General features: G+C 38.7%; 3 protein-coding genes across 5 annotated transcripts; 2 read left to right on the forward strand and 1 right to left on the reverse strand.

Moving 5' to 3' along the window:
- Positions 1-28,225: 28,225 nt before the first annotated feature.
- LOC114896304 (translation initiation factor IF-2-like) lies at positions 28,226-31,849 on the forward strand. Its single transcript, XM_029224280.1, has 2 exons — positions 28,226-31,629; positions 31,829-31,849. The coding sequence occupies exon 1, from the start codon at positions 28,226-28,228 to the stop codon at positions 28,733-28,735; it is 510 nt and encodes a 169-aa protein (XP_029080113.1). The 3' UTR covers positions 28,736-31,629; positions 31,829-31,849.
- ZNF292 (zinc finger protein 292) lies at positions 31,837-119,638 on the forward strand. 3 transcript variants are annotated; one of them, XM_029223464.1, is made up of 8 exons: positions 31,837-32,025; positions 76,241-76,395; positions 76,590-76,668; positions 78,955-79,090; positions 94,184-94,386; positions 100,589-100,725; positions 102,986-103,127; positions 110,072-119,638. In XM_029223464.1, the coding sequence occupies exons 1-8, from the start codon at positions 31,858-31,860 to the stop codon at positions 117,215-117,217; spliced, it is 8,166 nt and encodes a 2,721-aa protein (XP_029079297.1). In that variant the 5' UTR covers positions 31,837-31,857; the 3' UTR covers positions 117,218-119,638. The 3 variants fall into 3 exon arrangements, with proteins under 3 accessions (XP_029079297.1, XP_029079298.1, XP_029079299.1); XM_029223465.1 differs by lacking the exons at positions 31,837-32,025; positions 76,241-76,395; positions 76,590-76,668; positions 78,955-79,090; positions 94,184-94,386 and adding an exon at positions 99,317-100,106; XM_029223466.1 differs by lacking the exons at positions 31,837-32,025; positions 76,241-76,395; positions 76,590-76,668; ... (2 more) ...; positions 100,589-100,725; positions 102,986-103,127 and adding an exon at positions 106,571-106,932.
- Positions 119,639-138,066: 18,428 nt separating this feature from the next.
- GJB7 (gap junction protein beta 7) lies at positions 138,067-138,873 on the reverse strand. The gene has a single exon (XM_029224308.1). The coding sequence runs from the start codon at positions 138,871-138,873 to the stop codon at positions 138,067-138,069; it is 807 nt and encodes a 268-aa protein (XP_029080141.1).
- Positions 138,874-144,179: the final 5,306 nt, after the last annotated feature.

Genomic DNA, 144,179 nt, shown 5'->3' on the forward strand with positions numbered 1-144,179 from the left:
CAGTGGTTAAGAATACGCCTGCCAATGCAGAGGACACGGGGTCGAGCCCTGGTCTGGGAAGATCCCACATGCCGCGGAGCAACTAAGCCCGTGTGCCACAACTACTGAGCCTGCTCTTTAGAGCCCATGAGCCACAATTACTGAGCCCACGTGCCACAACTACTGAAGCCCGTCATGCCTAGAGCCTGTGCTCTGCAACAAGAGAAGCCACCGCAATGAGAAGCCCGCACACCGCAACGAAGAGTAGCCCACGCTTGCTGCAACTAGAGAAAGCCCGACAGCAACAAAGACCCAACGCAGCCAAAAATAAATAAATTAATTTATTTAAAAAAAATAAAACTTTGCCTAAAACTTCAAGATGTTTTCAGAATAGTCCCAAGTTCATAAACAGACCCTAGGCAAAGATCCCTGCTATTAGCAATTAGTGTATTAGGAATGTAGAGGAGCCTTCAGTAAGTATTAATTATTTTCAATCTTTCCAGTTTTACTTCTCACCCCCTTCATATACAGCTGCACAGTCATATTCATGTCTTTGATCTTTGGATTTTAAAAATGTAAAAAATCTAACTCTCCAACACTGATTTTTCTCTCCCAGAACAAAGATGTCAGTGTAACAGTCTCAGTGCCAGACATCAATTCTGTGACCAGGCCTTTTGATTTCTGTATTAACCGTGCGCAGTCTCTGCGTCCGAACCATCAGCGATGTGACGGTTAATATTCTATGCCAGGCACTGTGCAATTGCTTTTGGAAACAGAACCTTAACTCCCTGGCATGAGCCTTGAGAGCTTTTCAATTTTGCCCTGTCAAGCTCTCTAACCTCATTTCTCATCAGTACCCCACATAAGCTCTTTGTTCTTTTTTTTTTTTTTGGCTGCGTTGGGTCTTCATTGCTGCTCGTGGGCTTTCTCTACTTGCGGCTAGCAGGGGCTACTCTTCGTTGCGGTGCGCAGGCTTCTCACTGCGGTGGCTTCTCTTGTTGCAGAGCCCAGGCTCTAGGCATGGGGGCTTCAGTAGTTGTGGCACACGGGCTTAGTAGTTGTGTCTCGCGGGCTCTAGAGCACAGGCTCCGTAATTGTGGCGCACGGACTTAGTTGCTCTGCGGCATGTGGGATCTTCCCTGACCAGGGCTCAAACCTGTGTCCGCTGCATTGGCAGGCAGATTTTTAACCACTGTGCCACCCGGGAAGTCCAAACTCCTTGTTCTTATAATATCACACTGCTCATGATACACGGAATCTACCACACTCTTTCGTGCCTCTGTGACTTTGCCTGGAATGTCCTCTCCCTTGACTGTCCAAAATCTCCTATTATCTTCTAGGGTTCAGCCCAAACATCAACTTTCTGGTAACCATCCCTGGCCTGCACACTCCTGAGTGAAGTGTCCCCAGGAGTGCTCCCATGGTACTCATCACACGCAGTGAAGATTTGCTGCTCTGCCTCCCATGGGACTCCTTGAGAGTAAAGACTGTCTTTTACTGCATGCCCTTTTTTTATGATTTATTTTTTATTGAAGCATAGTTAATTTAAAATGTTGTGTTAGTTTCAAGTGTGCAGCAATGTGATTCAGTTATATACACCTGGCAAAAGCACACCTGGGCCTCAGCCCTCTGTTTCCACGTTAGTCTCTCTTCCAGGGGACTCCATTCTTTTTCCTTTATTCTCCATTCTTTTTCCAGCCTATTTTGTACCTCAAGGAATATGACTGCTGTTGGGTCCTAAACCTCGTATGTCAGAGCTTCCATTACCATGGGTGATTTTTCTCAAGTTCCGGGGCAAAAAACAATCCAGAAGGATGCTGGCCTGGCTTAGGTCAGATTCTTACTCCTGTATCAATTGTGGTGGGCTATGTAATGGATTTCTCAAAGATGCCCACATCCTGATTCCCAGAATCTGCTTTACATGGCAAAGGGAATCTTACAGATGGGACTAAGTTAAGGATCTTGAAAGAAAGAGATTATCTTGGATTATGTGCTTGAAGGCAATATAATCACAAGGGTCCTTATAACAGGGAAGCAAGGGGATCAGAGAGACACAAAGAAAGAGAGAGAGAGAGACAAAAGCAGAAGCAGAGGTCGTAGAGGAGAGAAGATGCTATACTGCGGCTTTGAAGATGAAGGAAGGGGCCTCAAGTCAAGAAACGTAGGCAGCCTCTGGAAGCCAGAAAAGGCAAGGAATTGCATTTTCCCCTTGAGCCTCAAGAAGGAATGCAGGCTTGCTGGCACCAGTGTTATCCCAGTGGAACGATTTTGGACTTCTGACGTCCAGAACTGTACGATAATACATCTGGTTGGTTTTAAGCCAATGAGTTTGTGGTACAACCTTACAGCAGCAACAGGAAACTAATATGCCAATCAAATATGGCCAGGGAACTGGCTGAGATTTGTCCAGCTTGAGTCACAGCCTGCCTCACATTGATTTCCTATGACCAATACCAGCCATTAATAGTATCTATGTTCTAGGTTACATTAGAGAGCCAACAGATGTGGAATTGTTATTTTTATTTGTTTAAGCTATGCAACTCCCTTGAGTATCCTCAACACCTAAGATTTCTTTAGTGTAATATGACCAGTTGGTAAATTAAAGGTAAGGATTCTAATATGTTGACTTGCTGAATAATTTTAATATATACATTCTAAAAAGAACTAAATTTTATAACATAGATTATATAATGATATAACATTATAAGATTTAATTCTCTATTCAATCACTACCATTGAATGTCTCCCATGTGCCAGACACTGTCCACCCAAGTGTTGGTGATCATAAACAAAAATTTATATGTGAACAAAATACAAATGATCTCTGCTTTCACAGTGTGTATTTTTGCATAGGGGAGATAAATACTAAATAAACACAAATAAATATGTAACTACAAATCATAATGATGTTCTGGAGGCAAAGAGGAGACAAAATATGAAATAAAATTTAGCTGGGAAACAAGTCGGAGAACTTTTAGAGTTTTTTCTCTTCAGATTTCAAGGTAAAATAATCCATCAGAAATAAAAATAAATTAGCTGCGCTGACCTCTTTCAACCTTAGGTAAATGTAACATATTTCCTGAACAAAGGCCCACTCTGAATTTTGGACATATAGCTTCTCCTTTATGTTCTTCTATCTTTTATTTATTCTAATTAGCCCATTAAGGATTGGTGGTGACTTCTTGTGGAGGCTTTCCTTGAGCTTTCGGGTGAGCCAGTCCTTAAAATAGAAATATATGTACCTAAAAGGAAACATTCTCTTTAAATGTATTTAAGCACATGTGTGTGCTGAAAGGTAGCAAGTAAGATAAATCTAGAAAAAGTTTTGGCTGTATTTCTACCGTGGATATAGTTACAGAAGATATCCTGTTTATTTCTTCCCCTTTCTCTCAAATTGAATATCTGGGCTAAAGTTTGTTTTTTTTTGTTTTTTTGTTTTTTTGCGGTACGCGGGCCTCTCACTGTTGTGGCCTCTCCTGTTGCGGAGCACAGGCTCTGGACGCGCAGGCTCAGCGGCCATGGCTCACGGGCCCAGCCACTCCGCGGCATGTGGGATCTTCCTGGACCGCGGCATGAACCCGTGTCCCCTGCATCGGCAGGCGGACTCTCAACCACTGCGCCACCAGGGAAGCCCTAAAGTTATTATTTTTATCTTTTTAAAATTCCTTTCCATAGTTTACCAAGAAGCTGTTTACACTTGGGATTGGATGGTAAAAATTAAGGCTGTGGAGAGGGTAAAGGGATCAGGAATCTTCCTGATTTCATGGGTGGATTCTTGCTATACAATGACTTCTAAAATTCAGCACTGCTGCTTCAAAGGTAAGCTTGTCCCCCTCACCTGCTAGCAGTGGATTGCTGACCACAGACACACTGCTGCCTCTCAGCAAACGGGCTCTCTCCCAGCAAGGAGTTTGATAAAGATTGCAGAAGTCAAAAAAGCCACAATTAATAAGACATCTGAAAGAAGTTGGAAGACGCTATTGGTTCCTTATTCCCTACAAATGGTTTAATCTCCTTAGTCTTTCTTAAAAGAGGGGAAAGAAGTCACACACACATACATACTCACATATGCACAGACACACATATACAATCTGGGATTACAATGGGATCTGAGTTTAAGCATCAAATCAGATCTTATCATGAGGGCAATTTCTGGGGCCAAGTGACTCAAGGTATGAATTTGTGAATTAAGTTGTAGAATCTCAGATTTTGGTTGATGAAACCATCATCCTTATTATCACAGTTATGAGTGATTTCTGAGGGCCAGAATCCAGACTATGTAGTTAATATACATCATATTACCATAATTATTTCTCACAATGACTCTGAAAGATAGAAACCTTTATTCCCATTTTACAAATGAGTGAAAAGAAACTTAGAAAACTAGGAAGAGTAGAGCCAACATTTAAACCCAAACTAAACTTTCCACATCCCAGGATGCTCTCTAACTGCATATCAGTATTGTTTTCATTGTTCGTTGACTTTTAAATCTCAACCTAAATAAATAATAGTACACAATTTTCTGACTTTGGAATTGTTAAGCCTTAAGCATTGTTTTGAATGCATCCAAATTGTTTGCCTTCATTAACTCTACACATATAAATCTGTCAGTTTAGATCCCAACGATAGTTTAATCTCATTTTCCAAAGAGCAATTCTTTAACCTACTAATTTACTACATCTTTCATCCAGTGTTTATGCCAGTTCTGTGTTTTTTAAACTAACGCTGGCTTTCTCAAACCAATGTTCACTGTGAAGAGAAGGCATTCTTTAGAGAAAGCCACTTCCCCATTAACATTATTAAACTCTTTTATCTTGTGGAGAAATCTATCACAAAAATGCAATAGTTGAGATATACTGGTTTTATTGTTGTAACAAATTAATCCTGAATTCTCGGTGGCTTAACATAATGAAGACTTATTTCTTGCTCATCCTACATGTCTATCACAGGTCAGCAAGAGTCTCTGTTCCATTCAAGGACCCAGGCTGACCAAGACCCCACCAACTTGTAGGTGCTCCATATGGAGCACATAACTTCCTCAATTAGGAAAGAAGAAAGGCTGGAAAATTATACATAGGCTGTTTATTGCTTCAGTCTGAAGATCACTTTTGTTCCCATTTCATTGGCCAAAACTAGTCACATGGGCTCACATACTATAAAGAGGCTGAGAAATGGAGGAAAGCAGATGGAACATTTGGTGAGCATTACTGTTTCTCCCACGAATAATATAATAATTTTCTTGTCTTTTATTCATCTTTCTTGTCCTTTGAGAACAGCATAAATTTTTGGTCAAGCTGCATGAACTCAAATAGAAATCCTTTTTAAATTGTACTGTTTTGTCTTTTATGCTCATTTATAATCTGTATCTATTTGAACTAGTTTAAGAATTACAGTAAGAAAAAAAAGAGTGGTTTCTTGGTGTGCCAGCTAACAATTTCCATTGAGGCAAAATAGGCCTCTGCAATGCCCCTCCCCCTTTTCTATTTTTACCCTTGTTAATTTGACAGCACTTTTCCATGATCTGGATGCATAACCCCACTACAAAGAAAGATAAACATTCCCTTATGTATAGATGACATGTCTATTCAAACACTCCAAGACTGGCTTTAAGATAGAATCAACCTTCGTATCACATGACTTCCCCCCAAAAAGCCTAGAGACCAAGTATTCTAGAATTAAAGTCATTATTTTTGCTCAGTAGCACCCAACATTAAATGAGTTCATAATTTAAAACTCCATAAGTCCATTTATCAATATTTTACAACCAGTTTAACTTAATATGTCCACCAGGAAATTATATTCCTTAAAGGTATACATTTTCTGGGTCCTTTACTGAAATAGCTTTATGGCCAGTGTCAGTGTTTACTTATAGCTGCTCTAAAGTTTTTCCAGAATGAAATGATTTTGTACGTGATCAGGGTAACGAACTTTGACCTCTGAGAGCTCATTTGTCTGTGTTTTTGAGCTCACCAAATATTACTTTTTGAAAAGAATATTGCCCTGCCTAAAGATGCCACCATAGCCATCTCTGTGCAGAGGTGAGGTGACTACTTTATGAGATCCCTAAATTGTGATCCCAGCCAGTTTGGTGTTAAAAGCCAAGGCCTGTGGCTCTACACACTGAATAAGTGCTGCTTTCCAGACACATGTCAGGGACGATTGCCCCAAACCTACTACCGGTCCATCCCTATCAAAACTCCCAGAGAGAAAAGCAATATTTGTTAACAATTGCGCAAAGAGTGTGCAGGCTACCCCTCCTTTTCTCTTACTACTCAAAGTGTGATCCAAAGACCAGAAGCATCTGCAGCTTGTTAGATTTGCAAAGACTGAGGCCCTAACTCAGGCCTAGTAAATCAGAATCTGCGTTTTAACAAGATTCATATGCACGGTAAAGTTTGAGAAACACCACTGTAAGCCACATTTCTAATCTGGGGCACATGGATCGCTGGATAGGCCTCAGGAAGACTGTGATTTCCTTGACGCATTTCAGTGTTGTGCATGTGCAGTTTGTGCGTTTTCTGGGGAGAGGTTGCATGACTGTCATCAGATTTTCCAAAAGGTTTGCTTCAAACATATTCACATAAAACCCCTCGCTGTGGAGTTTCTAAAGAATTTCTTTGATCTCGACTAGAGCACCAGAGAGGTTTGTACCTTCATCACCTCTATTAGTTATCTGTTGTTGCATAACAAGTTACTCCCAAATTTAGTGGTTTAAAATACAAGTATTTATTAAATCACAGTTTCTGTGGGTTCAGAATCTGGGAGTGGCTTGCCTGGGTGCTTTGACTCAGTATCAATCAGAGGATGCAGTTATCTGAAGGTTCAGCTGGGTCTGGAGAATCCACTTCCCAGCTCCCTCACATAGCTATTGTCTGAGGCCTCAGTTCTTTACTGGCTGTAGGTTGGAGACCTCAGTCCCTCACTTAAGTGGGTCTCTCCATAATCTGCCTGAGTGTCCTCTTGACATGGCAGCTGGCTTCCCCTAGAGTGAGTGAACCGAGAGAGAGACAGAGTGAGACAGAAAATCACAGTGCCTTTTATGACCTATTTCCAAGTCACACACCATCACTTTAGTCCTAGTTATTCTATCTCACAATGTTTTGGTGAGGATTGGATGTTGTAATGCATGTAAGTAAATACTTTGATCGAGTATTTCTCACATGGTAATGACTCAGTAAGTATAACTATTGCATTGAAGGCTACCTTAAGGAGAAATTCTATGAAGATAACTTATACAAACTGTAAGGGTATTATTGAGGATATTGTCCACAGCAGTCTCTCCACAAAAAAAAAAAAAAAAAAAAAAAAATGCCATGGGAGGATTTCTCCTTGGCCTCAGTGAAAGGAATAGATAGTCATCTCATGGATAATGTGAGTTAGGTGATTATGTACTTCCTGTGTTGGCTGCTAGAAAGCACATGACCACATTCATGGTCTGACCTTAATAAGGGAATGGAGACCCTTTCAAGAAGCATTTTGTGCTCTAATCTTGCTCTTAGCTTTATGTTACTTTCCTACCCTATATTCCACCTATTTTGGTTCTCTTACATGTCTAAAATAAAGTTTGATTTTGTTTCATTATATGTAGTTTTATAAACTATTAAAACTTCCTTGGAACCACACAAAATATAAAACAATCTTTCCAATTTCACTCATAAGAAAGTAGACATTAGTTATAGGAAATTTGACCTGGCATATTCTCTCCATAAATGGAGGGATATGGAATCTAAACATTTTTTAGTAAGAGTCACTTATAATGAAAATTAAGAAAATCCCTCCCATGCAAAAACACAAAAAATTTTAGCACAATTTTAGGGTGGCTTTTGTAGCACACTGGAGCCCTTCCCCAAGCCCAGGTTGAGAACCAGTCTCTGTGGGATTTCTCTGATATTTAATTCAGAGGATTCATCTGTCCTCTTTTAAAGCACAGTCTTCAAACGGAGCCTGCATGCCCCTGGGGGTACTCTAAGAGTTTTCGGGAGATGGAATGGCATGAATGTGCTACGGAGTCCAAGCTCGCTCTGCTCACTGCACTACAGGCCAGTAAATCAGGAGACGAAGTGTTGAGGCAAAAGGAATAATGACTTTGTTTGGAAAGCTGGCAGACTAAGAAGATGGCAGACTAGTGTCCCCAAAAACCGTCTTAGTGGAGGGTCTGGATGCGAACAGAGAGGGGGAGGAGGTGAGGAAATAAAGTAAAAAAGCCATTAGTTTTGCAAAATATCTCCTGGCTTGGGCAGCATGGGGAAGGGATGTGTTAATTTCTTCTTTTCTACAGCCATTCGCAGGTGGGCAGGGTCAGATTATCTCCCTGTGAGCTGAACAAAGGCACTTTAGTTTAAGGTTCAGGCAGAGGGGCAGGGTTCCCTGAAGCAGCCCATTATGTATGATTATAATAACAAAAGCAATGAAAAGCAAAGTTTAAAATAAAAGAAACAGCTCCAACATGGAGTCAGATTTTGCTCTTCCCTGTTACAAATAGTTTTTGGATCATCAGTTTCCAAATCCTCAGATTCCATAGGCATTATTTTCTAGACTTGATCTGCCTGAGAATGTGCCACAGTCAAGACATCATCCTGTTCTCCTTGCCCACCTTCCCTCACCTTTCATAATTGCATTTCCCCACATTACAAAATAAAGACATGTCTCTCATGCATCCCCAAACTTACTGTATTGTACTGCTCTGAGAGTAAAAACCACAGAGTGAAAACATAGGGAGAATTCTAAATATCTGTGTTGATAAAGCCATCTTTAATCAAGATACTGTTACTGAATTGGTTGACTTAGACCCTCACTGGGCTGATACCCCTTGTCTTTGCCAGGTAGGTTCTTTTCCCTCTCAGATTCACACAACCAATAACAAAACCGATGCTGAGACTGGAACAGTACAAGTTTTAGTCAATGCCAAAGAATGAAAAAGTGGGAACTTAGTTTGCAAATCAACTTCTCAACCCAGTTGCAGCAGAGACACCAAATATATAGGAGGGTCAGAGGAAAAGAGAGAGAATTGGAAAGAATGGGAGGAATATTCACGACTTATCTGAGAACAGGAGTGTGGCTTAGACCCACAGAGGCAACACTCCTTTTCAGTGCTTGTATGGGCTTTTCCAGTTGTTGTCATGGCAATTGTCAACTGTCGTGGTGCTGGTGGGTGTGTCACTGAAGCATGCAAATGTATTATAATGAGCGTATAATGAGGGTCAAAGGCAACTGGAGGTCAGATCTTCTACCATCTTGGGCCTAGTGAGTTCTAATCAGGTCTTGTTTTTTTCTCTTTGCAGTTTCCCCCTGAAACTAAGGCAAAAGTAATTGGTTCCCATTCGAGAGAGGGGCAGGGGAATGATTCTGGGGCAACAGCCTTGGTAACGATACCATAAACCCAAATAGACCTTGGCACCATTCTCTGTCTTAAATATATATCTGTTAAGATTGAAGCAAGGCGTTAGATATCTCTGTTGGGGTGTTTCAGTCTTAGAGGTATGGCGTAGTGGGGCAGCAGAAGTCATGGCAATTTTTTGCTCAACAACCTCATCCCTTCCAATTTTTACCTATTATCACAAAATGATAGATTCTGAAGATAGATTCTTCTGAGAGCAAAAAAAAGAGCCTCAGTAAGACAAAGTAGCCATCTTTTATTTCATTCAGTAACAAACTCCTGGCAAAGCTCCATGACTTATGTAAATACCTTGGCATTAGAATTAGGAAGGAAGAAGATAATTGGTGGGAGGCACACTAACTCTTATGTTTGATTTGAAAATGAAACCATATTTCTTCTGATGGAAAGTAAGTGCGATTGGGCTCATTGGTTTGACAAAAGGGCTGGTTTGATCGACTTTTTTTTTTTTTTTTTTTTTTCCGGTACGCGGGCCTCTCACTGTTGTGGCCTCTCCCGTTGCGGAGCACAGGCTCCGGACACGCAGGCTCAGCGGCCATGGCTCACGGGCCCAGCCACTCCGCGGCATGTGGGATCTTCCCGGACCGGGGCACGAACCTGCGTCCCCTGCATCGGCAGGCGGACTCTCAACCACTGCGCCACCAGGGAAGCCCTGATCGACTATTTTACATGTCAGATATTTTCCAGAGATTGAATGAACTAAATGTAAATATCCAAGGATTTAAGAAAAAAATAAGTAAATCACATATAATAAGATAAAATATGTTTGCAAAACGGAATTGACATTAACAATTTTTCAACTTTCCCAACCCTTTCTGGGTAAACTGATATGCTTCTAAGTAAACCGGTAAGAGTAACTAATTCTCATTTGATAACTCTGAGTGAAGCCCTATTGGGAGATTCGCAGATATGAGAGAATTCTAATGACTAAGTAACAAATACTTTGCAAGTTAGGAGGTTTCTAATTCTGTGCTTTCAACAAAATTGAAGGAGCACCTAATCAAGCTGTCAGGTGCTGTATTTTTAGCACATAACTTGAAAGAAGGTTTTAAAAATTGAGTAATATTACCACAATAAAACTTCTTCCATTCCCATTACTTACAGGAATAAAGATTTCTCAGAGCTTACATCATTAAATTTTTTTTTGAAAATTGAATAGGACTGATGTTGAAAATTCCATCTTCTTCTAATGATAAGTAATAGTTATCCATAGATGCACGTAAAATGTGATCAGTAAGAGTCGCCACATCATGGGACCGCCGTGAACAGTAAATAAACTAACACAAAAAGGACATAGACCATGTGTGGCAAAAAATCAACAGCAATACACATTAACTATTATTATTATCATTATCATTATTACCCCTGTACTTGGCATAGAAGTGACAATCATATGAATCACAGCTGTATCCACATGCACTTCCAAAATGTTTTATGTTAATAATTATTTATCAAATCATAATATATGTATGTTGTTTTGGTAAATTGGCCCTGAAAATATTTTTTGTGGCAGAGAAGTATATTAGAATTATCTACTAGAGATTTTCAAACATTAGATATATTACATTAGGATAAAAAGTATGTGGGGAAGTGCAAGAGAAATAAGTCTGAAAGAAAAGGTGGCAATGTAAAACTCCTAAGTTAAAGAAGAATTTGTTTATGTATTTTTTAAATGGCTTATGATACATATGAAGGTGGTATAGTATTTGGATTCTATATGATACATTTTAAACAGTGATGTAACCATTTTAATGTAAAATATCAAAGTTACCTGTGATCATTTTGTAACATATAGAAATATCAAAGCACTATGTCAGGTGCCTGGAACTAACATAGCATTGTAGGTCAATTACACTTCAATTTTTTAACTAATAATAAATAAATGTATCAAACTTAGAATATGGAGGAATTTATACACTTTGCAACTACTTAAAATTACCACGAATTTTTTTTATAACCTAAAAAAGAGACTGGGCACATCTATTATGAAAATATCGTGAAGACCACTGCCCTGGAGCTCTGTCTTTTGTTTCCACTCACTCTGTACCACCTGCTCACTCACTCTCATTGCTCAGTTAGCCTCTTTATCATCAACCTTATGTATCTGGAGAGAGAGAGAGGGAGAGAGAGAGACAGAATATGTATGTAAATAATTATTATATACAAAATATAATATGGGGCTTCCCTGGTGGTGCAGTGGTTAAGAATCCACCTGCCGGTGCAGAGGTCACGGGTTCAAGCCCTGGTCAGGGATGATCCCACATGCCGCGGGGCAGCTAAGCCTGTGCGCCACAACTACTGAGCCTGCGTGCCACAACTACTGAAGCCCGTGCGCCTAGAGCCCGTGCTCCACAACAAGAGAAGTCACTGCAATGAGAAGCCTGTGCACCGCAATGAAGAGTAGCCCCCGCTCGCGGAAACTAGAGAAAGCCCACGTGCAGCAACGAAGACCCAGCACAGCCCAAAATAAATAAATAAATAAATTTATTTTAAAATATGTATATATATAATATGTATAGAGAGAATATATAATATGTATAATTATTATATTCTCTCTATATCTATCTGGCCCCTGGTGGCGTTTGGGAAAGTAACTCATAATCAAGTAATCAAGCACTTCAGTATTTCTCAGCAAAACATATATGTGTGTGTATACATAGATAGACACAATTTTTCTAAAATTAAGACTTTAAAAAAATCTTTGAATTCTGAAACACATCAGTCCCCAAGGGATTGTGAACCTGAAGAGATATAAAAAATCTATCATACACAGTCTTCCTTTCACCATGCATTTGACCTATTAGGTAGCGACTGGGGTTGAAGCTGGGTCTTAGAAACATTTTAAATGAGTAATAATGGGCACCATACAACTAATTTCCATTTACCATTTCCTGTTTACTAGAAACTTCTTAAAATCTCCTTCACGGGCTTCCCTGGTGGCGCAGTGGTTGAGAGTCCACTTGCCGATTCAGGGGACACGGGTTCGTGCCCCGGTCCAGGAAGATCCCACATGCTGCGGAGCAGCTGGGCCCATGAGCCATGGCCACTGGGTCTGCGCGTCCGGAGCCTGTGCTCCGCAACGGGAGAGGCCACAGCAGTGAGAGGCCCACGTACTGAAAAACACACACACACACACACAAATCTCCTTCACTTACAGTCTCAAGGAAATGCTGGTAAACTTGCTTGACTTTTCTGGAGATAATAATATAGATCCTAAAAGTTAGCCTTTTCATGTTTCTGCTTCTTTACCCAAATGTTAAAGCCTTTCTCCTTTTATTACCCAGGAGGACTTTTACTTGTGCCCCCAGAATCCCACTAAAGGGAGTTTCTGATTCATTCGCCCCTTAGGGGCATCTCAGCGTCCTCTTTTCTAACAGATGTAACAGGTTGGTTCTAACATTTGCATTTTTTTCACCTTTGTTTCTCTAGCTCAAAATTTCTAGAATTCTGTTTCTGTAATTTGCCATCAATACTTTTGTCATTTTCCTCTTTTCTATTTCCAATTCTCTCCTTTCCTTAATTGTCCCCAAAATAATCATTCACCTATTTTGGAAATAAATTTTTCATGATTACCAAAATGCATGCAAAAATAAAATTAAGTATATTAGAATTTCATATAAAGGGAACTTGCACTTAGGGAAGGATTGCTGGCTTTACAAGTCTTTGAATATAATTTCTAGCCATTACTTTCATGCAGACAGCCCTGATTCTCTATATATGCACCACAGCCACAATAATTTATGGGATAATGTGACTTTTCCCGAAAGATGAGACTGATAATTCGTGTTCTCAGTCTGATCATCCTAAAGTTTCTCTATACCACACTTTTCAAGACTGTGGCTTTTGCTGTGGTAGATGGTTCAAATCATAAGACTCTCTACTTATTAAACTAGGCACACATCAAGTAAAAAATCTTAAGCTCTGTGTATGTGACAATAATTAGGGGTACATGATGATTTTTCCACAAGACTCGCAGAGAAATTTTGTGATCTGTACGAATTGTAAAAGCATGGACCTAACAGAGGAAGATGTGAGACCCCTAATCCCTGAGGTAACATTAAGGGCTTCTCTGTCATTTGTGAATAGTTCTGTTCTCTCAGCAATGCTCTCTCAAGTAAGTAACAGTTGGTGTCTCTTTGTCACCGGCATTTTATGACTAGACCCAGCTCCAGCCCTGACATCATGACACATAAGAAGAAAGAAGCTATAGTTTATGTTCATCATAATGCATTCCTGCAGACTAAAAGTCAATAACCACTTGACATTCAGAAAACGTCCTCATGCTGGCAAGTCCAATGCTTCAGTCTGCTGGGGCTGCCATAACTAAATACCATAGACTGTGGGGCTTAAACAGAAGACATTTATTTTCTCAGCTCTGGAGGCCAGAAATCCAAGATCAGGGTGCCATCATGGTTGGGTTCTGGTGAGGATTCTCTTCCTGGATTGCGCATTGCCACCTTCTTGCTATGTCTCCACATGGAGAGAAAGAGGGCAAGTTCTCGCATCTCTTCCTAAAAGTCACTAACCCCATCATGAGGGTCCCACCCTGATGACCTCATCTAAATCTAATTACCTCCCAAGGATCCTATCTCCAAATACCATGACAATGGAAGTTAGAGCTTAAACATATTAATTTCGGTGTTGGGGGGGGACATAATTCAGTCCGTAACAGCTTCATAATACCTTTTCCAAGCAAGCAATGAAATAGTTATGCAGAGGCTAGGTTCCATGGGAAAAGCCCCCGAAAGGAGTGATGTAGCAATAGAGGTACAGGTGCAAGGGCTTTATCGTAAACTTTACGCGTACCTGCACACACCAACACCACACCCACACACAATTTCACAACATGACATCTGAAAAATTTCCCCAAACTGCAGTGCTTGGTTCTGAACATCAGCAGCAATGCACTCTCCTGTTTGTTTCTATTAGGGAAATTTACATTTCAGAATAATTTGGGGTGTTTTTTGACGATTGCACCTGAAGACTAGCCAGAGAAACAAAAGTAAGGAGCAGTCACTCTCCCCTGGCCCTTTTGCCTGCTGAAGGGAAGTCTCCTTGTATATCTATATCCACAACTGAACCTTCAGAAAGAGCACTTCTTTGCCCGTTATGGGATTGAATCAGTTAAGGAAAAAAGGAGTTGTTGTCATTTATCATTAATTCTTTTCAGTTTCTGCATGCATCCATGCTGCAGTGATTGGATTTAGCCTAGAGGAGATTCCAGAAATAAAAGATTATCCTTTCGAATACCTGTTCCTTCCTTGCTTGGTTTTTGTGTTTGTTTTATTTTTACTAATAACCAATATGTCTCTGCCTTCCACCCAAGACCTACCTCTCCTCCATGAATCTTATTTCATTCCACTCTGAATTTTTCCTTTTTCTGGCTTTTAAAACATGTATTGTGGACTTCTCTGGTGGCGTAGTGGTTGAGAGTCCTGCCTGCCAGTGCAGGGGACACAGGTTCGAGCCCTGGTCCAGGAAGATCTCACATGCCGCAGAGCAACTAAGCCCGTGTGACACAACTACTGAGCCTGCATGCCACAACTACTGAAGCCTGGGTGCCTAGAGCCCGTGCTCTGCAACAAGAGAAGCCACCGCAGTGAGAAGCCCATGCACCACAAGGAAGAGTAGCTCCCACTCACCACAACTAGAGAAAGCCTGCGTGCAGCAACAAAGACCCAACGTGGCCAAAAATAAATAAGTAAAATATTAAAAACAAACAAACAACAAAACATGTATGGCTGCACAATCACTTCCTCAATAGTTTTCTAAGGTGGTCACACATTAATATTCAATAAACATTTGTTTGATTCATTGATATTCTTTATAAATATTTCTAGTCTATTAATTAGATATCCATTACACAGTTCTTAAAAAGAGAGAGTGAGAACAGGAGAGAGAGCAAGTTGTGTGCCACTGAGTTTCTTCCTGGAAGCCTCTTCATGGTTTATGCCACCCAAAGCATCTCATCTGATCCACAGGGCCACCGGGCAGAAAGCAGGGCACCAGACATACCCACTCTTGGATGCCTCCATGGATCTGGATAGTCTATCAACATCATCCCTCTCCCACCCCAGACTTCTGTTTGGAGAGGTGAGGCAACCTTTCAAGGGACAACTCACCAACATTTAACTCTTGTTTTCTTTCCAATGTACTCTTCCTCTCCCAGTGCAGGATGAAAAACAAATTTTTAAAAAACTTTTTGCTCTGTTGACGGAAAAAAATGCACAACCTAAAAGGTGAGAGTTATGTTTTATTTGGTGGACAAAACTGAGGACTTAAGCCTGGGACACAGCATCTCAGATAACTCTGAGAGACTGCTCCAACGAGGCAAGAGAGGGGGAGCCAGGATGTATAGGAGTTTTTGCAACGAAGACCAGGTAGTCAGAACATCAAACGATTACTGGGAATTAAGGAAAACCAGATGATCTCAAGTTAAGGAATTTAGTGCTTTTCTATTTACTAGAAGATGCAAGAGTCTGGGCTCACTGAAATCATTCCTTTGATATGCGAGCTATCTGGGGCCAGTATCCTGTGCTCTCTCATCCTGAGTGTCCTCAGGGTGTACCTTTGGGAGTGGCTGCATTGGCTGACTGCTAGTTGGGGGATTGGGGGGCACCCTGCCTCTATCCTGAGTTGCCTCAGGACTCACCATCCTGGTGGCTGTAATGTGATGGCTTGATGGCTGTGACATCCTTTGTTTACTGATATGGCACCAATGTTTTTCATTCACAGCTCTCAGGTAGGAATGAAAGGAGGTCAGGGCAAAGTGGAACTCACTTATCAAGTATTTTTTCCAGCCTTTCTGCCTTATACTTGGTCCTGGAGATTCAAACTTTAAAAGCAAGGAAACAAATGAACAAAAACAAGAAGTTGCTGCTTTGGGAGTTTCCTGGTGGTCCAGTGGTTAGGACTCTGTGTTTTCACTGCCAAGGGCCCGGGGTTCAATCCCTGGTCTGGCAACTAAGATCCTGCAAGCCGTACGGCGTGGCCAAAAAGAAAAGGAAGTGGCTGCCTTGGTTCGCTAGTTCCATTATCTTTGGGATGTCAGTGGCCTAACTTCCATCCCACTGCACTATTGGGGATGGGCTAGGGAAACAAAAGAAAACAGAGGGGACCACATCCATTACTACTTTGGAACATCTTTGGGGTTCAGATTATGGTAATTTTGTTCAATATCCAAGGTAGTCTAATAATAATTGAAGGACTTATTAAAATAATACATTTGAGAAACAGGATTTAGTAATAAATTTAAATAATTATTTTAAAATGGATCATAAATTTATGTTTGTCCTAGATTCCTGCAGTTTTCTCCATTTCTTAGCTCAAGCCACAACTTACCCTATCAACAACTTTTTTTTTCTACAGAAATCCATTAACAATTTATATCTGTAAAGAGCAATTTTGATCATTTGACTGCTGTGAAAAGCAGTGGTTTGCTTTCAGCAAAGGTGACATTTTGCCCCTAATCAAGTAAGAGAATAGCTGTGTGAGGAGCTGTTATCTTGGTGCTAAAAAAATGGAGACTGTGCATCCCTAACAAAGAATGCGTTTGCAAGCTGTTGATCCCAGGGGAGATTTAGAGGAGGAAGTTAATATTTTCTTGCTAAATTCTATATCACCATAATACTTTGAATTGATTGTAAATAATGCAAAGGTTTGTATGAGTGAAAATTATCTATATACAAAGAGCTGCAGGAAAGTAAATTTAGCTGCTGAAGATATATATGTTATAAAGCTTTTTATTAAGTGGTTAATATTACATTCTTCTCCCAATATTTTCCACATTCTTCGTACTACTACTCAACTATGTTACAAGAGGAATTTATTACATTCATTGTATTCCCATAAATCTTTAAAAAAATATTATATTGCTTTTCATTTTATTTCACTACTATTGTTTTTCCACTAAGCAATGATTTTTACCATGAGGCTGAAATCAATAGACATTTAACAAGTACTATACACAGGTTTATCATCAATCAAAAACCCCAAGGACCTAACACAGCACTTACTAAAATTGACTTTGAATTCATCCTTGCTATTGTATTTTGTGAAACTTCTTTTAGAGGATCTGGTTCATTTTACTGAGAAAATGATGCACTCCTCAATAATAATTGACAAAAGATTTAAGGAAATGTAATTCAGAAAAAAAAATCATTTACTGCACATAGCTGAAACATGAAAATTTGGAACCCTTTTCTTCCACACTCCTTCTGCCTTGGTAATACCGTAGAGAAGGATATTTTGTGACTAATTTGGTTTTATGTAATTTTTACACAGCAAACCTTCACTCAAAAGGAGATTGAAGATAGAGTGTTTGCTTTCCAGGAAGGGAAAACCAAACTAATATATTTGAGGAAAAGCTGCAAAAAAACCCATGAAGTTGCCTTTGGTTATCTGATTATACCTACCTACCCCCAAGTCATGAAATTAAAACAAGTCAAAAACATAAGGATCAAGTTATTAAAATGATTGTAGCACTTTAGAATTAGAATATAGCACTAAATACTACTAGAAGGGAAAATATATAGTTAACATTAAGGAAAGTTGAAAATATGTGTACGGTTGGACCTACAGATCAAAAGAATCTAGGTACTGCTAGATTCTTTTGATCTGTAGGTTGATTCAAACTCAATTTTAGTAAGTGCTGTGTTAGGTCCTTGGGGTTTTTGATTGATGATAAACCTGTGTATAGTACTTGTTAAATGTCTACTGATTTCAGCCTCATGGTAAAAATCATTCCTTAGGTATAAAGATCCAGAGATGATAGAAATGAGCTGTCATGCCAGGACCTCAAACTTTTTGTACATCAGTTTCCTTGTATAATCCTCCGTCATCTGGTTACCTCTTCCTTCATTGTAGCCTATCACAGTCCAACCTGCAGTACTTCTTTGGGTTCTGGAACCCGCCTGCGGGTTTCTGCCACCTGTCAGGAGGAATTTGATGGCTGAGTGTTTACCAAAGAATAATTCTCACTTATATTAACATGGCACAGCATCAACAGGGCTATAGGAGCACTCTCCCTCCACCTAGAGAAACTTGTAGCCATTATTTTTACACGTTATCCTCACTAAATTGAACTCAGTATTGTTTGAAATGGCAATGCTGTATGTATATGCATGTATACGGTTGTAAAGGAAACTTCTTAGGGAATGTTTTCTTTCTTCTCTTTTTTTTATTAATTTTTATTGGAGTATAGTTGCTTTACAACGTTGTGTTAATTTCTGCTGTATGGCAAAGTGAATCAGTTATATGTATACATATATCCCCTCTTTCTTAGATTTCCTTCCCATTTAGGTCACCACAGAACATCAAGTAGAGTTCCCTGTGCTCTACAGTAGGTTTTCATTAGTTATTTTATTCATAGTAGTGTATATATGTCAATCCCAGTCTCCCAATTCATCCCACCCCCAACAGGGGAATGTTTTGATAGTTGAGAAAAGGAAAAGAAAGGAAAGGAGTAAAGGAGTAAACATTTTGTAGAGAATAAAATTTAGCAATTAGAAATAAATCTCTGCAAGAAACTGGGGATATTGTAAGACTAACCATAAAATCTCTGGGCCCTTCTGTAGTCAATCTGTCCTCTGCATAAAAGCTCTCAGAGGGCTACCTCTCCCCTTTCTCCCGCCTTTTGGTTTATAAATTGGAGTCAGGGGTATTTTGTTGAAAAGGACCAGCAAACCAAGAGGGTAGGGCTTCCCCGGTGGTGCAGTGGTTAAGAATCTATCTGCCAATGCAGGGGACACGGGTTCGAGCCCTGGTCCGGGAAGAGCCCACATGCAGCGGAGCAACTAAGCCCATGCGCCACAACTACTGAGCCTGCACTCCAGAGCCCGTGAGCCACAACTACTGAAGCCCGCGTACCTAGAGCCCGTGCTCACAAGAGAAGCCACCGCAGTGAGAAGCCCGCACACCGCAATGAAGAGTAACCCCTGCTCGCTGCAACTAGAGAAAAGCCCGCGCGCAGCAACGAAGTCCCAACACAGCCAAAAATAAAAAATAAATAAAATAAATTTAAAAAAACAAAAAGGGGATAAGGCCCATTTAAAATTTGCAGTTTATGAAAAGGCAGGGCCTCTGGTCAGGTCCAAGTCTTCTCAAGTTCTCTAAGGCTAATATTATTTTTGCAGAATATGATACTTGAGTATGTGGTAATCTATAAAATATGAGAAGAAAAATGAGGGCAATAACCATCACTCCAAGCTTTAGTTAATATTCCTTTAGAACAGGGTGATTTTTCAGAGCCTTAAATGCTTATAACTGAAAATAGCTTTTATGAATAAGAACAAGGTAGATTCTGGCCAGATCAATACCTTGTTTTCAAGGGGCCAGGTTCTCATTCTATGTAACTATGGAAATCAGACTACACAGGAAGGCAATCTTCCCCAGAGAGAGATGGGTACAAGTGAACCTTCTGATACTGCTAGTGAAATTAAAGTTCCAAATCCAGCTATGTTGATTGAATTCAACACACTCTAATGGGCATATGCCCCCTCTTAGTATGCTTTATTTTAGTAAAGGGGAACAAAGCACAAATAACATGATTGAAAGGCTTACTCGGCTTCTGAGTATCATGCCACTGAACAAGCGCGGAAACGCCCTCTGCATCAAGAATCTGGAGTCTATTTAATATAACGTCCTTTACATTAAATAATAATAACACATTAGCAGTTGGCTTTAATACATTGTATCTAAGTCAAATTACTGTTATTTTTTCTAACATCTATCTTAAATATGTCTATTTTAAAATTTCAAGTTGTTGGTCCTAATTATACTAAAATTGATCAGTTTAAAAACTATTTTCCTTCCATGACATTAGCACTTGTGTTAGTTTCCTATGACTACTGTAATATATTATCAAAACTTAGTAGCTTAGAATAATACAAATTTGTTACCTTACAGTTCGGGAGGTTAGAAGTCCTAAAGGTTTTTACTGTGCTAAAATCAAGGTTTTGGCAGGGCTGCATTCCTTCTGGAGGCTCTAGGAGAGAATCCATCTTCTTGCCTTTTCCAGTTTCTAGAGGGCCCTGATTTCCTTGGCTGGTAGCTCCCTAACATCTGCAAAGCCAGCAATGGCGAATCAAGTCTTTCTCACATCGAATCAATCTTCATATTCATGTGTATCATTATTTTAGGTTCCACATTCATGTGATATCATATGATATTTGTCTTTGTCTGACTTATGTCACTTAGTATGATAATCTCTAGGTCCATGTTGCTGTAATTTCTTTTTTATGGCTGAGTAATATTCAAATATATATATATATATATATCACATCTTCTTTATCGATTCATCTGTCAATGGACATTTAGGTTGCTTTTATGTCTTGGCTATTATACATAGTGCTGCTATGAACATTGGGGTGCGTGCATCTTTTCGAATTAGAGTTTTCATTGTTTCTGGATTTATGCCCAGGAGTGGGATTGTAGGATCATACGATAAGTCTATTTTTAGTTTTTTAAGGAACCTCCATACTGTTCTCAGTAGTGGCTGTACCAATTTACATTCCCACCAACAGTGTAGGAGGGGTCCCTTTTATCCACACCCTCTCCAGCATTTATTATTTATTATTATCTTCAATATTTTGGAATAGTTTGAGAAGGATAGGTATAAGTTCTTTATATATTTGGTAGAATTCCTCAATGAAGCCATCTACTCCTGGACTTTTGTTTGCAAGGACTTTTTAAAATCACAGATCCTATTTCATTTCTAGCAACTGGTCTGTTTCTTCTTTTTTTTTAATTGGAGTAGAGTTGATTGACAATGTTGTGTTAGTTTCAGATGTACAGCAAAGTGATTTGGTTATACATATAAATGTATTCATTCTTTTTCAAATTCTGTTACCAATATAGATTATCACAGAATATTGAGTAGAGTTCCCTGTGCTATATAGTAGGTCCTTGTTGGTTATCTATTTCATATATAGTAGTGTGTGTATGTTAATCCCAAGCTCCTAATTTATCCCTCCTCCCCATGCTACCCCTTTGGTAACCATAAGTTTGTTTTCTAAGTCTGTGAGTCTGTTTCTGTTTTGTAAATAAGTTCATTTGTATCATTTTTTAAAATTAGATTCCACATATGAGTGATATCATTGTCTGTTTAGTCTTGACTCAATCTTGGCAGGCTGTATGTTTGTAGAAATTTGTCCATTTCTTCTAGGTTGTCCAATTTATTGGCATGTAACTGTTCCTCTTATGATTTTTTGTATCTCTGCGGTATTGGTTTTTTTTTTTTTTTTTTGCGTACATGGGCCTCTCACTGTTGTGGCCTCTCCCGTTGCGGAGCACAGGCTCCGGACGCACAGGCTCAGCGGCCATGGCTCACGGGCCCAGCTGCTCCGCGGCATGTGGGATCTTCCCGGACCAAGGCCCGAACCCGTGTCCCCTGCATCGACAGGCGGACTCTCAACCACTGCGCCACCAGGGAAGCCCTGCGGTATTGGTTTTTATTTCTCCTCTTTCATTCTTATTTTGTTTATTCAATTAAATCAGACACAGTTTTAAACAATTGTTAACTCTGTATAATATTAATATGAAATTCCATGAATATACTATGTTTGAAATTGTTTATTAATTTAGATGTTAAAAGATACCCTTAAGGGGAAAACTTATTCTCTTACATCAATAAAGGAATATTAAGGACTTCCCTGGTGGCGCAGTGGTTGAGAGTCCACCTGCCAATGCAGGGGACACGGGTTTGTGCCCCGGTCCGGGAAGATCCCACATTCTGCGGAGCGGCTGGGCCTGTGAGCCATGGCCGCTGAGCCTGCGTGTCCGGAGCCTGTGCTCCGCAACGGGAGAGGCCACAACAGTGAGAGGCCCGCGTACCGCAAAAAAACAAAAAAGGAATATTAAGACTGAGCTAATGTTTCCTTCTTATTTAATATTTCTGCTGATAGAATGGCTTTCTGGTATATTATTCCCCTTTTATATTACTGACAAATGATAAGTGGCTTGATTTCTAGTAATAGTTACATGTTATATATGAAATATTCAGTGAACCAAGGAGGCAACTTCTTTTACCTTTCCCTCAAGATGCCAGGGTCTTGCTGTCATTTCCATTCCTCTAGGATTTCCTTCTTTGGTGCTCTGCCCTATGTCAAGTGTAGAAAGTAACTGAACACTTACAAGTACTCAACTGTCTGCAGCTTTGGTGCATCATTTAGAAAGTAAGAATCATTTCTTAGTGAGTGCTGACTGGCACAACACAGCAGGGGAGTAAAGCTGAAAAGAGAAACCATGAGAAATTTACGTTTCTTTTTGCTTGCGTTTCCTGTCAAACGAGTAAAAGCAGGACTTAAAAATGAATCAAATGTGCTTTAAATAAACTTTCAAGGTTGCATGAGTAGTGTCTTATCATCTTTATTTTTCTCATCATTCTTGCAAATTGTGACTTGTATAGACCCCCTTCAGTAAATATTTATAGAAAGATCTGAAATTTTCTATTGTGAGTTTGCTAAAAAGCAATACGGATATTGGGTGAAGTTAAATTTGTAATTTATTTAGTCTGCAGAGAATGATATAGACTTGATTGGAAGCTCCAAGTCCTCACAACGCAATGGAAAATTTTGCCAAAAAGTGAAGGACACAGGAAAAGAGGCTCAACATCACCAATTATTAGAGAAATGCAAATCAAAACCATAATGAGGTATCATCTCACACTTGTCAGAATGGCCATCATCAAAAAATCTACAAACAATAAGTGCTGGAGAGGGTGTGGAGAAAAGGGAACCCTCCTACACTGCTGGTGGGAATGTAAATTGGTGCAGCCACTATGGAAAACAATATGGAGGTTCCTCAGAAAACTAAAAGTCACACTACCATATGATCCGACAATTCCACTCCTGCATATACATCTGAAAAAAAACTGAAAACACTAATTTGAAAAGATACATGCACCTCTATGTTTATAGCAGCACTATTTACAATAGCCAAGACATGGAAGCAACCCAAATGCCCATCAAGAGATGATTGGCTTAAGATGTGGTATACACACACACACACACACACACACACACACACAATGGAATGTTACTCAGCCATAAAAAAAGAATGAAATATTTCCAGTAGCAGCAACATGGGTGGACCTAGAGAATATTATGTTTAGTGAAGTAAGTCAGACAGAGAAAGACAAATACTATACGATATCCCTTATATGTGGAATCTAAAAAATAATACAAATGAATGTATATACAAAACAGAAATAGATTCACAGACTTACAGTTACCAAAGTGTATGTGGGGGGAAATTTAGGGGTACGGGATTAACAGATACAAACTACCATACATAAAACAGAGAAGCAACAAGGATTTATTGTATCACACAGGGAGGTATATCCAATATCTTGTAGTAACCTATAATGGAATATAATCTGCAAAAATACTGAATCACTATGCTGTATAACTGAAACTAACATAATATTGTCAATCAACTATACTTCAATTTAAAAGAGATCCTCAGTTTGTCCCAAAGTTTAAGAAATGCTCATCAAGGGCTTCCCTGGTGGCACAGTGGTTGAGAGTCCGCCTGCCGATGCAGGGGACATGGGTTCGTGCCCCGGTCCGGGAAGATCCCACGTGCCACGGAGCGGCTGGGCCCGTGAGCCATGGCAGCTGAGCCTGTGCGTCCGGAGCCTGTGCTCCACAACGGGAGAGGCCACAACAGTGAGAGGCCCGCGTACAGCAAAAAATAAAAACAAAAAGAAATGCTCATCAAAATGAGCTATTAATTTTAAATTATGAAATTGTTTTAAAAGCTTGACAAAACATAGTTCTACTAAGAATTCCTGGGAAACCGGTCCTTTTCTACACTGTTGATGGGACTATAAGCTGGTCCAACATTTTGGAAGGGCAATTTAGCAACATCTGACTAAATTAAAATCACAAATTGCTTTGATTCAACAAATCTTCATTGGAGAATTTATCGCATACATACTTACTTGCTCAGATAATCAAATATATGCACAAGGAAGGCCACTGCAGCATTTTTATAGTTAAAAAAAAAAAGAAAAGAGAAAAGAACCAACTTGTTCCTCCATGAAATAATTAATTAAATTACCTTCATTTATACCATGGAATATCATAGGGTCATTACAAAGAATGATGATATAGAAAATTTGTAAATTAATTTTTAAGAGAAAAAAGTAAAGTGGGAGACTGTCCAGCTGAGTGGTATGAGTAGATTTGTTAAGAAAGCAGTGGTGATAAACACATATTGCTTATATATGCAGAAGAAATTTTTTTTTTTTTTTTTTTTGCTACCGTGGGGCTCATGGGATCTTAGTTCCCCCACCAGGGATTGAACCTGGGACCTTGGCAGTGAGATTACAGAGTCCTAACCACTGGACCACCAGGGAAAAGAAGAAAATTCTTAAGAATAAATAAACCATTGTTGAGTCAAGTAACAGGGTGGGACTTGATCCTGGAGGTTAGGAATGGAGGAAGGTGTTTATTTTCTATTTTATGTCTTTCTTTGCTGTTTGAAAATTTTATGTAATTTTAAAATTAATGGCACCTAATTAGCAATTTTAGGAAGTCTCAGAACCATGGATATTTGGAATTTACAAATCAAATTTTACATTGTCTTTCTTCCCTGTCCACTTACCCTTATATGTATAAAAAATACATGTCATTAAGACTTATAAATACAGGGAGAATTTTTTTTTTTTTTGGTTGCTCGGCATGTTCCCTTACCAGGCATGGGGAATCTTAATCCCCTGACCAGGGATTGAACCCGTGCCCCTTGCACTGGGAGTGCAGAGTCTTAACCACTGGACCACCAGGGAAGTCCAATACAGACAAAACTTTGAGCTCTCTTCCCCTACCCCTTCACACCACTTCTGATAGAGCTGTTAAGAAGTAATATTCTCCTCAACAAGTAGCCTTGCTAGGGAATGCATGAGGAACAGGTTGAAAAATGCACGTTTATTGAGAACACACCTCCCATGTGCTGCACATTGAACTAGGGGCTTAGGAGTCAAATGATTCACAAAACAAAGGCTTTGGATAACAGGATGATTAGAACAAATTATGAAGAGTTAGCTATAACTTTTTTTTTTTTTTAAGTGCTTTGTGCCCGTTGGTGGTGGGTGGAGCAAGAAGGAAAGTGTTTAGGCTTTTTTTTTCTTTCTTTTTTTTTTTTTTGCGGTACGCGGGCCTCTCACTGTTGTGGCCCCTCCCGTTGCGGAGCACAGGCTCCGGACACGCAGGCTCAGCGGCCATGGCTCACAGGCCCAGCCGCTCCGCAGAATGTGGGATCTTCCCGGACCGGGGCACGAACCCGTGTCCCCTGCATCGGCAGGCGGACTCTCAACCACTGCGCCACCAGGGAAACCCTCTTTCTTTTTTTACAAAATTGGTACAAGGGCCATGAGTCAGAGGGAAGGAAGGGAAGGCAGAAATTAGACAACTACAGGCCTAGAACAGTATGATCTGAAGGATCCTGAAGTGATGGTTAGAAAGCAGGTTTCTAGGGCCCAACTCCAGTCTACTTAGTCAGACTTTCTAGAGGTGTGGCCTGAGAATCTGCCTTTAAGTCAAATTATTCAAGTGATCTTTATGCACACTAAAGTTTTAGAGGTTCTGCTGTAAGATAATTCAGATCCTGAAGGATAAGCCCTACCTGGACTGAGAGGTAATCTTCTTACATTTATTTTCTCCTTAGATTTCTAGGATGGTAGTAAGGTCCCACATTAAGCATGCGCTAGATGTTAGTGCGTAAACTCGTGGTAAAGAAATTGAGAAAAGATTGTTATGTTAAGAAAACAATTGGACTGGAAATTTAGACTCTCTCGAGAACACAATACAAAAATCAATATTGTGACAAAATGTAAGAGAAAAGACAAAATTAAATTAGATCTAAAGCACAGATTAAGTTTGTGAAAGGGAAAGCTAGAGCCTGTGTTTTTGCAGTTCATCTGATAGAGTGTAACAACTGAGCATCTATCTTGCCTTCTTTTGAGTCTACTTGCTATAACTTTTGATTATAGATAATTTTGTTGATAAAAAGTAGAGTCCCCAAAATATTTGAAAGGCAGTTGTAAAGAAGTTCCTAAAGTTTAGAGAGCATCATTGCTCATCCTGTATAGTCTAGGATATTTTAGATAATATGAGGATAAGTGTAAATCTATATCTATGACAGTCAAAAATAAACAGAATTGAATTTAGTTCAATGGGCATTTATTGACTACTTAATTTTACCTTGAAATGTGCCAAGGAATATTAGAGAAGGGAGCCTGGATATAAGACACAGTGTCTACCCTCAAAGGGCTTACAGGCTCATGAGCAAGGCTCATCTATAGACTAACTATAATAAAAGGCAAGATGAGGGATTTCGAATTAAAATGCAGTAGGGGGCATGGGATGAATTGGGAGACTGGGATTGACATATATACACTACTATGTATAAAATAGATAACTAATGAGAACCTACTGTATAGCACAGGGAACTCTACTCAGTGACCTAAATGGGAAGGAAATCCAGAAAAGAGGGGATATATGTATATGTTTGGCTGATTCACTTTGCTGTACAGCAGAAACTGCCACAGCAGTGTAAAGCAACTATACTCCAATAAAAAAAAATGGTATGACATTAAAAAAAATAAAATGCAGTAAGTAGTAGATCAAAGCTACAGGAGTTTTAATGGGTGGTTATTTCTGCATGGGAAGGGGGGTGGTGGGCTAAGGGAAAGCAGAACAAATCAGTCAACTCTACTCTGGTGACAGATGTATCCAGACTTCACTCCACCAGGAAGACAAAGGAAGACTTCACAGAGGAGCCCTGATTAGAGAGGAAGTCGAGGGTGAGGATGTAGAGAGAGGAATAGTGAGCAAGTGAACATTTTTGTAAAGGTACGATAGAGGGTAAGCACTCGGTGGGACTGATCCTGGTCCAGTATATGAACAGAACACTAAACACTCAAATTGATGTTAATTGAATTATTATTACTGCCACTGTTGTTATATTGAAGAATACGTCTGTAAGAATCACAGAAATCAGCAAAACTCCTAAGAAGTTGATGTCCTAAAATGGGAAGAGAGACCTGTGCATTTCCAAGTTCATCACACTTTGACAGCCCTATTTTTTAAAATCCAGAGACCACAAAAGTGATACTCTCTGGTGGGTTTCCAATGAGGTAAATGAGATACAATGATGAAAACTTAAAAATATAAGAAAAAGGCACTTTTATATTGCCTTTCTAAAGGCAATTTCTATATTTCTTCTTGGGAGAGATGCTGTGAATCAACTCAGGGGTTCTCTACAGAGATAGCGTATGCCACATTTATGCTTCCAAGATTTATTTTGCTTTATTTCGCGGTTAATTTACGTTTGAATAATTGAGGCTCTCTTAAAAGCATTTTCCTTAGAATAGTATTAATCTTTCTCATTTGCACCTGGCTTTTCCTCATGGAAAGAAAAATAAAAATCCGAATAGGCAATACAAATATCTCTCCTCATTTAACTACCTGTTTATTTAAATATACATGCTATCTTCTTTCTGGGAAGAACGCAAGGACTAGAATGAATCGTTTTAAATGCGGGCCCAGCGTTTCCGGTGCCTTTGGAATCATTTCAATATGTGGCACAGCACCTGCCTCGTGTTTTCAGCTTTGATTGGACTCCATTCGCTGCTCCTCTCATGAAAAATGTTTTCCTCGGGAAAGTGTGGTGTGTTTTTAACCGATTCCAACAGACCTTCAACCCGTGCTCTCTCTTTGTGTCTGCGGACACAGAAGTGGTTCCCAGACTCCGGGGGGACTTTCTGCTGGACCGATCCCCAGACAGACTCCGGCCCTCACCTCTGAGACCCAGCAGGCGGCCTGTCTGGGGCCTCGCGGCCCAGCCCCTCGGATGAGAGCAGGTAGAACCCGCCCGAGACCCAGCAGCCGTGCCCGCGTCGCGGCCTCCGCAGCACAGACTCTAGCATCCCCGCCCTGTCGGTTTCCGGAGCCCCGGAGCCCCGCCGCGCCCTGGAGAGGCTCCAGCATCCCTCGGCCTGGAGGCCCCGGGCGCCCGCGGCTACCGAACCACGAGCCACAGCCGCCCTGCGGTCTCGATCCACAGCGCCGGGTGGAAGAGCCGCGCCGGCAGATGCCGGGGCTGGGGCTGCTGAGCGCCGGCCCCTGGACGAAGAGCGCGAGCAACCGCGCAGCTGCCAGGCGATCGAGCGCCGTGCCGCGCCAGGGGAGTCCCGTCCCGCCTCGGCCGAGTGGGGACCCGAGGACACGGTTAGCCGAGCAGATCGGAGGCGGCCTCAGCCCGGCTCCAGCCCTGCGCACCTTCCCGGTGGCCGGGGCCCCAGGAGACAGCCGGGAAAGGGAGAAACGGCGGCGGGAGGGCGGGGCGCTCTCCACCCCCTGAGGCCAGCGCTCTCTCCCAGCGTGCTGGGGTTGCTCGGCGCCCCGGTCGGAAGGACGTGCCCAGCCTTAGCCCCGAGCCGTCCGCCGCGCCCGCCGCATCCCTGGCGCGGCCCTCTGGCTCTGTTAGCAGGCACAACCCAGCGCCCTTCCTGCCACCAGGCCCTGCTATTTCAAGAATTTTAGGGGGAAAAAAAAAAGTGCACTAGCGAGTTGGGGGCCGGGGCAGCCCGGGAAACTCGTGAAGCAGGCAGGCAGGCGCGGCCTGGATGCAGCGACCTCTGTCTCCTAAGGGTCTCCCCGGCTTTATTGATCGCAGGGGTGGGGTGGGGGGCTTTTTCTGTCTCCCAGATTTACTCTGAAATCGAGTCTCTTGGGACTGAAGGTCCATATGATTGTATCACGTCCATAGCAGTCGCGCTGTGTCCAAAATGGGCAAGGGCACTCGCGGCGCAGACACTGAGGTCCCCAGAGACGCCAAGTCTCTTGGCCCCGGGGCTTATGCTTGTTTTCTCCATGGAACGGGCCTCCGAATTCCCCCAGGAACGTCTCAGTAAGTAGGGGTGTGTGTGCGCGTGTGTGCAATGATTCCCGTGAACTGACAGTGTTATTACAAGAACAAATGGACGTAAGTACGTCATGTGTACTTGTTGATACACTTTTTTAATGGATAAGAATGAAATTTCTGAGGTCTCGAATACAAGGTCGACTTGTCAAGGGAAAGTATTTCCAGCCCTCATTTAATTAAAAAAACCTGCACTTCTGTAGAGATTCGATGGACATTCCAGCTAGCACCTTAGACGATTTTGGTGATCAGAATTGAATCTGCATGCATTCTCATAATAGAACACTTGTCGTACGAACTGCCATTGCAGGTCACTCTTCCTCAAAACTGTAAGCTTCCTCAAGGCAGGGATAGTTTTCATTCACCTTTGATTTTCCCCATATCAAGTAGTGCCTGCGCATAAGTACTCAATAAATGGTCATTAATTACGCCACTCACCCCTAGTCCTTACACTTTCTGTAGATTCTAATACGGAGGAATGCAGGAAGGGGAAGGTGGGGGGAAAGATACCAAATAAAAGTGAAGGACTTAATCTTCCAAGCTGAGGGACATTTGCAAGTCAGTGATAATGCTCAGAATCAATTTGCTAATCAAATCTTTTTGGTTTTAGGGCTGTCATGGGCAGGAAGTGGAAATGACCTACATTCTTGGGCTTTTTGTTTTTAATCAATAAGTGGATACATTTCTCTTTGGATATATTTTCCTTTCTTCTTTTTTTTTTCTTTCTTTCTATAGAGTAGGTGTGGTGTAAATCATAATGCGTGAAGTGAAAATGTGTCTTGCTAGCCTTTGATGCCTTAGATGTCCTTGAATTTACTGGTATATGTGGCTAATCTCATATTTCTCATTTTTTATATTTTAACGGTTATCCTAAGAACATACATTGGAGAAATCTTGTTTGGACATCTAAAATACTTCACTTGGGAGAGTGAGCTGCAAATATTAAAATCCATTAGCTGCCCTAATTGTTGCTTTTTAAGCTCTCAGTGATACTTTTACATCTTTGTTCCTTAGCCCTTGAGTGTACTCCCCAGCCTCTTCCATTTGTAACTATTTGAAGAACCTATATTGTTAATATGTAATATGCTGTACTATTATTTTAGCTGATAATGGCCTTTATAAGGGGTTCATTTGTGCCCACTCATCTTATATAATGGCACTTAAACATCACCATCACTGATGCATTACAAACATTCATTCTGGACAACATACTGTCTAGAACATTTTCTATTAATACTAGAAATCTCCAGATGCCTCATCACTATCATTGTTTCTGAATTTCTGTAGACAAGTTGTAAGAAAGATTAGCCTTTTGTCTAATTTTCGACTACTAACAAAATATTTGTTTTATTCTGAACTTTAGGCTTAAGCACTTGAATTTTTGTACTACTTCTACTGTTCTGTTCAAGTGCCAAGTGTCCATTCTTTCCAGGTTGTAAATAAAATATGGTTCAGAATGCCATCTCTATTTGCAGCACCAGGAAAAAATGCTGTTGAATCTGTAATAACTCTCGATAACCTTGTTCTTTTATTTTAGCAACTTCCCCTCCGTTGTGATTTTTAATGGAGTCCTTATTGCTGTCTTTTTTTTTTTCTTGACCTACTTTCTTTTCAAGAGCTTTCATATAGAGCGTGTTTTATGTGGCGGTGATTTCTGTAGTGTGCAGGAGAGTCTTAAATCGCGCGGAACAGATTAGTTGGCTATCAGTTATTCAAGAAATGTTTTCGTGGTTTAAAAATCACCTGGTTCCAACGTCCACAATTTCACAGTCTGAAATCTTTTAAGCTATGCTTTTCATGAGTTTGCTCCGTTCTCCAGACTGAGGATTGGACCTCATTCTGCTCTGACCCAATTGGTATTTTTCTTTGTTGCCTCAACCCCCTAGAGATTGTGTTTCCAAGGGAGAGGCGTTCTTGGGACTGACAAGGAGGGGAGTGAAACGAGATCTGGTACCTCAGGCACTAGATCCCTCCTCCCTCTCCTGGTGAGAAGTCGGAGACAATTTTGACAGTTCATAGTCCCGCTTTGGCTCTCACGCTCTTGGTCCATGGGTGGGTTTTACCTGCTCCCACTTCCCCTGCCTCTGGCCTGCCTTCGGGCCAATCGCAAATGCCCCAGCCCACCCAGAGCTCTCCCTCACCCGTCCTCTTGGGGAACTGGGGCATATGTCCGTAGAAGGCTTCGGAGACTGGGGAAAGCCACGCCGGGATCCGGACGGTCGAGAAGAGAGCCCCTCCCCAGGCTTTTCCCCGCGTCGCGGCCCTCACGTGACCGAGAACAGGCCTCCACCGGCCCGCCCATTTCGTCCGCTGCTGCCCACTTCCCGCTGGGGGTAAGTAAACCGCGGTTTTCCGTACCGCCCAAACCCGCCCTCCTCCTTTCCCCTTCCCTTCACCTCCCTCGGGTTCCCTCGCGCCACTCTCCCCGCCCCCCATCCTCCCCACCGGGCCCTTTGTACGTGCTCGGCGGCGTGCGAGCGCGCCCGGCACGTGACCCCGCCGAACGTGGCATTGTGTTATCACGTGACCCAGGTGCGTACGCGACGGAGCGGGGTGTGAAGATGGCGGACGAAGAGGCCGAGCAGGAGAGGTTGAGTCGCGGCGGAGGCGGCTGTGCCGCGGAGCTGCAGCGCCTGGGTGAGCGGCTCCAGGAGCTGGAGCGACAGCTGCGGGAGAGCCGGGTGCCGGCCGTGGAGGCGGCCACGGAGTACTGTCAGCAGCTGTGCCAGGTGAGGGCGCCTGGGGTCCCCTCCCCCTTTCCCCCTGCTAGAGGGGGAAGAGGGCGAGCGAGCGCTTGGCGGCCGTGCGGTGGTCCTCGCTGCCTTGGCACCGTCTGCGCCGCCGCCCGGGCGGGAGCGGGGGAGTACGAGGAAGGCGCCTTTGTGTGGCTGCCGTTGTGGCGGTTGTTGTCGGCGGCTCCCGGCTGGGGGAAGGGAGTTGTGGTCAGGGCGGAAAATCCCCCCTCCCCTTCCCTTCCCCGAACTCGGGACTGCGCGGTCCCCGCGGCCGAGAGATGCAGACTGCGAGGACTGGAGCCCTCTCCGCCGTAGGAGAGGGTAAGGGGGGAATGGAGGCCAGGTCCCCTTTCTCCTTCTCTTATTGTGCACTGGGGATTACCGCGCCCCCCCGCCTCTGCGCCCCCGCGTCCCACTCCAACGGGCCTCCGCCCCCACTGGTTTGATTCCTTTGCCTCCTTTTGCTTTCATCCGTCCCGCCCCCGGCCCCGTTCTCGCTGTCTCCGGGCCTTTGTTGTTCGAGTTTCGCCTTAGGACTGAAGGGGCCTTTGTTGATGTTCCGAGGAGCAGTCCCAGCCGACCCCTTCTAGCTGGGCGAGACGTTCGGGGGTAGGCGGCGCGGAGGTTGTCCCTTCCTGCCTTTACTTGTTAGGAGCACCGCTTCCATGGTAAAGGTTGCTCTCCTCGGTGGAGAGAAGCTGTCCCTGTATGTGTATCCTAGGGTCGGATGTCGCTGTGCAGCGGCTTTTCCAGAGTCCGCTTCTCTTTTGCCTTCACCCTTGGAGGAGTGTGGTTTCCTCTCTGCCCTTCCTCTGCCGTCTTCCCACCCCCCTATTACTTGGAGCCTTCCCTGTTTGGCCTCCCGGTGGAACGGAGAAGACTGAGGTTCATGTGGACCCGTGCTCAGGTCAGTTTGAGGCCTTTCCTTTCTTTTCTTGCACAAGGACACTGCTTTCCAGTAACTGCGTTCTAACCAGGATTTGGAATGTTAATAGCACTGTTTGCTTGATAGAAATCGGGGAGTTTGTGTCTACATTTGGACTTGATTACCTACCCTCCAGTTACGTTTGAAATTTCAAGGTGCTACTGCTGGCTGTGGTCAAGATTTTGGTTAGATTATCTTCTTGAGGAAGAAAAAGAATTTATACGGGTCACATTTAGAGTTAGCTTGTGAACATGTCATTATACAGAAGTTGTTTCGTTAAGATACTGAACTTAAGGTCGAACAATGGTGGACCGTTTTAGCATGTCACAGTAGATCACATTTTCACTTAACGTTTGGCCTCCAAGTTCTGAAATCTTTCTTTATAAGATCAGGGGTACTTGATCCCATACCCAGAAATTCTCCATCGTTCTGTGCACCTTATTGTCGCAAATTATTTGATGGCGGTTATCTTAAAAAGCAAAACAACAAAAAAACTTTGTGAGATTGCATGGTGACTTGTCTGGGAATAAATGCAATGTGAAAGCCACCCACTTAAGGTAATATAGGTCTGGTGAATACCTATGGCATAATTAGAGATTCTGTCATTCCTTTGAATCCTAGTTTTAAAGAATTGTTGAAATTTACTAATTTCACTATCCTGACCGTAAACACTCATTCTTAATTGGTCTTTCAGATTTAAAAATTTATCTTAGATTAAAAAAAAAACTTTAATAAGATGCCCATGAAAGGAACTCTTTCATTTGTAAGTAAAGTTAGCTTTTCAGTCAGTGAAAAGTATTAAAGTCTAGCTTTGCTGAAAGACATTTTTCAGGTAACAGTTTCCATTGATGGATTTAAGGCTTATTGCTGTAAATAGTCTTGACCAGCAATATGTATAATCAGGATTAATAATTCTGGGAAAGTGGAATCTCATACAAGTTGGACTTAATTTGGAGCATATGCAACATCAGATATTTGTCACTTTAAAATTATTTTTAATGTATGAAACAGTATTCCTTTTTGTCAGCATGAAGGTAATTTCCTGTATTAGTTTTAAGTGATTAGTCTTACAACATGTAAATTGCTTTTATTGACCAGTGCTACATGAAATAGTAATAAAACAAATGCTGGGTTTGTGGATTTCAAAAATGACATATTGCATGCACTAAAATCCCACAATAATGTAAATGCATTTAAAAGTGATCTCCATTATTCGAATAGTAGAGTGTATCTGATGTTTAAAATCCCCTGTAGAACATTTTGTATATATATAATTTATATATATGCGATAAGTTTCCAATTTGGTCTTGCCAGATGGGAGGTAACTTGAAACAGTTGTTTCTTTAAAATTGTATCACAGCCATTATTATTAACATTTTGCTACGAGTTGAACAGAGCAGAGCAGTGGTTAACAATTACAGAATTTATTGGAGCAGTTTAAGAACAGTGCTAGAAATACTAGGAGCTAGAAATTATATCTACGTTTCTAACCTGGAGATTATCATTTAACTTTTTCTATCTAAGGTTTTCCTGTAAAACTGGGATATTCACATGCTTCAAGAAGGCAAAGATGAATAATATTTGTCAGAGTTAGTGAGCTTCAGAGTTAATATTCTGCAAGTGTTGATGCTTAGTGCTTTTAAATGTGAATTAGTTTATATTCTGAATTTTTACCTCAACAAAAGGTGAGTTTCTGGAGAATGTAGTGAAACCTACAGAAATAAAGTTGCTTACTCTTTCTAGTTTATAGATTTTTCTTTCTTTTTGAATGAAGTGTAGGATAGTAACAGATTTCTTGAGTTCTGAGAAGTAAAATAGAAATGAAAAACATTTAAGTTTTTCTTATTGTTAACTATTGTTTTGCTGTTTATATTAGGTTGCTTCCTGGAAGCATGTCCCACTTTTATATGAACGTTTGCTTAAAGCTTAAGAGTAGGAGAAAGGGAAGGTGGTAGAGGATGGGCATATGGGAGTATTTGTCAGAAAATCTTAGATTTCCTTATATCTTTACAAGCTAGCTGTAATCTGGATAATGTTTAATTTTCCTAAAAGCAAATTAGAATAAGAATATAGGATAACCAGAAATAATTTATTGCATTTATTTGTTTCAGTATCATTATATAAAAACAGATTGTAGTTGGAACTTATGGGACTGTTCCATTGTATTAGACTAGGCCAGGATTCACTCACTCATTCAGCATTGTTATTGAATACCTACACCGAGGGCCAGGCAACCATGAGCATGGTCCCTGGCTTCAAGGATCTTACAGTGTCTGGAGGAAGGTAGACAAGTAATTGTAGTAAACTGTGATTTATATCTTTTATATGGAAGGTTATTTATTTGGGAGTTTGAACAGAAGCATTCCAATAGGAGAATTGTTCTAAAAGGATTTTAAAATGATTCATTTAAAAAGTTAAGCCATCGTTAATAGTTGAAGAATGATTTGTTGGAGCATGGTGTTTGTTGACAGCATTACATACTGGACTGGATGACTCGATTAATACATGAGTTGTGACTGTTTATGGTTGTTTACCTTCTGGTGACAATTATTTTAAAAGGTAGAATTGCAGTTGTGGAAATATGGTTTTGTATCATACACACACGCACGCTTCTTACCTTTGTTCATACCTTAATTCATATAAGCAGCTTCTCAACTGGGCATGGTACTGTTTCCCACTACATTTCTCTCTTAAGGACATTTAGACACACGTGGGGTCAGTTGTTCGGTTACTGCAGTGACTGGGGATGTGATAACTGGCATTTAGTGCCCATGGGCCATGGATATTACATTTTCTGAAGTGACCAGGACAGTCCCACTCCATTAAAATTTATCCCTCTGCCTAAATACCCACAAGTGCCCTTTTGAGAAACAGTGACCAGGAAGAAGAATATATTAAGATTTTTTTTGTCCTTATGCTTTTTCATGTTAATATAGTTATATTAAGAAATGCAGTTAATCTGGAGCAGATCCAGGTCAGTGCTTTTCAACCATATATAAATGCACACACTGAGCTTCAGTGCACATTGAACTTGAAAATTTCTACTTTCTTAGCAGAAATTATGAGCAATTACTTAAACAATTACTAAAACAATTCACTTTTACTAGGTTAAGGAGGGTAGCAAAGTCAGCATACTTAGTTATCCTGATTAAAGCAGAGATTTGACCTTTTGATAAAATTGAAATTATGTGCTTTTAAGAAAGCATTTAATGCAAGGACTAGGTTTAAATGTTAGGGAATATAAGATACAGGAGACTCTAGTAGGATATAAACTAATAAGATTTAAATATCACTTCAAGATGACAACTGAAGACATGTCAAAAGGCTGTGTATCATTAACATATTTGCTTTATTTTTTATTCCCCTTTTTTAAATTGAAAATGTGGTACATTAAAATGGTTTTTAAAAATTCAAAGACCAAGAAAGGGCATACACTGAAAACTTGCTCTCCTTCCCGCCCTAGGCCTCCAGTCACCTTCCACAAAGACAGTCCCCTAATAGTATTTTATGTGTCTTCCCAGAAATGCTGTTTACTCTTCTTTTTTTTCCGGCACGCGGGCCCCTCACTGTTGTGGCCTCTCCCGTTGCGGAGCACAGGCTGCGGACGCGCGGGCTCAGTGGCCATGGCTCACGGGCCCAGCCGCTCCGCGGCATGTGGGATCTTCCTGGCCCCGGGCACGAACCTGCGTCCCCTACATCGGCAGGCGGACTCTCAACCACTGCGCCACCAGGGAAGCCCTACTCTCTTTTTTTTTTTAATTAAAAAATCAGGACATACTGTATACTGCATTTTTTTTTTTTTTTTTTTGCGGTACGCGGGCCTCTCACTGTTGTGGCCTCTCCCGTTGCGGAGCACAGGCTTCGGATGCGCAGGCTCAGCAGCCATGGTTCACGGGCCCAGCGGCACGTGGGATCTTCCCGGACCGGGGTACGAACCCGTATCCCCTGCATTGGCAGGCAGACTCTCAACCACTGCGCCACCAGGGAAGCCCTATACTGCATCTTTTTCTTCACCAAAAAAAGGTATCTTTGAGATCATTCTGTAGCTGCCCACGTAAATCTATGGCTTTCTGTTTTAAACTGTGTAATAATTCTAGTCTGCAGCTGTGTCTAATTAATCAGTTAATTGTTGGTGGTTATTTAGAAGAGTAAGTTAATTTTGTGTGTAGTAATTTCAGTAGAGTTCAGAATAGGTAGTAAGCACATCAGGCTGGGTTATCAGACAGAAGGCTTTTACTAAAAAGGTAGGATTTGACATAGACCTTAATGCCTTTATTAACTGTGTTTAGTGCCTTGTTGGTATAAGAAACAAATGAAATTAAAACTGTTGAGAACTACTGTTTAAATTGTGCAGTTACAGCATATCTTTGTATATATTTCTTTCATCTATTTGATACAAGTTGATTCTTTTGTTTGTCTGCATGTTTTGCTTAGCTTTAATGGTAGAGGCAAAAATTTTGAAAATACTTAAATATTTTCCTTGAGAAGCTCAACTTTCTTTTGATTATTAGAGACCATCTTAAGTTAATTTGTAGGTCACTTCAAATCAGAAGATAAGATAGCTTGCTTGTTAATTAGTGATAATTACTTTAGGTATTGAGGGAGTAATAAGTCATTTAAACTTTAAAAGTTTAGGTAATGCTCAGGGGAAATAATGTTAAGTGTTCATAATTAGTATGATTGCATGCTGGAGATATTAAATTCTGCTTTCCAGAATATACTTATACCAGTTTTAGCAAAGGAAAACTTTACCAGTTTTTCTTGCCTCCATCTTAACACTTCTTGATCCTAAATTAAAATGGGGGAAGGGAAAAGGTATTTTGCAATTGCCATTCATGATATTTTATATGACTAATCTGCAAAACCAAGGATTTTTGAAAATGTATGGTCTTAACTGTATGAAACTGCTGCTGTACTTATTTTCCTGGAGATTCTGTCAGAGTTGAGAAATTACCTTATTTTTCCCAACTCCCACACGTAAATTCAGTTCATAAAATAAACCAATCAATGTGTGAGTAGCCTTGCTTATAAAATGGAAAGTTTACTTTTTATTAATGTGTTTGTCAGATACGCTGTGTAACTTTTAGCTATTTATTGTTTTCCAGGAGAGCCTCTTGATTCATTGTTTCTCTTATCATTTAGAGTTGCACAGTGCACCTCATAGGAAAAAATGTTACCTTTTCCCACCTTACATATACTTAGCCAAGAAGATTTGTTAAAGTTCAATTAGTTACATCTTAATTTATTTTAAACATATTGAAATTCCTCTTATATGGGAGCACTAAGGGAGCTATGGAGAATTATGGCGTGGATAGAGCTTACAAAATCTGGTACATATATTAATAGTTAAGCAAGTAATACTATTAGATAGTAAAGTATCTAGTGATTAATACAATAAGTAGAGTGTGAATTAAAACTAGAGCATTTTAAAATTACTTACACTAGCTAAAAATTGAAAGGAAAGGAAAGGAAAACACTACTTACATTGGGTCTTGAATGTGGATAACTAAAGTGGGAAGGATGGGAATAAACCTCAGAGATCTGGAACAACTTTTCAAACTGGCATCTTGGAGAAAAATGTCATGGGTTGGGATGAAAAATAGGATAGAAAAGGTAGATTAGAACCAGACTTAGAGTTTAAGATCCAAACCAAGGAATTTTAACTGATCCTGTAAGCGTAGATAATATATGGTTACATTTCTTAAAGACTTACCCTTCCAAGGTTGAGGCATTGAAATTTTAAAAAGTTCAGAATGTTAGAGCCTTTGGTTTTTCTTGAAGTATCCTGTGTCAGTTACTGCCATGTAACAAACTACTCAAAAACACAGTGGCTTTAAAAGAACAGCCGTTTTTATTACTGTTCTCAAGTCTATGGGTCTTTTGGGTCGTTCTGCAGTCAGCTGGTAGGTTGTCTGGGGCTGAATGATCCCAGATGGTCTCACTCATATGTCTTGTGGTTGGTGGGTTGATTGAGGGGCCCCAGTTAAGTTGGCTCATCTCTGCTCCACTCTTACCCTCTAGTAACGTAGCCTGAATTTCTTTACTTTGCAGCAGGAAAGCCAGTTCTGTAGCACAACTGCTTTTCAAGCCTCTGCTTGTGTCATGTTCGCCATTGTCCCATTGCGTCAACTAGTAGTCATACCCAGCCTCTTCGTGGGTACAGGGAGATGTGATGCTTCAGGGAGCAATTTTATAACAGTCTATGACATATCTCACTTCTGTTTATTCTCCACTGCAATTCCGGGCACTTTTTTGGGTGAGATTTTAATTTTTTGTTTCTATAGCCCCACCTCTGCTTTCTTTCTTGTCATACATATTCTGTCATCAAAGCACATCCAATTACTCCTTTTCTCCTTGATTGGCAAAAGGCATTTCTATTCCTGCTTTCTAATTTAAATTTCCAAATAGAAGAAGGGCATCCCACTCCATCACTGTAACTTTGGAAAGTTTGTGGAACAACTTCTTATTTGCCGTGGTTCTTTACCTTAATATTAAACCTGGTCTGTATGTGGTGTTTTGTGTTGTCTCTACCTTGTACAGTTTAGTAATAACATCCTAGTTCTTGTCCTAATATTTGAACTTCTTTTTCCTTTTAACTGATGAACTTGCTTTTAACCTTCCATTCAGTTTGTGAAATTCCCCCAACATCCTGCTTTTATCCTTCTACCTCAGTGGCAGTCCAGTACTCGTGACAGTGTTTCTCAAATTTGTGTTTGCAGAAACCCAAGAGAGTCTGTAGATTTTAGAGTTACTCAGCTCAGAGTAAGATGTAACTTTTTTTTTACGTTGCCACTTAGTTGTCCACTGAAACAAAATTATCACAAAAAAATACTTATCTTTACTGTGTGTGATGCATTCTATTTTCATTTACTATTATTGTTTTTAAAAGCTGCTCTTGATTTTATGATCCATTCATACGTCATAACCAAGAAATTGGAAAACACTGCTTATAGGAAGTCAATGGGCTCAATTCAGTAATAAGCACATAGGTACTCCTAAGTTGTAAGGTGGCCTTCTAGTCTAGTTGATTCAGAAAATTCATAGTTTTATTTATGAGGAGCATCAAAATTAAAATACAATTTTAAATTTAAATGACTGCTAAAAACCCAGCATATGTCCATGGAATCAATTTGAGAAATACTGGTACATAGGATCAAATCCAAATTTAAGCTTGAGCCCAGTGGTCTCCGTGCTCTATTGTTTACTTTTTTTTAATATTTTCACTGTTCAGCAGGAACTTTCTGCTCCATCTAAATTGTTCATTCCTCATTTTACTGCCTTTGTGACTTTGTTCAGAGGAGCAATGTTATGCAGTGAAAAGTCAAATGGCTTTGGGTTCAAATAGGAGGTCCCCAACTATCAAGACAAGATTTTTGCTCATGCTTTGTTTGGGGTGAGGGTGAACCTTGAAGTTAGAGTCTAGACCAAACAGATTGAAGAGGAAGAGAATTAATGTTTAAAACAGGCACTGTTACGCTTTACTAACAATGAATTGTTTAATCTGAAGACTTGTGAGATCATAGGATTAAAAAGCGTTTAGTCTGTTTAAATGTCTGTTTACCCAAATTGCCTCTTAGGGCCTCATCATTGCTATATAATACTTGTTCAGTATGACATTGATTTATCAGAAAATGTTCAGTTTTATTAGGCATTTGTTTAGGAAGACTGAGATATATGGTTTAATGGCTAAAATGAAGCAGTTCTTTAAAAAATGAATTTCAAATATATGGATAATATATTCGTGTGGAACATTTGGCATCCTTATTGATGCCTGACGTATAGGCAATGTTATGTTTTAAGTTTATCACTCCTAGATACAGATTTTACATTTAGAAAGAGGTAATCTAAATTCAGAAGTAGTAAGTAATTGACTTGATCCCCATCCCCGTCATTTTTTTTGTTTGTTTTTTTGGATTGAACCTCCACCGCCCCACTCCCCTGCAGTGAAAGCACCAGGGAATTCCCTGCATGAAGGTATTTTCTAGGAAGGGTTTCTGAGTGCTTGTCATAACTATTGCTCCTTAGTAATTCAGAATGAACTCTAGTATGTAAAACTGAATATGTTGGCAAGAACGAGTCAGACCTAGTATATTTAATATCGTGACCTATTTAGTGTTTCTGAAAAGGCAATCTGATGTTGTAAATGCTGCCTAAAGAGAAATTATTTTTAACACCAGAAGACCTTTGAGGATTTACGTATCTTGAATGAAAACATTTGTGGTGTTTGGTGCCCCTCCTCACCGAATTATCTTTTATAAATCTTGTTTTACTTGATGAAGAAAACCTACCCTCCAGATTCTTTCATATATACTTTGCTTGACAGCTCATTAGATACTGTAGATTAAAAGTGTTGGAATTCTAAGGACACCAATTTTAATTTTCATGAAATGGTTTATTGTGACCTTTGGCATGCTACTTAAGACTTTTCTGGGGTTTTTTTGTTTGTTTGTTTTTGTTTTTTATCCTTGACATGGAGATGCTACAGACTTTTGCTGGTTGTTGGTATAAGAATGGATCAAAGGCATGATTATTTAAAATGATTGTTGTCGTATAAAGTAACATTTTCATTTACATTTAGAGACTACTTTGGAAACACCTTTGATGTTTTATACATGATGGTGACCTAGAATAATGTTATTACATTAATAATTCTATCATTTTGAAGTCATCTATTATTGTCATTTTGAAAATAGCATTAGATTACTGATTAACCAGCTTGTTTAAAGCCTACATTTTAGAGAAGGCAGGATTAGATTTTATAATAATTTATGAAAGGTCTTTTTGTCATGGGGGGCATGCAGATTACTCAATGTGTGTGAATGTGCCAGGAGAAGATTATTGGCTTTGCAATTAAAATCTTTGTCCAAAATTTTAAACCTGGGATTTGAGAGGCTGGGATGAGAAAAGCTAGTATTTACCTAGTAACTAAAAGTATAGATTTTGAACTATGATTAGAATTCTAGCTCCCTTACTTCTGTGGGATTTCGGGCTTGGTTTTGTGCTCATCTCTATCTAGACTGGAGGTAAGAAAAATATCTGCCTTAAAGCTGGTGTGATTAAGATATAATGTTTGTTGAGCACTTTGCATATTATGTTGCTGGAAGCACACAGCAAATGTTAGCTATTAATACATTTACAAGGACTAGGTATGAAACTTTCTCTCATAAACGAATATTAATCTTAGTAAAATACTCTTTAGTTTATCAAACTTAAAAAAAAAATGAGGGGAACTCCCTTTTCCTTCCCCCCAAAGTCTTACCTGAAATCTTATGTATAAAACAGAAAAGTTACTGCTGCAGAACAGTTTGACAAGTACAGTACTAATCCAGAAAATAACAATGCTATTGCCAGGAGTTGTAAAGGGAGTTCAAGCAGAGTTCTCTTCTGCTGTTATTTTCTTCTCAAATGGTTCTTTTTTCTTATTTTCCCTCATTCTACTGCTTTTCTACACTCTCCCAAAAGATAATGAATGTTCTTGTCTTAGAGGCATAATAAAGCCATCACTGAAGACTTAATATATTTTATCTTTAAAGACTTTTAATTGTGCTGCTTATTTTTGTTTTACATACCAAGGCACACTAAATAAAGTCATTTTTTGGTACCTAAGATTTAAAATAAATTTGCTTCTCTGGAAGCGTGACACTGATGTGAATGTCTAAATAGAGAAACTGTACCTTATCAGAGAAACAATAAATATTAAATAATAGTGAAACTTATGCATGAAACAGTCCCACAGATATACTTAGTGCTTACGTTTAATTCGGCCATCTTATATATTCCCTCAAATCTTCATCTAATGTTTTCTCTAGATCTTTTATTTTCTTCCTTGGGTTTCCAAATAAGTGGCTGTTCCCTGGCAAGTGGATCTTTTCGTCTGTGCACCTTCTCAAAGAACCTTTCCACTTTCCTGTTTCTTCACATTTTTCTTTCCATCGCTTCTGTCCTTTAGCCTACAGAGATGGGTGTGTGTGTCTTTCTCATCTTATTGCTATGTTGATCATGTCTTCAGATTTCTCCCTTTTCTCTGACCCCTTCTCTCCACATATGAGATGTCTCCTATCCTAAAAATGTCTTTCTCTAACTCTTGTTTTCTAGTCTTTCTTGCCAGACGTCTTTGGAAAAGTACCCTGTACATTGCCTTCATTTCTTACCTTCTGTTGCAGTTTGGATTCTACCCCTCACCACACTGGAGAAGACACTCTTTTGAAGGTCACTGCTTGGCATATTTGTAATACTTTATTAAATTTAGACCCAAGTAGCAATCAGACTATTTCATATACCTGCCTATTGTGTTTAATAAAGTTTAATTGTTAGCATTTTAAAAAATCATAAGCTTTCATGTTGAAATGAGAGTGTTTGGCTTTTCCTGGAAAATCAGAAGATCGGGCAATATTGGACTCATGCATGGCTACAGGCTGAAGTGGCTGCCTGCTCAGCCTCTGTTGGCATTTAAAAGTGTTTGTGACCCCATCTTAAGTTCATCTCCCCTCAGTTTATTTACACTGCTCTCCTGATTCTCCTACCTTTGTGACTGCTCCTTAGTCATCTTCACCGACTCTTCCTTTCACCGCTGGAAATGCATGGTAATTATTAGCTAGTATTAATATATTTAAACGGAGTAGATCCAACATTTCTGAATTTTTTTGTGGCATTTCCTCAGTGTTCTTTTCTTCCTTTCACTCTTCATTAATGACCCTCAACCATTTTCCCCATCTCATCAACATATCTGAGACAGGACTCTAATCAGAAAGTGGCTCCTGAGCCCTGGTTGACAGTCGTGCTTCACATACTAGTCTTCAGCAGGCATCCACTCTGACAGCATCTCCTGTCACTCACTCTGGATAGGATTTCCAGGGGTCCATTCTCTTGGACCTTGCCACTCTTCTTAGCTCTTGACTCCTGCTTCCAGCCACCTGTGGAACTCTTCCTCGTGAGGTTCAGTAGGTACTTCTAATTAAACAAGACTGAAATTGAACTCATCTACTCTGCTCTCCACTCCCCACTCCCCACCAAAAAGAAAGCCTGTTGGTATTGGTGACATTCCTCCCTTCCCCCTCAAACTTAGGTTTTGAAATCTTGAGTCATTTTTAGCGCCGCCTTTCACCTCCACAGCCCAGTCACTGAGTTCTGTCAATTTTACTCATGCACTGTTTCCTGTATCCTTCTCTGGTTAGATCTGATAAGCTATTAGTGGCCACTTAGTTTCTTGCAACAAAAAATTCAACAAACATTTTTTTCATGAAGGTACTTTTCATGAAGGTACATGAAGGTACATGTTATCTTTTTAAAGCATGGATATCATATTTTTAAAGACTTTTAGAAGGTAGCACAATGTGGAAGAGCTCAGACACCATGAGTTGAAATCCCAGCTCTACCATTTACTGACTATGGGCTCAGTTTCTTAACCTATTAGATGAGGATCGTAGTATTGTGAGGTAAATGAGGCATCAGCACAGCACCCCCCACATTAGTAAGCACTACATAAAATGCTGTTCCATGAAAAATAAAATTCAAGCTCACTAGCCTTACATTCAGGGACTTTCATGACATGACACCTAGCATGCCAGCCTGGCTGATTGGCAGCCATATCTCTTCATTTCTTTTTTATATAGAGCCTTAGGGGTTTGTAGTCTGTTCTTATACTACAGTTTACATAACTTCCCTCACCTCTGTGCTTTGGCTCCAGCTTTCCCCTTTAGGATTTCCTTCTTTTATCAACCCCATTTCTCCATATTTATTTCCTTCAATCTGTGATGAGATTATGAGGTATTATTATCTTTTTCATGAGGCTTTCCTATACTCCTAAATGGATTTAATGGCATATTCCCCATCCTTCTTATTGAACTGTATTTTTTCTGGCTTTTATCATAGTTTTTCTATATTAAGATTGTCTCCTCGCCCTCTCCCCAAACTGGAGCTTCTTAAAAGCAGGGGCCATGGCTTAATAAGTGATTAAATCTGTTAAATGGTTGTCTCCTCTTTTTTTGCTTGAATAGGCTGGTTTTAAATGTGGGGTGAGCTTTTGTGCTCATAAGAGGCCATTACTTCCTGAAATTAGGTTTCTTCTGACCACAGTTGTTTCATCTCAATTCTGACATTGGGTTTCTGTGTTCAAGGCAAGGATTCAGTTGGACCAAATATGTATAGTTTTTATAAAGCAAACATGAATGAATGATAAGTAGCAGCTCTCTTAATAGCTTGCGTTCATTAAATGCTGATTGTGTGCCAGGAACTGTTAAGTGTAAGTGTGTGTGTTTGAGAGGGAGAGAGAGATTGAGAGAGATGAACTCATTGTAATCCTCAACAACCCTCTGAAGTAGGTGGTTACTCTCCCTATATATGAGAGACTGCTGAGGCATGGAGAAGTAAAGTAGCCCAAGTCAATTAACTCAGACTTAATTTTTAAAAAACAAACAAAAGCAAAACCCAAACTAAGTAAAACTTTTTTTTTCTTTTTGGGAGGAATATATAAGTGTTAATTGTTGAAATTTGTTTTAGGGCACAAAGATAATTTACAATAGTAAAATTTAATCATTTGAAACTAAACCTCAGGAAAGCAGAGCAATGAATATAAGCAGTTATTGTAGTGGAGTTTGAGTAATAGTTTTATTTAATAATGTGTTAAGTAAAGTTATTTGTTTAGTAGTAGTGGGAATCTTATTAGTTTTGAATTTCTTTGAGTAATGTATAGGTCTTTTAAGGGTAATCAGTACATATTTATAAATTACAATGAGGGCAACTTGTTGAAGAAATCTGTTACTAATCTCCAAATATAACTAAGATCAATTCTTTATTTCATTGGATTAAGGAAAAAACTGCATTTGTGTTGTGTTTGGCCTTTTTTTTTTTTGCGGTACGTGGCCTCTCAGTGTTGTGGCCTCTCCCATTGCGGAGCACAGGCTCTGGACGCGCAGGCTCAACGGCCATGGCTCACAGGCCCAGCTGCTCCGCGGCATGTAGGATCTTGCCGGACCGGGGCACGAACCCGTGTCCCCTGCATCGGCAGGCAGACTCTCAACCACTGCGCCACCAGGGAAGCCCATGTTTGGTCTTTTTATATGGTGCAAAGAGGTGCCTAAAATCCATGGGGAAAAGTAGGTCATCAGCGGTCTTTAAGCTGCTTTGAATTGGGTATCCTACCAGTAAACATTTGAATAGGAACCCTTAGTATGGGAATGTCTCATAAATTTCACACCCGTGTGCACGCGCATATTATTTCAGCTTATATAGTTATTTGAGTCTGTTTGTTAAATTATAAAGTTTGTTTTAGATAGATTTCATAGGAACAGCTTTTTCCCCCCTCTGTACCACATTTTATACTCTGTTTGGAAACCTCTGGTTTGTAGTGCTGTGAGTAGCTGAAGTTTCTGAGATATGTTATTAAATGAGTGCTGATTTATTTTCCCCATTTTCATAGTGTACTGGAGAAATGACAGCAGTGACCCAATCAAAATTTTTTTCATATTGTCTTTTAGGCAAATTTAATGTAATGTGTATTTCCAGTTTATTGTTTCTGTCATGCTTTACCCTTTATGAACATCCCTGAGTATTGAGTGTGCCTGTTACCAGATTCTCTCTTAGCTCTGAATCAACTCTGTTACTTGCTCTGTGGTATTGGAGCTTGGCCCTTTTAGCATTTCTCTGTTGATCGATGTTAAGCTGTGTCAGTAGAGGATGCTGAAGGGCCATTACACAAAGAAGGGGCTTCTGTTTGTGTTTCTTGCTGCTGCTGCATGACTGCTAGTGGCACAGATAGGAGGACATTCAGTGGTCCTCTGCCCCAGATGAGTGCCCCGAGTGGACAGGTTCTTCGTGAGCTCACAGCCCCAGCCCCGACTTTGTGACTTGCCTCACCACAGTTCTCCTGCCACGGACATTGCACACCCCGGCCATCAGCACCCCACTTTCCCTGCGCGGCTGCTTGAGCTGTACAAGGTTGTTTCCGTGGCCCTCCCCACGCAAGTACTGCTTGCAAGCAGGTCCTCAGCTCTCTTTGCAGACTCACCTACCGGCCACTTAGGCCCAGGCAACCTAACCTGGCAAACTTCTTTGCGATTCCAGTAGGCTGTAACCATATCTTCTCCAACAAGGTCCAAACCCTAGCTTTGGGGAAGAGCCCTCCTTCAGGTTTGTTTTTTTCCTTCTGGTACTCTCTCAGCTCTTGGGGATTCTTTAGAGCAGCGGTCCCCAACCTTTTTGGCAGCAGGGACCGGTTTCGTGGAGAGAGTTTTTCCACGGATGGGGGTGGGGAGGGGTGATTCAAGCACATTACATTTATTGTGCACTTTATTTCTGTTATTATTACATTGTAGTATATAATGAAATAGTTATACAACTCACCATAATGCAGAATCAGTGGGAGCCCTGAGCTTGTTTTCACTTGCCACTCACTGGTAGGGTTTTGACATGAGTCTGCAAGCAGTTGATTTATTATGGTCTCTGTGCAGTCAAACCTCTCTGCTAATGATGATCTATATTTGCAGCCGCTCCCCAGTGCTAGCATCACCGCCTCAGCTTCACCTCAGATCATCAGGCACTAGATTCTCATAAGGAGCACGCAACCTAGATCCCTCACACGTGCAGTTCACAGTAGGGTCCGAGCTCCCATGAGAATCTAATGCCACCGCTGACCTGACAGGAGGTGGAGCTCAGGCGGTTATGCGAGCGATGGGGAGCAGCTGTGAATACAGATGGAGCTTCATTCGCCCGCCTGCTGCTCCCCTCCTGCTGTGCGCGGGTACTGGTCTGTGGCCTGGAGGTTGGTGATCCCTGCTTTAGAGTGCTGTTTACTTGTTTATATGTGTTACTCCTCTGTTAAAATTAATAATCCTTTATGTGAAACTTTCCCTGTTCAAATTACTGTGTGGTTCCCAGGTTTTTGGTTTGACCCTATCTGATGCAGTGGGCTAAAATGAGATAAAGTGCATACTGAGCGTAAAAACTGTATGTAGATTAATACCAGTACTTTCTGCCTTATACACATTGCCTATTTGGTTCACCTGCTTGCTAGTCCATGGAAACTAGCTTTGGTATTTAAAAAAATACCATGGTTGTAGATTCAGGTTTTCATTCTAGTGGGATTATAATTATGTTGTAGTGGTCCTTAAAAGTCACTGGTCCCAAAAATTGTTGAGGTAAGGGAATGGAGTCATTGTGTTTCATAGTTAAATATCTCTCATACTTTAAACAGTCAGGAAACATCAAGTGATAACTTTTCAATCCTATTAAGTTATTGGCATATTTATTGCTCAAAAAATTTCCACCTGGTCTTTTTTTTTTTGTAAATTAGCAAATGGCAGGCATGAGTTATCTTTTAAAAAAAATTCCCCAAGTAGGAGGTTGGGTTAAAAGAAAAACACACCCACACTCCCAGAGGACTGGAGCTGTTGAGACAAGGAGACAAAGAAGTGCTGTTTTGACTAATTTCTTCGCTGTGCTCACTTGTTAAATGGTTTATTTGTAGACATCTGAATTTGATTCTGTTTAATATTTTCACATTTGAATTTTCTTGTGGATATTTAAAATCAGTAGCTTTGCTGATTTTAAGATTCCTCTCATGTCTTTAATAACATTTACCACATGTCTGCAGCTATTGCTGTACAGTCGACTAAAGTGTTCTATTCATACTGCATTCATTCCCAGGAAGTTTTCTCAATTTTCCAGTTACTGGATTTCTGACTTCCACTTTGGTTTTTGTGAACCCTAGTTCTAGCTTTTTCTTTGAAGTAGTGATATATACTTAAAATGGATGATGATAATGTTTCCAGAAGTTGAAGGAGAAAAGAATAGAAGTAAATTAATGATCAGATTATTGATTCTATAGGAAATAATTTTGCTATATCCAGTAACCTTTACACTGGTATGGAAGTAATGAATCTGCATAGTGTATTAAATAAATTACATTATTTTTTAAAAGTTAATAAAACAGTAGAACACCAGAATCCTATTTGAGGGGTTTCTTACCTCCTGGTCCTACTGCTTTAACTTCACTATTTGTGACAGCTTTGGGTAGAGATATTATTGAAGATAAAACTGATGGCCCTGACTCTGTAGATGATGATTTTCCCAGTGGAGCATTTATCCAGTTAGTATTTTAAATAAAATTTTAAAAGCAAATTATATTTCCTGTAGAGGAGCCGATTTTTAAAAAAAAAAACCCTAGCTTATAATTACTATGTATACAGTGAGTGCTTTTGAAAAGAAAAAAATGTGCTTTTTAATAAAGTTACAAATAGGAGTTTTTTCCCCCTGCAGTGGAAAGAATGGTACATTATTTAAGTCTTTGACGTGACATTCAGTAAAGGTGTGATGTACTAGAGAAAGATTATAATTACAAAGAGGTGAGTCTCCTCATCTTAAAGGAAAATAGAATTCTTTGCAACAGTAAAAATAATAGGAAAATAATTTATAATATGTATTACTATCAAGTACATTTTTGTTTCTTGCTGGTTGGCTCCTGCAAGAAAATATAACATGAAATTGAAATACGTAGTATATGTTGTATCTTACTAAATGAAATTCAAGTATATTGTATATATTGTAACTTACTAACAAGTTACTTTTTTTAAAAGCTCCCTTCAGGTGACACAGTATGGCAATTTAATTAACACAGTAATCGTTTTAATTTTGTTGGTGTACCCTTGGTATTCTTTTAGAACTTTAAGCATACTTTTCTGTGTTGTTAGTGGACGTAAATTCCCAGCTAATCACAACAGTCTTTTTATTAGCAGAGTATGCTTTAGTGTTATTTTGTATTCTAGGAACAGGATGCCATGGACGAAAGAAGGGTTTCCTACTATTTTTCTGAGTAGTAGGCAAGCTTGCTGTCCGATTTAGAAATAATAGTTGTGAGCAGTTTGGGTTTTTTTTGGCGGGGGAGGAGGGCTCCTTAACACTTCATTTTCATTCCTTCTCCCTTCCCTGCCCTCTTTCCCAAGTAACCACTGTTCTCATATTTCTGTGAGCCCCACTTTGCATCCTCACTCAAACCCCCTATTTCATCAGTGTGGGAAAATGCAACTACCTGTTAAGGAACATCTAGACTAATATGTGGGTGTATCTTAAGTAGATAAGGTTTTGAGCAGATAAATAAAAATGGGGAAATACGGGTAATTTGGGGAAGGATAATTTGGAAAAGAAGGGTCTTCAAAGAGACAGACCACACTGTTGCTGTTATCTGAGTTCAGTGTTTGTTTGTTTGTTTTAAGAGTTGTTTCTGTACTCCTGAACTCATAGTTTCTCTGAAAATTTGAACTCAAAAAATTTTTTCCTAACTACTTTTACAGTACAGCAAGGGTTCATGGGGTAGATGAATAGGGTAAGATGGGAGCCTTTGGTATGTATGGTTTTATAAATTCAGGATTCCAGTTGTGTCATCATCACTCTGACCTTTTCCAGTTATTATGTGAGCAAATAACTTTTTTTTTCTAATCCTAATACAAATAATAGTCCAAATTTTAAGGGAAAAATTAATTAACTACAAAAGTGTAGTAAGTTGTCAGTCCTCTGACTTACATACATAAAATATACAGATAATTATGGGTCCAGATAAATCATGATAAATACCAGTGAAATTTAAAGAAAAAATCATTTTGTCCAATAACTCTCTTGACTACATCTCTGGATTCCGAGGCGTGGACACTTAGTACTGGAAAATATACACGTCCATAGCCAGATCTTCAGCTGAAGGGCTGTTGGATGAACCTATTTTGTGGACAAATGTTTGATATTTACTGATGACCTAATGTAGTTTAGTGCTCCTGCATTAAAAACTGCTTTCACTACTTAACTGTTTGTCTGTGCTAGCAGTGACAACACTAGATGCCTATAAACCCCAGGAATGTCAAATAAATGGAGCACTTGGGTAGGGAAGGAGCAGTGAAGAACCAGAGAGCTCCTCCCTGATTTCCCAGTTGCTACCTTCCTGCTTTTCACTGCTACGTGGGATTCTTGACCCAGTATTACTAGATCTTCTGAGTCTTCCAAGAAGAACTAGAAATCCAGATTTTTTAATGTGCATTGTCCCAATTTTGAAATATTGGCATCTAATTCAAAATGTCTGGGGGGGGGGGAGGTGGGGAAACCCGAAAAACACTGTGTGAGCCAAGCAAAACATGTCCAGGGAATTTAAATTTATTCCTGGATATTTTGAGCGGTCTATAGTTTGCCAGAAACAGTACATGGAAAAACTCCTCCCCCAGAGTGAGATTTGGTTATGATTCCATCACTGTCCATGTGTTCTCCTTCTTCATTTGCATCTCTGGAAATTGTAGTCTCCTGAATGCATCTGGAAAGAGGTATGTACAGATGGCTAATATGGTAAGAGGGGGGAAACAGGTTACTTTCGCACTTTCTTTAGAATAGAGAGCTCTCCGAGGTGAAGATTCCTATTGGCAGATACCTAAGAAATCTCTTACCATCCTCCTGGTCTTGTATTTCTGCTATAGGGCTCTATGCATTGTTTAATTTATCCTGAGGCCGGACAGATTTTTAACCAGTATTCTAAGTTTCCAGAACCGTTTAAACATTGTATATATCCAAGGGTGGTTATATATCAATGTATCAGTGGAAAGACAGAGGAGAACAAATCAGATAATATTAGCTTGCAACCATGTTTATTTGAAACTTGGGTGATTAAAGAGTTAAAAATATAATTATGTTAAACTAGGTTTTAGAATGTCAGTATTCTTGCTTAATTTTTTGCATTATCTAAGAAAAATTCTAAAGTTTAGATTAATACATGGCCAACTGTATTATCTTTTGTTTATTTTAGAAAGTTTACTTCACTTGTTAAAAATAGCCAAATATCAAGCTTGAAAATGAACATATTAATGAAAAATTCTAACAAATAAAAATGTTTTTTAGAACAAATTTCTTATTAGAATAGTTTTAGATTTACAGAAACATTGTGAAGACAGTACAGTGAATTCCCATATACCCCAGGGCCAGTTTCCCACATTAGTCACATCTTACATTCGTGTGGTACATTTGTCACAGTTAATGAACCTTTATTGATATAGTATCATTAAAGTCCGTACTGTATTCATATTTTCTCAGTTTTTTTTTTTTTTGCGGTACGCGGGCCTCTCACTGTTGTGGCCTCTCCCGTTGCGGAGCACAGGCTCCGGACGCGCAGGCTCAGCGGCCATGGCTCACGGGCCCAGCCGCTCCGCGGCATGTGGGATCTTCCCGGACCGGGGCACGAACCCGTGTCCCATGCATCGGCAGGCAGACTCTCAACCACTGCGCCACCAAGGGAACCCTCTCAGTTTTTTTATCGTAGCGTTTTTCCTGTTCCAGAATCCTATTCAGAATACACATTACACTTAGTTGTCATATCTGCTTAGTCTCCTTTGTGCTGTAATGATTTCTCAAACTTTTCTTGTTTTTGGTGACCTTAAGTTTTGAGTACTGGTCAGGTATTGTGAAAATGCCTCAATTGGAATTTGTCTAATGATTTTTTCTTGATTAGACTGGGGTTAAGGTTTTTTGGCAGGAAGACCTCACAGGTAAAGTGCCCTTGTCATCACAGTCATATTAAGGGTACCTGTTAACAATATGACCTAACACTTGATGTTGACCTTGATCACCTGGCTCAGTAGTGTTTGTAGGTTTCTCCACTGTAAAGGTACTCTTTGTTCACCCTTTCCATTATGTACTCTTTGGAAGGAAGTCACTACACTTAAGAGGTGGGAAGTTATGCTCTATCTCCTTGAGTGTGGTGTCTAGATAAATTATTCATGATTCTTTTACATGGGAAGTTTGTCTCTTTTTCCACATTTATTTATTTATTCATTTATTTACATCAGTATGGACTCATGGATATTTGTTTTATACTTTGTGTTATAATTTAACACTACTGTATTTTGTTGCTCAAATTGTTCCTGTTTTGGCTGTTGGGAGCTCTTTCAGTTGATGGGTTCCTTTGGATTACTACCCCCCCCATTTCTCTGTGTGTGTGTGTGTGTGTGTGTGTGTATGTGTGAGCACAGTAAGTCTATCTAGAAGAAAAATTTTTAAATAGAGGTTAAGTTTCTTTTTAAATTTATTTGTTTTTGGCTGTGTTGGGTCTTCGTTGCTGCATGCAGGCCCTCTCTAGTTGCGGCGAGCGGGGGCCACTCCCCGCTGTGGTGCGCGGGCTTCTCACCGCGGTGGCCTCTCCTGTTGCCGGGCACGCAGGCCCAGCAGCTGTGGCTCGCGGGCTCCAGAGCGCAGGCTCAGCAGCTGTGGCACACGGGCTTTGTTGCTCCACAGCATGTGGGACCCTCCTGGACCAGGGCTCAAACCCGTGTCCCCTGCATTGGCAGGCGGACCCTGAACCACTGCGCCACCAGGGAAGCCCGAGGTTAAGTTTTATATACAGATAATCTTTCCATTTTTACTCTCTTGCTAACCCTAAAACTCCATAACTAACAAAATTCCGCTATTATGGTTATGCCCTACTCTCAGCATTCTTTTTTCAGGTACTTTCAGAGGCATTGGTGAACATTATCTTGGAAGTAAAATAAACATTGTCAAGATAAAAGATCCTAGAAGATTTTAAAGTTCTTGAAGCAGTGAAAAATGCCTGTGCTTGCTATAGGAAAATTTACCAGAAAATGGAGGTCTCTTAGGCCAGTGGATATATATTTTTAAGAAGACTGCAGAAAAATTCCTTCAAAGGAATATTTAAATAGCCAGTAAACATCTTTGAAACATGTTTATTTTATTTTTGATCAACTTTAATATTTTTTGATGATATAAAACTCATTTCTAGAAATTGGACTCTAATATATAATCTCTCTGTAGGGTTTGATTTACTAGGAGCCAGTGAAGTCATTGTTTGGGGTGGGGTCACTGGTGTTAATTATCCATAGAAATGTAATCGTCCTTGGCATACCCTGAAAGTCAGTTCTAACACAGTTTTCTATGTAGTAGAAACATTCTTTAAGTCAGATGAAAACACTTCTATGTGATTAGTTTTTTTAACTCTCCAGTACATAGTATTAATAGTCTCTTTCCATTTTTTAACTACTTTCTTTTTTAAGTTATAAAAATGGCATTCTTTTTATTTAAAAATACAAGCAATACAAAGGTGTCATCCTCCCTATCCTGTTCTACTCTTCACTCCAGAGGTGTAACTAGTTACAAAAATTGAGTATCTTTCTAGACATTTTCCTGTGCATTCAAATAAATGTAATTCATTTATATGTTCAAGTTTAAATAGCAGAATCATGTAATACGTATTGTTCTGTGCTGTACATTTTTTTCACCTGATAATATATCCTGATCATCATTCAATGTCAGTAAATTCAAAACTACTTCATTCTTTTTATTTTTTTATTAAAAAAAATTTTTTTTTCATTTTATTTATTTGTTTTTTGCCTGTGTTGGGTCTTCATTGCTGCGAGCAGGCTTTAGTTGCGGCGAGCGGGGGCTACTCTTTGTTGTGGTGCGCGGGCTTCTCATTGCAGTAGCTTCTCTTGTTGCGGAGCACAGGTTCTAGGCGTGCAGGCTTCAGTAGGTGTGGCACTTGGGCTCGGTATTTGTGGCTTGCCGGCTCTAGAGCGCAGGCTCAGTAGTTGTGGCACATGGGCTTTTTTGCTCCACGGCATGTGGGATCTTCCTGGACCAGGGCTCGAACCCATGTCCCCTGCATTGGCAGGCAGATTCTTAACCACTGTGCCACCAGGGAAACCCGACTTAATTCTTTTTAAATAAAACATTTTATAGTGTGCACATACCGCAATTTATTAAACAATCTTCTACTAGTGACATTTGGGTTGTTTCCAATATTTTGGATTACAGAAAGTGTCAGAAAACCTTTGTATCAATGCCTTTGTATGTGTGCGGCAGCATTTGGTTAGGATTGTTTTGTGGAACCAGAATCTTTAGTTTAGTGGTATACCCATGTAAAATGTTTGTATTGCCAAATTGACCTCCAAAAGACCGTACTAAACATTCTACAACACTGGTTGTTTTTAAGGTTTTGGAATTTCTGCCATCTTGCAGAGTGAATTAGCGGCTCCTTGCTGCTTTTAATCTTATATTCCTGACAGCTGGGGAGGTTTGAAAGTTTCTTTTTCATAGACTATGCTTTGCCATGGAAAAGGCTTTCAGAAGATTTTGTTTTCTGTCTCTGATTCTGGGTTAGTTTGTATTTTAGAAGTATTTTTTAAACCTTTATATCAGGTACCTCTGAATTGTAGCTAATATTTTCTGGGAAAAGTAATACGATTTTGAGCCATTAATGTTTTAAGCAGTGTTTAATATATATTCATCAGTATTTTCTTTTTCATTAGTTTCAAATTGATTCTGTGAATTTGATGGGTTAAATCAGGAAATTCGGATAGCTAGAGATCTGTGTCTTAAATGACACTAATTTGCTTAAAATTTAAATTCTAAAATAAGTCACGATTACATAGTACACATTAACTGTGTGCTTCATGTTCAGTCATTTAAAAAACATTAAAACAAGAACTAATTTGTAGTTGGGAAATGGATGTTGCTTAATATAGGTTATTATAAGGTATAAAACACTTGAATATATTAGGAGGGCTTGGGAAAGTTATTAATCCTCTGTGAATTCCACAGTCCTTATGTGAAACCATTGAAGCCAGATGTGATTCAGAATTCAGAATTTTATGGCTTTCTGAAAAGCTGTATGGTGCATGTACTGTATTTTACACAATACCTTCAGAGGGGCTTTGGGTCGCATCCCATAAACACATAGCAAGATATATGAGTATTCTCTCTAAGTGGAGTAAAAGCTATAAAGTATTTCATTCCTTTTTATTATTTTTATTGGATTATATTCAATCATATGGATATAATACATTTTATTTATCCATCCACTCCATTTAATGGACATTCGGCTTGTTGCCAGTTAGTGTTGCTATGAACATTCATATACATTTCTTTTTGTCAACATGTTTATATTTGTTGGGGTGCTTTGCTAATAGAATTGGATAGTGAATTTATGAAACTGTCAGATTATTTTTCCAAAGTGACTGTATGTACCATTTTACATTCTGTATGTACTATTTTGCATTCTTCCCAGCAATGCATGAGGGTTCTAGTTTCTCTATATTCTCACCAAACTTGGTATTGTCTGTCTTTTTAATTACAGCCATTCTAGTGGATGTATAGTGGTATCTTGTGGTTTAATTTGCATTTCCCTAATGACTAATGATATTGAGCATCTTTTCATGTGCTTTTTAAGCCATTTGTTATCTTCGGTGAACTGTCCATATAAAACTTTAGTCCATTTTTGGGAGAAGGTCGTTACTTGTGTTTTTATTATAGAGTTGTAATAGTTTTTTATGTATTCCAGATACAAGTCCTGTATCAGATATATTATTTCCAAACATTTTCTCCTAGCCTAAGCCTTGTCTTTTCATTTTCTTTTTTCTTTCTTTGTTCTTTTTTTTTAAATGAATGCTTAGTTTTTTCCACATCTGTTGAGGAGAATTGATAAATAAAATTATATATATTTCAGGTGTGCCAGATGAAGATTTTATATACATATACATTATGAAATGACTACAGTCAAGTTAATTTAACATATCCATCACTTCACATATTTACCGTGTGTGTGTATGTGTGTGTGTGAGAGAGTACGTGTATTGAGAACACTTAGGATTTACTTCCTTAGCAAATTAGAAATATACAATACAGTATTAATTGTAGTCACCATACTGTACATTAGATCCCTAGAACCTATTTATCTTATAACTGAATGTTTGTACACTTTGGCCAACAGTTCTCTTTCCCCCACCCCACAGTCCCTGGCAACCACCATTCTACTCTCTGCTTCTATGATTTTGACTTTTTGTACATACGAGTGAGATCATACAGTGTCTTTCTCTGTCTGGCTTATTTCACTTAGCATAATGTCCTCCAGGTTCATCCAAGTTGCAGCAAATAACAGGATTTTTTTCTTTGTTATGGCTGAATAATATTCTGTTGTGTATATACACAACATTTTCATTATCCATTCGTTTGTTAATAGTCAATTAGGCTGTTTCGATATTTTGGCTATTGTGAAAAATGCTGCATGAACATGGGAGTCCAGATATCTTTTCAAGATACTGATTTCATTTCCTTTTGATATATGTCCAAGAAGTAGAGTTGCTGAATCATACATTCCATTTTTAATTTTTTGAGGATCCTCCATATTGTTTTCTGTAATGGCTGTACACTTTACACTCCTACTAACAGTGCACAAAGGTTCCCTTTTCTCCCCACCCTCACCAACACTTATTTGGTCTCTTTGATAATAGCTATCCTAAGAGGTCTGAGGTGATACATTGTTATGGTTTTGATTTGTATTTCCCTGATGATTAGTGATGGTGAGCACCTTTTCATGTACCTGTTGGCCATTTGTATGTTGTCTTTGGAAATATATCTATCCAGGTTCTTCGCCCATTAAAAAATTTTTTTTTCCCATAGACTTGTTTTATGTTCCTTTTATATTTCAGATATTAACCCCTTATTAGATAGATGGTTTGCAAGTGTGTTCTCCCATTTTATAGGCTGCCTTTTAATTTTGTTAATTATTTCCTTTGCTGTATAGAAGCTTTTCGGGTTGATGTAGTCCTCCTTGTCTCTTTTTACTTTTCTTGTCTGTGCTTTTGGTATTATAGCCAAAAAATCATTGCCAAGACCAGTGTCAAGGAGGTTTTTTCCTCTTTTTCCTGTTTTCGTCTAGGAGATTTACAGTTTCAAGTCTTCTTACATTTAAGTCTTCAATCTGTTTTGAGTTAATGTTTATGTGTGGTTTAAGATAGGAGTTTAGTTTCATTCTTTTGTGTGTGGATATTCAGTTTTCCCAACACCATTTACTGAAGAGACCATCTTTCCCCATTGTGTGTTCTTGGCACCCTTGTTAGAGATTAGTTGACTAAGTATGCATGGATTCATTTCTGGGTTCTCTGTTCTGTTCTGTTAGTCTATATTGTCGGTTTTTATGCTAGTACTATACTGTTTTGATTACTGTAGCTTTGTAATATAGTTTGAAATCAGGAATCCAGCTTTGTTTTTTCTCAAGATTACTTTGGCTACTGGGGTCTTTTGTGGTTTTGTACAAATTTTTGTTTTAATTTCTGTGAAAAATGTCATTGGAATTTTGATAGGTATTGCATTGAATCTGTAGATCGCTTTGGGTAGTTACGGACGTTTTAACAATAATAATTTTTCTGATCCATGAACATGAAACATCTTTCCATTTGTTTGTGATTTCTGCAGTTTCTTTCAATATTATAGTTTTCAGTGTACAGTTCTCCACATCCTTGGTTAAATTTACTCCAGTGTTTTTTGTTTGTTTTTATGGGTTTTGAAGCTTTTCTTAAAAGCTGGAACGTTTCCTTAATTCCTGTTACAGCTTGTTCTCTTATAGACACATAGTTTGTTCTCTCATAGTTTCTAAATTTCTCTTACAGTTCTCTTATAGTTTGTTGTTATTGTATAAAAATGCAACTGATTTTCCTATGTTGATTTTGTATCTTGCAACTTTACTGGATTTGTATTTTTTCATTTTCTAAGTGAAGTGTTATGAAGTGCAAAAGTTTTAAATTTTGACGAAGTCCAATTTCTTTTTATAGATCATACTTGTAGTGTTGTATCTAAGAACTCTTTCCCTAACCCAGGGTCACTAAGATTTCTTCCTATGTTTTTTTTCTAGAAGTTTTATAGGTTTAGCACTTTATTTAAATATGGTCCATTTTGAGTTAATTTTTGCATGTGATGTAAGGTAAATGTCTTATTTCATTTTTATGCATGTGGCTATCCAGTTGCCCCAATACCATTTGTTATGTTGAGAATGGATCACATCCCCTTATAGTTCAGCATGTATTAACATTTTTCTTAGGAAAAGAAGTAATTTTTTTTCATTTGCTTTTAATCAAAGTTTTTGTGGATCAGTGGATATAATATAAGTGACCAAGGAAAAACTAGTTTCTGTTGAATTTTATTAGTATCCAAGATAGTTGTAAATTATAGAACCAAAGGGAATTGATCACCTTCTAAGCTGGGCTTCCTGCTGTTATATTTCACATTCTAAAGTAGGTGTATTTGTTCGTTTGAGCTGCTGTAACGTAAATAACATAAACTGGATGGTTTATAAACAATAGAAATTCATTTCTCACAGTTCTGGAGGTTGGCAAGTCCAAGATCAAGGCACTAGCAGAATCTGGTCTGTTGAGAGCCCACTTTCTGGTTCATAGACAGCACCTTTTCACCATGTCTCACATGATAGAAGAGGCAAGGGAGCTTTCTTGGACCTCTTCTGTAAGGGCACTAATTCCATTTATGAGGATTCTGCCCTCACGACCTAATCACTTATCAAAGGCTCCACCTTCTAATACCATCACCTCGGGGTTATTATTTCAACATATGAATTTTGAGGGGCACACACATATTTAGTCCATATCAGTAGGAATGTCATATATGTGGCAGTTGGCCCATGATAGAGAGACCAAGTAGACTATGGTACCCTTTTCTGCTGAACCCTAGCAGGTTGAGATTGAGACTCATGCTGTTATTATTTCTGGGATTTTGACTGTGCTTCTTTGAGTATGATTATGTATATATACTGTGCTTGTGGGTCCCTGGAGATATTACAGTTACAGTCTTTGTGGAGGTTTTCCTCTCTAGGATTTTGGACCTCCCATGTGATATTCAGCTGTATGTTGGAATAAAATTATCACTCTAGACTTGAACCATGTGTTTACCTTCACTATGACTGCTTCACTCTTGGAGTCACAATATAAAGGTACAGGTCAACCAGACACAAGCTGTCATGGTTCTTGGAGTATACGTACAAAGTTAGAAATATTGTGGAGACTAAACTGAAGTCAAAATTGTCATTTTTAGGGTGTCCTGTATGCAGAAACAGTTATATAGTGTTATGAGAATTAGTTCAATGGATAGGATCTAAAAACACTTCCTCTCTAGGTTACAGTGTACTAGACATTGTTACTTTTTATCTCTATTACATCAGGTTTCTTAGGAATACCTGTGGGCATTGTGAACAGGTTAGTGTCAAACATGTTCATATTAGTCCAAGATTGAGACCCTCTACACAAGCAGTCCCCAACCTTTTTGGCATCAGGGACTGGTTTCATGGAAGACAGTTTTTCCATGGATGGGGGGGAGGGGGGGAGGTGGGGGGACGGTGGTTGGGTGGTGGTTCAGGCGGTAATGCGAGCGATGGGGAGCGGCAGATGAACCTTTGCTTGCTCGCCTGCCGCTCACCTCCTGCTGTGTGGTCCAGTTCCTAACAGACCACGGACTGGTACCAGGGGTACCTGGGGGTTGGGGACCCCTGCTCTACACTAAGGAACTCATTTGGTTGCTTTTGTAAAACTTGTTTATAGCAAAGGATATATTATAAGAACTAGAGGAATTAATGGGCCACACCACGTCAAGGTAGGGAATAGGAAATGTTGGGGTCATGATGTTCATGCCACCAAAATGCTGCAAAGAAAGTAGGCCTTGGATTCTGAGAAATTCTGGAGAATTACAGCATCCATATTGGAGATTATTTAGGATTTTAAGCTGTCAGAAGCTCAGTTTCTGAATGATTACTTCACATCCTAGAATGAATGTATGGGAGTGTGAATTATGTCAAATTCATAATTGATTTTCTTTGAAAATGTTAAAGTGCCACTGAAATAACTACAACAATGGCCCATTTGCCAAGGACAATAGACTAAGGTATGGGGAAACAAAGTATCTGGAATAATGTGGAAGTAAGATTATGAAATAATATTGGATTTCATCACAAGTGAGAGAGACTCATTGAATTCTTACTGTTCAGGAGAAAGATGATACAAAAGCAGCAGCCCCAGAAGAAAGTACAGTAAGGGACAAGCTCAAACCTGAGATGCTGAGTCAGGCTTCTGACTAGCTTGGTAGTTGGGAATAACCTCCTTCACCAATTCTAGTCAGAGGAAACTTTTATTATGGACATGTTAATATGTATTCCTGGGAATATGGGTTGCAAATACTTCTTCCCAGTTTGTAGCTTTTCGTTTGGTTTTAATGTGGGGTTTTGGTGAACCAAATATTAAGTTCTAAGGTAGCTTTGGTTGTCAGTGTCTTCCTTTATGGTTGTGTGTTTTGTCTTGTTTAAGAAATCCTTCATTGTCCCTTGAAATATTCTCAAGATCTTGAGATCTTCTCCTCTTGTGTTCTTAAAGTTTTCAAGTATTGCTTTTCACATTTAGATATTTAGATATTTAATCCATATGGAATATAATTTTGTTGTATGCTGGGAATAGTTGTAGTTTTTTTCTCCTGAAGAACTGGTTGTTTAAGCATTATTTATGAAATGGTCTGTACTTTTCTCACTAATTACTAACGGCACATCTGTTATATACCCAAGTTCCCATATATACTTAGCTTTGTTTTAAAGCTCTCTCTAATTCTTTTCTGTCATCTATGCCTGTACCAATATCATGCTCTTTTAATTTCCATCTCTTTAAGTCTTGCTATCTGATTAGGGCAGATACTCCCACCTGGCTCTTTCAAAATTGGTTTGGCTTTTTGTGTGAATTTTAGAGTCAACTTGTCAGGTTATATGAAAAATCCTTATGGGGAATTTCTTTGGCATTGCTTTGACTTTATATATCAAATTTGGGTCATATTGCCATTTAAAAAATTTGTCTTCTAACATCCATGAATGCAGTATCTCCATTTATACAGGCCTTCTTTTATGTCTTTAAAAAAAATCTTCTTTTCTGAAGATTTTATATATATTTCGTTAGATTTATTCTTAGGTACCTCATGGGTTTAGTTATTGTGAGTGGTATCTTTTTAACAGTTATATTTTCTACTTGCTTGTGAATAGAATTGATTTATATCCTGATTATATCCTGCAACTAATTTGAATTCTCTTGGACTTACGTATGCACTTTCTGCAGTAATGACGTTTTTATTTTTCCTTTGCAGCCTTTATTGTGTTCATTTCTTTTTCTCATTGTGCTGATTAGGCCTACAGTGTTGAGTAGAAGCAGTGATAGAAGACATTTTTGTTTTGTTTCTGACTTTAAAGGGAAATGCTTTTAACTTTTCACCATTAAGTATGAGGTTTGCCGTGGGTTTTACTGAATACATTTCGTCAAGTTAAGGAGCTTTCCTTCTATTCATTGTTGCAAAAAGGTTTTTTTTTTCTTCTCTTTACGTTGAATGGGTTTGTATTTTGATCGTGTCCTTTTTTTGGTAATTATTGAGGTAATCATATAGCTTCCCCTTTAAATCTATTACTATGATAAATTAGTTTAAAATTAGAGACATCTGTTTACTATCTTCATATTGCCAAGATAAATCCTTCTGGGTCCGAAATACATTTAAAAAAAATACATTGCAGCCCTTCCTCTTCCCTTCCTGAATAATTCAGTCCTTGATTCCTTATGTAGAGGGGACAAAGTAGGTGTCTGTGGTGGGAGCAGGGGTGTTGCATAGGCCCAGAGTGAGTGTCAAAGCCCAGGATGGATGAGTAGCAGCTCTGTGGTGCAGGAGTCAGAGCCCAGTTAGGGTGAGGAGGGCTCTGTAGGGAGTTGGCAGGGGTGGCTGCATGTGGGGATTTAGAGCCCAAGTGAGATGAGTAGGTTGCCCATGGGGTGGGGGAGGGGAGAGCAGCCTGGTGTGGGGCTTCAGAAGGGGGGCATTTCCACAGAGGGGCAGCCTGGCAGAGGATGTCAGCGCCGAAGCAGAGGGAGAAAGGGGAACTACCTGGAGAGACAGCCGGTTCCAGCATGCTGAGCCCAAGCGGAGTGAGGAGGGCAGGCCCTAACTTAATCAAGTGATCAAAATGAACATCATCCATAATGGTACAAATTGAAATCATGTACTGCTTGATAGCATACAGTGAGCAGAGATCATCATTGCTTCTGTGGTATTCCTGCCAAAATGCATACCATGGATATAATTATGAGAAAACACCAAACCCAAATTGAGGGTTATTCTACAAAATAACTGGCCTGTAATCTTTGATAGTGTAAGGGTCCTAAATGAGTCTTTAAAATTTCGCTTAGGACTTAGAGACTGAAGGGACATCACAACTAAATGCAAGGCATGGTTCTGAACTGTATCCTTTTCTGTGAAACACATCATTGGGATAATTGGCACACTTGAGTGGTGTCTGAGGATTAAATGGTAGTAGTGTATGTACCAGTAGCTTTTTCTTCTTTTTTTTTTTTTTTTTTTTTTTTTTTCCGGTACGTGGGCCTCTCACTGTTGTGGCCTCTCCCGTTGCAGAGCACAGGCTCCGGACGCGCAGGCTCAGTGGCCATGGCTCACAGGCCCAGCTGCTCCGCGGCATGTGGGATCTTCCTGGACTGGGGCAAGAACCCGTGTCCCCTGCATCGGCAGGCGGACTCTCAACCACTGCGCCACCAGGGAAACCCAGTAGTTTTTTCTTGATTCTTGTGGTCATACTCTCTGATCACGCAGGAGGTCCTTGTTTGTAGGAAATACATATTAAAATATTCGAAGGCAGTAGAGCACCAGGTTGGCAACTAACTCCCAAATGGTTCAGGAAAAAAATTTCTCTATACTGTATTTCCAACTTTCTGTAACTTTGTGATTGTTTCAAAATATTTTTTTTAATTTTTTAAAGTTTATTGCAGGATTTGGTTTGGTAATACTGGGGATTTTAAAATCTGTTTATTAAGTGAGATTGGCCTGTGATTTTTCCTGTCTCATATCACATTTACCCAGTTTTTAAGTTTATAATAGCCTCAAACAATGAATTGGGGGAACTTTCCCTCCCTCCCTTTTTCTCTTCCTTTCTTCCAAAAGTTTCTATAATAGTCTGTTTCCTAAAAGATCGTTTGCTGGATTTTCCTGTAGAAAACCAACTAGATTCTTTTTTTTTTTTAATTGGATTCAGTTTCTTTAGTGGGTAAAGGACTTTTTCTGTTCTTGAGATAGTTTTAATAACTTCTACCCATTTCATTCAGATTTTTAAGCTGTTTCATTAAAAACCAAGTAAATAGTTAAAAAAAGATTTTAAAGCTATTTCAAATAAGGAATAAGGTTATTCAGTGTATTATCTTAAGATTTTTTAAAAATATGTATTGCTTCTGTAGTTTTGGTCCCTTTCTCATTCCTAATTCTATTTATTTGTGCCTTCTCTCTTTTTTTTTTGATTATTTTTGCCAAAGGTTGTTTTTTTTTTTAAGTCTTTCAAATGACCAGTGTTTGGTTTTGTTGATCCTCTCTATTGTATCTTCATTTTCTATTTCATATATAAATATATCTGCTCTTGTTTTTACTATAAAATTTTTAAACTTTCTTTGAATTTATTCTCTTTGTCTAACTTAAGTTAGCTACTTAACTCAGCTGTTTTCACAAAATTGTGTGTAACAACCACAAAACCCTAGTGACATCTAATAGTAAGTATGTATTGCTCATTCATCTGAAGTCAGGGCATGGTTGGCTAGGCAATCTGCTGGTCTTGGCTGCAGTCATACAGGTTTAAGGTTGGCTGGATGTTGCCTGGTGTAGGGTGGCCTCAACTAGAGCAACAGGGGTGGCATCTTCTCATCTTCCTGGGAACAGCAGGCTAATCTGGACATATCTTCTCCTTTTGATGGTAGAAGCATACGAAGGAGCAAGATTCTTAAACTTATAGATGACCTACCATCACTTCTGACACATTCTTTTGGTCAAAACAAGTCACATGGGGTAGGAAAATATTCTCTACCACTATGAGAAGTATTCCAAAGTCATGTGAAAAACGGCGTGGATACAAGGAGGAGTGAGGAATTCAGTCTCCCACACTTGCCATCCCCAATATTTTGCTCTTCCAAACTTTTTATTATCGAAAAAGTACAAGAATAGTACACTGAATACTCATATACCTTTTACAAGATTCACCGGTGTTAACATTTTGCTATATTTGCTTTGTCTCATGCTTTCTCTTTTTCTCCCTGAATCCTTTAGAGCTAGGCATCATGACATTGCGTAAGTCCAAAAATTGGACTTGTATTTATCTCTTAAGTCCAAAAATACAGTCATCACACAGGAAATTTTAACATTGACACAATAATATTATCTAATTACAATATATGTTCAGATTTCCCTGTTTGTCCCAGTAATATTCTCTGTGACTTTTTCATTTTGTCTTTTTCTAATGCAGCCAGTTTTGCTTTATCACAGCATAAGTATCCCTAGCAAAAAACCTTGCTATGCAAGATTGCACAACAAAAATCACAAGGCTTATGGGGAAAATGGGGTTAGAGGCACAACACTCAAACTTCATCAGTGTCACACACAGAACCTTATAAAAACTGTAGTACAATTTTATACCCCTTTAGTGGTTAAGACATACATAACTTAAAATAAATGTGGTGCTTTACCTTGGAAAAGACCTGTACTTTGTTTGTAGGAGTGGGTGTCAGAAGGGATGCAGTTTGTGAGTTATTGTGAGGTAGTGGAAGGAGAGTTCTCTGAAATTGGACAGAAAGTTGTAAAACCATGTGTGGATGGGTGTGGCTCATCACACGCCTGGTGAACTGATGCAGGTGATACATGTTTTTGAGGTGTGTGCATTTTGTGTTTTCCTGCAAGCTTAGTTCAGCTGGGTATAGTTTTCTTCTTTCACCTAATGTTTCTCACCAAAAAAATCACACATAGGCAAATGGGAAATTAATGTTTTGTTCATACTGTGTTGGAACATATTTGCATGTTTTTTTAAAGCTATAGCGTAACTTACAGTATAAACATTTGCATCTATAAATTTCCCTCTTAAGCTTGTTCTAGCTGCATCCTACAAATTTTGATGTGCTTTTGCTATAGTTCAAGTCTAAGTATTCTCCGATTTCTATTATGATTTCTTCCACCCGTGATTTAGAAATAGACTTAAGGGGGGAGAGGGATAGATTGGGAGTTTGGGATTGACATGTACACACTACTGTATGTATGTATGTATGTATATTTATTTATTTACTTTTGGCTGCATTGGGTCTTCGTTGCTGCATGCATGCTTTCTCTAGTTGCAGCAAGTGGGGACTACTCTTCGTTTTGGTGCGTGGGCTTGTCATTGCGGTGGCTTGTCTTTGTTGCGGAGCACAGGTTCTAGGCACACGGGCTTCAGTAGTTGTGGCACGCGGGCTCAGTAGTCGCGGCGCACGGGCTTAGTTGCTCCGCGGCATGTGGGATCTTCCTGGACCAGGGATCAAACCCGTGTCCCCTGCGTTGGCAGGTGGATTCTTAACCACTGTGCCACCAGGGAAGTCCCACACTACTATATTTAAAATAGATAACCAACAAGGACCTACGGTATGCACAGGGAACTCTGCTCAATATTCTGTAATAACCTAAATGGGAAAAGAATTTGAAAAAGAATAGGTACATGTATATGTGTAACTGAATCACTTTGCTGTACACCTGAAACTAACACATTGTTAATCAACTATATTCCAATATAAAATAAAAAATGTTTTAAAATACGCTTAAAAATTTTCAAATTTGTACTTTTCTTTGTAAGGGTATTTTGTTAATAATTTCTGACTTTATTGCATCATGTTCAAAGAATGTGAAATGTATGATATTAATTCTTTGTTATTTTTTGTGACTGTGACCTAGTTTATAGTCAGTTTTTGTAAATGTTCTGTGTTTTTAAAGAATGTGCATTCTCTAATTGTTGAGGGCAGGTTAATGTACTTAAATTATTTTATTTCCTTAGCTGAATATTCTATGTATATGTCACTAATTCAATCCAAACTCTCCCTCAGTTGTATAAATCTCCTCTAAGCTTATTCAGGCACATTAGGTAGTCTTGTCAATTTCATCTTGAATAAATTTGTCCTAGAGCCATCTGATATGCTGTAGTTATTTTTCAGGCCCATTGCACAGCTGTCTTCTTGGGATCTTTCTTCATTTCCTGTCTCTTGTGTTAGATTCCCTTTTTCCTAGATATCATTTTCACTCCTTCCCTGGTTTATTCCCTCATTTTGGTGAAATTCCCTCTTCAGTAGCATCCTGAAAAAATATGCCTAGAAGTTGAAATTTTTGAGAATTTGCATGTCTGAAAATGACTTTTCTGTGTTAATACTTACGATAATTGGATGGAAATAATCGCCCCTCAGTTTTTAATGCAGTGCTTCATTTTCCTTTGGCTCCAGTGTTGCTGTTGAGAAGTCTGCTCCCTGGTCCCCCCCAAGCTTGTTTTGGTCTTCTCTTTGTCCTTGAGCTCTGAAATTTTATGAAATAGTACCTTGGTATAGGTCTAGTTTGAGTAATTGAGTTGGGCACATAGTGGGTCTTTCAATTCTAAAATTCGTGTCCTTAGATTCTAGGAAATTAACTTGAATTAGTTCCTTGATTTGTTCCCCTCCATTTCTCTTAACTTCCTGGAATTCCTCTTGTTGATTATGAGACCTCTAGCACTATTCTCCAAAGTTTCTTATCTTTTCTTTCCTTCCCTTTTACTCTACTTTCTGGGGAAATTTCCTCAGTTTATCTTCCAGCTCTTTAATTGAGGTTTTTATTTCTGCTATTACATTTTTAATTTGAATCGTTTTAAAATAAATATTCCTTTATGATATGGTGTTTCTATTCATAGGTCTAATAGACTCTCTCACACACACACACCCCCTAGAATATTTTTTTAATTTTTTTAAACATCTTTATTGGGGTATAATTGCTTTACAATGGTGTGTTAGTTTCTACTTTATAACAAAGTGAATCAGTTATACATATACATATGTTCCCATATCTCTTCCCTCTTGCGTCCCCCTCCCTCCCACCCTCCCTATCCCACCCCTCCAGGCGGTCACAAACCACCCTCCCTATCCCGCCCCTCCAGGCGGTCACAAAGCACCGAGCTGATATCCCTGTGCTATGCAACTGCTTCCCACTAGCTATCTCCCTTACGTTTGGTAGTGTATATATGTCCATGCCTCTCTCTCGCTTTGTCACAGCTCACCCTTCCCCCTCCCCATATCCTCAAGTCCGTTCTCCAGTAGGTCTGTGTCTTTATTCCTGTCTTACCCCTAGGTTCTTCATGACATTTTTTTTTCTTAAATTCCATATATATGTATTAGCATATGGTATTTGTCTTTCTCTTTCTGACTTACTTCACTCTGTATGACAGACTCTAGGTCTATCCACCTCATTACAAATAGCTCAATTTCGTTTCTTTTTATGGCTGAGTAATATTCCATTGTATATATGTGCCACATCTTCTTTATCCATTCATCCGATGATGGGCACTTAGGTTGTTTCCATCTCCGGGCTATTGTAAATAGAGCTGCAATGAACATTTTGGTACATGACTCTTTTTGAATTATGGTTTTCTCAGGGTATATGCCCAGTAGTGGGATTGCTGGGTCGTATGGTAGTTCTATTTGTAGTTTTTTAAGGAACCTCCATACTGTTCTCCATAGTGGCTGTACCACTTCACATTCCCACCAGCAGTGCAGGAGTGTTCCCTTTTCTCCACACCCTCTCCAGCATTTATTGTTTCTAGATTTTTTGATGATGGCCATTCTGACTGTACACACTAGAATATTAATGATAGTTTCTTGGAATTTTGTCTTCTCCTTGTATAGTCTCTGCTTGCTCCAAGTTTCTTTTCTTTTTTTTTTTAACTAATTTGTTGCAACCTCCTGAGTGGTCCTTGGCTGTCCATATTTAAAGGTTTACCACTGAAAAATGGATTGAGAGCTCCAGGCCCATGAGTGGGATTTGTTGTGGTTTTCACTGTAGGGGGACCTAGCTGTTTCCTTTTCATGGGGGAAGGCCTGGTGTCAGAATCTTTGGGTCTTTTCTCTTGAATTTCCTGAGAAGGACTCAGCTAAGGAGGTTCTGGCAATTTTGGAGGGAAAAGGACATGAGAAGGGAGCTGTCTCTATAGTCAGTATGTAAAGTTGACTCAATGCTCCCCTTATCTCTGTGCAGACACCTTTTTTTCTATACTTCTCTCCAGAATAAACTGCTGGGGATAGAGAGGAGTAGTGCCTAGCTTTGGTCACCTAGCTGTGGAGAGGGATGCAGAAATCAGAGAGGCCAGCTGCTTAAATAGACTTTCAGCCAATCCTCTCATTCTCAGTCTCACCTTTGCCCCCATTTCCAGAGGCACCTGGTGCTCCCAGTTCTTGAGCCCTTCCATGATTCTTCAGAATTAGGTCTTTACCTAAAGACTACTTTGGAGTCATTTTTCATAGAGTGCCCATCTTCCGTATGCTTTCCAGTGTTTAAAATTTTGTTTCTCTTTCCTCTGTTCCTATTTTCTTAGTCCTTGTGGGTTTATGCCAGTTTAAAAAAAAAATTACTGTTGGTTTAGTGAGGTTTGGAGAGAACAAGGTGCGAAGTGTATGTGTCCAATCCACCATTTTCATGCAAAACCTTAAAATAAATTTTAGTAACTTTGAAATTATAAGAGTATCACTCCCCAAAGGCTCAGTGGGTACAAAAAAGTCAAAACTCTGTTACTTGCCTTCTTTCATTCCTGTACTGTGGAGTTTTTCTGGAGGTTACATGATCTGTGATATTGCAGCAGATTAAATGCAGGGATATGAGAATCCTGCTCTTTTGTATTAAGCCAAACATTGAAGAGATTTGAAAAATGTAAGAAATGCCACTCTTCTCACTAATTTTTTTGAAAACAATTTTTTTCATTAAAAATACCCTATTTATAGTAACATGTGATGGGTTTGTTGTTATTTTAAATCCATTTATAAGTATATAATTAAATATCTCCGTTTTCATTTCTAATTCTCACATGGTGAAAATCAGTAGTTATAATCCCCATAAACAAATGCTTTGGGATTCTCAGTAATTTTTAAGAAAGGGTCATGAGATCAAAACTTTTGAGAGCTTCCACTCTAGAGAATCATAGCTATAAATTGGAATTGGACCATGAGTGTAAGAGTATAAACATATCCAACACTCCAGTCTTACCTTTACGTAGGACAATAATGTAATTTAATCCTCTTGCTTATTAAATTTAACACCCCTGTGCTTTTATTCCCCTTTTATTCTTCTTTCGTTTTCTCTCCTAATAATCCTTGGAGGAACTAAAGGAAGCTTCTGGAAGTTAATCTATACTGTCTTCCTCCCTAGGGTATATATGTCCTAGTCTCTGCTGATGTAGATAATGAGAAATCAACTTAACAGCCAGAATATTAAATGTGCATTTTTGTTCCCAAGGGGGTGAAAATTGGTTCTTAAGGAGCAAAAAGAATCTTAGATATTACAATAGCTTGTGACCCATAAACAGACAGTACATCTGTGGTATTAAAATTTCATTGCGGGTGGGGGACAGTTAGGGAAAAAAGTCAGAAGTTTCCTTAGGAGCGGATGAAAATGAAAAAGAGGTTGAGAAACACTGTTTTAGAGATCCTGCTGGAATATGATCCTTTAACCTTTCTTTTGCTTGTATTTCTTTCTCTGATCCTAATACACGCTATAGGAAAGGTGGTGACGACAAATAACTTGCAGGAAGACAATAGGTCTCTTAAAGAGGGAGGCAGCTGGGTAAGGCTTCCAGCAAGCAGAGAGCCTGTGCCTCAGCTCCTGCCAGTTATTTCAGTGCCGGAATATGGACCCAAGGTTTCCAAATGAAAAAAAAAAAAAAAAGTCAGAAATCCAAGTTCTATGTAAACTTATGATTTTTAAGTGTTAGAAACTAATTAAAATAATTTTTAAACAATATGCCCACCAATCAAAACTTCTCTGAGCCCCACTAGTGTAGTCTCTTCTGTTGTGATGGAATGTGTCTCCCAAATAGGACTGCTTTACTGCATTCTGAACTCAGAGCTGTTTTGCTCCTGCTTGAGCAACTTCAGTGATGGAGGCCAACCTGTTCAATTTTTTTTTTTTTTTTTTTTTTTGCTGTACGTGGGCCTCTTACTGTTGTGGCCTCTCCCGTTGCGGAGCACAGGCTCCGGACACGCAGGCTCAGCGGCCATGGCTCACGGGCCCAGCCGCTCCGCGGCACGTGGGATCTTCCCAGACCGGGGCACGAACCCGTGTCCCCTGCATCGGCAGGCGGACTCTCAACCACTGCGCCACCAGGGAAGCCCAACCTGTTCAATTTTTGGTTAACTGTAATTGTTTGATCGTCAGTCTCATAGGAAGCAGAAATTTATCTCCTTAAAACTTTAACTTAGTGGTGCTGGTTTGTCCTGTGAGAGCACATAGAGTAAGACTAACTCTTGTTTTATGTAACAAGTCTTCAGGTTTGTTAATTTGGCTGTGAATCAAAGTTTTATTTCTCTAGAAATGTAGAGCATAGTATTTAAGAACTCAGGCTCTGAAGTCAGACTATTAAGGTTTGAATCTCCTCTATGCCTCTAGTTCTGTGCTCTTGGGGCTTATTTGTTTCTTTAACTATTTTATGCCTTTGTCCATTTTAATATAAGCATATTATTGTAATTTATCTAATTGCTAATAGGTATTGTAAAGCTTGCAGAACAGTGCCTAGCATATAGTAAATATTCAGTAAATGTTATTTATTGCCCAGATTAAGCATCCCGTCCTTAGTTCCATTAATCATTCTTTATAGAACACACTTTTAACTTCTCTTACTATACTTAGTTTACAGTTTATTCATTAATGGAAGCAATCTGGTGCCTCGTAGGAAGACTTACAGGTTCTTTTCCTATCTCTTATCCTCTATACCCCTCGCATATCCCTCTCCAAACCAGATCACAACTTTTATTTTTTTTTCATTTGTGTATGTGTATTTAAATATAAAAACACCACACACACACATGTGGACTTGCTCATTCTTGAACACATGTGGGAGTAAAAACCATTGGAGAGGCAACCAAAGTGTGAGGCTTAGGCTCCTCCCCCACCTTCCTAATAGAACCCTGATTTTATTCACACATTTTCCTTCTTCAGCATGGCTTTGTGCTTCGGAGAAACCTTGGAGAGTGGGCAACCATGGAGTTCCTTTATGGCTGTGTGATTTTTGACGTAGGTGTCTGATGAAATTCTGGCCGTTGGGACCTGAGGAAAAATTTACTGATAGAAATTGGGTTTATGGTTTCTGGGAAGGGTTTCTTTGTTGCTTGAAAAGATGCACATGAAGTGGCGGTCTCATCTTTTCTTCTGGTTATTGCTGAGACCTAGGGACTGGGTGGGGCACCACCTGAGGACGGCAGAGTGAAGGCAGAGGTGGTCCTTGAAGACGTTGTTGAGCCGCTAAACTAACCAATCCCAGAACTTGCTCTTCCTCTTAATCTCTTATTATGTGGGAAACCTTTATTATTGTTTCTGCTGCTTTGAGTTGGATTTTCTTACTTTCAGCTGAAATAAGCTTAACCAATAAAGAGGTCAAGTTATTTAATTCTACTATGGCTGGCAAACTAGATAAATAGTATATAACCTCATAGAGTTATGAGGAATAATTGAAGTAATAAAGTAATCTACAGATTTATAGCTGTGACATTACCACATTGTTTGTAGTGGACAGAATGTCTCACAGAGAGTGAGGAGGCTGCCTGGCTTTGCTGATTGCCAATTCAGTTAATATTCGAATTGCAGGTCACTGGACTTCGTAAAACAGAATTAAGTGATCTTGAAGGTCTGATCTGATTCTGTGTAAAAAATATGAGTCTGATTGTTCTGGAATTCCTGCCTGAAAGCCTTTGTATAGATTAAGGTAGTAGATATAAATAAGTAACTTTTTTAGTTGAAGAAAGCATAATTTATGAACTAGTCATGTTGGGAATGCTTCCAGTTTCACAATGGTTCTACTGATCTTAGTGTTTTGAGAAACAAGGGAGGTTCTACTATCAGTACATTTACTGGTTATGAATATCAACTCATACCTTTATAAAAATAGATATTTAACCCAACTTTTAAACTTATTCTCCTATATGTAATCAGTATGAGCATGCCATTAGTTTTCTTTTTCCTACCATCTCTTATTAAATCTGCTGTGATCCTTTTCTTCAAGACCCTTTCCCTAGTTACATTATTCCCAGACTGTTAAAAAGCCACCTAAAAGGTCTGCTTTTCACCAGAATCTGCTTTCTCTTCCTCTTTCCTCATCTATAAAATGAGGTGAAAGTATATCATTTTTAAGGTGCTTTATGGTTCTCACATTCTGTGACTTGTCAATTATTTTTCTCATCAATTCAGACTCTGTTATACCCAAAAGAACTCATCTTTGATTATAATTAAAGGTAAGTTTAAAAACTTTTTTGGACTTCCCTGGTGGCACAGTAGTTAAGAATCCACCTGCCAATGCAGGGGATACGGGTTTGAGCCCTGGTCCAGGAAGACCCCACATGCCGCGGAGCAACTAAGCCCGTGCACCACAACTACTGAGCCTGTACTCTAGAGCTCGTGAGCCACAACTACTGAGCCCTCGCACCACAACTACTGAAGCCCGCATGCCTAGAGCCCATGCTCCACAAGAAGAGAAGCCACCGCAATGAGAAGCCCACACACCACAACGAAGAGTAGCCCCTGCTCACCATAACTAGAGAAAGCCTGTGTGCAGCAACGAAGACCCAATGCAGCCAAAATTAAATAAATAAATAAATTTAGTAGAAAAAACAAGGAAAACTTTTTCACCTGAGGACAGTAGAACTCAAGTATATAAAGGAAAGAGGTAATGTATAAGTACCCTTTGCAGAGCTAGACATATCAAGAAATGTAGAGCTTGGGTAAAATGTAGATATATGTACATACATGTAGATATATGTGATTTTTTTTTTTCTAGGGTTTTTCTTGGGGGTGTTGGGAGACAAGAAAGGAAGAAGCTTATAATTTCAAAGCTTTTTGGAAATCAGTACAGTATATTTTCTTTTTTAGGAAAAATTAAAACTATTATGGGAAATTGATTCATTACTGCAAGAGGACTAATAGGGGAAACCTAAGCTTTCAATTGAACCCATGTGAGATTGGGTACATTGGCCAGGCATGAAATTCCCCAGACGCCTAAACTTCTTTTTCCAGAAAAAGGAAAATAATATTTAATGACTTTATGTAGAAAGACAGGTGCTAGCTAAAGTAAGAATTGTATGCATAGTTGGTGTTAATTCCAAAAACCTTGAAGATGTGAGTGAGGTCATCCTCCATCATATCACCAGTTTTATTCCTAGAAGTAGAGGGATCATCACAAAACAATTCCAGAATGTAGACTTTTCCCTTCAGTTGGCAGGTTTTGTTTCAATTTTTCTAAGTCCTGTTGAGAGATATTTGCACTGCTGACACCAAACACATGGTGTTTTTTCCAGTACCTCTTCTCAAGCTCTCCAACACCAAATAGGTGTCCCACAGTTCAGTTAGCTCAGACTCCACAGGTTAAAGGGCTCAGTCCCACAAGACTGCCCTTACTTCAGATGCCAGTTGCAAGTACTGGGCCTTCAAGTAACCTGCACTTCTGTCCAACTTGGAGAGAGTCAGGGTTTATGAATATATGACTACTCAGAAAGTAAGTGGTTATTATGTTGCTCTTTAATTTACCAGATTGCCTTTTCTATCCTTCTTTTCTTCCGTATTCTCTTTGATCACTTACTACTTCTAGTAGTTAGAGGGTTGTAGAGAGGAGAAGGTAATAAGTGTTTTCTTTTGAGTGTGTGATAGTAGAATATAATTCCTTCCTTCCTCCCTTCCTCCCTTCCTACTTTCCTACCTGCACATTTGTAAAAAGCTGCTTCTGTATGCCAGAGGATACAAGCAAGGCCTTATGGAGTTTTCCTTCAAGATACCTCTTTTCTACAAAATAACACCTGAATTTGCCACATGTTGATGAGTCTTAAACCTTGAAGAGTGAGAAAGACTAATTGTGGCAGTCTTCTATATTCTAAAAACATTTAATTAGCGTTCTACTTCATTTAGCATAATAGTAGAACCTTTTAGATAGTTTTTAGTAACTCACAATGTTAGTAGTTGTAGAACGCATAGGTGTCTGTTTACTGTTGCCAGTTTCTTCCATCTCTTCATTCTGTAGGATAAACAGCATTTTGTTTTTCCTGATGAAGAGTTTTTTATTGTAAAACACAAGCACTTGGGCTTCCCTGGTGATGCAGTGGTTGAGAGTCTGCCTGCCGATGCAGGGGATACGGGTTTGTGCCCTGGTCCGGGAAGGTCCCACATGCTGCCGAGCGGCTGGGCCCGTGAGCCATGGCCGCTGAGCCTGCGCATCCGGAGCCTGTGCTCCGCAACGGGAGAGGCCACAACAGTGAGAGGCCCGTGTACCGCAGAAAAAAACAAAAAAAACAAGCACTTTAGGGGCTTCCCTGGTGGTGCAGTGGTTAAGAATCCGCCTGCCAGCGCAGGGAACACAGGTTCCAGGCCTGGTCTGGGAAGACCCCACATGTCGCAGAGCAGCTACGCCCGTGCGCCACAACTACTGACCCTGCACTCTAGAGCCCGCGAACCACAACTACTGAGCCCGCGAGCCAAAACTACTGAAGCCCGCACGCCACAGCTACTGAAGCCCGCACACCTAGAACCCGTGCTCGGCAACAAGAGAAGCCACCACAGTGGGAAGCCCGCACGCCACAGCTACTGAAGCCCACACACCTAGAACCCGTGCTCGGCAACAAGAGAAGCCACCACAGTGGGAAGCCCGCACACAGCAACAAAGAGTAGCCCCTGCTCGCCGCAACTAGAGAAAGCCCGAGAAAGCCCGCGCGCAGCAGCGAAGACCCAACGCAGCCAAAAATGAAAATAAAAATATAAAAAAAACCCCAAAAACCAAGCACTTTATTACAAAAATTTCTTGACCTTATAATCATTCTTTAATATCTTTAATAGTGATTTTATGTGTGTTGAACATCTTTAGATATTTTTAGTGATAACTCATCATAAAAACCAGTAATATACTATGTACTATTTTTTATTAACTGAAAGCATTTCATGTCTTTTCTGACCATATGTGGTTAATTTATTTGTTAGATGTTGAATTTTATGTTCCTTGCATGAAAAATAGAACACATAAATATTTGAAATTCTTCACTGCATGCCTGGCCAAGTATTACTTGCCCAGGTGTCTTCTTTTTAAAATAACTTTTAAATCTTAGAAATTTGTGGGTGAAAGGGCGGATTTTGACTTGGAAAGAGAGGAGATAATGCTTTCACTATTTAAAACCAAACTTCATGAAAAGATGCTATTGTTGGATGAATTAACACTAATCTTGTCTCCTACAAAGAGCTGCTGGAAATAAGATTACGGCTTTATTACTTTCAATATTTTAATCAGTGTAAACTGCTTTTTGTTTTTATAAATAAAAGTTATTTCTCAAAATTTCTTAGGGAGGAATGAAGAACAGTTGATTAATCAATATGTATTTTTATTTACGTTGAATACTTTTTATTATCCCTTCCAAACAGACACTCCTTGAATATGCAGAGAAATGGAAAACTTCAGAAGATCCTTTACCTTTATTGGAGGTATACACAGTGGCTATCCAAAGTTATGTTAAAGCCCGACCTTATCTTACCTCTGAATGTGAAAATGTAGCATTGGTTCTGGAACGCTTGGCATTGTGAGTAGACCTTTGAGTAAATAAAAAATTAGATTTAGCTTTTTTGTTTTTAACTCTGTATCTCAAATCTTATGATAGTTTAATTTTAAATAGATTAGTTATGGACAGTCTACTGATGATATTAGAATTATTCATCTTATTTTACTTTGAATTTTAGTAATTATTTGTATCCTTACCAACTTTTTGTTTTTTAGAAGCTGTGTTGACCTTTTACTGTGTCTGCCTGTTGAGTTATCTGATAAACAGTGGGAACAATTTCAGACACTGGTGCAGGTGAGAATATTTACCTACTAGATTTAATATAGGTATATTTTATGGCAATTTTCTTTATTCTTAATAAATTATTTGGTTAAACTTTAAATGATTTAAGTAATGACAAACATTAATTGCTGTTCTTATTAACATTAATGTCTTGCATATAGTCAGTGCTCAATAGATGTTTGCTAAATGAATATATACATTTAAGTAGATTGGTTGAATATTGCACTGTTCTTTAAGATCAGATAATTAGAACTTTGCCAGAGCAGTAAGGGAACACAGAAGAAAATGCCCTCATTTGTATTTAGAAACAGTTTAACTAATTGTTGAAAATTGCAATATGCTTTATAAGAATTTAACGTATCTCATTTAATCCTTATGAAAACTTTGTGGGGGTAGGTATATTTTTCCCATTTTAAAGGTGAGGAAACTGAGGCTCAACTCTAAAATATTTATCTGCCCAAACTTGTATAGCTAATATCAGAGTAGTTATTTGAACCAAGATTCTTTACTCCGTAGTCCATACTTTTTCTCCTATATCTGAAAATACATGCTTATCTCTGTTACTTAGGGCTGTTATTCTACTTATAAAAGTACTACATAGTTTAGCACTTAGTTGTTTTGCAGTATTTCAAGAATGTTAAATTTTGTTAAGCACTAGATTGTGCTGGATATTTTATAGCTTCAAGTAAAGTTTGATTAATTGGTTAGTTAAGAAGAATGTTCCTGCCAACTAGTCTCAAAAAGTATAGTTGTCTCTCTCTTCCTCTAGCCAGAGTTCTTAAAATATCTTTTGGCCTTATGTTTTTCCATATAAGAGATATTAAAAGAGGATTAGTCTCAAATTTTAGAAGCATGTGAAATAAACTATAGACAGACAGAGAAATCAACTTTCCTATTTTAATATTAAATATTAAAATTACATCAAGTGCAAAATTCTTGAAGATAGGATTCATACCTTTATTCCAAAGGATTCAACATAGAGTTTTACACATAGTCGGTAGATACTTAATAACTGTTGAAAGTGTCTTGTCGTGTTTGTCACATTGCAGCTAACTTTTTGATCATGCAATTTGTACTTCAGCATATCAGTAACTTTTGTCTCAGGTTTTTTTTCCCAGCAAGTGGTTATTTTTAGGTAAATGATTATCTCAGAACTTTTTTTGATTGTTTGGCACTCAGATACACTCTACCACAGAATTAATTATATAAATAGTTTATATACAAATATAATACTGAATTCCTCATATTAATTTTGTTTGTCAACATAAGGTAAACCTTTTCAACTTTCTTTTTTGAAACAATAGCACTACTTGATACTTTTTCATATGGTTTAATGAGGAGGAAATAACTCTTTAAATCCCAGTATGGAGCTCTCAGCAGTTGCTCAAAGAAAATTTCTTAAAGCACTTGAACTTGTTCAGTGAGATTTTTATGGTTTTGAGGAATAGACTTTTTATACAAACACAGCGTGCAGCTTTAAGAGTTTCCATGACACTTTGCTTTCATTTCAGAGCTTCCTTGGGCTTATTTTATACCTGCTTAACAGCATTTGTTTTATTTTGCCTGTGTTTTAACTGTTTTTAAGCATCTCTTTACTCCACTAGAGGATAATATGCCCCATAAACGCAGGGACTAGTTGCTCTCTTCCTTGGTACTTTGCCCATAGAAATTCTCAATAAACATTTTCTGAATTGAGTTAAAACTATTGGTCTTTTGTGACCTGAAGAATATGCTAATTGCATGAACACTTGTAAACAACAAGTAAGCAAGATTCAGTGTCAGCTTTAATAGGATATTGTAAGGCTATGTCATGAATAAATGAAAAATCATACATTTAGTTGTTTTCTTTTCATAAGTCCCTTTTATTGAAATATGTGTATACAAGTTGTCACTTAGACCTTGATGCAGATTTGTCATTTGTTAATGATAGAAGTTTTTTTGGAAAATTTTTTACTAACAGGGAGGATATAAAACGTGTAAGGTCTTTCATGCTATGGATACTCTAATAGCTTCCTTGAGAAATAACTTTGCTCTCGGTTTAGATTTTGGGGAGAAAATAATATGAACTTATTTCTAGAAATACATTTTATTTATTTAAAATTTATAATTAATATAATTCTTGTCCTTGAGATTCATCTTTAAAAATCAGAAGTAAAGGATTCAGCACTTTGTAATGTGACATGAAAATTTTAAGATAAAAGTCTTATTTTTCAAAAGTTTAGTATTATATTTAAAGCCTGATAAGCTTGCTTTTGAAAATCTGTTGTAATTCTTTGGATGTTTATTTAATATTTATAGGTAGCTCATGAAAAGCTGATGGAGAATGGCAGCTGTGAATTGCATTTTTTAGCTACTCTAGCTCAAGAGACTGGGGTGTGGAAAAACCCGGTACTGTGCACTATTCTTTCCCAGGAACCATTGGATAAGGATAAAGGTAAATTTTCTAGAGAGCAGAGACAAAAAAAAAGAATCATTAGACTAGAAATAAGTACTTAAAATTGTTTTGATATAATTCATCTCAAGATATTCGAAGAAGGACCATTTAATTAAATTTTATATGAGGTGCTTGAGGCCCTTCACCTTTTTTTTATTGGGGGAAGATGTGTTTATAGGATTATATAATCTTAGAGTAACAGTTTTTTTCTCAACATTATTTGATCAGAGGAATTCCCTCTGTAACATCCTGACAGGTGGCAATCTAGCTTATATTTGATAACTAACTTATTTGACAGATGGAGAAGCAGAAACAGGGTAGTGAAATGATTTTCCTCAGAATAAGAAATTAATGCGGGAACTCTCAAATCTTCTGTCTCTGAGATTAGTACTCTTTCTCAAACAGCTTTTTTTCTCAGACTTACTTTATCCTGCTTTGTTATTATTGTATGAGCTTAGGCAACAAAGATCCCAGTCAAACTCAAACTGGCAGGTAGCCTATCAGAATTAGATGGCTAAATCACTAATATGTATAACACTTAATGTTCAGAATTCAAAAATTGTATGTGCTACGAAGAAGAGCACAATTATTGTCGTTGGTACTTTTCTTGAGATTATTTAGGAAAGTGCCCAGATTCTACCCCAAGTTTTCCCAAGGTATTTAACTAGAGAAGTAAATAAGCTTTTTCCATTGTTTATTGATGTTTTCTTGTTGACTGATGGCAAACTCTAGGTATTTTGCTATGTGATAGCAATTTCTGAAGGCTCTGAGAAAGGAGTGTACGTTCGTTATTTGTTAACTCTTCTGGTACTTTGATATTTACCAAAAGGCTTCTCAGCTAATCTGGAAACTTCTCTTCAAGCTGGTTGTTCCTACCTGACTCCCCTCTTAACATTTCTCCCCATTTCTGGATAGTTTTAGCAGTATTATCTGTTTCTTAGTTTTCACCAAAAGTTTATTTTTATTACCTCCCTTCCTTTGTGTATATCCACAGATTAGCTACATTGTTCTCAGACCCTCATTATTTAAAATAGGAAGAACAACAACAACATTTAAAAGTTGAGAATCTTGGAGTTGTTTTGCCTTTGTCATATTAGTTTTTTATTCGCAATATATTACCACCACCATGTTTTTATTCCTGTAACCAAATTATACTTTTTAGTCTTCTCAGCTTTGGAAATATTGGACATATGATATATTAATAATAATATCAGATTACATTGTATAGCTCCTTACAGTTTGAAATGTGCTTTTATGTGCCTGGTTTCATTTAGCCTTCACAATGATCCTGGGGAAAAAGTGGGATCTTTATTGTCCCTATTTTATAGGTGAGAAAATGGAGGCTCAGAAAGATTAGTTCTTTTCTACATCACATTGTCAGTGATGTGAGGCAGAGCCAGGAATTGAAGTGAGGTCCCCAGCTTCTCTCCTTTTTATATTATGCCACGTTGCACCCAGCCTAATAAAATAAAATTGCACCTAGCTTAAATAATTAAATCCTTTTTTCTGTTGTTGGTTTCTGAAGACTTTCTTTGCCAAACTCACACATTATGCTAACGCAGGAAAATGGAACCTTTACCTTAGCAGAGATTTAAAATTTACCCTAAAAGAATATGTGCTCAGTTTCCTTATTTGTTTAAATGTGCCTAACATTGTTTCTGTTAACAAATGTCTTTGCCTATCTCTGTGCTGCTTTATTCCATGGTCTTCACATGGCATAGCTACTGGAATAATTTGGACTGTGCAGGCAAAAGGAGTTTCTACAATAACAGATGGATTGTAGGTAGCCAAATTTCATTATAACTCGTGAAGCAACCAGAGAGATGTTACATGACTGAGAGACTCTGCAGCCGTAATCTTTACTTGGTTCTCCATTATTTAGAATACTTCTTTGGTGGGAGTTATTCTGTGGGTAATCACATAGACTAGAAGTGTATGTTTATTTCCTCCTTGGAAAAACTTGAAGGAATTAACATTTTACACATACATACTAATTTATTTATATTTTCAAATTGCATGCTTCTACAGCATGTGGAAGTTTTAGCTTTTTATATGATATATCCAGCCCCTTGGTTTAACCTACACTAGCCTATAGCAAGTTTGATGAGAAGAGCTAGAGCTCAGACAGTAATCAGTACACCATAATAAGCTGTGCTCATTAGTTTGTTTATAGCAGAGCCTTTGAAGGTTTGATGTACTATTTGAACAGTAGATGATCCACTTAATCTTGTTTTAAATAATTAATTTTTATTGACTAATTTTAGAACTACTAAAGCCCAGATAAACCAAGAAATGCTCTTTGATTTAGGGACTGAGGGTGTGTGGGACTAAATTAAAAATGCTGGTTTCACCTTAAGGTTTTAGTATCCTAGAATAAGATAATTCTAATAACTAAATCAGCATAATTCAAGTAGATGTCCATTGAATATCACAGGATCTTTAGGCTTACATATTACTTTTGCTTTTCTTTAGTTATCATCTCAGAATTGGAAAGGCACTGAATGCCCATTTATTTTTTACCCAATTTTAACTCCCTTCTAAAACATCACTGATAAATAAATGGGCCTTTGCTTGAAGACTTCTGGAGAATGGTAACTGTGTAATTCAGTCCATTCATAGCCTGCTATTAGATAATATTCATTGTGTAAATTGTGAAAAACTACATTCTTAGAGTTGCCATCGTTTGGATCTAGTGCGACCCCTAAAGCCATACCTAACAAAGTACAAATCCCTCTTTCGTGCCATAGCAATTGAGATGCTTAAGGATCGTCATCATGTCCACACTTAGTCTTCTTTTATTCTAAAGACTAAAAGCCGTACTGGTGTGGCATTATTTTAAATCTACAGTCATGATTCCTGACCTTTTAGTGCATTTTGTTTGTTGTTCTTATTCATGTGTAATTCTCAAAACTTATGTGTACCCCAAATGCTATCTGGCAGGCTCTGAAGTCATTGGTACTCTCATCCCCTTCATCTTAGTGTTACTTAAGATGACGTTACCTTTTTGGGTGGCCTTATTCTCACAACTCAACGAGGTTACTAAAATCACAAAAATTAAGAAAAAAGAAAACTACTCTTAAATTATTTACATTTTTATATGTTGTGTATTGGTACACAAAGTAGTCTTTTTTTTTTCTTTTTAATTTCACTGTGTTAGATCCATTCTGCCTCTGCAACTTGTCGATATCATTTAAAATCTTGATTTTGTTAATTCAAGATTTTTGTCCTTCCCTGTTTAAGCAGATCTTATTAGCATACACTCTGTTGGCATCCACATTCTTTTTTTTTTTTAATTTATTTTTATTTTTGGCTGCGTTGTCTCTTCGTTGCTGTGTGCGGGCTTTCTCTGGTTGTGGCGAGCGGGGGCTACTCTTCGTTGCGGTGCACGGGCTTCTCGTTGCGGTGGCTTCTCTCATTGTGGAGCGCGGGCTTCAGTAGTTGTGGCACGTGGGCTCTAGAGTGCAGGCTCAGTAGTTGTGATTCACGGGCTTAGTTGCTCCATGGCATGTGGGATCTTCCTGGGCCAGGGCTCAAACCTGTGTCCCCTGCATTGGTGGGTGGATTCTTAACGACTGCGCCACCAGGGAAGCCCGGCATCCAGGTTCTCGATAATAACCATTAAAAAGGTCATATCCAAAAACCTACCCTATGGGATACTTATAGAAATCTTCTTGCTTGCCCTTCAGTCTTTTAGCCAATGCCGTTTGATTATGGTTGTTTCATCAAATTCACCTATTTCCTTATGTCTGGTCCATGGCTCTCCTTTTTGTCTATCAGGATTTGATGAAAGACCACAAGAGGTACTTGGCTAGAGTTGTATTAAGTAAGATTGTTTAATATTGAGGTTAGTCTGATCTAATTAATTTTTAACTGAACTTTTTATTTCAGAATAGTTTTAGATTTACAGAAAAATTGTGAAGTTTCCAAATAATCCACAACCATTTTTCCCAACTGTTAATATCTTACATTAGCATGATACATTTGTTACAATTAATAAACCAATATCGATACTTTGTTACTGAGTAAAGTCCATGCCTTATTCACATTTCCTTAGTTTTTACCTAATGTCCTTCTTCTGTTCCAGGATCCCACCCAAGATACCATATTACATTTAGTTGTCATATCTCCTTAGGCCCCTCTTGGCTGTGACAGTTTTTCAGACTTCCCTTGTTTTTGATGACCTTAGCAGTTTTGAGGAGTACTGGTCAGGTATTTTGTATCCCCTCAGTTGGGATTTGTCCGATGTTGCTCTCATGATTAGACCTGGGCTTATGGGATTGGGGGAGAAAGATCACAGAGGTACAGTGCCATTGTCATCACATCATACCAAAGGTACATATAATCAACATGATTTCTCACTGTTGGTGTTAACCTTGGTCACCTGGCTGAGGCAGTGTGTTTGTCAGGTTTCTCCACTGTGGAATTACTTTTCCCCCCCCTTTCCATGCTGTACTCTTGGGAAAGAAGTTACCTTGTACAGCCCACACTTAAGAGGTGGAGAGTTAAGCTCCACCTCCTCGAGGAGGCAGTATCTGCACAGATTATTTGGAGTTCTCCACAGGAGATTTGTCTTTTCTTCCTTATCTGTCTATCTGTTTAGTCAATATGGACTCATGAATATTTTTTTATACTTTGGTGATAATCCAGTACTACTTTATTTTGTTGCTTAAATAGTTCAGCTTTGGCTCCCAAGAACTCTTTGAGTTAACTTCTGTGTCCCTTTGACATACCCCATCATTGTGAGTTATGTTTTTTGTTTGAATACTTCCTTGTTTTCTGGCACTACAAGATGCTCCAGGCTTATTGTGCATATTTCCTGCCCTAATCCTAGAATCAGCTATTTCTCCAAGGAACCCTAGTTCCTTTTATTGGAGAATAGTATTGATATTAGAAACCAAGACCTGGTAATTGGGTGTGCTCATTGCTACTGAGGTGTCATTGCCTCTAGGACCTCTCAGCAGACAAAGTAAGAAAATATATGTAAGTATAACTAATCTGTGTATGTACACATATCTATAAATGTTTCTGTATGTAACCAGCTGTATCTATATTAAACTAAATGTGAGAGTTTATACTGATGTCTCCAACTCTAATCTATATCACATGGATCATTCTAGCCTTCTCGCTTACCTGTAACCTCTTACTTCAATAGAATGTCATATAATTGGAATCATACAGTATGTAGCCTTTTCAGAATTACTTCTCTTACCATTGGCCATCCATATACTTAATCAATCCTAGTATACATGTATAGTGGTTTCAGAATTGATAACCTCTACCCCTGTGGGTACAGTTCCTCTTTCCATTCTTGCTGACTCCACTCATCCAAAGTTAGGTGAGCACCCCATTTTCCCACCTCTTTCAGTGAAGTTCTTTCATTACATTTGTAAGACAGATTCTTTTGCCATATTCTACGTTCTATCCTGGACTTCGCAACCGTCTAGATATTTTTTTTAATTTGCATACCTTGAGTCCTTCTTCATGCTGTAAAGTTCTGTGGGTTTTGACCAATGCATAGTATCATGTATTCACCATTACAGTATCATACAGAATAGTTTCACTGCCCTAAAAAAAATTAATTGTGCTTCACTAATTCAACCCTCTCCGGAACTCCTGACAACTACTGATCACTTACTATCTCTATAGTATTGCTCTTTCGAGATTGTCATATAATTACGGACTTTTCAGTCTAGCTTCTTTCACTTAGCAGTATACATGTAACATTCATCTATGTCTTTGTGTGGCTTAATAGGTCATTCCTTTTTATTGCTGAATAGTATTCCATTGTGTGAATGTACTGTAGTTTGTTTATCCATTCACCTATTAAAGGACATCTTGTTTGCTGCCAGTTTGGGGCATTTATGAATAAAACTGCTATAAACATTGGCATGCAAGTTCTTGTGTGAACATAAATTTTCACATCAGTTGGGTAAATGCCTAGGAGTAAGATTGCTAGGTCATATGGTAAGACTATGTTTTGCTTTGTAAGAAACTGCCAAACTGTACTATTCTGCATGTTGCTCTACATTCTCACTGGCAATTGGTGGTGTCTATTTTGGGAATTTTAGCCATTTTAATGGGTGTGTAGTGATATCCCATTGTTGTTTTAATTTGTGTTTCTGTACTGACAAGTGATACTGCACATCTTTTCACATGAATATTCGCCATCTGTATATCTTCTTGGGAGAGGCATCCATTTATATCTTCTGCCTACTTTTTAATTGTGTTGTATTTTCTTTTTAATTTTTATTGAAGATAGTTGATTTACAATGTTGTGTTAGTTTCTGCTGTACAGCAAAGTGAATCAGTTATATATATATCCACTCTTTTTTAGATTCTTTTCCCATATAGGTCATTACAGAGTATTGAATACAGTTCCCTGTGCTATACAGTAGGTCCTTATTAGTTATCTATTTTATATATAGTAGTGTGTACATGTCAATCCCAATCTCCCAATTTATCCCTGCTCTCCCTTGGTAACCATAAGTTTGTTTTCTACATCTATCACTCTGTTTCTGTTTTGTAAATAGGTTCATTTGTACCATTTTTTTAGATTCCACATATAAGTGTATCCATTCGATATTTGTCTTTCTCTGACTTACTTCACTCAGTATGATAATCTCTAGGTCCATCCGTTGTTTTCTTTTTGTTGAGTCACAGTTCTTTGTTATATTTTGATACAAGTCCTTTAGCAGATAGGAGTTTTGCAGATATATTTGGTTTACTCTGTGGCTTGTCCTTTTTCTTTACAGTGCCTTTCAGAGAGCAGAAGTTTTAAATTTTAATAAAGTCCAACTTATCATTTTTTTCTTTCGTGGATTGTGCTTTTGGTGTTTTATCTAAAAATAATTACCAAACCCAAGGTCATATAGATTTTTCTCCTGTTTTCTCCTAGAAGTTTTATAGTTTTGCATTTTATATTTGAGTCTGTGATACATTTTGAATTAACTTTTATAAAAGCGTAACCTAATTTATGTTTGATGAATCTCTCTTCGCTCGTAACAGTCATGCTTTTTTTCCTGAAGTTTTATAGTTTTGCATTTTATATTTGGGTCTGTGATACGTTTTGAATTAACTTTTATAAAAGTGTAACCTAATTTATGTTTGATGAATCTGTCTTCGCTCGTAATAGTCATGCTTTTTTTCCCGACCACTCACAAGCCATGTTTTTTTTGTTTGTTTGTTTTTTTTTTTGCGGTACACGGGCCTCTCACTGTTGTGGCCTCTCCCGTTGCGGAGCACAGGCTCCGGACGCGCAGGCTTAGCAGCCATGGCTCACAGGCCTAGCCGCTCTGCGGCATGTGGGATCTTCCCGGACCGGGGCACGAACCCATGTCCCCTGCATCGGCAGGCGGACTCTCAACCACTGCGCCACCAGGGAAGCCCACAAGCCATGTTTTTAATATATTAATTTTGAGACTCTTAGGAATATATCTATTCCTCTAGTCTGCAGTTTGCAAAATGTACCTTAAGCCCCGTTTTGAAAATTACATCTTCCCATCTATTTCCATTTTCTCCATTGTTTGTTCTACCTTTTCAATTTAAAGCTTATTATCAGAAGCACCATAAGAATAAAGGAGTCCTCTTTTTCTCTGTCATCATAAATAATACATAATCAAACCCAAGGAGCAGGTCCTTCTGAAGAAGTTGCCCATCTCCACCAATTTGATTACATTCAGCTTTTTTGGTGAGCTAGGGGTCATCTTGAGTTTTAGCTTTAATAACAGTTCGCATAGGTTAGTACTGGTGCTGACACTCATGGTGCACGCATCCTTGGTCCTGAGCCTGCTGCTTTTCCTTCTTTTGTATATGTCATTATTGTAAAATCTAAACTCTGAAAGAGCTCCCTATTAACAGTCACACTGAATTCCTTCAGCCCTTTCCCTTCCACTTCTGTTTTGGAATAATTTGCAATGGCATAAATTGTATTTTTATCAGCTTGCCCGTTCTTTCTTGAATCCTAAGCCCTATGGTTCTCTCTCTTTTTTTTGAACCCCTTGGTTTTCAAAGGAAGTTTCTAAAGCTTCAGCTTTTCCACAGTACTTATAAATCCTCCAGAGCTTTGTGAGAAAATAAGTCTTTTTTTCAGTAATAGACTTTGCCTTTTAAAATGAGCAGGGAAAAAGTGCTGCTAGGTTTACCCGATATTAACATATGTAAAATGTAATTATATTTTAAAGGGAGAGGAGATGGGAGGAGAGAACAAATGGTAACTAATAATTTCCAGGTAAATAGTGTGAGGCCAGATCTGATTACATGCAGCTGAATTTGTTTTCTAATAGTAAATCTCCAGTTCTTTTGCTCATTGATACTTTTCCTATATTTTTCATGTGTGTGTTTATATCTTTACCTGTCTATGTAGAGAATACCAAAAGGGGTGATTCTGAGACCTAGACTTATATCTGTTGATGGTTTTTTTTGCGTGTTAGGACATTTCTTACAGAAAGTCACTAAAAAGAACACCTTATAGACTATATACATTTAGTACTCTTAGAAATACAGTTTTCTTAACTTGTTTCTATTTGGTTGTCTTTTTTGTTTTTTTTTGCTTTGTCTCTCCCTTTTGCTCTTAACTGACCTTGTTATAAAAAATAAATCAGTGGAGCATTTTAGATTTTATTTTTAAAAATCACTGCTAAATTAGATTGCCTTGTGTTTAGGTTTTACTTGTATATAACCCTTAGATCATTGAGGATCAGTGACTCTGGATAGAATTAAGCTGATAGAACTTAACTGCAGTAAAATTGTGAAAGTGTTCAGTCTCCCATTTCAGGCTGATGCTTTATTTTGCATTTTGTTAACCTTAATAATATTCTACTATTACATAATGAGATATAATATGGTGACCACCAAGATTTTATTTTTACTAAAAATGATTTTAAAACATACACTCATTGGCTTTTCTAAACATCCTAGATAAATTCATTATTTCTGTTGTGATGAGTATATTTCATAATGATGTTACATGGATAAAGTTGTCAGAATTTAATTAAATATAATAGTAATAATTAAATCTTATTTTACACAAATTTTAGGGTTACATATTTACTAGGTTCATCTATATCATGGAACATTTTTTTAATGTTTAAAAATTCTGATTTATATCAGTCATGTCAAAGAATCAGTTATGATCATAACTTAATGACTTAATGACCAAGCAACATGATTTAAGAAATTCTGAAATCTTCAAGTGAAAATTCTGTTTATTGTATATGTAGCTTGTTCTTCCAGGAAAAGGTGAGAGGTCAGGTGAAGATTAAGACTATCCCTAACTGGTAATTTGAACACTGAAATATAGTTACCTTAGAGCAGTGGTTCTTAATCCTGGCAGTGCTTAAATCGCCTGGAGAGTTTTTTAGACATACCAGTGCTGGAGGCCTACCACAGACCAATTAAATTAGAGTCTCTGGGTTTGAGCCCCAGGCATTAGTACTTTTTAGAAGTCAAGATAATTGTACAGCCAGGGTTAAGAATCACTGATGTAGAGCTTAAAGTGTTATGTTTTTATTAAATTTTTGAATTTGGATTTTTTTGTCTAACAATGCTGAATTGATTTTTAATGCATTTTTTCTTGTGGTAAAAAAACAACATAAAATGTACCATTTAATCATTTCGAAGTGTACAGTTCAGTAGTGTTAAGTATGTTCATAATGTTTTGAAACAGATCTCCAAAACTTTCATCTTGCAAAATTAAGCCCTGTTTTAAACAACAACTCCCCCCTTTCCCCATCCTTCACTTCCAGCCCCTGGTTAATCAACATTCTACTTTTTGTTTCTATGACTTTGACTACTTTAGGTACGTCATATAAGTGGAATCATACTGTATTTACCTTTTTATGAGTGGCTTATTTCACTTAGCATAATGTCCTCAAGATTCAACTGTGTTGTAGCATGTGTCAGGATTTCCTTCTTTTTTAAAGGTGAATAATACTGCATCATATGTATATACCACATTTGTTTATCCATTTATCTGTTGATGGACATTGGATTGCTTCTGCCTCTTGGCCCTTGTGAGTAGTGCTGCTATGAACATGGGAGTGCAGATATCTCTCTGAGACCCTCCATTCACTTCTTTTGTGTACATAACCATAAGTGGGATAGCTGGACCACATGGTAGTTCTATTTCTAATTTTCTGAGGAACTTATAGCCTGTTTCCCTTAGAGGTTGCATCATTTTATAGTCCTGTCAATAGTGCACAAAGGTTCTAATTCCTCCACATCCTCACCAACACTTATTTTCTGTTTTTTTGTTTTGTTTTGTTTTTGATAATAGACATTCTTTTGGCTGTGAAGTGATACCTCATTGTAGCTTTGGTTTGTATTTCTGTGGTGATTAGTGACGTTGAGCATTTTTTCATATGCTTGTTGGCCATTTGTATATCATCTTCAGAGAAATGTCTTCAGATCCTTTGCCCATTTTCAATTGGATTATTTGGTTTTTGTTGTTGAGTTGTAGGAGTTCTTTATATATTCTGGACATTAACCCCTTATCAGATATGATTTGCATATATTTTCTCCCATTCTGTAGATTGCCTTTTCACTCTGTTGCTTCTGTCCTTTGATATGTAAAAGTTAACTTTGATGTAGTCTCATTTGTTTTTTTTGTTGTTGTTGTTTATACCTTCTTATCACATCCAATAAGTCATTGTCAAATCCAGTATCTTGATGCTTTTCCGTATTGTTTTCTTCTAGGAATTTTACAGTTTTGGGTCTTACATTTAGGTCTTTAATTCATTTCAGGTTTTTTTTGTTTGCTTTTTGTTTTTTAATTTTATTATTTTTTTGGCCACACCTTGTGGCATGTGGGATCTTAGTTCCCCAGCCAGGGATCGAACTTGCACCCCCTGCAGTGGAAGCACAGAGTCTTAACCACTGGACCACCAGGGAAGGCCCGGTTTGTTTTTTTATATGGTGTAAGATAAGGGTCCAGCTTCATTCTCCTGCATGTGGATATCCAGTTTTCCCAGCACCATTTGTTGAAAAGACTATCATTTTCCTATTGAGTGGTCTTGGCACCTCGTTGAAGATTATTTGACCATATGGTGAGGGTTTATTTCTGAGTTTTTTCTATTCTGTTGCATCGCCTACATGCCTATCTGTGTGCCAGTTTTGATTAGCTTTGTAGTATATTTGAAGTGAGGAAGTGTGAGACCTCCAACTTTGTTCTTTTTCAAAATTGTTTTGGCTGTTTGGGGTCCCTTAAGATTCCATATGAATTTTAGGATAAATTTTTCTATCTCTACAAAATAGCCATTGCAGTTTTGTTGGGATTACATAGAATCTGTAGATTGCTTTGGGTAGTTGGACATCTTAACAGTATTAAGTCTTCCAGTCCATGAACATGGGGATCTTTCCATTTACTTGTGTCTTCTTTAATTTCTTTCAGCAATGTTTTGTAGGTTTTAGTGTACGAGTCTTTCACTCTCTTGGTTAGGTGTATTCCTAAGTACTTTATTCTTCTTGTTGCTATTATAAATGGAATTGTTTTCTGAATTTCCTTTTCAGATTGTTCATTGTTAGTGAATAGAAATGCAACTTATTTTTGTGTTTTGATTTTTATATCCTACAACTTTGCTAAATTCATTTATTAGTTCTAATAGTTTTTTGTTTTTTGGGTAGAATCTTTAGGGTTTTCTACCTATAAGATTATGCCATCTGCAATCAGATGATTTTATTTCTTCCTTTCCAGTTTGGATGCCTTTTATTTCTTGCCCAATCGATCTTGCTGAATAAATTTTAAGAGAAAATATAAATTGTATTTTTAAAAAGGAATAGATGATGCAGATTCATGTAGGCCATGATGGTAATTTTGGAATTTACCCTTTGAAGTCAAAGGGACACCGCTTGGGGGTTTTAACTAGGGGAAGATAGTCCAGCGTGTGCTTTAGGAAAAAGAAAAGGCACCCTGCATCCTAGTGGAGATGTGATGGAAAGAGTAAGAGTGGCTGCAGAAGACTAGTAGAGTGCAACAAAGTGGTCTGATAGATAAATGATTTGGGCTGGGAGGTGGGGGTGAGTGAGTGGTTGGCGTAGGGATTGAGAAAAATGAATAGAATTGAGTACTTAGGAGTTAGAAGTGACAGGATTATATGGTGGATTGTAGGTTAGGATGAGGAAGAGGCAGAAGAGAAGAACTTTAATGCCAACTCTTAGTTCTGGGCTGAGGTACCACATACTGTGGTATAGAGATGTTTGTATGCAGAGTTTGAGATGCTTGTGAAACAGCTACCCAGAGATACTGCAAGGGGAATTGTGAGCAAATCTAAGTGTGGAGATATACACCCAGTAAACAGGTTGACTCCACTTTGGGGGGGAATCCAGGACCTAGTCCTGAGTTTTGGTGCATGGTACATGATCAGTTAATATTTGGGTAAAGATTTATCGCAAATATTCAACTTACATATTGTAATATATTTAAAATTATCTTCCATGTTTTTCTTTTTTACTATTATGTAAGTAGCATTTTATGGGAAGAAGGCCATTATTACTTTCTTAATTGAACTGGCTGAATATTATTCATTTACATTGCCATTTTATGTCATCCAGCTCTCGATAGGCTTGAATGTAGTAAACCTGCTTTTTTCCCCCAAGTACATAAATACAGACAAAATAGACAAAAAGGCTACACAAGTAAAATTCAAGGTATTTTTTCATTTTCTGGGATGGGGATGGGTAAAGCAGGGTAGGGAGTGAAATTTGATGTGACTAGGTAGTCAAGGATAAAGATAACAAAACTTTTTTCATAAGTCTGGTAGTCTTTGATGTGCTATTATAACTGTAAGGAAAACATGTCCTGGAGTAGAGAGAAATAGAGAAAGATACAGAGGAATTGGGACAAGGAAAGTGTAAAAGAAAAATGGAGAAAAGTGAGGGGAGTGAGTTTCCCTCCCCTGAGGGGGAAGTTCTGAATTGAGTATTGTTGAATGTAATCTAATTTTGATCTGTTTGAAACATGAGCTTCAGGATACATTATTATTTTCCTTTAAAAGCTAATGCTACTTCACAGCTCTTTACTGCTATGTAGTGCTGTTCTGATAACTAGTAAACACACTAGTTAAATAAAAATTTTTATTTTTTTCTCATCACACCACTGTGTTAAGGTGGAAGTTGCAAGACCCCATTATTCTGGTCCTGGTTCTGTCATTAACTGGCTTTATGACCCTAGAAAGTCACTTGCCTTCTGTGAGCCTCAGTTTACTCATCTGCCAAATGATGGAGCTGGACAAAATGATCTATAAAGTTCCTTCTGCTCTAATATTCTGTATTTCTTTGAAATCAATTTTGCCCTAAGTGTGGCAAAGGTTTCCCATTGTTTAAAAACACACACACATAAGTATGTTTTGGAATGTATAATAATAGCATATATTCTGCTATACTTGTTAGTACAGAAATTATTTTGTGTAATTGTCGTTCTAACTATACATGCTGCTCTTTGAGATTTTAGGTACTATTTGAAATTCCTCCTATTAAGATTGTCATTAGTTTTGTTAAAAAAACTTGCCACCTTTAAATAATGTCTTTGCCATGATCTTCAGAGTTTGTTGATTGTGAATTTTTGTGGGAGTATTTGAAATAATTCCCAGACTTTTTATTGCTAGAGTTTCCTGGAAACTCAAGCTGTATTTTAAAGTCTGTGACTTATAGCTGGAATAACTTTATTTTAACTCTCTTGCCTTAAATTTGTCATTGAAAATCTTTACAGATTTTACTTTGGCTATTGAACTAAACTGTGAAAAGATATTTGCCATATAACTGTCTTAACCAGGATCGTGTCATATTAAAAAAAGAAAAGTAATGCCCTGTATATGTCAGACAGATCATTAGAGGCACCAGAGGGTTATGCAGATAGTGTTATTTATCTGTGTTCAGTCTTTATACTTTTTGGTTTAGTTTAATATGTAAAGAATAGAGAGTAGTAGATACAAAGGTCTAGACTTCAAGAAAAGGATGAAATTTGTGATCCTGTGTTAAATTGCTTACATGCTCATGGTTTTAATACTGAGGAGCCATAATCATACTATTTTATAGAAGAGTATTTTCATAGTGGAGTACAGTTAGATCTAAAAAATAAAGGTACTAGAGGGTAGGAAAGGATATTTAAAGAAGAGAAAAACATCTCTTATTTTCCATCTTCTAACCCAAAACTTACTCACTAGACATGTCTTCCAGTCTGTTCACAAGTGAGAAATTGTGTATTTTATAGTGTTTATAGGGCATTTAAAATTTTATTACTGAAAGCCTTCCAAAGGTTTCCAGCTAGCCATCACCAAGTAAATTTTTAAACACGATTTTCATCCTGGTAAAGAAAACTTAGGGAAAAGTTTAAATTTGCATTTGTTAAAATTTAAAATCTCCTTCACCAAAAAAAGAAAGTTAAATTTTTATTTGTAGTTGATCAAACAAGCACTAGGAAATTTAAGATTTCAACAGAACAGAAATTTATTATGCATTAGTGGGTCTTAAGCAAGTGTTGAGGTTTGTTGATTGGTATTTTAAAAACCCACAGAACTTTCAGCAGACTACCCCCACCCCCTTATTTATTCTTCCGTAGATACTTAAATTTGTTCTACAACACTCATTAAGGCAAGGTAGACTTCACCTTTGTAAAATGAAAAATACATTAACAGTATTGAACACAATATTAGCTGAATTTCATCTTCTTGAATATCCAAACATCCTTTTGTGGTTTCCCATGTAAGTGTGTAATGTCCTAACTGCAAATTTCTAGAAATGCTAACGCCTGGTATTCAAGAATAAATGCTGTGGGGAAAAGAATTTAGTATTATTTTAAAAACAATGAGTTTCAGAATTCAATGTAAAATTATTTTTATAATCAGGAATTTAACTCACCTCATTGTAAATGGTACTTTCAGGGGCAAAAATATTTAATGCAGCTCTAAAAAGTTAGCAGCGTAACTCCTTCTGCTTATAAGGTCAAGTATTTTGTGATAGCCTGAGAGTAATAGGAAACTGCAACAACAACAAAAAAGAGTTTTCGTTTCTGTGCTTTAAAAAAATATTCCTTGTAAGTATTTGTATTGCAAATGAACTGTTACCAAATGTTAATAATCTATTATGTCTTGTTTTTTAAAGTGAATGAATTTTTAGCTTTTGAGGGTCCCATCTTGTTGGATATGAGAATTAAACATCTAATCAAAACAGATCAGTTAAGTCAAGCAACTGCTCTAGCAAAGCTGTGTTCTGACCATCCAGAGATTGGTACAAAAGGTAGTTTTAAGCAAACTTACCTTGTCTGTCTTTGTACGTCATCACCAAATGAAAAGTTAATCGAAGAGGTGAGTATGTTTTCTTTTGTTAGTAATTATTTTTTAAAGTGAAGAAAATAATTTTTAATTAGATTAGAATGTCTTTGACTTCCATTTCTCTTAGTGAAGAGCCATTGTTGTCAGTCTTAGATCTGGGGTGTGCTCTTAGATAGTGATTCTAAGCAGCTTTCAGAGTTATACGTAAACATTTCACCTGGCTTCTATTTTAAATAATTTGGCTCTTTCAACTTCTTTGGCTAAATTATGGGAAAGATGGCGGTAGCTTAATTTAGTTAGGATGTTTATATTTGTTAGTGTTTGGGCCTTAATTTCAGTTTTACCTGACTTCAAGATACTTGCAGATTTTTTTCTAACTGGCTAATTTAAGTAACTTTAAAAATTTATATGACTTCCTGCTAGGAATACTTTCTCTCTCTCTCTCTTTCTCTCTCTATATATCTGTCTCTCTTTATCTATCTATATATGTAAATATTTTATTTGCATATTTAATGTAAAACTTTTTCTTTGTAAGACAGGTGATTCTGTTTTTTTTTTTTTACTTCTAGTTGGCATAAAGCATAGTATTCATGTATTTGTGTATTTTATACTACAGAATTCAAAAAGTAGAATCATGATCCAAATGGGAATTTTGCAATTGGAGGACTCATAATTCCAAAATGAAGTTGGAGACAGGGTAGGAGAATTGAAAGTTGTTGATCAAAAAGCAGGGAATATGTATATAAAGAGTACAGATAAAACCATAATACATTGGACAGTGTTGTGTGAACATTTAATGTATATGTGTCTTACATCTCTAATATACATATCTTTCGACTCCAGAGCGATAGAGAATGGAGAACAAAGGGATTGTGGGACAGATTTTAGGATATACAAAGAGAGAAGCTGAGATAAACAACAGAGAAGACAGTTAACAGAGCATGCATGATCCCCTGAGTAGTCAGAGAGAGATTGTAATCAGAGTCCAGAAGAAGGATAACCTCGGACAGAAAGCTAAATGCCTACATGAGGTTAGAGGCTGTAATTATAATGGTGATTGACTTTTCTTGAGAATAGAAAATAAAGAGGAAGATGATAGCCTTGGACTGAGATTACAAATAAGCCTGTTGTGTATGTTGAGGATAATGAGGATACTGGGAGAGTGATGCCAGGTAATTTCTAGGCCGGGTGGAGTAGAGCCAAGGGCTCTAGCTTAGGGGAGATATCATTAGTTTAGACCTTAGCTGTTATTTTGTTTAATAATTTCTCTTTTGTCTCAGGGAATGGCTTTTTAATCGCTGTATAACAGGAGCTAAATAGAAGATAGAAAATTTCTTATTAGTTCAGGATAACTTTGTAGACAAGTTCATTGGCAGCTGTATCAAGTTTCTTGGGATAACAGCCTTTGAAATGTGTGTAACATTGTTTTTTAGTCTTTAAATAAATTAGTTATTGTGATGCTGCATTTTAGATATTTTTCAGCTCCACTAAAGTTTTCATTATCAGTTCAGTCCCAGCCCTTAAGTCAATCTGTCCATCCGTCCATCCTTCCTTCAGCAGATTTTATTAAGAGATGTGTGCTGTCTAAACACTGAGGGGATTTAAAAGCAAGGCATAGGTCCTACCCTAAAGAAGCATACCTTCTAGTAGGAATCTATCTAAAGACAGGGTGGTTAGGTTAACTTTGAAAGTCCTGTTTGAAGTTGAAGACTATGAATTTGTAATCTCCAGGAAAAATCTCTATTTCTAGCTGTCTTGAATAATCAAAAAATCTTGCAATACTGAACCTAAATTCCCTTTTGGTCTAATTATCCAGAGTTAAGTACCAGCAGCCCAGCCTACTCTGGGAGAGCCTCAGAAAAATTCTCTCTGAAGACCCTGGGTATCTCTGATGTCATACGAAATTATTTTTTCCTTCTCTTGTTAAGCAGGTGGAATTAAGATATTTCATGTTCTTTAAGCAGAGTTCGCTCAAGTCTCTTTCCCACCCCAGGAACAAAACTAGATCACATAGTGTAGAACGGGATGGGATATGTGTAAGTCTACACATTCCTTGTTAAAAATCCCTTTTTGCTTAGAGATTGTTTGATTACTCTTTTATGTTTCTATTGCAAACATATAGAAACTGGTTCTTCATTGTTCCAAGTGGAGTAAGTTATTATTTCTGCCCCAAGGAAAGGTAATCACTTTGGAACAATTGCCCAGACATTGCCCCCTTCAGAAGAGGTATGCTACATGACCCGCTTCAAACATTCACTTTACCTGTCTGGTTCTTGTAAACATTTGAGATCTTTACCCATTCCTTAGAGTAGGCAGGAATAGATATTGGAAAGAGTCAGCCATGGTCTGGATCTATAGTCCTTTTGAGGAAATCCTTGTCCAAGTGAGCCAGTAGACAAGGGATTGACTATTTCTCAGGACGCTTTCAGTGTGATAGAGGTAGCAGAGGAATGGGACTGAGATGAATGTTTATCTGGCTTCTCTAGAAGGGACTTTGGCCTGAATTCTTGGTGTAGGTGTAAAAATGAAGTTAGCGTTTATTTTATATCCAGTATTTACTGGTTTTGTCGTCAAAATAAACATAGATGTTAAAAAAGTAAAATCTACCTTGTATCTCTCTAACCATTATTTCCACATTTAATACTCCGCTGACTAATCACTAAGTGTGAAATTTGATATTTCTGATATTTTTACATACACACACACACACTTTAAACATACTTACACATACCCTGGCTGCTGGTCACTTTTCCTCCTCTTAGTTTGGACATCTTTCCATATCATTTCTTTTTTTTTTTTGCAGTACGTGGGCTTCTCACTGTTGTGGCGTCTCTCATTGCGGAGCACAGGCTCCGGACGCGCAGGCTCAGCGGCCATGGCTCACGGGCCCAGCCGCTCCGTGGCATGTGGGATCCTCCCGGACCGGGGCACAAACCCGTTTTCCCCTGCATCAGCAGGTGGACTCTCAACCACTGTGCCACCAGGGAAGCCCCTCCATATTATTTCTTAAAGATCAACCTCATTCTTTCTCATGGCTGCATAATTCCGTAGTATAGATTTATAATAATATCTTAGCCAAACTAGGGGACATTTAAATTGTTGCCTTGTCCATACATCCTTTCATTTTTCTTGGGGGTATACTGGTAGGGTAAATTTCTGTAAGTGGAATTGTTGGATCAAAGAACCTACACATCTTAAATTAATAAATAGGGCCATACTACCATCCAAAAAAAGATTATACCAGTGTATACTCCCATAAACAGTATATGAAGTTTTTTTCTTTCCTAACACTATAGATTATTCGTCTTTTAAATCTAGCCTAAGATTTTTTTTTTTTTTTTTTTGCCGTACGCGGGCCTCTCACTGTTGTGGCCTCTCCCGTTGCACAGCACAGGCTCCGGACGCACAGGGTCAGCGGCCATGGCTCACGGGCCCAGCTGCTCCGCGGCATGTGGAATCTTCCCAGACCGGGGCATGAACCCGTGTCCCCTGCATCGGCAGGCGGACTCTCAACCACGGCGCCACCAGAGAAGCCCCTAGCCTAAGATTTTGCTACCCTGAGAGTATAAAACAAAAACAAACAGTAGCTAATTATTTTAATGTGACAGGTTTACCATTTAAGTCCCTTTCTAGATGGAAAGCAATTTCATTTTGATAAGCAAGACTATTCCTAAAATATGTTAAAGCCAATACATTTTAAAAGTATACTTGGTAAATGTATGTAAAATATTGATGAAGTGTTGTATATTTTTTGAATATCTTACAGAAGGAACCATATTAAAACATGGAAGTCATTATTCACATTTTTGAAATGATTTTTATGCTTTACAAAGGGATTTAGCATAGTGTATCTTTAACAAACAGATCATTTTAATTGGCTTTAAAATTTTTATGCATATTTCTAAATTTTCTGGTATTAGATTTTTACTCATTTTTCAGAGCAATACAAAATAGCTATCTGTAATGTATAAATAGTTCTTATATAGGTAATATATTGGTAATCCTTACTTTATGCTGCCTTGGATTATAAAAAATAATTCTTGCTCATTGATGGCTAAATTTGACCTGTATTTCACTTGCACAATTTTAATTAAGCCATTTATTAGTTTAGGTTTCATTTTCTCTTTAGTGTCCTATTTTTTTCAAGTGGGCCACCTAGTGGCAAATCGGGAATGAAGGCTATCAAATAGCACATAGTAAAATTGTTTCCTTAGTATACCTATAAAAAGTGAGGTTTTCTGTATTATTGAATATAGCAGATGTTTCAGTTGGTATGTTGTATATATGTGGATAAATTTATAGAGGCTACCTTACATAGATACAAATATATATAAATATATTTTTATTTCTGTATTTTTAATTCTTAAGTATAAACTAATGTAGGTAATATCATTGGGAAAATAAATTTCTTTCCTTACATATAATGTACACATTTTGCATTATATGAGAATGGCTTAGGTTTTAGAAGGACAACAAAAAAATATTTGATTCAAAATAAATCATATTTTCAGGATGTAAGAATTTTTGTTAAACCTGAACATGTAGAATCAATATTTAGTAAGAAAGACCCTCAGTATGCTTGTGCATGTAGAATTCTAGAAAGAGCACAGACTTTGAAGCGAGACCTGGGTTGAAATCTTGACTCTGCTAATTAAGCAGGTAACTTTGAGCAAGTAACTTAACCTCTCTGAGCCTTATCTCTATAAAGAAATAGTATTTACCAGGCAAGCTATCATGTTGATTAACAATGCTATTTCTGAAGAAGCTGGCACAAATAAATGAATAATAATAGTAGCTGCTGTTTACTGTGTTTATTGACATCTTATGTATAAAATGTTAATGATACCTACCTAGTAGAAAAGTTATGATTAAATAATAATTACATATATAAAATGTCTAACAATGCATTTAACTTATTGTAGATATTTGAAAATGTTAATTGTATAAATATATATTTTTCAGCCCTTTTTGTGTTTGTTTACATAGGGTCACTTAGAGATAAAGATTTGTAAGAAAGAGGCAGACAGGAGTAGTAGAAAGAGTACTGTGCCAGGGAGTTCCAGGACTTAGGTTTCAGTCATAACTCTGACACTAACTTCATACTTCCTTTAAGAAATCATTGTTGTTAAACACATAGACTTGGAGTTGGGTCTTTTCTTATCCTAGCGTTTTCTAGCTCAGTGTAATGTATAAAATGGAACCTCTGAATCTATCCCCATGCAATCGTTATCCTCATTACCAAAGATCAACCTCAAGATTACCCTCATTCCCATTCAGACACTTGTTTAATCCTAAACATGTTACATTTTACACATACACACACTTTTCCCGTACTCAAAAAGTAATGAGACATAGAAGGTCAACAAGGAGGTGTATAGTTACCTCTGTGGTACATGGGTGCTAGTGGTCTGTATTAATCTTCAGTTATTTTTGCCATTTGTCAGTTGTACCATGTTGGAATTAATCTTTCTAATTCTGTGGAACACCAGTGATTTGTGACTGTATGCTGTTTGTCAAATCCTTATCTTACAGCAAATACTTGTAGAGATCATAGGTAAATTCTGTTTTATGTAGTAAATCATTGTAATGAGGTTATAATTTTAAAAAAATAAGCATTAGATGTAAGTGCATAATTAAATGAAGCAAGTTGCCTTCATCTAGGTTATACTTATGCATGCATGACTGTTGACAAGCTTTGAGATGGAATGAATTTATATGAAAAGAAAAATAATGGAGATGTATAGAAAACTGAGGTGAGCTTCATTTAAAAGTGGTATAGCTACATAAAATGTTTCATACTATACTTTTTTTCCCTCCAATAAATAGACACTTTGTTTTTCTAGTCTATATCCAGTAGACATTTCTGTCTTTTTGCTGATTCTAATGCTTTTTAAATTACTGGATAAATGGGAAGAAATACAAGTAGCAGCTTTTCTTTTTCAGTATTATAGACCTGATTTAATGGGTAGAGGTTGCTTATAATTAGCATTAGTTATTTACATGTAAATGAATGCTTATAAAGGTCTTGAAAATCGTTGGTTCTCTGACTTGAAGGAAGATTATTTCTTTAAACTGCAGGCTAGTCATGACAAACTGTGAATTGATAGTGTATGAGTTAATGAGGTTTTACTGATGAAAATGATCTGTAAATATCTAATAAAAATTATAAAGTATATTACTGTATATTCTAACATAAAACCATTTTATGGCATATTTCTATATCCTTTCCCTGCAGATTTCAGAAGTTGATTGCAAAGATGCCCTAGAAATGATCTGTAACTTAGAATCTGAGGGTGATGAAAAAAATGCTCTTGTCTTATGTACTGCATTTTTATCACGTCAGCTTCAACAAGGAGATATGTACTGTGCTTGGTGAGTTGATTTTATTTTGAAAGGAGAAGTTTGTCCAATAAGATTACAGGATAGGTTGTGCAGATAGCTTAAGAACATATTTTTTAAAATCTTTTTAGTGTTACAAAAACAAAAAGCTTATTTTCAGATATTATATGCTGTGCAAACTGATTATCAAGTAGTTCATATTATAACTTTAAAAACTTTATATTAAGGACCACACACTCCTTAGTATACCAGCAATGATCATATAATGATCAATTATGATCAATTTTTAAATGTTGGAAGATGAAAGAAGGGCTTGTGTCTAATGCCACAATAAAAATTTTTTCAGATATGTAATCAACCTCTGATTTAATGTGTATATTTTTGCTCTGCATATTGCAGACTTTTTTACTACATAACTAGCTGCTAGTGATTTATGTATAGAAATATAGTTCATTTCTGTGAGGTATCATTCTACTTCACTAACTTCATGGTACATTTCCTGGTGGGCAAACCTGTTATATATAATCCTTTGGGAGGATACAGCTAACAGAGATGATGACTTCAGTTAACTCAAAAAACTTAAGATCAACTGTCTTAAGTTAGTGTTAGCTAAAACTGACAATTTATCTGGTCAGTCGACAGCATTATTAGTCTTCAGTGTTGTGTTGGTATTGTGGAAAAACAAAAGAAAATTTAGTTTACAACGTTCTGATATTTAAGGATATTTACCAAGTGACACACGTCATGTAAGTGAATATAGAACAGGCAAGCTAAATAAATGGTTGTATAATCAAAAAGACTAAAGTTTATAATGATAAAGGTTTTTCTGAACAGTTGAGCTCAGTTATGAAGGAAAAATTCTATATGCAATACAGAGAAGATTGATATAAAAGGCTGGTAGAAGGATTCTGAAGGGAGAATAAATAACATGTATTTATTGAGGACAAGTAGGTTTTCTATATAACAAATATTAATGATGACTAAGAAATTAATGTGTTATATTGGTTTACAAAAGGCATCAAAGTCTGGGTTTTATATGAAAAGCAAAAGCAGTCTATTAAAAGCCCTTAGTAGAAGGGGGCAAAATAGAAGTTTATGTTCAAGAAACACTGTTTAAGACTAACAGTTGAGAATGGATTGGAGCCTGAACAATGAGGGCGAGTTGGGGGTAGGAAGTGGCCGTACAGGGAATTGAGCTGAGATAGGAAAATCAACTAGAAAGCCAGTAAATAGTCCAGCTGGGAAGTTACGAAGTTTTCCTGTGGATGTGGGGTGGGGTGAGAGAAATGTTGAAGATAACAGTCTTGAGGATAGTAAAAAGCAGAGGCTGATAGATAGGATCAGTGATAATGATGCATTAAATTAGAAGAAGGGTGAACTGGAAAGAATGTTAATCATCTTTTTCATATATTAAGTTTCAGGTTTCAAAAGAGATCAAAGTGGGGAGGTCTTATAAAGAACTAGAGAGGTGAACGTGGTCAAGACTGGAGAGACAGATTTTGCAGTCCTCAATATGAAGGTTAAAATCCAGTAAATGAGCAAGTTATTCAAGTGGATGGTGAAAAGGGCACAGTTGCTAGGAGTGGAATCTGAGGAACTAATAGGAAAGGCCTGTATGGAGGAGAATACTTGAGAGGGGAAGTTGAAGCCAGGAAGAAGATTTTTGTGGAAGTTAACTATGGAGGACAGAAGAGAAATAGGACGATAGGTAAAAGGGAGGAAAATTCATCAGTTCAGTAGGATTACTTTCTAAGAAAATACAGTGTAATTGCATTTGAAATAAATTTCAAAGTTTATTTTTCAAAGTTTCTTTTATTTTTTCACTGCTGTGGCACAGATTAGTTATTTTCTTCTGGGTTCTGTGTCATCATTGATTCTTAACATTATCTAATAATTTAAGTTAGAAGATAAAAATTAAATGCTTTTTAAAAATCATTATGCCATTGAAGCTTTTTATATATACACACACATTTTGCACTTTCTTATTACTTTAAAGTTCAGATGTGGCCCAAAGTTACCATTTATATAACTTGTTTAAATGTCAGATGCTTTCCTAGTAAAAGGTAGTGAGTGCTTCTCTGAGATTCAGAAATCTTAATCAGTAAAATGATGTCATATCTTGATTTTTATTTAATAAGTCTTTAGAAATTGAGATTTTTTTTCTTTTAAACCTCATTCCACATACAGAATTGGAATCTATAACCAGTTTTAATTTCACATGTAGTTACGAGCCTGACATGTTCATGATTTTACATGATAGCTCCAGCTTACTTTTTTACTTTTTTTTTTTAAGGGAACTCACTCTCTTTTGGAGTAAATTACAGCAAAGAGTAGAACCATCTATACAAGTGTACCTAGAAAGATGTCGTCAACTTTCTTTGTTAACCAAGACGGTATATCACATTTTCTTCCTGATTAAAGTTATTAATTCAGAGGTAAGAATGATCAAGGTATCTTATCTTAATTTCAAATATATAAATTACCTTTAATAAAATACTTTATTATTTTGGCACCTCTTCCAGTGATTTTTGTTTATTTCATTTAGTGCTTTGAACATTGATTTTCTTATTAGTCCTTGATGATACTTGATACAGAGAAACTTAAAAATGCAAATGAGAGCCAGGGGCTTGCTCTTAGCCTGGAGAAAAGCAATATACATAATACTTACATTTTATCATTCCACAATTTTTACTGCTAGGTGTTATACTATTTTGATAATTGGCTCTATAGAAATTTAGAAAGTGTAAAGAGAAATATAGAGATAGCTTCCTTTGCTAGCAGTCTGGCAGATTACGGTATCTAAAAATCCTTCTTCTACAAAAGACCCAAAAATACTTGATAAAATAAAACAAATATTGTTCTTAATGTGTAGCAGCTGAGATTGCAAGAATATTGGGGAAATCCCTACGCTCAAAAAGAAGAGAAACCTAAAAACTGAAGTAGAAATTTGAGCTGATGCTAGGGTTCTCCTACCCTGGTGAGGATTGGGGTATGTTACTAAGGGGTTTGAGTTTTTATATCCACACAGGGATAAGACAAGAGATGGGATCTTGGGCCCTTTCAAGTTGGGGATTTAGAACTGAGTTCTGTGTTCCCCTCCTTCCCTCCACCAACTTTTGAAGTACTATGATTTCATTGAAAAGTGGACTAGAAAAATATTATCCTGTGTAACACAGGTGATGATAGGGAACCATGTGCATGTCCGACTGGACTGTGGGTCAGAGGAGGGAAATGTTTTCCCTAATAAATTGTAACCATAGGTCTGCCCTCACACGATTTGGGGTCCACATTTACCCTGCCGTATAACCAGGAATCCCCACACCAGGTGAGTGTCAGGGAGGAAGACCTTTTCCTCTCCCTTTTCTTCTTAGTTATGTTGGCTGGTCTAAGAATTAAACTGACACAGGACAGATTAACAAGAGAAGATCAGGCAAAAGTTTAATAACATGTATACATGGGAGAGACCCAGGAAAACTGAGTAACTCGTCAAAATGGCCGAAACTCTCACCTTAAATACCATCTTCAGCTAAAGACAAGAGGATGTTGGGTGTAGTGGTTTAGGGCTTCAGAGGGGAGGAAGGCAATTCACATGAAGATGGAAAAGCAGTGTTTGGTAAACCAATGGTGTGCTGGGCCATGCAGAGACTATCAGACACGGTGGACTCTGATCTCCAGGCCCTGCAGAGTTTCTCCCCACCACCCCTAGCCCATATTCTTTGCAGAGATCTCTGGTGACAGCTCTATTCCAGGAACAGGCCCTCTGTCTAAACTTTTAGGCAGTAACAAGTAGGGGTGGCGGCGGGTAACAGGAAGAACTTCCTTAGTCTTCTGTTTCTTAAAAGTAATCAGCCTAACATAATCCTCAGGTCAAAGAGACACATTTGGTGGTGACAGATTTTGCTCCCTTACATAAGTAGTATTTAAGAAGGTAAGGATGGAGTCCTGGGCTGGTAATGCCTGGGATCCCTGGCAGAAGCAAATGAAGAACTGCTTTGGAGGGACATACCTTCAGTACAGGATTCTTAGATAAAACCCTTCTTAAGATGGGTTCACCATCAAGATTTACAAAACAGAGAACAGTCTGCCATGAGGGAATTTTAGCAGAGAGAACTAACAGTAGGGTTAAACATACAAGGATAAAAACGATAAATTACATATATTTAAAGATATAAATAAGTTAACCATCAAGCTCTATTAAACATATGAAACAATCTGACATGAATGAATTTCAGTAGACAGAAAGAATGATAGAATTATTTGCCTAATACTTTAAATAATACAGTTATCGGATAAATTATAAAATACATATATTTAAAGATATAAAATAAGGGATTGAAGTATGAGAAAGAGAGGTCCTATAAAAATGATCAAGCAGATTTTAAAAAGAGTCAGAAGAACTTTTAGAAATACAAAAACAGTCGTAGAAATGAAAACACTTAATAGATGGATTAAACAGTAGATTAGACACAATTCAAAAGGGAAGCGATGAGCAGAGATTGCGTAAGTGTTTCCATTTATCTATTAGCAAAAATCAGAATCCAACTTTTACAAAATTAATTTTTCTTATAGTAACCCTTGTAGGATGCACTTGATTTCCCCTTTAAATGTACACGGAAGTCACTTTCCAAAGTTGCTAGCACTGCATGGAATGGTATGCCAGACAGGTCTTAGGAATTCTTGAAAACCGGGATGTAATATGATAAGTATTTTTAATTAATGTATAATTTTGTTTTTGAAAGTAGAAACCAAAAGACATTCTTATTCTTTTCAAAAAATATCGTTTAAGATCTATAGCTGGTCAGTAAGTCTTATATGTATCTTTGCTATTCTTCTCCTGAAATAATTCTCTTCATTTTCAGGAGTAAAGAACAGGAATGAGTCCTTCTGCTTTCCAGTTTTTATCAACCTTAACTCATCCTGCTTTTTCATTTTATTTGTCGTAGTGCTGCAGTTAAAAAATAAACTTAACAATAAGTTTCTGTGTAATTTTAAAATATAGGTTGTGCCACTACTTTATATCTAACTTAAAGAGCAGCATGGCAAAGTAGATGGAACTTGAAACTAGAAGCCAGGCAAACTGGGTATAAATCTTGACTTGTTGTTGACCACCTGGTAACCTTAACCACTTTGGATTTCATTTCTTAATCTGTGGAATTGAGGAGGTTAGGTAACAGGGACTCTCCTCCCTCAACCTCACATCCTGCTCACAAGGAGACCTTGTTGGGGAGGGAGGAGAAATCTTGGACAAGAGCTACACTGTCCATTATGGTAGCCATCAGACACTTATGGCTAGTTAATCTAAGTAAAATATAAAATTCCGTTCTTCAGTTACAGTAGCCACATTATAGGTGCTCAGTAGCTCCATGTGACTAGTGGCTACCATATTGAACAGCACAGATAAAGAACATGTCCATCACTGCAGACAGTTCTGTTGAGTAGTGCTTTTCTAGAGAGACTTTGGGCTCAGAAGTAAAGCACATAAAAAAGCACTTAAAGTGTGAATAGCTTGGGAAAGTTGTCCAGGGGAGCAGGATAATGTGCAGTGTGGTAATTGCTCTGCCCCAAAATGTTTCCCATTGCATAAAATGTCTCCCTTTGTTTTTATTTTCTGAAATCTGACCAAACAGAGGTTTTATCTTAAAAGTAGAATCATAGATGATTATTGTTTTAGGACTATGAAAGAGACCTTAAAGTTATGTTGTAGTGACTGCGTTCTAGTGTAACTCCTCATTTTTTTACATGATGAAATTTAGCCTCAAGGTTGATGATTTGGGTTAACTGGTGCCCCCCCCTTTTCTCCCCAAAACTCCAGGAGTTGTTGAAAATTATTGCCCAGCTGCTCACATATTACCTAAAATAATTGTTTCCTTCTTAAACTCTATTTGAGATTTGCAAAGGAAATGGAGCAGATAGCTTGGTTCATCATTTTATTTATGCTTTTTCCTAGACCCCTGAAGTCCGAGTGTTGAAAAATATAGCCCTGCCCTTAAGGATCTCATATCTATTGATGGAGACACACTAACAGTTGCAGTGTAATATGGGTCTTTCAAATATAGAGGGATATCAAGACTCCTGAGAGGGAGAGCACATTGCTGAGCATAGTGCCTGGTGTAAAGTAGGTGCTGATTGAATAAAAGAAGAGGGCCCTCTAACCCACTGGTCTGTTTAGACTCTCAAATGGTGATGGCCAAACAAAGCTGGAGAGGGAGAGTGTTCCTAGTAACAGAAAAAGAATGAAAGGTAGTGTAAAGAAAATACTGTTTTCTCCTCTCTTCACTACTCACTGAATACTTCCTGATGACCAAGTATGACCAAGGAGATTTTTTCCATACCAGGCAATCCTCTGATTCTCCGGACCCCAGCTGGGTGTCCTACAATTTAACTCAATTCTGACACTGTTCACCTAGAGATCGCATAGAATCCATAGGTTAAGGGCTCAGTCTTATAAGACTGCCCTCCTCCCCCAACATCAGCTGCCAGTCTTGAATCCAGGGCGTCACCTGTGCTTCTGACCAGCTGGCTATAAATCAGAGGTTTCCACAACTTTCTGGTCAGATTTGATTATTTACTAGAGTGGCTCACAGAACTCAGGAAGACAGTTTACCAGCTAGATTACTGGTGTATTTTGAAAGGATTCAACTCAGGAAAAGCCAGATGGTAGAGATGTACAGGGCAAGGTATGGGGGAGAGAGTGAGCTACTCTCACCCACCTCTACTTGTTCACAAACCCAGAAGCTCCCTGAACCGAGTTCTTTTTTGTTTGTTTGTTTTTGTTTTGTTTTTTGCGGTACGCGGGCCTCTCACTGTTGTGGCCTTTCCCGTTGCGGAGCACAGGCTCCGGATGCGCAGGCTCAGCAGCCATGGATCACGGGCCCAGCTGCTCCGCGGCATGTGGGATCTTCCCGGACTGGGGCACGAACCCACATCCCCTGCATCGTCAGGCGGACTCTCAACCACTGCGCCACCAGGGTAGCCCCTGAACCGAGTTCTTTATGGGATTTATGGAGGCTTCTTTGGCCATTGATAATAGATTCAGCCTCCATCCTCTCTCTCCTCCTTGGAGGGAGGGGAGGGGGACTGAAAGTTTCAACCCTCTGATCACAGGTTGGTTCCCCTGACAGCCCCCAGCCTGTGGTTATCTAGGGGCTTTCAGAAATCATCTCATTAATAAACTCCAGTGTGATCGAAAAGGCCTTATTATAAATAACCAAAAAACACTCATTTCACCTATTTCAAAAGCTGGGAACAAAAGATGCCCCTATAGCTATTATTACTTAGGAAATTACAAAGGTTTTAGGAGCCATGTGGGAACTGAGGGGGGAAGACCAAAATATATATTTCTTAGCAGTATATTACAATATCACAAGTTGTATCAAGACATGAGAGAATGGCGTAGTTGGGGAACTACAGTTCACATTGCCTGGAGTGTAGGCTGTTTGGATAGGGAAAAGATAAAACATGAGGCTAGACCAGATGAGGCATAGGTCAGACTGTGAGGGCCCTTTTGTATTCATTCCATGCTAAGAAGTTTATATTTAATTCTGAAAGACACGGGTGATAACCATTTAAGAATTTTAAAGCAGGGTAAGCCATGATGCTGTGGGTGGATAGGGAAGGGCTGAATGGGATGTTAATGGGGAAGGAATATCAGCATGTAAGCCTTGAGTAGCTTTGGGTCAAGGATACTGGGCAGCCAGAGGAAAGGAATAGAAAAGGGGGACACCAGAGATAAAACCTTGCATTTTTCAGAAGATTGCCTGCTGTGTGCCAGTGCTAGAGAGGGGGGGATGAGTCTCTATTCCTTCTCTGAATGGATCTCACTTAGGTTTCTGCTCCTGTGACTCATAAATTCAAGCTGGTGCTATCAGTACTTTTATTAACTGATATTATTAAGTAGGTTTTTATGGGCTAATTACTTATTTAATCACATTGTACTTATGGGAAATTGTGAATTCAAACTCAACTCTTAAAAAAAACAGTTGTTACATAACCAGTTTATGATCTGAATATTACCTATAAACTTAATTTTCATTCAGACACACACAAAGATGAAAACTCAGAAGAATAAAAATTTTGACATAGTTCGTTTTGTTAGCCTTATTTCTTAAGGTTTCAAATGTATTTATAATATTAAGATGGCCAGTTAGCATCTCAGCCTCTTTCACTCACTTTCCTTTTGGCCCACAAATCTAAGCTTCTGTTTTAGTAAAATATTTTATTTCCTTCTTAACCTGTAAAAATACAGATCCTCTCAGCTTTTTTGGACCTTTTTTGACTTTCTTACCCTTTGATCTTATGTCACACATATTTCATTCCCATGAATGTGACCACATCTTGTGACTGGCTTATTTTTCATATATTTGTTCTCTTTTAGCCTTGTAAAACCCATTTTTATCTCTTCATTACATGTATCTTTCACATGAGTCTTACCTTTATTACTGCTATATTATAATAATAGTTCAAGATGCTAATTCAAAAGGAAAAAAGTTTATTGTGTCTCCTGCTACTCCTAATTCTTAAGATGGTCCAGGAACTTCCCTGGCAGTCCAGTGGTTAAGACTTCGCCTTCCAGTGCAGGGGGCGTGGGTTCGATCCCTGGTCAGGGAGCTAAGATCCCACATGCCTCGCAGCCAAAAAACCAAAACACAAAACAGAAGAAATGTTGTAACAAATTCAATAAAGACTTTAAAATTGGTCCACATCAAAAATAATCTTAAAAAAAAAAAAAAGATGGTCCAGCCATGAGGTAGCTGATTTGGCATTCAAATTTATGATAGAACTAGAATTCCCAATATTAAGGAACAGGTAACTTTATTCTCTTAAATGGGAAAATCTCCTTTCATTACTAACGAGTTAGGAATTATGGGGAAGTTCTGTAATTGGACTAAGGGTTTTGTTTCAGAAGGATTGTAAATATAAACTTAGGAAATGAAATTTGTGATAAAGTTAATGACATTTATTGATCACTTAATGTGTGCCAGACATGATACTAAACTATACCAACTACTTTAGATACACAATATCTATTAATGCTCACAGCAGTTTCATGAAGTTTGTGTTGTTTTCATCTTTTATATTGTGATATGAAAGGTGAGAGAAGTTAAATAATGTCCAAGTTTGCCTAGCCGTTAGATGATTTTATACTCATGTCTTAACTTAGCTCTCAACGTTTATGCTTTTTCTGCTATTCTCTACAGTTCATTACACACATAGACACGCAAACACACACACACAGCTACAATGCTTTGGAAGGGGGTATCTGCATATATTGGCTATTGCAAAATTTGAGAAAAGCAAACATCAGTTTTAAAATTACTAAATTCACAAATCTGTTGATGAGTGTAAATTAAGATAACATTTCTTACTTGCTTTTTCACAGACTGAAGGGGCTGGACTTGCCACTTGTATAGAACTATGTGTAAAAGCTCTTCGCCTGGAATCTACAGAAAATACTGAAGTGAAAATATCTATTTGCAAGACCATTTCATGCTTGTTGCCTGATGATCTGGAAGTTAAACGTGCTTGTCAACTGAGTGAATTTCTTATTGAGCCTACGGTAGATGCATATTATGCTGTGGAAATGTTGTATAACCAACCAGACCAGAAATATGATGAAGAGAATCTTCCAATACCAAATTCTCTACGCTGTGAGCTCTTACTTGTATTGAAAACTCAGTGGCCCTTTGATCCAGAATTCTGGGATTGGAAAACCTTAAAACGACAATGTCTTGCATTAATGGGAGAAGAAGCATCCATTGTGTCTTCAATAGATGAACTAAATGACAGTGAGGTTTATGAGAAAGTAGCAGACTATCAAGAAGAGAGTAAAGAAACTTCCATGAATGGTGGAATTGGTGCTAATTCTGGCCTTCTTAGAGACATTTGTGATGAAAAGCAGAAAAAGAGAGAGATAAAACAATTAAGAGAGAGGGGGTTTATATCTGCTAGGTTCAGGAACTGGCAAGCCTACATGCAGTATTGTGTGCTGTGTGACAAAGAATTCCTTGGTCATCGAATAGTACGACATGCTCAAAAACATTACAAAGATGGGATTTACAGTTGCCCCATATGTGCAAAGAACTTTAATTCTAAAGAAACTTTTGTCCCTCATGTCACATTGCATGTTAAACAATCTAGTAAAGAGAGACTAGCAGCTATGAAACCATTAAGGAGGTTGGGAAGGCCTCCTAAGATCACAACTACCAACGAGAATCAGAAGACTAATGCTGTGGCCAAGCAGGAACAGCGGCCTATCAAGAAGAATAGTCTCTACTCAACAGACTTCATAGTGTTTAATGATAATGATGGCTCAGATGATGAAACTGATGACAAAGACAAATCTTATGAGCCAGAGGCGATCCCAGTCCAGAAACCAGTACCTGTTAATGAATTCAATTGCCCTGTAACTTTTTGTAAAAAGGGCTTTAAGTACTTTAAAAATTTAATTGCTCATGTAAAGGGACATAAGGATAATGAAGATGCCAAGCGCTTTCTTGAAATGCAAAGCAAAAAAGTTATTTGCCAGTACTGTAGACGGCATTTTGTAAGTGTTACTCATCTCAATGATCACTTACAAATGCACTGTGGCAGTAAACCATATATCTGTATACAAATGAAATGTAAGGCCGGTTTTAATAGTTACGCAGAGCTCTTAACCCACCGAAAGGAACATCAAGTCTTTAGAGCAAAGTGCATGTTTCCTAAATGTGGCAGAATTTTTTCAGAAGCTTATTTACTATATGATCATGAAGCACAACATTATAATACCTATACTTGTAAGTTCACAGGTTGTGGTAAAGTTTATCGTTCTCAGAGTGAACTAGAAAAGCATCTGGATGATCACAGTACTCCTGAAAAAGTGCTGCCTCCTGAAGACCAACTTAATTCTTCTGGAGATTCTGTTCAGCCTTCCAGAGTGAATCAGAACGCAGAAGGGAACACTAAGAAAGAAGGATCTGTGCTTCCTTCAGAAAATAACATGGAAAACACCTTCCCAGCAGATAGAAGTGGTGCTTGGGATAAAAGCAAGGCAGAATCACCTGTGACCAAACAAGACCAGATTTCTGCTTCAGAGCTCAGGCAAGCTGATGGACCACTGCCAAATGGTTTGGAAAACCCTGCCCCTGCTCCTCTGCTTCAGGCCAGTGAGGTAGCTGTGTCCATTAAGGTATCCCTCAATCAGGGGATCGAGGATAACTTTGGAAAGCAAGAAAACTCAGCTGTGCAAGGCACTGGTGAATCACTGGTCACGAACTTACATACACCAGTTGAAGATCCTTGTAATGGTTTGTGTCATACAGGTTTCCAAGAGAGAAAAGAACAGGCTTGTTTTAATGAAGCCCAGATTACTCAGAATTCTTTAGTAGATTCGGAAGCCCTCAAAATAGATGACCTTACTCCACAAAACTTAGAAAGACAAGTGAACAACCTGATGACCTTTTCTGTGCAAAATCAGGCAGGATTTCAAAACAGTTTACCAACTGCCAAGTTTGAATGTGGAGGTAATGTTAAAACATCGTCCAATCTTTATAATTTACCTCTGAAGACATTAGAAAGTATCACATTTGTTCCACCACAGCCCAACCTCAGTAATTCTTTAGGAACTCCATCAGTGCCTCCAAAAGCACCAGTTCAGAAATTCAGTTGCCAGGTTGAGGGATGTACTCGAACCTATAACTCTTCACAGAGTATTGGGAAACACATGAAGACAGCACACCCCGACCAGTATGCAGCATTCAAAATGCAACGCAAAAGCAAAAGGGGTCAGAAAGCTAACAACTTAAATACACCAAATAATGGAAAGTTTGTTTATTTTTTGCCATCACAGGTGAGCAGCTCTAATAATGCATTTTTTACACCACAGACCAAAGCCAATGGGAATCCTACTTGTTCCAATCAGTTGCAGCATGTCTCACCTTCCATTTTCCCAGCTCATTTAGCAAATGTGTCAGCTCCACTCTTGCCCTCAGTGGAAAGTGTCATAAATCCAAATATACCTTCTCAGGATAAAAATGAACAAGGTGGTGGTATGTTATGTTCCCAAATGGAAAGTTTATCTAGTACTACCTTGCCAGCACAAATGGAAGATCTAACCAAAACAGTTCTGCCTCTGAATATCGACAGTGGCTCAGATCCTTTCCTTCCGTTACCTGCAGAAAGTAGTTCAATGTCTCTCTTCCCTTCACCAGCAGATAGTGGGACTAATTCTGTTTTTTCCCAGCTGGAAAATAATACAAATCATTTTTCCTCACAGATGGAAGGGAACACGAATTCCTCTTTTTTAAAGGGAGGTAATGGTGAGAATGCAATTTTTCCTTCACAAGTCAGTGTTGGAAATGACTTCAGTAGCACCAGTGCCCAACAGTCTGCACTGGAAAAAGTGAAAAAAGACCGTGGGCAGGGCCCAAATGGGAAGGAAAGAAAACCCAAGCACAACAAAAGGGCTAAGTGGCCAGCAATTATCAGAGACGGGAAATTTATCTGCAGCAGGTGTTACAGGGCTTTCACTAACCCCAGATCTCTGGGTGGACACTTGTCTAAGCGATCTTACTGTAAACCACTGGATGGGGCAGAAATTGCTCAAGAACTTCTGCAGAGTAACGGGCAGCCTTCTCTTCTTGCCAGCATGATTCTCTCCACAAATGCAGTAAACTCGCAGCAGCCGCAGCAGTCTACCTTCAGTCCAGGAGCATGTTTTAAAGATCCATCATTCCTGCAACTTCTTGCTGCTGAAAATCGCTCCTCAGCATTTTTACCAAATACATTTCCTCGGAGTGGTGTGACTAACTTTAATACAAGTGTTAGTCAAGAGGGAAGCGAAATTATTAAACAGGCTTTGGAAACTGCTGGCATTCCCAGTACATTTGAGGGTGCCGACGTGCTCTCTCATGTCCCCCCAGGTTGTGTCTCAGACCCAGCACCAGTAAATGCAACAGTGATGCCAAATCCACCTGTGCCAGTCCTGCTGCAGACTGTATGCCATGCAAACCCCCTGCTGACAGACCAGAATAGGACACCAAACTCCAAAACTTCCTCCATTGAGGAATGCAACAGTTTGCCTGTTTTTCCAGCAAATGACTTACTACTGAAGACTGTTGAAAATGGTCTGTGCTCTAGTTCATTCCCTAATTCTAGTGGGCCATCACAAAATTTTATCAGTAACAGTTCACGAGTTTCCGTTATAAGTGGTCCTCAGAACACAAGGTCTAGTCATTTAAATAAAAAGGGAAACAGTGCTTCTAAGAGAAGAAAGAAAGTTGCTCCTCCACTAATTGCCCCTAATGCTCCCCAAAACTTGGTAACAAGTGACTTAACGGCAATGGGACTTATAGCAAAGAGGGTTGAGATACCAACTACTAACCTTCATTCAACTGTAATTCCTAATTGTGAACCTCAGGGTTTGGTGGAAAATCTAACACAGAAATTAAATAATGTTGACAATCAGTTGTTTATAACTGATGTGAAAGAAAACTTTAAAGCCAGTCTTGAGTCCCATACAGTGTTAGCTCCCTTAACATTAAAAACTGAAAATGGTGATTCCCAAATGATGGCTTTGAATTCATGCACACCTTCAATAAATTCTGATTTGCAGATTTCTGAAGACAATGTTATACAAAACTTTGAAAAGACTCTTGAAATTATTAAAAGTGCTATGAATTCTCAAATACTTGAGGTAAAAAGTGGATCTCAGGGTATTGGTGAAACATCACAGAATGCTCAAATAAATTATAACATTCAGCTTCCTTCAGTAAACACTGTACAAAATCACAAATTATCCGATTCTTCTCAGTTTTCCTCCTTCATAGGTGTCATGCCAACAAAAAGTAACATTCCTCAGCCTGAAATATTACATAAGGAGGATCAAGTACAGGAGATTTTAGAAGGCTTACAGAAATTAAAATTAGAAAACGACCTGTCCTCTCCAGCACCCCAGTGTGTACTGATAAATACATCAGTGACACTGACTCCCACTCCTGTTAAACCAATTCCAAATGTCACACTTGTTCAGCCAGTTTCTGAAATGATAAGCAACATTCAGTTTAATGACAGAGTTAATAAACCCTTTGTGTGTCAAAACCAAGGCTGTAATTACAGTGCTATGACAAAAGATGCACTGTTTAAGCACTACGGTAAAATTCATCAGTACACTCCAGAGATGATTCTTGAAATTAAGAAGAATCAGTTGAAATTTGCTCCATTTAAATGTGTAGTACCTACATGTACAAAGACATTTACAAGAAATTCGAATCTCCGGGCACACTGTCAGTTGGTACACCATTTTACAACAGAAGAAATGGTAAAGTTAAAAATAAAAAGGCCTTATGGAAGAAAATCTCAGAGTGAAAATTCGTCAGCCCCGCGAATTACACAAGTAAAAAGACAGCTAGCTATGACAGAGGAAAATAAAAGGGAATTCCAGCCTGCTTTAGAATTGGGTGCAATGAAGGAAAATACCCTCAGTAATATAGCAGTGATCCCAGAAAAACAACTTCTAGAAAAAAAAAGTCCTGATAAAACAGAAGGTTCTTCACAAGTGATGACCGTTACTTCAGAACAATGTAATACAAATTCTCTCACAAATGTACAAACCAAAGGACGGAAAGTTAGGAGACATAAAAAAGAAAAGGAGGAGAGAAAACGCAAGAAGCCGGTTTCTCAATCTCTTGAGTTTCCCACAAGATACAGTCCCTACAGACCTTATCGATGTGTTCATCAAGGCTGCTTTGCTGCCTTTACAATACAGCAAAACTTAATTCTGCATTACCAGGCTGTACACAAATCAGATCTACCTGCATTTTCTGCAGAGGTTGAAGAGGAAAGCGAAGCTGGTAAAGACAGTGAAGAAATTGAAACTAAACAGACTGTGAAAGAATTTCGATGTCAGGTGAGTGACTGCTCTCGAATTTTCCAAGCAATTACTGGCCTAATACAACACTACATGAAGCTTCACGAGATGTCTCCTGAGGAAATTGAAAGTATGACTGCTTCGGTGGATGTTGGGAAATTTCCATGTGATCAGTCAGAGTGTAAATCTTCATTTACCACATATTTGAACTATGTTGTTCATCTTGAGGCAGATCATGGAATTGGGGCAAGGGGAAGTAAAACTGAGGAAGATGGCATATACAAGTGTGACTGTGAAGGCTGTGACCGAATATATGCGACCCGGTCCAATCTCCTCCGACACATTTTTAATAAGCATAATGACAAACATAAAGCTCATCTGATTCGGCCAAGAAGATTAACACCTGGTCAGGAAAACATATCAAGCAAGGCAAACCAAGAAAAGACAAAGTCTAAACACCGGGGGACAAAATACAGATCTGGAAGGGAAGGAACCAAAATGCCTAAGACCAAACGAAAGAAAAAAAATAATTTGGAAAACAAGACTGCAAAGATTGTGCAGATTGAAGAAAATAAGCCTTATTCTCTGAAACGTGGGAAGCATGTATATTCTATAAAGGCTAGAAATGATGCCTTATCTGAGTGTACGAGCAGATTTGTCACCCAGTATCCATGTATGATAAAGGGGTGTACATCAGTCGTTACAAGCGAAAGCAATATAATTAGACATTATAAATGCCATAAATTATCTAAGGCATTTACATCACAACACCGCAATCTTCTCATTGTCTTCAAACGGTGTTGCAACTCACAATTAAAGGAAACTTCTGAGCAAGAAGTTGAAAAGAGTGATGTGAAAGATTCTGACACGGGTATATCAGAGAGCAGTGATAACTCAAGAACAGCTGTAGTTCCACAGAAGGAAGTTGAAAAAAATGAAAAAGATGAAGTGGATGAGCTAACAGAATTATTTATTACCAAATTAATAAATGAAGACAACACAAGTGTGGAGACCCAAGCTCAGACCTCTTCAAATGTTAGTAAAGATTTTCAGGAAGATAACCCCTGCCAGTCAGAAAAACAAAAAGCAAGTAATTTGAAGAGAGTTAATAAAGAAAAAAATGTCTCCCAAAATAAAAAGAGGAAAGTTGAAAAAGCCGAACCAGCACCAGCAGTTGAGTTCAGTAGTATGCACAAGGAAGAAGAAACCGCTGTTGCAATACAAACCACTGAGGAGCATCCTGCATCTTTTGACTGGAGCTCATTTAAACCAATGGGATTCGAAGTATCATTTCTGAAGTTTCTTGAGGAGTCTGCAGTGAAGCAGAAGAAAAATACTGACAAAGACCATCCAAATAGTGGGAATAAAAAAGGATCCCATTCAAATGCAAGAAAAAATGTTGACAAGACTGCTGTGAGTAGTGGAAATCATATATGTTCTTGTAAAGAAAGTGAAACCTTTGTACAGTTTGCCAATCCATCACAGCTTCAGTGCAGTGATAATGTAAAAATTGTTTTAGACAAGACTCTTAAAAATTGCACTGAGCTTGTCTTAAAGCAACTTCAGGAAATGAAACCTACCGTCAGTCTGAAAAAACTTGAAGTGCATTCAAATGACCCAGATGTGTCTGTTATGAAAGAAATCAGTATGGGCAAAGCCACGGGGAGAGGGCAGAACTGATAACTCATGTGCTATTAATACATTATTTACAGTTTTATTTTAAATAGGAAGCCATCAAGCATGCTAGAATTGTGTAACTTTTTTGTTTTTCTTTTGTTGTTGCTGACATGAATTAACCTGGCCAAAAGAGAAAAAAAAGAAAAGGAAAAAAAATCAACATGACATTTGTCATGTAAAACTTTTTTTTATCCCTATGGGACTTGAGGAACAGAATCAATATTTCAGTTACTGTAAATAGTCGAGCTAAACCTCAAATTTCTATCAGCCAGTTGCCCTTTCCATGAACTAAACTGAATTATCTGTGTGATTGATATGTTTCACCGGGTCACTGCTCATGTGTAACAGTACTCTGTAGATACCTTTTTTGTATATATTTATTATTGTAAATCATTTGCTGCCACCAGCAGTGTGTAAGTCTAAACTATTAAATGACACATTTATATTTGGAATTTTAATTTTTAACTAAGTGATCAAGTTTTTAAAACTGTTCTTTTATTGTTTTAAATTAAGAATTTTTTTAACTAAAACTAGAAACTCTGCCATAGTTCATTGATTTTTACATAAAACATTTATTTACAAGACTATCTCAAAAAATTACTTTTCACAAAGTAGGCACGTTATATCAGCACCTTGCTCTGCTTTGTAAATTTACCCTCCAGGATTTTTTGGGTGGTACTCATGTGAAATTAAAGCAGATTCTTTAGCAATTTCCTATAGCTGCAGTTTTCTTTTCAGTGCTTCTAATTGGATATAGTTACTATGATTCCATGAAATATAATGGAAATGTGAATAAAGAATTTACTACATCAAAGATTTTAAACATTTGGTATTTAAAAAAAAAATCTTTTGTGAATGTGATAGAAACTAGTAGTGTGGAGCAGTGTAAATATTTGAGGTGGTGATTTGTGAAGTAGCCCAGTATTGCCTTAAATAAAATCACATTTCATTTCTTGTTTTATACATGTGATCTTATAAAGGTTTTTGGGTTTTATTTGGTTTTTTTCCCCCATTTTCTGAGATTTATAGATTGGTGTATAGCTTTAAACTGTATAAACTTTTGTGGAAAGATTTTTTTAAACATTTTTATAAATCTAAAAATTGGTATCATCAAAGTGAGCCCATCTTGTGTTTATAAAATGCAAGAGTCCTTAAACATTTATAATTACATAGATGAAACACTTTCTATAAGGAAGTTGGATGTTTTGATTTTACTGTTTATAGATGTTAGATTGTACAGATTTGTCTGTATTTTCCCACCATATCTAATGATACTTTTTTCATTAGGTTGGTCTTCCAGAGCAGTATTAGTTGTTACAATTGATTATTTTGGTTATTCAGTATATAGTTAGCTCTTATAGATTAGCTTTATTCACCATATTTATACTGTGGATTTACGGCCAGAGACAGAGGTTATTTCAGGAGAGTTTATTACCTTCCTTTGAATTCCAATTAAAATCAGTACTGGAAACAAAAGAAAACATCCTTTCAAATTTACTTTTGTTTCTGTTTGCCATAAATAGTAGCATTAATTTTTGACTTTGTTATAAACCAGTTGCGTTCACAATATTATTAGCCTGAGATATTGATGATATTGTGATATGAAAATGTGTGTATTCCCTGTTCAACATCAGACTTGCAGGAAAAATGAAGCACTTAACATTAACTGAAATTGCTGGTACTCTGAATAAATAAGCATGGTCAAGGAGTGAATTATTTTCTTTTGGAAAATATTTTTTTAAGTTTTATTATTAAAGTATTATAGTTTTATTTTTAGGGCCGAATGGGTTATATTGAATAGTTGGTTTCACCTCCTTAAGGTTTATTACCAATATGCATAAAACTTGACACATTAAAGTCCCTATCCTTTGGTAAGCCCACTGTTATTTATTAAAATAAAAGTTCTTATGGGTGATTAATACATGTTTTTTTCTAAATTAATAATAACTTAACTTTGAGTCATTTTAATATTAAATTTTTGTTAACAACTGAATGTTTCCGTACAGTTTTCTTAGAAGTTGACCTAGATCTTAAAGGTAGGCATTTGGCAAACTGCCCTGTATAGTACAGCAGTAAGTAGGTTTATTTCTGATGAATGTAGTGATGAGCCTGTTAAGGGAAAATGCCAGTGTACTGGGGCTTTTCTTTTGCTCATTAGCTTAAGAAAATTAACCACCAGAACTTCTGTAGTTGTTCTCCTACATGTTGGGGGGTGGGGGGGGCGGGCAGTTTGCCAACATTGAGTTAATTTTTTTTATATTCCAGGTACTGTATGCTAAAAGTAATTATGGAATAGTGGGCTTTTTAGCATGGAACAGAAAAGTCAAATTATGGTATAAAATAATGAATTTATAGAACAACAGCATGTTGGTAAAATTTGATACAGAATGTAATGCCTAAGTATTAAAAAAGTATCAAAAAGTATATATTTTTCATGGTATAATTTTCCTCAACCTCTTGTCTTTGAGATATTTTCTTCCTACAGTGTAAATTTGCCTAAGTTTTCATCATTTGAAAAATGGATTTTTTTCCCTCTTCTAAACTCAGAGAATTTGAATCTTACAGATCAGAACATGTTATTCAGAATACATCATTAAGTGAAATGTAACAGTTTGAGAAATTTTCAGCAATGTTAAATTCAGCATAATTAAATAATTATTTTAAATGGCTGGACAGAGTTTTACAAAGGCAAATTTTGATCATCAGGTAAGCAAACAGTTGCTATAGTTATTAAGATAAAAGTACATGAAAGCTAGAGACATCGAGAGAATGCTCTGTTTTTCAGGGAAAAAGAGGTAGGTGGTTATGAGTGTTTCTAGAAAGATGGGTCTTGAAAGATCAGTGAGTGGCCGGCGGCTGCTCAGAGGGGAAAGGGGAATTCTAGGCAGGAGACAAGCGGCATAGAGCGTTTGCAGTATTGCAGGTGGTCTGTGTGGAAAGATAGGGAGTTGGAGAAGCTGAAGCTGAGGAGGCTGATGGGCCAGGTCGTGAAGGTTCTTGTTTGCCACATTTAGTCTTTATCGTGTTTTGTTTTTCAAGTGGTTACTGAATGCATTTCAGTTGAACCGTTTGATCAGGTACCGATTTTAGAAAGATAATTGGCACTGTATAGAGGATAGGTTGGATAAGTTGGAGGTTAAGAGCAGGGAGACTTGAAGTAGTCCGTGCAAAAATTGATGGGCGCCAGAAAAAAGAATGTTACTGGAGTTGAGAAAGAGACTAATGAATGTGAGAGGTGTCAAGAAGTGGAGCAGTAAGGCAGCCTTTTTCAAAATGTTTAGTGTAGTGTGCTAGTAGTGGGTGGGAAGGTGATGGCAGTGATGAAAGCCGTTTTCTAAACTGCGTGCTGTAGCTCCCCTTAACGAATCCAGTGTACATTCGCATATTGAAGACTGAGAGGTTCTGCTGTACAGAAAAGATGTTAACTGTTAAAGTGGGAATTTTTCAGACTTAAATGACCGTGAACATTAAAAAAATTTTTTTTTAATGTTAATACTTAGGTATATATCCCACTAAGTTAGTGATTTAAGGAACATGTTTTGGGAGACAGCCATCTAAGATGTCATTCATTCAGCCAGGGCTCGTGATCAGCAGGTGTGCACCAGTGCACCTGTACCAGCTGTTTACACGTGGTGATTATTCTGATTGGTCAGTTTATCCATTCCAGTTGGATTGATTCCCCTGCTGTATTGGTTGTTAATGTTTCATCACCCTACATCCAAATAATATTTATTGAACATTAAGTACACTTTGATTAAAATCCAGTCTCTTTACTCAAAGTCCCTGCCAACCTCTCCAGACATTCTTATGCTACTTCCCATTTCCCAGATGCTTCCATCTCCTGTATAGGAGATGGAAGCATCTGGAAATAGCTTCCCCCAAACCACCACCACTTCAAGGGCTTTACACATATTTACTCCTGTGTCTGGAATGCTTATTCCTCTATTTGTATAGTAAAGCTTAAATGTCACCTCATCAGAGAGCCACCCGGATCACTCTGTAATGAAGTGTCACATGTTCATTCTCCATACCAGTGTTTTTAATTTTTATATTTGTCACTTACTATCTATGCCGCCCAACACTACCACTCAGTGAACAAAATTTATTTCCTGATGAACTTGCTCATTAGAGGTGCCTCTCATTTCAGTGATCGCTCCATAAATGGGCGCCCTACGCTTTGACATAATCGAAACCTGTATCACTTCCAAATCTGGAATTCAGATTCCGTTTCTCCAACCACAATCTTTCTCCAGCTCATCTGCTCGAGATACCTCCATTAAAAAGTATTTCCACCTCATCACGAATAACAGTTAATGCTACCACTTGCTCACTATTCATCAGTTCACTCCCTGCCCTCAACTCGTCTGGCTTAGAGACTAGATCCCACTTTGCAAATATCCCCAGACCATACCCCTGCGCCTCCCTTTATGTCGTGATCTGGAAAAATCGCAGTTTTCTGTCTACTCTTGAGCAGTTGAGTAGGAGAAAATTGTTACAACAGGCAGGTTTATAATCTCAAAACTTAAATAGGCTCAAAACTGGCAATTTTTCTGCAGTTTTATTGTAACAACGTGTTTCCACAAACTTAAATAATTTATGTACTCTTTTTTTCTTTTCTTTTTTCTGCTGAGAGTACAAAAATTTGACAGGAACTTTCTCAAATTTCATCACTAAGTTTACAAACCCATCTATATCTGCGCACTCTTCTACTTGTCAAAAGCCCTCCTCACCTTCTCAGAAACCTTGAATTAACTACTCTTGTTTCATCAATCTTTCTTTTCCTAGATCCTTTCCAACAGCTCATATTAGTCCCTAATAGCTACTGTTCTTGAAAGAAAAGGGGGAGAGTGGTCATTTGATCCCATCCAACTATAACCCCTTTTATTTAGTTCCCATCATAACTAATCTGAGTTGCCTCCATTTTTCATTTACTACCACTTTGTGTGTCCCTACAACTTTGCTGAAAGTGCTTTCATCAGGATCACCGGTCTCTTCCATGCTGTCATACCTGTAGGTTCTTTTTCTGCCCTCATTTACTGCCTCAGGAGCATTCAGTAGGGTTGAGGACTTCCCCTTTGAAGTATTCTCCCTTGGTTTTCTTGGCATCTTCTCTTGGCTTTCTCCTTATCCTTACAGCAGCGGTTTCTGGCTGCTCCATCACTGACTCCAATCCTAGTTCCTCTTCCAGGACCTGGACCTTTGGCTCCTTGTGTGACTCTACACTCTCTTTGGATGGTGTCCATTCTGTGGAGCTTAGTATTATCAGTGTACCTGTCACACCTAAACATAACCCTAGGACCAAACTTTTTATAGTTCCAGGCTTTCATGTTCAGCTGCCTACCTCATAGTTAGGCATATCACGTCATATCAAAGTCATTTTCCCCACCCCGCCTTCAACCTGTTCCTTTCCCAGTACTTTGTCTGAAGTCACTACCTAGGTTTCTCAAGTTAGGTTCTCTAGCCCCATGGCCAGTTAGTTATTCCATTACAGCACTCAACTTCCTTGATAGCATTCATCTTGAGTTGTAATGGCTTTTTTTCTGCCGTGCTTAAATCTCATGCCGCCACCACCACTGCCGCAAAACCAACCTATAGGTTGCACAAGGGCAGAAATCTTTCTAGTTAGATCGCCTACTGCTTTATGCCAAGCACCTAGTCCAGTACCTTAAACATAGTATGTATTTAGCAGTAGTAAAATTTTATTGAATGCTTAAATGGAAGTTGAAGAAAACTTGACTCAAACTCTCATGGAGCTCAGAAGTACACAATTACTATCATTACTAGTTCTAGGGGTACTGTAAGAATATATAATAGCGTGAGAATATGATACTGCATGGTCTGTAGTGAGGGGAAGCAGTTAATGAAGACTTCACTAAAGAAGGAGGTATTGGAGGAAGCAAGGCAGAGAAAGCTCCAGGCTAAGGGGAAACTGAAAAACTGGTAGGAATAACTTTTGAGGAAATGGTAAAAAAACAAAAACTGATAGCGTTTGAAGTAAGCAAGGACCACATCACACTGTGTCTTAGACCTAATTGTATTGGACTTTATCCTGGGTTCACATTTTGGTTTCAAGCAAAAGAATAAGATTCTTACATCTGCAGTTTTGTGGGTTTTTTAAAATCTATTTTTGGGCAGAGGCTACTCTTCGTTGTGGTGTGTGGGCTTCTCATTGTGGTGACTTCTCGTTGCAGAGCATAGGTTCTAGGCACGCAGGCTTCAGTAGTTGTGGTGTGTGGGCTCTAGGGCGTGCGGGCTTCAGTAGCTGTGGCGCACGGGCTCAGTAGTTGTGGCGTGCGGTCTCCAGAGCACAGGTTAAGTAGTTGTGGTGCACGGGCTTAGTTGCTCCGCGGCACGTGGGATCCTCCCGGACCAGGGATCGAACCCATGTCCCCTGCATTGGCAGGCGGGTTCTTAACCACTGTGCCACCAGGGAAGCCCCACATTTTCAGTTTTAAAAGTTCACTCTGGTGAGAGCATTCCAGTGGGGAATTCAAGTAGACCAGTTAAGAAGGCTGTCCAAGTCATCCAGGGGAGAGAGGATACTGTCGGTGTGGAGTGGTGATGGCTGAAGGAGAAAGGTGGATGGACTGGAGAGACCAAAAATATTTGAGAGGACTTGATCATTATGAGTTATGGGAAAGGAAGACGAGAGGAGAAGCAGAGAAGATTTCCAGGGTTTTGCCTTGAATAAGTAGTTGAAGAAATACCATATGTTCAGGTAGGTGAGACGGGAAGAGGAGCCGTTTTGTGAATGGGTGATTGGCTATAGGAAAAAGTGCATAGAAAGGACTCAGGGCTGAACTCTGAGGGACTCAGTATTTAAAAGTAGATTAGGGGGCTTCCCTGGTGGCGCAGTGGTTGAGAGTCCGCCTGCCGATGCAGGGGACACGGGTTCGTGCCCCGGTCCGGGAAGATCCCACATGCCGCGGAGCGGCTGGGTCCGTGAGCCATGGCCACTGAGCCTGTGCGTCCGGTGCCTGTGCTCCGCAACGGGAGAGGCCACAACAGTGAGAGGCCTGCGTACTGCAAAAAAATAAAAGTTAAAATAAAAGTAGATTAAGTGATAGGAAAAATCATGAGACATAGGATGGAAAGCATCCTCTGGCTTTAGTGGTAAGAAAGTAATTAGTGACCTTGGCAATTACGTAGTTTGAATGGAAGCCAGTTTTGAGGGATGTAGAGAGCAAGTGTACACGCCTATTTTTGGAAAGTTGGTTGTGAAAGAGAAGATAGAATGGTAGCTGGAGAGTGTTATGGATTCCAACTAGTTTTTACAAATGGAGCATATTTTAAGTGCCAGTGAGGAGGATTTGGTAGAGAGGGGTTCAGATGTGAGAAATAGATTATCATAAAATTCTTTACTTTCTGGCTTGGGTAATTGTGAATGGTGATGCTGTTTACCAAGACAACATACAGGCGTACCTCAGATACTATGGGTTAAGTTCCAGACCACCGCAATAAAGCAAATATCGCAATAAACTGAGTCACACAAACTTTTTGGTTTCCCAGTGTGTATAAAAGTTATGTCTACACTCTACTGTAATCCGTTAAGTATGCAGTAGCATCACGTCTGAAAAACAATGTGCACACGTTAAAAATGCTTTGTTGCGGGGGCAGTGGGATGAATTGGGAGAATGACTGACACACATACACTGCTGTGTATAAAACACAGCCAGTGAGAACCTGCCGTAGAGCACAGGGAACTCGGTGCTCTGTGGTGACCTAAACGGGAAGGGAATCCAAAAAAGGGGATATGTGTATGCGTATAACTGATTCACTTTGCTCTACACAGCAGAAATTAACACATTACTCAAAAACAGCTATACTCAAAAAAATTAATTTAAAAAGATGCTTTATTGTTTAAAAACGCTAACCATCATCTGAGCCTTCAGCTAGTTGTAATCTTTTGGCAGGAATAACATCAAAGATCACTGATCACAGACCACCATAACAAATAGAATAATAATAAGTTTGAGATACTGCAAGAATTACAAATGTGGCAAAGACGTGAAGTGAGCAAATGCTATTGGAAAAATGGCCCCGATAGACTTGCTTGACACAGGGTTGCCACAAACCTTCAGTTTGTAAAAAATGCAGTATTTGTGAAGTTCAGTAAAGCAAAGAGCAATAAAACAGGTATGTCTGTAGAAGGAACATAGCATTGAAGGAAAGGCTAATATTGAGTTTGAGGTTCTTGTAGGTCATTAAGGCAGAGAGGTATAGTGATCTGTTCTTTATAGGGGTCTGAAACAGCTCTGTCCCTTGAAGACAAGCATCCTGTCTTTGTCTTCTATCTCCTGAGCATTTAGCCCATAATCTGAGGTATAGTAAGCACCTGATACATTTTGCTGGAATTGAAAGAAGCAGCAAGCACGTAGGGGAAAAAATACGTCACCACAGAGAGAACCCTGAGGAACACCAATACTTAGTGGACACTCAGTGGGCAGAAGAAAAAGTAGCAGAGAAGACTTGGGAAGGAAGTGTTAGGTGACAGCCAGGAAAGGAGGTAGGGTATGGAGCATTATGGAAGCCAGAAGAGAGAAAATGGGGAAGGAAACTAGTCAGGAGCTGACCTTATTGGAAGACCTTTAAGGTAAAGTCGAATATTTATGAATTCTGGGGAGGTACCCATTAAAGAGGCAGAAGCTGACATAGAGTAGTAAATGGAACCTGGTCTCAAGAACAGGTGGAGGTATTAGCATTACCAAATAGAAAGGACATCTCTTAGACTAAGTCTGTTAAGTAGGAATGTTGAGTTCCTAGGAAACAGAACATTCCTGCTCCAGAGGAAGCCTTGGAAAAGTAGGAAATCAACATTTAAATGTTAAAGTTTGAAGTGAAGAATGAGAGAAGGGGCCAAATATAAAAGGATTATTGATCACATTCAAGGCCCAGCTGAGTTAGGAGAGCATAATCTTGTAGTAGCACTGTCTGCATGGTTATGTAATATTTCCGGCAGTGTTCCTCAGCTTGAACAGTGGAGGAAGAAGGAAGAGGTTGCATAGTCCCAGGAGGAGTATTATTACATCAATGAATTGAGCCTGGTTAGGGTAGGAAACAAAGCCAAGAGGACAGAAGAAAATGGAGTGGTCTGGCTTCCCTGGTGGCGCAGTGGTTAAGAATCCGCCTGCCATTGCAGGGGACAAGGGTTCGAGCCCTGGCCTGGGGAGATCCCACATGCCGCGGAGCAACTAAGTCCGTGCGCCGCAGCTACTGAGCCTGCGCTGTAGAGCCCGCGAGCCACAACTACTGAGCCCGTGCGCCTAGAGCCCGTGCTCCGCAACAAGAGAAGCCACCCAGTGAGAAACCCACCCACCACAACAAAGAGTAGCCTCCGCCCGCCACAACTAGAGAAAAGCCCACGCACAGCAACAAAGACCCAACGCAGCCAAAAATAAGAATAAATAAATTTTTGAAAAAAGAAAAAAGGAAAATGGAGTGGTCAAGGGACTGGAGGCCTTTTTTTTTTGAGGGGCGGTTAGAAGATTCAGTATTATTTTTATACGATTTTTAAATTTTGGTGTATAGTTGATTACCAGTGTGTTTCAGGTGTACAGCAAAGTGATTCAGTTATACATGTATCTATTTTTCAAATTCATCTCCCAATTATTACAGATTATTGAGCAGAGTTCCCTGTGCTGTACAGTAGGTCCTTGTTATCTATTTTAAATGTAGCAGAGTGTACGTGTCAATCCCGAACTCCCAATCTATCCCTCCCCCCGACCCTTCCCCCTGGTAACCATAAATTCTCTGAGTCTGTGAGTCTGTTTTTGTTTTGTAAATAAGTTCATTTGTATCATTTTTTTTCAGATTCTGCAGGAGGTCTTAATGGTGCCAAAGAGAGGGTATAGTAGGCATAAGGCCAAGAATTAGGTATGAAAGACTGGAGCATTGCAATTTAAGATTTTAGGAGTAATGTAACACAGTGTCTGGAAATGGCCGGAGAACTATATTTCTGAATTAGAATGTAGATGAAGGCTGACAGAGTTGAGAAATTGAAACAGCTTGTGGTCTAATTTATTGGATGGACTGTACACCGAAGATGCCGTTAGTAGGAAGTGGTGTAAGAAGACTTGAGTCCAGTGCTGAAGTCCTAAGTTAAGAGATTCAGTGGAGAGCGTGCTTCCAGACCACATGGTACACGTAAGGAGTTTTGGAAAGTAGCTTCTTCATGGTATCCTCTTGGCCCAAAAGTCTTGGGAGATCCAGGTTAAGTTAAGATAAAGTTGCAGAATATAAAGATGAGCTTTGAATTCATTCTTCAAGACCAAGAGTACAGTCTAGCAGGAACCTGCTCTATCTAGCTTTCCCAGGCCTAAGTGCCGTGTGTCAGATCTGCTAGTAATAGTAAAACAGTCAATATTATTTGACTTTTACTACGTGCCAGGCACCGTGCTAGGAACTTTCCTTGTACTTCCATTTCTTCTTTCACCAACTCTAAGAGTTCGGTGCTCTTATCCTCATTTTAAGATGAGCACAGTCTAGGTGTCTTGCCTGAAGATTGCACAGCTAGTATGTGGCAGAGCTGAGGGCTGAAACCAGGCAGACTGACTCCAGAGTTTGTACATCCCTTGGTATGGAGAACACAGGTAGCCACATGAGCTAAGAGGTTGCTCAGTGTCTTTAGCTGGAATGATGTTGTGAAGATTGTCCTGGTAGCTGGAGGGCATTTTCCCCAAGTGATTAGGAAACAGTATTAGGAGATGATTTGTAAATGATACTCCTTTTTTAAGACCCACATTTATGAAATTTTTTCGTCTATAGTTTAATATTGATTCCAAAGGAGGGAAAACCACTTCTGGAAGCCAATCTAGAGCCGTGAAGGTAGGGAACATAGAGGAGCAAAGGGCCCCTACTGGTGATGTTCACTCAGAAAGCAAAGGAGCTGAGAGACAGAAGGAAATGAGAAGCCACTGTGGAGGGCTAGAGTGGATTCTGCCTAGCTCTCTACTCACTCTAGTCAGTGTGTATGGGGAGCCCTATAACTGAGACTAATAATAGGGGTTTTGTTTGCTGCCCCCTTAGCCACCAGGTTCTCGTGTTCCCCAGAATAGCTATGGGTGTGGCAAAAGAATGTTCATTCTGCAAGCTGCACTTGCACAGACTTTAGTGCTACCAGTCCTGGACCCCCTAAGTGCCGCTGTCCCACAGGGGAGGTTGGAGAAGAGGAACGGGGCATCGGGGTGGTAATAGTAGCCCTCATGTGCCGAGGTCCTTGCCAAGCAGTGAGGTGTTGAAGTCACAGGGCTTTTGAGGACACGATGGGTTTCAAACTATTCAGGAGCAGATCACACGAGGAAATTCTTAGAAATCAGGTACCTAGGAGTCATCCTCACCAGGAGACTGCCCCCGCCCTTGCCAAGTCAAAGTCCTCCCTTTTATACGGAGGCTTCACAGTGTAAATCAACACCTAGACACTTAGGGATGGGAAGGGGGATGGGATTATACAGAGCATCAGTCTCTTACATATTTCTACAACACTTCTGCAATCAATACAACCCAGATGTTCAAACAACTGGAACCTTTTGGTAATTCTTGCTTGTTACCTCCAACCCTACAAAACCACTTAGCTGGTAAACTCATTACATTTACTTATTTGAAAATTTCAAAAGCATCCTTAATGTATTTGCTAAACCTGCTTACAGCTACTTAAAACTGGAGCATTACAAAGTTTTTTTCTCAAGTATATTTGTCCTCAAAGGAAATTTTCTAATCCATGGTGGCAGTTGGGTGGTGTTCTAACCTGATTTATACAGCTTAAAGTAATTCTCAACCCCTGCTCCATGAGAAGAATAGGAAACTTAGCAACCCTGTTTTATAAAGACAGTGACATACGGGGAAATTAAATGACTTGTGACAGTAAACCTACAAAACAGGTCTCTTGACCCCTGGTTCAGAACGCTTTCTCTCTGTCCTGCTGGTTGAAGGTGTTGCCATTTCAAAGCAGGAGGATGAAGGTGGAGAGTGGCAGGGTTATACAGAGAAAGTTCTCATTGGAAATATGGGAAGCAGTGCCATATACTTATTTTAGTAATAAGGCAAAATTATAAGTTGTCACATGTCATGGCATATGTTGGTGTCTTACACTTTAAAAATAGATTTTCTAAAAAAAAATGCAGTCTACATGTTACCAATATAAAACGAGAAACTGAAGCAACTCTAGTTTCTTCCAACAAAACCTTGATCCCACACCAGTTCCCCAGCCGAAGTAGATGAGCCAGAAGTATGAAAGGCAACAGCACCTCTGCTAGAAGTGAAGCAACCAGAAACATCCAGAATGTTCTGTGTGATAGTGGTGTGCACTTTCCAACACAAAATAGTGATTGGTTGTATGTAATCATTGAGCTTTTAACTTGTATTATTGTGCTCCTGTGCTCGCTCGCACTCTCTCTCTGTCTCTAAGCTTACAACCCTGACAATGAGAGAAAATCTACATTTCGATTTTAAAACTATAGGCTGGAACCCAGCCTTCCTACAGCCTGGCTATGTTTTGTTTTCTTTTCACTAACCAAACTATAACGTGTAGGCAGCTTTTTTCAGAAGTACAGCAGGGAAGCAAAGGGCAGACATGTTCCAGCAGAGCTTTCAAGTCTGATCCATTGAATCAGGCACTCAGTGGAGCTGCGGTTTGAGCACTGAGCTCAAAGATCCTGGAAGGGAGGCTTGGGAACCCAAGACTGAAGTCTGGCTCTATCTAGTAGGACAATGGGTAATATTTAATAATCGTGTCAGACACTGCTCCTGATATGTCCACTGATTTAATCACAACCATAGGAGGTAGCTGGCTGTCCCCACCGGACTCATCTATTCCAGGAGACCCATGTGTTCTTACTGAGGTTACCAATCCTACTTGAAGAGAAATTTATATAATAGTTATAATAGTATATATGTACATGTACACACACATATGTACGTATACCTTCAGCAGAGAAAGCAGACATTGTAGTAGATTTTATAACCCTGTCAGAGTGGGAAGAGAGAACCCTGCCACCATTTGGATTTGGTAAAATCTATATTTAAATCCTGTTATTACCTTGCTTTCCCATCTCTATTAGAGGCGATGTTCATATTGGCATCACAGGAAAAGTTACATACACTCCTTTTCAGCAATCGTGTATGCACGTCCTATTCCATAAATATTTAGATGGTTTTTGTGCACTTGTCTCTCAGTGCATGTTCTTTAATTCACTTCACTTGTAGCTGCCAGCATCTGTCTCTCTGACTTAAGGTTTGTAAGCCTTTGCTGGAATGAAGTTGGTCTGGAAGTGAAATTTGAAGTGCAGCTCATTTACCTGCGTATAAAATAAGTTTAAAGTGGGTATGTGTGTGTAAACTCCTCAGTTCCAGAGGCTTTGCTGTATCAAACGCTGGTCAAACGCTGAGCTGCACAGGAGTAAGAGGCCACAAGGTGGCAAGCTAAGACTGGGAAGTGTGTGTGTAGCTAAGGTCCAGAAACTGAACCAGGAATTACGTTTTCATTGTTTTTTAAATTATAAGAGGTATGGGCTAATATGTGGTGGTCATTTATATTTTTGACTACTTATGATAGTTTGAATAGATATTGGAACAGTTTTAAAAATTGGGAGATGACTATGATATATTAGCTGTTGATTCATTTTAGGAAAAATAGGCCACCGTTTACAATGGAAACAGACTAGAGTCACCTTGCATGGATTATACATATTTTTAACTTTTCCCAAAGCACCAGTCGAAAAATCTTGTTCTGATAAGAAGGTAGTCAGTGCCACCTCCACATGCCAGCCTTTTAAGCTGGGCACGTTGCCACTCCCAACAAAATCAGAGTCAGCTAAATCAGAATTAGTTGCCTAATAAAGTAAAACAAACGAACAAAAACTGGATGCAACACAGTCGGCCATTACATGGAATACCAATATTCCAGAGATCTTTGAAGCTATTTGTACAGGAAGCTTCTGGAAGGCTAGATTTGGAGTTTTAAATAAGCGAATTCTTGCTCTGTCATTTCCTCTAACGTTAGGCAAAGTCACTTTATCATTCTGAGTTGTAGTCTTCTCATTTGGAAGTATTTTTAAGGTTTCTTCCAATTCCAGAATACTATGATTTTTTAGCTTATACAACATAGTTGTGCTGTAAATTTCATGAATACATTAATTGCTGTCAGCAACTAGTGTGGATTAAGCCCTTAAGGTATGAAGATGAAGGCCTTGGCTCTGCCTGCATTCAATATGCTCATAGTTAGAGGGGGATTAAAAAAAACAAGCAAATAATGGAGGGAGAAGTGATATAATACAGCCATGTATTAATATCTAACATTTAAAAAAATAACCTCTATGTGCCAGTGCTTTGCGTGGATCATCTCATTTAATTCGCTCAACAACCCTATAAGATAGGTATTATTTATCCCCATTTTATATCAAAAATTTGCTCTCTGGGGCTTCCCTGGTGGCGCAGTGGTTGAGAGTCCACCTGCCAATGCAGGGGACACGGGTTCGTGCCCCGGTCCGGGAAGATCCCACATGCCGCGGAGCGGCTGGGCCCATGAGCCATGGCCGCTGAGCCTGCGCGTCCGGAGCTTGTGCTCCGCAACGCGAAAGGCCACAACAGTGAGAGGCCCGCGTACAGCAAAAAACAACAACAACAACAACAACAAAAAAATTTGCTCTCTGATAGAAATATTTGATCCAGACTTTGAAATGAAATTAGAATTTCTCAAGCTGAAGAAAAGATGAATGAAAACATTGATTATCTTACATGTCACTATAATGCCATGATTTTAAAGAAGGTAAATCTTATAACCATTTCTATGGAACTGCCTAACTTGTTTGTTGTAATGAGGAGTCTTGTTATTGTACAATACATGAAATTTGTTTTTTTTTAAGGCAATTCTCTATTAATCAGAGATCTTTCTGTGGTATCAGGTTTATATAGTGATATAGCCAATATAAAGTCTCAGTGCTTTATCAGGCAATCATTTAATTGTGATGCAGTTCAAATTAATAGAACATTTCTATATTAGGTAAAAATCTTTATTTCTTTGATGTTCACCCATTGGTCCTGGTTCTCAAATCTTGGAACATGAAATAAGTTATTTGTTTTCCAAGCATTGGGAAAGTCATTCCCTATAGTCTGAACACGAACTTCTAGTACAACAGAATTAAGTCAACTTTCTTTCATTAGCGCCATATTACACTGTGTTCATGTTAAGGTGATGGACAGCTAAAGCTCCACGGACTTTACCTCATGAACAAATATCAATCCTGGTCTCATATTAAAATTTAAATCTTGATGCAGAATGACTACTTGTTGCATTTCACCTGACTTGTTCTTTTTTTATATATTTATTTATTTATTTATTTAGGCTGCGCCACAGCGGCCTCTTCATTGCAGCATGCGGGCTTCTCAGTTTCGGCATGCATGTGGGAGCTAGATCCCTGACCAGGGATCAAACCTGGGCCACCTGCATTGGGAGTGCGGAGTCTTACCCACTGGACTACCAGGGAAGTTCCTCACCTGACTTGTTCTGAACAAAAGTCTATTGAGATCTTTAAACACGTCTCATTTCTGCCTTTCAATATCCTGGTCATTTCTTTTGTCTTCAGTAGATAGAAGCGTGCCTTCTGTGTCTTCATCCTAATTAGTAATATGAATGTAGCCAGGAACTGTTTTTGTCTATAAGTGAAAGAGACTAACAAATCAATGACTTACATCAGGTGGGAGTTAAGTTCTCTTTCACATAACAACAAAAACAAAAGCATGGAGACAGGCGGTGCAGAGCTGATGGCAATTCCATAATGGTGTCAATGTCCCAGGAGCTTTCTTTCTGCTCCTTCATCCATAAGGTCTTGCTTCCATCCTCAGAGTCACCTCATGGTAGAAAATGTTCACTACAGCTCCAGCTATGATGTCTCAGTCAGGAAGAGACGGGGGGAGCAAAAAGCATGCAAGGTAGATCAGCTCCACTTTTTAACTCTCCCCAAAGCATCAGTCATAAAATCTTGTTTTGACAAGAAGGTTGTCACACACTGCTAACTACATGCAAAGGAGACTTGGAAATGTGTTTTTTTTTTTTTTTTTTAAGGTGGGCACATTGCCACCCCCAGCAAAATCAGAATTCTTTTAGGTGGAGAGGAATAATATTGGGTAGATTAAACATGGAAGAGGCAAGAGGAACACAAAGATTTTTTTCCCCAGAAACACCATACTCCTCAGTACCAGGGGCCTAAGCTGTGGCAATACAAGGATGTGAAGAGATGAATGAGACAAGATTCTCGACCTTGGTCACGGTCAGTAGTTTTAATATCATTAAATTAATGTGATTAGGAGCAATCTTCTCTAAGAAGATTGGCTTATCAGGTTTGCTAATCTTCTACAGAAAGGTCTCAAGTTACTGTACTTACTATCCTTTGAGATCAATGCTTTTTAATTGAAGGCACTTGGCTAACCTAGTGAGTCATACTTTTAGTAACAGGGGATTGATGATCATCAATTTAGTTAATGACATTTTTATAACAAGAATGTGGAAATTGTACTGCTTAATATTTGTCTCCTCTGCCCCAGTCCTCTCCCTGAGGGCTAGGACTCTGGAGTCCACTTCTTCAACTTCCTGTTGCTCTGCACAGACAAGCAGAGCCTGCTGCAGTTCTATACCACAGCCATTCTGCCTATCTCCACTCTGACAGGAGACATTAATGTCTGAGAGAAACTTTAAGATAAAAATAAGTTAGGGCTTCCCTGGTGGCGCAGTGGTTGAGAGTCGGCCTGCCGATATAGGGGACACGGGTTCGTGCCCCGGTCCGGGAAGATCCCACATGCCGCGGAGTGGCTGGGCCCGTGAGCCATGGCCGCTGAGCCTGCGTGTCCGGAGCCTGTGCTCCGCGGCGGGAGGGGCCACAGCAGTGAGAGGCCCGCGTACCGAAAAAAAAAAAAAAAAAAAAAAAAAGTTAAAGATAAAAAAGCTAAAACAAGATTTAAAAAACTATGTATATCACTTTTGTCTGGACAACATTTTTTCTTTTTTCTTTTAATAGAAAATTCAATCTCCATAGGTGGTGAAGGATCCGATACTTCACCTGTAAGTAGACGGGAATGGTGGCTTATTTGGGTAACATCCAGAGCTCATTTCCCATTGCTTTCGGACAGAATTTATGGGTACAATTATAGAATTTTAAAAGATCATCTACATCTTCTCAGAATAGGAAGGCTGTTTGTTAAACTCTCTGGCACAGTGGAAACAAGATAGGTCTCTGGAAAATTCTCAGAACTCGCCACAATCACCGATGTCTTTTACAGCTGAAAGAAGATTTGCTTTGTGAGAAAAGACCCAATTTTATATTAAAGAGCTGCTGGCAGGTCTCTCCCAGAATGCCTCCCTTGGGCTTTTGTCATTAAAATTCAATTGAACCCTGACATTTTTTACCTCCTCGTGCCCCATCACTGCTTTCCTTCCTCACCAGTTTTTCACAGAGCTGCAAAATGCCCTCTCGTTTGTGCTGTGTCATACTAAATATACAGGCAAAATAAAATGTAAACTAGGAATACACTGGCATCAATGTTTAAGGCAAGTGTTACATGCATGTGATGAGATGCGAGCTAGAAAGAGATGGGGCACTTTGGGGTTTTCAATTGCTTTATTTTATTTATTAAAAATTTAAGGACTTCCCTGGCGGTCCAGTGGTTAAGACTCTGCGCTTCCACTGCAGGGATCGCGGGTTCGATCCCTGGCCGGGGAAGAACCCGCATGCCACGCAGCCAAAAATTAAAAATGTTTAAGGCATCTTTGGGAAATATAGAGATTTTTTTTTAATTAAAAACAAAAGTACATGTGAAACAATGAAAAGATTTATAAAGAAAAATTTCATCTCTCCTTCTCTTATTGTAACCAGTGTTGACATCCTTTCCCGTCTTTCCTCCTATTGACACAAGCATTCTACACGTACACACATGTAAAAGTTAGGATGCTTGAAGCTTAAGAAGGAAAGGCTAATACAGGAGAAGAGTCATACCTCTTTTTTCTATTATACAGGAAAGAAATTAATGAAGAACATGATTTTATTAGGACTCTTTTAGTTGCAAGGCCCAGAAACCCAATTTAAACCAGTTTAAACAAAAATGGGGAATTTATCTTTGATGTAACTAAACTGCAGAAAGGGTAGGGATGGAGCCAGTGTCAGGGATAGCAGGATCAAAGAATTCAAACATCCTCAGGTCTTTGCCTTTTTTCCCCTCCCCTCTAGTCTTTGCAGTTTGTCTCTCTGAAGAAAGTTGGCTTAATTTCCTTGGGAAGATTGGAACCATAGCCACTTGCACGCTTGGCATTCTTCTATCCAAGTACTTGAAAAAAAAATACCCTCCAGCTCCAATTAGAGGAAAACCTGTGGCCAGGGGCAAAGTTGTAACCAGAAAGATTCTGGGGACGAGGACAAGGGAAACAAAATAATTGCAAGTCAGGAATGGCTTGAATGAAATTAGAAAGACATCTGTTTAGTGACCTGGGAAGCCTGATGTGGTGAGCAGGTCATTTAAGGCAGACCTATGGTGATTGTTAACTCTGCTTTTACTAGCTGTGTGTCCCTGAAAGGAGTAACTGCCTTTGCGGGTCTCACTTTCTTCATCTCTAAGGTTACTATCTGAGCACCAGAAGCTTGTAGGGGGGTCAAGTGAGGTGATGTAAATACAGGATACAGGTGTGAGATACCCAACCCCATCTTCACCTCCATGCTCCTTAATGGAAGTGGAAATTTTCTGGAGGTGGGAATTATATCTAAAGATGCACAACACAGTGTCTTGCTTCTATTAATCATTGCTCCATAAATATTTATTGATAAGAGAAAGAATAAAGATGGCAAAATTTAACTGCCAATTTCTCTCAATCAAATGCTTTGGGTCTTCACTGACACCAAGACAGCCTCCAGAATGTTCATATAGGAAACTCATTTTGTAAATTAATTAAGCTTTAAAAAGAAAAAAATTATTCCCCTTCCTATCTAAATAACTTTATGCATGGCCTTTACCTCCATTACTTTTAAGTCTCCTCTGTACGCAAAGTGGAAAGGCAAGAATGTACATATGCATCCAATCCTCTTAGCTTGAGCAGAGCTTGTTGTCATAACTGAGGTGAAGAGGCTGAGGTCCCCAAAGGCGTTTCAGCAGCAAATTCATCCTCAGACTGGAAAATTCCCTGATGTCCATTCCAGTTCTGTGCACTGATCTATGTTCTAGATTCTATGCCATGATCAGGGCCTCCAAAACCTTAAACCTCTTTAACCACCTATTACTGTAGAAAAAAATATATGTTCCTTTAAGTCCTCCCTGGTTACCTGAATTTGTGAAGGCTAGCTTTTGTGAAAACACAAACATGTTTTCATGTCACAAGGTGAAGTACAATGTATACAAGTACCTGAGTCCAGCAGTGACATGTGGTGTAAACTGGAGGAGGGGGACCACAGAGTTCACATCCTCTCTGCTGTCCAGACAGTCTTTAAAACAGATTATGACCGCTGTTGGCGGCATGGTCTGGAGGCTACATAATGACACAAATAACCTTCGTTATGCATGAACTGTAGTGAGACATTTTATGTTAAAGAGGGCAGGCTGTGGAAGACATGACATAATTTTAGTTAAAATTACATTTTTATGAACTTACATTTTGTTTAAAAAAATCCCAGCGGAGAAGAATGATTTCTGAGCTATCTTTACCAGGCAGGGTTCCAAATCCTATTCTAAAATTGTCAGAACAAGTTTTATTTCACAGAACAATCATGCCCAGTGCAGCCAAGTAACGATATCAATGACAGTCAAGTAACACCGCAAAACCACTTCATTTTTATTCTGGAGAAATGCACATATGTTAGAGTATTAAATCCAAGGAGAATATATCTGTGATTTTTTTTAAAATAGGAAAGTAAAAGAAAGCCATAGTTTTCAAATCAAGTGATAATAAACATATCTTTTTCTTCTTTTTACATTTTTTGAACCAATGCAACAGCATAGTACGCATTTTACTATCTATTCTAGAAGGAGATGTACTAGCAAATCGTAGGCAAACTATGACATGGTGTATAGTACATTGTGAATTCCTGATTGTAAAAAGGTCCAACATATGGAAATTTACAAAGTATTTCATTGTTCTGTGGTTAAAGATAAGTGTTCAGTAACTATCAGGTAGGCATATTCTTTTTCTGGGTCTTCCCCTTGCTCCCTACCAATGTGCTTCTCTCTGTGGGACCTGCCTTCCCTCATGACTCTAGAATGACCCTTGCAAATGTCTGCTAGTTCAGGCTTAAGTGGAATTATCTCCCAGTAACATTTGTATTTAAGCTGGAGGCCAGTAAATGATGGCTTTCTTCCCTTTCCCCTAGTCCACTTATATCCAGGGACACCTAAACTGCAAAGCGTCCTGGGCTCTGTGGAGTTTTCCCCAGGCTGAACTCCCTCACTGAATGTGCTTCTGTGTGCCCCTGGTTAGCTGCTACCCCCACCCTCATCACAGGCTTTCTCTACAAAGTTTGAGTAGGGCTGAGTGAGTGGAGCGTTGGCTGCCATTTGGAAGGATTGCCAGTGCCTCAATTGTTGTTTGGAGGCCACCACGTTCGAAAGAAGTGTCACTTTTTATATTTTCCAGTTGATAGATCTAAGCACTTAGAAGAATGCTGTTAGTTGGCTTTCTTCAGACTACGTTGCAATTAACCATTCAAACACAACTCATGTAGGGTTCATGTGGATGAACCCTACCACCAAACAATGAGACCTCTGTCTAGTATATACAACTGAGCACATATTGAAAAATTTAAAAATTCCTCCCAAGTGACATTAAGGCTGACACCCTTCATTTTCCAAGGAAGCCTATGTCTACTTCAGAGGGATGAGGGTTTGCTTTAAGCCTCTTGTGTGCCACAGAGTACCTTTGTTTCCCCTCCCTGGGCTGTGCTCATGGCTGAGTCTAAATGGTGCTTCTGGAGCAAGGGAGGGGCCCCCATCTCACCATATTTAACATATCTGAGGTTATGGCACTCACACATTGAGGACTTGAGTTTTTTAGAGTATTTTTGGAGACAGCACTTAATAAAACACTTGAGGACCAAAAAACTCAGTTCAGTGAAATTCAACACAATGCACAGGCATGAGGTAATGACCAAGAAGAGGATGAAGATCGTTTTTTCCGTGGGTTTGGAGACGAAGCAGTCCACAGTGTTGGGACAAGGCTTCAAATCACACTTCATAAAGTAGGGAACACCAAAGCCACCATAGAGCTTGTAAAATAAAACCAGGAAGCCAATTTCAAAACCAGTTTTAACAATGAGGCTGATAAGGTAAGTGTACCACAGGCCCCCATCCATGGTGCCTGCGCTGACATAGAGTTTCTTCCTGTGCCTTTTCTCTCTACCCTCACGATAGGCTACATGTAGAACCACCAGAAGTGAAGGCGTGGAGACTACGACCAGTTGTAAGGCCCAAAGTCTGACCTGGGAGATGGGGAAGAAGTAGTCAAAACACACATTTTCACAACCAGGCTGTCTAACGTTGCACTCAAACTCTTTCTGCTCATCTTTCCATACATGCTCTGCCGCCACCATGTAGACCAGCAAACGGAAGATGAACGTGACCGCCAGCCAGATCCGCCCGATCCCAGTGGAGTATTTATTTACTCCACTCAGGAGGTCTCTGAGGAACGTCCAACTCATGACTTAGATTCCAAAGAAGGCAATATTCTGCAAAAAAAAAACAGTTTCATCATGATTCATTTACTTCTATTCCATTGATCATTTCTACTGTCTTACTTGTAGATTATGGAATTATGGAAGATAAACTTGACTTTTTGCATTATTACAACCCTGGATGTTCAGGGCTCTCTAAGAATCCCATAGGATATGCTTGCTTTCATACAAGGAGATGACACAGCTGGTCCACAGGACGTAAATGAGCCCATGCCCAGTTTAACCTGGAATTTGGTTTGTCATCCCACACACACTAGCCCATTCCCAGACAAATCCTTCCACTTTATTGCTTCTCGCTAAGGATGGTTGGGCTCTATGGCTGATCTAGAAAGAATTAGATATGAATCCCAAGGTGACCTTGGTACCTTGAGATATCCCTCACATGCCAGCTTCTCTTTTTTTTTAATGTTCTTTTTTTATTGAAGTATAGTAGATTTACAATATTGTGTTAGTTTCAGGTGTACAGCAAAGTGATTCCTATATATATTTATTTCAGGTTATTTTCCATTATAGGTTATTACAAGATACTGACTATAGTTCCCTGTGTTCTACAGTAAATCCTTGTTGCTAATCTATTTTATATATGGTTGTGTGTGTCTGTTAATCTCAAACCCTTAATTTATCTCTTCCCACCCTTTTCCTTTTTGGTAACCATAAGTTTGTTTTCTATGTCTGTGAGTCTATTTCTGTGTATTAATTTTTGGACTGCACACATTGAAGTTGTAGTCTCTACTCACTTTCTCTAATTTGTCAGTGCCCGTCCCTAATCCCTAAAGGTTATTCCCTGTCCCTACCGCCTCCTGTGTCCCGTATCTCATCCCAGCTGCTTGCCTACAATTTGATAATGAGAAGTGAGGCTCTCCACTATGAACTCCCTCAAACTCATGCTCCCTCATCCCTCCAGATCTACTTACATCGGTGCCCAACTTACCTTCTTTACCCAGTTTGGAGGGAGAGGGTTGGTCTCTTCTCACGTCAAAATGATCATGATCATTCCAGCTCTAATCCCATTCTTGATCTACCCATTTCCCCTGCTCTGAATTCTGTATCTTCACCCTCCACTGCCCCCTTCCTCTCAGTGTATAAACGTGCTGAAGTGTTGTCCATTTTTAGTGGGGGAATCTTCACAGCTTCTCTTTCTGACAACCTCTATCTTTATCCCTTATTTCTACTTCCTCAACTATTATTTACTCATCAACTCACTGAGTCTAGTTTTTCTTCTCAGCATTGCACTTAACTTCAACTACCTCTCAATTACCAAGTGTTCTGGACGCTTCAAATCTCCTTTAATTTCCCTGTGGTGTTTGATACTGTTGCCTGCACTTGTGTTTTTGAAACTCTTTCAGCCTTGATTTCCATACCGCTCTCCCCGCTCTTTCTGTTACTCTGATCCTCTTGATTGTACCATCTTGGTTGTCTTTGCCCAGCCCTGAACAGCTCTGTCCTCTGCTCTTTTCTCCCTCCATATGCCCTCCCTGCAAAACCTCATGCATTCCTACAGATTCAACTACTGCTTTCAGGTTCTCGTTTCTCAAATCTTAGGCTCCTCCCCAGACTTCCAGATCTCACTGCCTCCTGGCTATTATCTAAATATCCTACAGGCATCTCAAACTTGATATGTCTGTAGTTCAATGTATTATTTGCTCTGCGCTTTGATTTCCTTATGTGGTTAAACAGCATCACTAACGCCCAAGCACCAGGTCAGAAATCTCATATTCATCCTAGATGCCTCTCTCACGACCCTTTTAAAATTGCTCACCAAGTTCTTCTGATTCCTCCTAAATATCTCTCAAATTCACTTCCAAGTCACTGCTGAGCTCTCTTTCACCCATACAGCCCTCCCACTGCTTTCTACGGTCTCAGCATCTCCTCCGTTCCCCTCCTAGTACACCCTCAATGCTGCTCAGTTCTCTTGCGCCCCTCTCCGTCTCTTTTGCTCGTTACCCTACAAAAGTGGATAGGAAGCTAGGGAGCCTTCTTTTCCAACTCAGCGACACTGTCTTTCTTGCACTCTTGGCTTCCATCTTGTCATATAACTGAACTCCATGGGCTGGGCAGTGATTTTTGTTTCTTTCTTTTTTTTTTTTTTTTTTTTTTTTGCTGTACGCAGGCCTCTCACTGTTGTGGCCTCTCCCGTTGCGGAGCACAGGCTCCGGACGCGCAGGCTCAGCGGCCATGGCTCACGGGCTCAGCCGCTCCGCGGCATGTGGGATCTTCCCGGACCGGGGCACGAACCTGTGTCCCCTGCAGCGGCAGGCGGACTCTCAACCACTGCGCCACTAGGGAAGCCCCTGATTTTTGTTTCTTTTTGTTTCTTTTGTTTCTTTTTTGTTTCTTGAGCCTACAGTGTGCTCAGCCTTCTCTGTTTAGTGAAGAACCTAGGGGCAGGTTCTCTTTTGAGTTGGTCTCTCACAACCAGCCTGGAAAGTGGGGTTTTTGTTGGTTTGTTTATGGTGGCGGTTGTATTGTTCTTTCAGATGAGAAACAGACTCTGAAAAATAACGCCACTTCCCAAGGTCACAAAATAAGAGGCAAAGCAGGGTTCAAATCCAATTTTCGTTACTCTAAAACAGAGTCTCTCAACAGTGGCACCATTGACATTTTGGGCTGGATAATTCTTTGTTCCAGCAGCTGTCCTGTGCATTGTAGGCTGTTTAGCAGCATCCCTGGCTTCTCCTAGCTAGATGTCAGTAGCACCACCTCCCGCCCTATTTGTGGCAACCAGAAATGTCTCCGGACAATTCCAAATGTACACTGGGAAGATGTAGCAAAATCTCTCCAGTTGAAACCATTGCTCTTAACTCTCTAGTACAATCAGAAGATGTGGACTGGAGCTCCAGGTCTGCCGCTAAGATACTTCATGATTTCTCAGGTGAAAACCTTGCCATTTCAGGTCCTATCTCCTATTACAAAGATGGATTACATCTTGCCTTCTCTATAGACTCCGCCAGAGGAGCATCATGGAAATGATGATGTGAGGGGAGCCAGAAGGTAAAGAAAATGGGGATATTGTGATAGTAGCGTTCCTGCCAGAGCTCGTCACATGATCTCTTCCAGAGGGAACATTATGTAACAAGCCCACATGCTAGAACCCTGACATGTATGAAGGTTAAGAGGTATTTTCAGAGACAACAAAGACACTTGTACACAATGCCCTATTCAGCAGGGAATAAATACTTCAATGTCCTTGGTTTTCAGAACACAAACAAAATTGTATTAAATAAAAAGGATTCTCAAATCCACCTGAAAGGTTAACATCTCCATGAATTATTAAAACAAAGCCCCAAAGATTAAAAAGGGGACAAAAGGGTCTTATGTTTTCCTATGACATGTGTCATTGGGCATTTGTCTGTATTATTCAGGAGGATATTTATGTAATGTTGCAAAATATTTAAAAGTACCCTGTTGGACATTTCAGAGAATGGATAAAGGTAAGAGATTTTCTTTTTTTCAAAAAGAAAAGTAGTGAGAAAGTGACTGGTGTTTGAATAGGATCAGAAGACGCCATCAAATGTGTCAGGACTATGAATTTCACCTGACTAATGTCCATCCTATTTTGAAGTTCTCTGCTGATGGAAAGGCAATGGCTTTCCTCAGGAGGGAGGGGTGTTCTAATATGAGTCCACTTTTAACAGGGGTGGTTTACCATAGCGGATAAGAGCCTGAACACAGTGTTGGACTCCTTGGGTTCAAGTCCAAGTTCATCTGTGATAATAATAGTACCTACCTCATGGGGCTCAAAACAGAGACTGACACACAGTAGGTGCTCAGTAAGCATTATCATTATAATTTTTAGTTTTTCCATTAAAAACCTTTTCTTGGTGTCAAAGTGAAGTCTTTCCAATTGCAAGGTAAGTATATATTTTTTTTTCTTTTTTTTTTTTCTCTAGCTCTGTTCCTATGAAGGATAATAGTTAGGAATCTCCCAGTAATAGCCCTTTAAGCGTTTGAAAGCAGTGAAGTCATCAGCTCAACATTTTTATCTCTTAATAATGTAGATTGTCTCCTTATTTTTAAAAAGGGTCTTTAATTTATCCCTTTTATTAAATTACTAAGGATTACTCCCAATTTTTAGAGTTTCCGTTTACTATTTCTAACGTACAAATTATCCTATGACTCCCTCCTTTCTCTTAAAAAGCAGCAGTTAACTGCATAGGAATTTAGTTTGGAAAACTTAAATATTTTCAGAAAGTAAAATATTCAATATTCCAATATGAGGAGTAATTTTGGAAATTGGAAATTTCCCCCAAACATTTGATCTAAATTAATTTTGTCTGTTATGTATTACAGACAAAATAAGTTGAACAGAGTTCTGTGGAATATAAGTGAAGTGTGTATTGGGAAATAATGTGCATGTGTACGTTTCTCTAGGGGGAGTGGATTTAAAGAGGTTGGGGAGAAAGGTTGGAACTTATATTCTGGAGGGCTTTGAACACATTTTTTTTTTTAACATCTTTATTGGAGTATAATTGCTTTACAATGGGGTGTTAGTTTCTGCTTTATAACAAAGTGAATCAGCTATACATGTACATATCTCCCCATATCTCCTCCCTCTTGCGTCTCCCTCCCACCCTCCCTATCCCACCCCTCTAGGTGGTCACAAAGCACCGAGCTGATCTCCCTGTGCTATGTGGCTGCTTTCCACTAGCTATCTATTTTACATTTGGTAGTGCGTATATGTCCATGCCACTCTCTCACTTTGCCCCAGCTTACCCTTCTCCCTCCCTGTGTCCTCAAGTCCATTCTCTACATCTGCATCTTTATTCCTATCCTGCCCCTAGGTTCTTCAGAACCATTTTTTTTTTATTTAGATTCCATATATATGTGTTAGCATATGGTATTTGTTTTGCTCTTTCTGACTTACTTCACTCTGTATGACAGACTCTAGGTCCATCCACCTCACTACAAATAACTCAGTTTCGTTTCTTTTTATGGCTGAGTAATATTCCATTGTATATATGTGCCACATCTTCTTTATCCATTCATCTGTGGATGGGCACTTAGGTTGCTTCCATGATCTGACTATTGTAAATAGTGCTGCAATGATCATTGTGGTACATGACTCTTTTTGAATTATAGTTTTCTCAGGGTATATGCCCAGTAGTGGGATTGCTGGGTCTTATGGTAGTTCTATTTTTAGCTTTTTAAGGAACCTCCATACTGTTCTCCATAGTGGCTGTATCAATTTACATTCCTACCAATAGTGCAAGAGGGTTCCCTTTTCTCCACACCCTCTCTAGCCTTTATTGTTTATAGATTTTTTGATGATGGCC

The sequence above is a fragment of the Monodon monoceros genome, unplaced genomic scaffold, assembly GCF_005190385.1.
Source record: "Monodon monoceros isolate NGI ecotype Baffin Bay Population unplaced genomic scaffold, NGI_Narwhal_1 Super_Scaffold_15, whole genome shotgun sequence".
NCBI lineage: Eukaryota > Metazoa > Chordata > Mammalia > Artiodactyla > Monodontidae > Monodon > Monodon monoceros.

Excerpts from the sequence above, each read along its gene's own strand:
- LOC114896304 (XM_029224280.1), top strand. The coding sequence starts at position 28,226 with ATGAGAGCAGGTAGAACCCGCCCGAGACCCAGCAGCCGTGCCCGCGTC.
- ZNF292 (XM_029223464.1), top strand. The coding sequence starts at position 31,858 with ATGGCGGACGAAGAGGCCGAGCAGGAGAGGTTGAGTCGCGGCGGAGGC. Across the intron at positions 79,091-94,183 it reads ACCATTGGATAAGGATAAAG|TGAATGAATTTTTAGCTTTT; the intron begins GTAAATTTTCTA and ends TGTTTTTTAAAG. Across the intron at positions 100,726-102,985 it reads GGAGATATGTACTGTGCTTG|GGAACTCACTCTCTTTTGGA; the intron begins GTGAGTTGATTT and ends TTTTTTTTTAAG.
- GJB7 (XM_029224308.1), bottom strand. The coding sequence starts at position 138,873 with ATGAGTTGGACGTTCCTCAGAGACCTCCTGAGTGGAGTAAATAAATAC.